Source organism: Sycon ciliatum, chromosome 1 (genome assembly GCF_964019385.1).
Source record: "Sycon ciliatum chromosome 1, ocSycCili1.1, whole genome shotgun sequence".
In the NCBI taxonomy this organism is placed as follows: domain Eukaryota; kingdom Metazoa; phylum Porifera; class Calcarea; order Leucosolenida; family Sycettidae; genus Sycon; species Sycon ciliatum.
The window spans coordinates 91,417,076-91,560,439 of NC_088643.1; the positions used below are offsets into that span (position 1 = coordinate 91,417,076).

At 47.0% G+C, this 143,364-nt stretch overlaps 8 protein-coding genes across 9 annotated transcripts in view; 4 read left to right on the forward strand and 4 right to left on the reverse strand.

Moving 5' to 3' along the window:
* Positions 1–1,311, forward strand: part of LOC135806443 (D-2-hydroxyglutarate dehydrogenase, mitochondrial-like) — an 18,971-nt gene extending 17,660 nt beyond the window's left edge. The window contains exon 16 of the mRNA XM_065320628.1: positions 1,145–1,311. Within this exon, the coding sequence (XP_065176700.1) occupies positions 1,145–1,183 (39 nt within the window). The 3' untranslated portion in view covers positions 1,184–1,311. The remainder of the gene's footprint in view (positions 1–1,144) is intronic.
* A 2,819-nt stretch (positions 1,312–4,130) lies between these two features.
* LOC135806444 (ankyrin-3-like) lies at positions 4,131–7,208 on the forward strand. The gene has a single exon (XM_065320629.1). The coding sequence runs from the start codon at positions 4,218–4,220 to the stop codon at positions 6,474–6,476; it is 2,259 nt and encodes a 752-aa protein (XP_065176701.1). The 5' UTR covers positions 4,131–4,217; the 3' UTR covers positions 6,477–7,208.
* Positions 7,209–8,053: 845 nt separating this feature from the next.
* LOC135806445 (uncharacterized) lies at positions 8,054–18,556 on the reverse strand. Its single transcript, XM_065320630.1, has 8 exons — positions 17,646–18,556; positions 13,960–14,042; positions 13,490–13,603; positions 12,703–12,743; positions 12,060–12,158; positions 10,688–10,741; positions 9,087–9,154; positions 8,054–8,635 (listed from the first exon to the last, which is right to left on the reverse strand). The coding sequence occupies exons 1-8, from the start codon at positions 18,116–18,118 to the stop codon at positions 8,464–8,466; spliced, it is 1,104 nt and encodes a 367-aa protein (XP_065176702.1). The 5' UTR covers positions 18,119–18,556; the 3' UTR covers positions 8,054–8,463.
* A 6,751-nt stretch (positions 18,557–25,307) lies between these two features.
* Positions 25,308–28,678, forward strand: LOC135806446 (uncharacterized). The gene has a single exon (XM_065320632.1). The coding sequence runs from the start codon at positions 25,583–25,585 to the stop codon at positions 27,446–27,448; it is 1,866 nt and encodes a 621-aa protein (XP_065176704.1). The 5' UTR covers positions 25,308–25,582; the 3' UTR covers positions 27,449–28,678.
* Positions 28,679–40,435: 11,757 nt separating this feature from the next.
* LOC135806447 (uncharacterized) lies at positions 40,436–58,124 on the reverse strand. Of its 2 annotated transcripts, XM_065320633.1 has the most exons (11): positions 57,941–58,124; positions 55,222–55,404; positions 54,464–54,544; positions 51,934–53,754; positions 51,402–51,489; positions 50,750–50,861; positions 50,315–50,396; positions 48,749–48,822; positions 47,065–47,169; positions 45,984–46,127; positions 40,436–41,082 (listed from the first exon to the last, which is right to left on the reverse strand). In XM_065320633.1, the coding sequence occupies exons 1-11, from the start codon at positions 58,009–58,011 to the stop codon at positions 41,012–41,014; spliced, it is 2,832 nt and encodes a 943-aa protein (XP_065176705.1). In that variant the 5' UTR covers positions 58,012–58,124; the 3' UTR covers positions 40,436–41,011. The 2 variants fall into 2 exon arrangements, with proteins under 2 accessions (XP_065176705.1, XP_065176706.1); XM_065320634.1 differs by lacking the exons at positions 40,436–41,082; positions 45,984–46,127 and adding an exon at positions 47,876–47,930.
* A 1,827-nt stretch (positions 58,125–59,951) lies between these two features.
* On the reverse strand, positions 59,952–98,285 carry LOC135806448 (uncharacterized). Its single transcript, XM_065320635.1, has 22 exons — positions 97,582–98,285; positions 90,945–91,000; positions 90,574–90,761; positions 89,554–89,837; positions 88,696–88,904; positions 87,946–88,020; positions 87,187–87,250; positions 86,505–86,776; positions 85,472–85,557; positions 82,798–82,950; positions 81,723–81,846; positions 80,835–80,932; positions 79,785–79,869; positions 79,264–79,422; positions 78,506–78,580; positions 77,687–77,821; positions 75,322–75,375; positions 75,015–75,095; positions 70,379–70,447; positions 69,632–69,721; positions 62,933–63,063; positions 59,952–61,193 (listed from the first exon to the last, which is right to left on the reverse strand). Exons 1-22 carry the CDS (start codon positions 97,865–97,867, stop codon positions 61,097–61,099), a joined length of 2,871 nt encoding a protein of 956 aa, XP_065176707.1. The 5' UTR covers positions 97,868–98,285; the 3' UTR covers positions 59,952–61,096.
* A 13,317-nt stretch (positions 98,286–111,602) lies between these two features.
* Positions 111,603–128,698, reverse strand: LOC135806449 (putative E3 ubiquitin-protein ligase UBR7). The gene is made up of 9 exons (XM_065320636.1): positions 128,490–128,698; positions 123,088–123,230; positions 122,841–122,901; positions 122,151–122,255; positions 117,469–117,525; positions 114,126–114,527; positions 113,488–113,665; positions 112,574–112,635; positions 111,603–112,192 (listed from the first exon to the last, which is right to left on the reverse strand). The coding sequence occupies exons 1-9, from the start codon at positions 128,619–128,621 to the stop codon at positions 112,085–112,087; spliced, it is 1,248 nt and encodes a 415-aa protein (XP_065176708.1). The 5' UTR covers positions 128,622–128,698; the 3' UTR covers positions 111,603–112,084.
* Positions 128,699–128,828: 130 nt separating this feature from the next.
* LOC135806450 (ubiquitin conjugation factor E4 B-like) overlaps positions 128,829–143,364 on the forward strand; it is a 24,238-nt gene continuing 9,702 nt past the window's right edge. Inside the window, exons 1-18 of the mRNA XM_065320637.1 lie at positions 128,829–129,236; positions 129,339–129,515; positions 131,641–131,730; positions 132,341–132,428; positions 133,075–133,199; positions 133,344–133,559; positions 134,033–134,139; positions 134,455–134,581; positions 134,897–134,971; positions 135,179–135,241; positions 135,769–135,876; positions 136,343–136,429; positions 136,817–136,936; positions 138,746–138,856; positions 139,476–139,593; positions 141,365–141,549; positions 141,780–141,898; positions 142,339–142,440. Coding sequence (XP_065176709.1) covers positions 129,060–129,236; positions 129,339–129,515; positions 131,641–131,730; positions 132,341–132,428; positions 133,075–133,199; positions 133,344–133,559; positions 134,033–134,139; positions 134,455–134,581; positions 134,897–134,971; positions 135,179–135,241; positions 135,769–135,876; positions 136,343–136,429; positions 136,817–136,936; positions 138,746–138,856; positions 139,476–139,593; positions 141,365–141,549; positions 141,780–141,898; positions 142,339–142,440 — 2,195 coding nt within the window. The 5' untranslated portion in view covers positions 128,829–129,059. The remainder of the gene's footprint in view (positions 129,237–129,338; positions 129,516–131,640; positions 131,731–132,340; positions 132,429–133,074; positions 133,200–133,343; positions 133,560–134,032; positions 134,140–134,454; positions 134,582–134,896; positions 134,972–135,178; positions 135,242–135,768; positions 135,877–136,342; positions 136,430–136,816; positions 136,937–138,745; positions 138,857–139,475; positions 139,594–141,364; positions 141,550–141,779; positions 141,899–142,338; positions 142,441–143,364) is intronic.

The window sequence follows — 143,364 nt, forward strand, 5'->3', positions numbered from 1 at the left end:
CGGCCCGAGTCGTTCTTCTGCCTGAAAACACTCTTGGTTATATACTGTAAGACATGTTATTATAACGAGTCGCAAATTTAACGATTGTCCAAAATTCATAGGTTAACGAGAAGATATTATGTTAACGATCTTGCAGTATTCTGCCATATCCACACACAGCATATATGAAGCAGTACGGCCTCAATGAATCTTATTGTAACGAAGAAATGTCATCCGTTAAAACGTTAGATTTGCTTCCTCGTTATATATACATGTCTTACAGTACTTTAAAATCACCAGGTATTAGAGAGGTTCCGCACAACGTAATACATTTAGTAAAAAATGTAGTCGATCTACAGAAAGTCTTACGTACACTGCATGCGGGTCTGTGCTCCACCATACGTAGTTTTCGAATCATGAAGCTGCCCTTGGCAACTTGGAATGGGGCAGTATACGACTGGGTCGAAAGTCATAAATTTGTACCCCGCTCCACTAAAGGGGTCGTCGGAAAAGTTTTTTTGTCGTCCCTGAAACGAACATCATTTGTTGGGGGGGGGGGGGGGGGGAGGGGTGCGAGCCAAAATCACAAGTCGACCGACACTGTACATGTACATGTACATGTACATGCATGTGATTTTCATCGTCCAGCATAGCAAGCTGTGTTCGTCTCAGAGAGAGGGGAGAGGTCCGAGTACGAAATGAACAATGTTCGTTTCAAGGATGACAAAAAACTGTTGCGATGACCCCTCACGGAGCACCTCCGTTATCAGAGCCCTACCTACGTACTCTATGTAGGCAACTGTCCGTGTGTGGAGTGCAAACTCGTGAATTCACGGGTTTTCCCGCCCACTTACGTAAAGTTGCCCAACTTTACGTAGTGCGGAACCTCTCTACTATCACAGTAGAATTGCGGCAGGCTGTGATGGCGAAGCCCGCACAGATTGCACCAAAGATGCTGGCATCTGTGCCGTAGCATGTTCTAGGACAATAAGCAGCACATATACATAATAGTCACAGGCCCACGATTTGACAGCTTGCTGCAACACCACAACCATGGCGGTTCCAGTCGCGAACCACCATGGTCGTGGGGTTGCAGTAAGCTGTCAACTTATGCGACGACCCCTATTGCTGTGCGGTGTGCTGTGCTCTGGTCTTCTGCATACAGGGCATTCTTAACCCCTACAAAGTATTACCTATCGAATGAATAGCAACAGACCAGCAACAGCGATGTGCTCTACTAGCACTGCCCGAGTACCAAGTACCCGAGTGCTATATACTAGCAGGTGAGAGTGCCATGCTGAGTGGCTGAAAAGTTGTGAAAACCCTTGACATGTTATTCAGATACACACTTGCACTTGGTGTTGTGCGTACATCATGCAGCTTAAAACTGAGTAGCAGCTGCCCTGGATCTGACATACAGTTTTTACATTGCTGTACTTGGGTTGCCTTTCCATTCACTGGAGCTCTTCAGTCCATGCTGTCTTGGATACGGGCTGAAGCACATGCTGGTAACAGTGTGTCCGTATCATGATTATTTTATTACTCAACTTGTAAACGGTGTGCATCATCTATCCACAAGGTCCTCCACAACACACCACGACATAGAGAAATCAGGATGGTAGACAATGAAATCCTCTTCCCCCGTTGTTTATTTTGAAATTTGTAATTGAATATGATTTGAAAACTCCTTTCTAGAGCAAGTAAATGAATTCAAACTCGTGGCTTCATTATTTTTTAGATCGCTTTTTAGATCGCTTTTTATTAGATTAGGTGTCTGGGTCATTTGCTCTTTTATGAACTTTTGTTATTACGTTATGCTAGATATACTATATAGGTACACTGAACAATAGAAACATATCTAGAGGTATGTTTGTAGTGTATTGGCCTTTGGCTTGAATACTAGGTGATTAAAAAACAATCTTTTCTTAGAATCGGCTAACTCCAACTCAGCCATTTACACATGACACAGGCCGAGTCGGCAATCATACCAAGCTGATAGGCTGTGAAGCCTCACACATGCTGAAGCGATTGAAGAGCATGAGATGTTTTTAATCTGCCGATTGTTACTCTCTGTACAGTCATAATTATACGTGAGATGGGAGCCAAGGAGGATAACATTGAATAATGTTGTGGAAACGTCACCGTCTTCAAAGGAGGTCTTCTTAGTTATTCCGCTGAAGAAGACTAAACAAGTAACAATGTCCCTCGCTATTGGGCCAGAATAGATCCTCCCCCCCCCCCCCCCCCTTACCCCTCATATACCCCTCAGCTAAGCTCTGGCATCTAGTTGGAAAGATTATTTTATCGTTTGAATATTTCCTCCGTCTCGGCATACTTGAAGTACATTGTACGGTGGAACTTCAGTACATGACTTGTGTAACCAGACAGGGTTTACGTGACTTCTTGGCATAAACAGAGAGGGTTTACGTGACTTCTTGGCATAAACAGAGAGGGTTTACGTGACTTCTTGGTATAAACAGAGAGGGTTTACGTGACTTCTTGGCATAAACAGAGAGGGTTTATGTGACTTCTTGGTATAAACAGAGAGGGTTTGCATGACTTCTTGGCATAAACAGAGAGGGTTTACGTGACTTCTTGGTATAAACAGAGAGGGTTTGCATGACTTCTTGGCATAAACAGAGAGGGTTTATGTGACTTCTTGGTATAAACAGAGAGGGTTTGCATGACTTCTTGGCATAAACAGAGAGGGTTTGCATGACTTCTTGGCATAAACAGAGAGGGTTTACATGACTTCTTGGCATAAACAGAAATGGTTTACAGAACTCTCCTGTACAACGTACCTCCGAGGACCACAGACAGTACAGTATACAATAGCCACCGTGAAACGACTGGTTATCTATTGTACTCGTATAGGGTCCTTCAAATAGTCACAGTAGTACTTTTTAGCCCATACGGCCATAGTGTTTCGGGGACACTGTGTATTGAGCAGGGTGTTGTGCTTTTTAGCTTATTAGCGGAGTGGAAGGTTTAACATTCTCCTTGCGTACTCCAGACGGCAGGCGTGAGTCAATCAAATGTCAAGAAATTTGGCAAGAAGTGTGAGCTCCATGTATGAGCAACCTCATCACTCTTATATCTAGGGTACTAGTACATTGCTGTTGCAGTTTCTCTCTCTACTGGTGATGTATGTCAGCACTGCTGAATGCACTCATGCCCAGTGACCGGGACTCACACCATCATGTGCATGATGCAGCATGCCGCCGCACAGTGCAGAGGGATCATACATGCTGCCCAATCTGATACACGCTGCGCACTGCAGCCTGCGGTAGTGTCAGTTTATTTATGTAACTAACTTTTTACTTGCTTGTTACAGAGGCAGTAGGCTTAGGTTCTGCGAAAGTGCTCAATACCTGATTCAGGCAGAGCGGTGTACACAAAGGCACACAATGAAAACCTTGGGCAAATTCCATTGTGACTCAGATGGAGAGAGAGAGAGGGGGGGGGGGAGGGGGGATGATACATTTAACAGAGTGCAAAGGCGGAGCCAGGGTGCACGCGGAGAGGGTGTTCTGGGAGGGTTCAGAGGGCGTCTGTGGCTGAGTGCCAGTCTCGACTGCGGAGAGACTTGTAGGTGCCTTCCTTGAATGCCTGCATTCGCTTCTGTCATGTGCAAGAGCGGCAGCTTCAGGCCTTGATGTAAGGCGGAGGGCCCTTACATTTCTTGCTTACAGTGTGTAAGGAACAGAGCTCCTGACTGCGACCAGAGACCAGTGAGTTGCGCCATATTAGTCGGTACGCGGTGTGCCCATATGAACCGCTAGAACTGTGCCCCTGCCCTGTTTTAGAGACCTTCTTCAGGGGATGGCCTGGATGGTCAGGGGAGCGGGTGTTAGAACTTACGCCGGTAGAACTCCTGAAATCGTTTGTCTGCAAACCTGCAGTCACCGTGGTCACGTAATGACTATAAACAGGTATTTATTATGTACTACGTCTAGCAGGAGTAGAAAATTAATACTGATATTTTACTACTCCAACGACGCGTCACGTCCGATCAGGCACTCTATAGTCTATACTCTGGCTGGAGTCTGGGACTGTCCTCAGTGTCTGAAGTGGAGCGGCAAAATGGCCTAGCCGGCTATATAGCGATTTACATACGATTTATAAACTATTTTTTTGCTATAAATGCACACAGGAAAGTCGACTTTTAGCTATCAAGCTTGGGTGGAGACATTAATTTTCTTCTCCGAGCATTGTTGCTTTAGCTATCTCTCTTGGAAATGAAGGAGTGTTGCAGATGGAGCTCTCAATTTTCCGATGGCGAGGGCTTGCAGGGCCTAGGAGTCCTGGAGGCTCTGCTTGGGAAACAAGACGATTCGCTGCGTGACAGACTGACGACATTGCGTCGCGCACCATGTGAGACTAGCGATGGCACAGGTGTTGAAAGCGACACAGAGGACGCAGACAAGGCGGTGTCGTGTGCATTCTGCAAGGGTTCGCCTCGTTTGCTGACCACGCCATTGCACGTGGCTGCTGAACACCGAGCGTCGAAAGAGGCGATCTCAGCGCTATTGTCAGATGTAGGCGACTGCGATAGGTTTCTGTCGACTCATCGATACTTTGATCAACGAACGCCTCTATCAGTTGCCGTTAGCAGTGGCTCCGTAGAAGCTGCCTTATTCCTGATCGATGCTACTGTTAGCAATTCAACACTATCTGATGAAGTCTCCACTAGTCCTCTATTGCATTTTGCAGCTGAGCATGGAATGAGTGATGTAGTGGATAAGTTGTGTTCACTTGCCGAAGCCTGCGATCTGGATGTGTGCATCGATCGGACTGCCCGAGTCTGCGGGGGCAGCCTAACACCACTGGAGTGTGCGTTGCGCAGTGGTCACGCCGCCACGGCCAAGTGCATCCTTACTCATGGCGCTGACTCGCGCATTGGCCGCCCGTTGCTCTGGGCGATACGCAGTGGTGGAGAGTGCTGCAGTGCTGATGTCATAGACGCTATCCTGGACAGTGGCTGTGATATCAACATGCTGCTGGATGATGAGTCAAATCAGACAACGCCACTGCTGTGTGCTGCCGGTCTTGCCTACTCTACAGTTGTAGAGATGTTATTGGAACGCGGCGGCAGTGTTGTTGATAAGAGCATAGGTGGACGCAGTGCTCTGTCACTCTATCTGTGTGCTGTACGCTATCGGCCAGCTGAGATGAGCAACATGGAACGTGTTCTCAGCGTGATGCGCTTGCTAGCCGAGCAGGATGAGTGCTTGTTGTCTCAGGATGAAGTTGGCCGCACTGCCTTTGCACACGCCTTCATCCAGTACCGGCGGTCACCACATCTGACCGACGTCCTTTCTGCCCTGCTGTCAAACGGTGATAAAGCAAAGGCAGCACTCAACCTCGCTGATCATGATGGCATCGCACCACTACATCTAGCTCTTGCTCTCAACTCCAGTGCACTGGCACCAGATCTTGCCCCTAAAGTCACCAGGATGCTCCTGGATGCTGGAGCAGATCCGAATGCGTTTGATGGCTCCCCTGGCCGCCCACCTTTGCTAGTAGCACTTTGCAACGAGAGGCATGCGAACATCGATTCTGCGATACAGCTGCAGCTGGCAGACATTCTCTTGCAGCACGGTGCTGATCCGGATGAAGGCGACACCATCCGCACTCCACTGATAGCTGCTCTTTTGGAGAATGATGATGCTGAGGTTGCTCTTCGTGCAATGCTCTTGCTAATGAAGCATGGTGCCAATGTTAATGCGGATAATCGTCATGGGGAGACTGCACTGCACCGCTGTATGAAGATGTTCTGCTCCAAGAATGAATGGACTTTGGTGGAGGAGCTGTTGAAATATGGTGCAGACCCGAACCAGCGCGACAACAGTGGCTACAATGCACTGCATATTGCAGCACAGTGCATGTCGGCCAAGGGCATTCATTTACTTCTACGTCATGGCGCTGACATCAATGCTGTTACACAGCAAGGAGATACGGCGTTACATCTGCTTGGTCGACAGCCAGGACTGGACGTTCACCAGGACCTGCCCGCAGCGTTTGCCTTGCTCATTCTCGCTGGCTGCTCGACAAAAGAACTGAACGGATTGGGAATAGCTCCTCTGGACCACTTGACACGCACGTGGATTCGATGTGCTGAGCTTGCTGATCGCTTGCTGAACAAGCCCCTCATGCTGCGAGACATCGTGCGCGCAAACATCCGCCTTCTGCTGCACCCGGCTGCGTTGGAGAATGTGCACTCAGTGCTCGGTGATTACCTGCCCGAATCGGCATGCGAGATGCTTCAGGGTGACTGGCTGCCGGAGAGGGAAGTCGGTGGTCTTGTGAGTGACGATGATGAAGACGAGGAAGACGGTACTGACGATGCTGGTGTGGCTGCCACTGCTCCTCCGGTTGTGATCAGTGAATCCATTGATGATGATGACGACTTCATGGTGGAGGGTATCGATGAGGATGACGACGACGATGACGACGACAATGCCATCCAATTCCAGCGGTCGGACGAACTGGAATAGGTTGTGTATTCATTGCTAACATACCTGGAAGGTGTGCCTTTCCCAGTATCATGCATACATGCACTGCAATTCGTGCAACATGCACTCACTAGTGATTAAGACAAAGCACTTCCGAAGCATTTAGATACATGTACTTCTACGCACTAATGAAGTCCCAATTGACCATATCACACTTGACTTTTGATGCTACCCATGAAACATGAGTCACATAACCCTCCATAGTTATCTGCTATGTCACACTGGCCGCTTTTGCTGGGAATAAAAGTTTATTTTCTCCACTGTACACATTCTGCACTGGTTGCATGTCATCAGATATTTTCACTGCTCTCTGCTTGCACTATAGGTATTGTAAAGGTATACAGTGTGTCTAGTTGCAGCAAACAAAGCATGTATGATTATTGTTTAGAGATACTGACTTAGTTGATCAAGATAATGGAGATGTTTCTAGATTATATCCTGTTAATGCCTAGCTAGTATTTTATTTTCTATCTTCTATTGCAACTATGTGTGCGTCTTATTAATGTAAATGTCCTCTATTGTAACTATGTGTAGATCTTATTAATGTAAATGATAACGTGTTTTGTTACGGTAGTCACCGGCACTGCTGTGGATGATGCATGTTCAGCCTATTCGACTGTGGGAAGCTCTTTCCTGGATTTCAACGCCTTGCACTTGCATGCTTTGGATGGTTTGTCAAGATGTCAGTTGTTGTTGTTTTCAGCATTTTCTCTACACATTCTGTTCTTGTGGCCGTGGGTAGTTCAAGCACTTGCCAATGCACAATCGTGTGAGTACATGGGCATCAGCTGGTTATTATGTGCTGGTCTGGACTGCGTTGGGCCTAGGCCGATGTCTGCTCGTCAGCTGGCCAATGATCTGGTCCCAAATCTCACTGCGTTCATACACAGGACACTGCATGCAGAGCTACCCGCCGTCTAGTACTAGACTAAGACCACCACCGGCTAAACAGGCTCAACAGGCAAATGCAGAGTCTACCCTGTGCAGGTACAGGGCCGTGATACTGTACCACTCTCAGTGGTATCCATGGCCAGGAGTGGCAAGGAAATAGGGATATCATCTATTCCTGATTCCAACTTGCCTGCAGAAGTATGGTCTGAAACAGGGAAAACCTCTACTGTTCTGAATGTGCGTAACCGTATGATCTGGTATGTATGCTTTTAAGAAGTTATGCATGTTGCAGTAGGTGTCACTGCTAAGAACATACCACTGTGTGGCCACTGCTACAGTACAGGTAACATGAGGTAAGGCTACGCTTATGTGCTGTCATCTACACAGCATGCTAGACTAGCTAATCATGGCAGTACACAATGTCATGCATTTCTATCACATTCACAAGCCATAAACTTGGCAAAGAATTGCTACTTACTTGCAAAAGTGCTGGATACCACGAGGGCAGAGCCAAATTAAGCAAGCCAGCAATGGAACAAGTATATCTTTTTGCTGTTACTTTGAGTTTCACGGTTATTCAGCCAATATAGACAACAACCATCGCAGTCTCGGCGTAACCGAGCAAAAATATAGCCTTGTTCCATTGCAAACCTATGTGACTTGTGTCGTATGTAATTGTTACGTGTATTGCCGGCAACACTCAACAATGGAATACGAACCAGAGAGTACATAGTAGACAACATATCAGACCAACAGGGCTCATACTGAGGAAATAAATTTTGTTCAAATGAGTGTCATAATATCTGTACAGTGAGTTTTCAACCTAGAATAATTTTTAGTTTACAATAATTTACAGCGTGTCAGTGATTCCAGCCATTCAAAGATAAGAATAATGTTGACTCAACTGGCATACTATTCGTCCGTATGCAGGCTGTATAGAGATGCGGTTCTTGCCTGCATCATCCTTGTGTACTTTGAAGTAAGGCAGGCTTTCTCTCAGCTACTCTATGCAATTATGTACACAGAGTGTATACACAAGATGAAGATGCTGGTGCATGCACATGTGCTTCAAAGTGCATCACTTTGGTAGTCTGCCTCCGCCTCCACTGGGCTTTGTGGGTTTCGACTGCGGTGGAGGGTAAGTCTTTGACTTGTCAACGCGGCCAGGGTTTGCAGCAGCTTTGCGAGCCTTGGCAGCTCCCCCAGAAACTGTTGCTCCCAAGGCGGCCGATGCTTCGCTTTCCACACGGCTACAATGGACGCAAAGAAATGGCATACGATAATATAGAAATCACAACAAGTGCTTAGCCTAAGAAACCATGCGGCGTGTTTTAAATCACCATGAACAGGACTGCCATTTCCGAACAATTCAACTACACCACTGTGGTCAAATATGAGACAGAGACAGAGAGAGAGTGAGACAGAGAGAGAGAGAGAGAGAGAGAGAGAGAGAGAGAGAGTGAGTGAGAGAGTGAGTGAGTGAGTGAGCGAGCGAGTGAGTGAGAGGGGGGGGGGGGTAACATACAGCGTAATTGCACATTGCTGTAAGAAACACACTCTGCTGTTCTGCACAAATTGTACCAGCTACTACAGTAGTGCCGAACAGGTGCAACGACATGCAACGCGTCTGATAGCATTATGCGAGTACAGATAGGCTGGTTCAGATAAATGTAATCACAGGGAGAAGCTCTCATAACTCACTGGTGTGACAGCGCCACTGCAGCTTTATCTGCCTCCTCCAGACCAATCTTCTTGATGGATTTGGAAAGCTATGTTTTTGCATTCACAATATTCAACACCACAGACACACAGATGCACAGATGCACACGTACACACACACGCACACATGCGCACACACGGATGGAAATTATACCGGCAGAAAAAAGATCACAACAGCTTGATACTACTACTTCTTATCTGGCTTGTCAATCACTGCCACAGATCACTGCCACAGATCACACAGAAACATTTCAATGTACCATTGTCAGGGGCGTACCCAAGAGGGTCAGCAAGGTGGCTCTTCTTACACACCCCTATTATGCATAGCACATGTACAATGTACCCTAAGACGAGACTGCTCACAACCGCTAGTGCTCTATCAGTATGCACCTTACCACGACAAAAATCACCCTTGCAGTACTGCATTTGATGACTTCGTCCTTGCAAGCCGTGTAACTAAATGTTGTTACGAATGCAATGACTGTCATGTAGATACTGTAAGCTGTGTGAGATGGTTGTGAGATGGTTGTGAGATGGTTGTGAGATGGTTGTGAGATGGTTGTGAGATGGTTGTGAGATGGTTGTGAGATGGTTGGGAGATGGTTGTGAGATGGTTGTGAGATGGTTGTGAGATGGTTGGGAGATGGTTGTGAGATGGTTGTGAGATGGTTGTGAGATGGTTGTGAGATGGTTGTGAGATGGTTGGGAGATGGTTGTGAGATGGTTGTGAGATGGTTGTGAGATGGTTGGGAGATGGTTGTGAGATGGTTGTGAGATGGTTGTGAGATGGTTGTGAGATGGTTGTGAGATGGTTGTGAGATGGTTGTGAGATGGTTGTGAGATGGTTGTGAGATGGTTGTGAGATGGCTGGGAGATGGTTGTGAGATGGTTGTGAGATGGTTGGGAGATGGTTGGGAGATGGTTGGGAGATGGTTGTGAGATGGTTGTGAGATGGTTGTGAGATGGTTGTGAGATGGTTGGGAGATGGTTGTGAGATGGTTGTGAGATGGTTGTGAGATGGTTGTGAGATGGTTGTGAGATGGTTGTGAGATGGTTGTGAGATGGTTGTGAGATGGTTGTGTCCCAGTATAAACAATCTCAGGTGAGTTAAATGTGTAATGCCATTGGAAGTCACGCACAGACTTTGAAGCCGAATCAAATCAAATGGATCGTTTGAAGATTAGGAGGACAATGAGGAGTCCCAAATCTATGTGGACGTATTCATAATAATTATATGTACAGTCGTGCACGGCTAAAGACATCCGACACATGAGCCGAAAGCGGCACCAAGGCTCACGTGGCCCCTACGCCCTCAGGTGGGTTTTGGACAGTTCACCTTGTATAAAGTGGTATGGAAACGCGGCGCTACGTTTGACTCGCTGGTCAGATCTCTTTGGCCACGGCTGTAGTTTGAACTTGAAATGTACGTCAACCGGCCCACAGCAAGGTGCTTTTTGTGCTTTTGGCGTGACTTGGATATGCCACTGAACATATACGTGTAGAGGAGACGAACATGTCGCCAATAATATACAGAATGCTTGAGTCTCAGTGAAACCAGTACATTCCTCAAATTGTCTGCTTACCTCTGCTACTTGCAGGATCATCTTCTGTTTTTCTTCATTTGCTGTATGAAAGGCCTGCAGTGGGCAAGGAGAACATTTTCAATGACCACTGCTCCTATAATTGTACTATACTAACTCGTGCTGAAGGATAATCGTCGAAGTAATTTGTGTATATCCCCAAGATCTGTGTCATGAAACCCGATACGAAGGGGAGGGGGGCTTAGACCCCGGTGGGCTAACACTTGGAAATACGGTGACTGCTAGCTAACTGGACCGAGATGTGACAGCAAACACACTTCAAAGTATCAAAATAAGTTGCAGTCAACATTGAGATGGAGCCCAGACTGCTGCCATGGTATTAATTATGTTACCTGGATCCAAAGTGGCACGTATCACGCGTGTCGATACAGATACTGCCTCGTCTACATGTGTCAAGATATCACCGGTTTGTGCACGTCATGATGCAGTCCGACACTCATTGCATGCCTCAGAACATATCTAGCATCAAGAGTTCTGGCAAGGTATGTTTGGGCCTGGTTTAAATCTTGCTTTGGAAATTTTATTTTTCATTGCTATCAGGTTCGGCCTCATTCTCTCTGTGCTGCGCTGATGAGTCCACAAAGGACGAAACAGTTCTGTCTGAAGATTGAGTAGCATCAAGAGTATATGTATAAGTTGCCAGAAGTGTGTGTGTGTGTGTGTGTGTGTGTGTTAACTGCTTCTGGCTAGATTAACTCTTGTGTAATCAATGGTGCTAGTGAAGCTTATATCAGATCCACTCTGATTTAGCCACCCACACTAGTAGCAAGTATTACCTTCACTGGGGGCGGGGGTAACTGCAGTTGGATCCCAGGACGGATACCCTGATGCCGTCAATCCTTTTTCTGCACCTTGTCCTCACCCACTTACTGAGGTGTGGTTAGCCCATAAGTGGGATCATTTTCAAGTCCACCCAGAGTTTTGGGGATTTCAGAGGGCGTCGGCCGTTGGGCGGTTCAATAGCCAATTGAGTCATCTTTCCAAGATTCCTTTTGAGTCTCTCTCCCCTCTCCCAGGAAGACCCACGTGACCAGTTTTGGCAGTGAGCAACAAGTACAAGTACAAGTGTGTGTGTGTGCGCGTGTGTGTGTGCAACTCAAACTGGACTAGCACTTGTTGTTTGCAGATAATGCAGTGCAGTGTAAGCATGAGTGCAAGGTAAGAACGTACCACACTGTGACTAGCACTTGGTCCAGCTTGTGCATCAACTGACCATCACCGTACATGATACTGGCAATGTGTTTGGAGTGCTTCTTCACCGCATGGTATAAGATTCATCACAGGGAGTTGCACACTCTTGGAAGCTTATGTACACTTGCAAACATGCACAAGAGTGTAAGTGAGGATTGCTGACCTTGGATTCATTGTCCAATCTCCACTCATAGTCCTTGACACGGCGCTGCAAATCAGTCTTCTCCTTTTCACCCTGCCGACTTCGCTTGCGCACATCCGCCTAACACCACACAGCACGCGTGTGCACACACAAGACATTGCAGTGACTTTCTTTTGATGTTGCTGCACGATAGAGTCTCGTTTAGGCATAACACACACACAGCAGACAGCACCCGGAAACTTGAGTACTGTAATGTATGGCCACAGGGTCTGTCTTAACTTACCACACAGCAAGTCAGCGAACATCCGCATCAACATGTCATTTGTGGAGGTATTAAATATGTCATGAGCTATAGTGTCTAGCATTTTCCATGAAAGAACCTGCTAGAATTACACTTCTCTTGGAGGTAAGGTTGGCAATACACCTCAGTTTGCCCATAGCCGAGAGGACTAGCTACATGAGATGCAAACAAATAATAGATCCTATCTGAAATGAATCGAAATGATAAATACAATGCGGAAGAATATTCAGAAATTAATAATATGTATTCGAGAAACTGACACCAATTATGGCAGACCGTGTGTGTGTGTGTGTGTGTGTGTGTGTGTGTGTGCACGCATGCACGCGTGTGCTGATGGGATGCGCCCTGCCGGATTACACTTACATCAGTTAGCTCCGGGTACAAATCCGGTTTGATGCAAGTAGCTTTGCAAACACAAAACAATGGATAAATCAGACCCAACGCAACATCACCATTGTATACCAGGAAATGCATGCGTCGGTGAGACTCCTTACTCCTCTTTGTAGTCACGACATTTCACAATGCACCTTAATACAGTAATAGTATAGGAGACAGGGTGGGACTTTATAGTAATGGTTGTTGAACATGGGATTAGATTGGTAGTTCACCAGCACTAAGGGGATTAGATTGGTAGTTCACCAGCACTAAGCAAATACTGGATGATCTAGTAGTAATACTGGTACTGGATGATCTAGTAGTAATACTGGTACTGGATGATCTAGTAGTAATACTGGTACTGGATGATCTAGTAGTAATCGGCCGCCGGCATAGACTAATCTAAGTAGCAAAGGTTACAGAGGTACCATCGCGGTGTACCATGCCTTTGCCTTACAATTCACCAGTTTGTGTGTGGCGTGCATAGTGTGTGTGTGGCGCGTGTATGTATGTGTGTGTGCGTGTGTGTGTGTGCGTGCGCGTGCGCGCGCATGTACAGCTGTGCTTGATATGCATATTGCATACGCTGGCAATCGTGGTTACAGTACTCGACTACAGACTTGTGTCGTATGACGAGTAAAACGGAAATAGACAACTCAATAGCTTCTATCTGCTTCGTTTAGCTTATGTCTTATGTGCTGTATGATCCCATGATGAAATGCACAGCCGTGACTTCACTCTCAAATATACAACTTGCTATGATCAAGACATGCACCTTCTTTTATCTTCTTGTCCGAAGCAGCTATTTGATCCTCCAGGCGTGCGATCTCCTCTTCCAGTGAATCATTGTGTTTGACTTGAGCATCAAAGCGAATCTTCCACTCACCACCTGTGCAATCACAGCCAGTGCAATCACAGCCAGTACATCAGTACATACAACCAGCATTATATGTATTGCCCAGATGCAATTGAATCCAGCACCAAATATGCAGCAGTGTCAGCAGCAACAAACGCCGCAACAGAAGAAGCAGCGGCAGCAGCGGCGGCGGTAGCAGCAGTGGAAGTACTAGCAGGAAGCATCAATGTTCTCTGTACTGCCACGGGCACAGCTGTGGTCCAAGTTCAAACTTCCCCAGGCCAACATAACACCTCACCTGACCCCAATTTAAAACTGAACAAGAACAGTTAATCGTGGCTTGGATCAATGAAAGTTCAAGTCGAGTTCCGCTACTAGTATTTACATACCTGGACGAATATTTGCTTCCAGCATCTCTATTTGGCGCCGTATTGTCTCTTCAAGATCTTGTATTGACCGGTCGAGGGGAATCCTGCATACATATACACACAGATTATACACAGATTATACAGGATAATGATAGCCGGTAACTACAAGGCCCTGGAGTGCTTGTTTTGAGGCCGGATTACAACTAGCAGTCAGAGTGTCGGCCCGTATGATTTTTCCACGATTAGGAATAAGTAAAGCGTACATGGCCATCCCGTTTTCCTTTTTATTTTTATTCGAGAAGCGCAATAAGCAGAACTACAGTCCATTCCGGCATAAAAAAAAGATGAAATCCTAGCTTTTGGCCATAAATGGGTCAAGTTTGAGTTTTTTAAATTTGTTTTGGCAATCCCCCATGGAATACTCTTCCAATTATGTTTCTGAAATCTATTTCTCCAAAAAACAAGTTGAGGTACCTTTTTGGACTCTTTTTCAAGTTTCAAATCTTGCAGCACTGCACCGTGCACGACAAGATCACGAAAAATCACCGAATATGGAAGCTAGCCAGATCCAGTGCTCACCTTTTTCTGAATGGACTGTAGCTCAGAATCGACATACATAACATGTATCATGAAGGCTTTAATACAAGTTGAAACCGGTGATGTACAAGGAATGAAAGATGATGGAAAAACTTCAAAACATATACTAGCATATTAATTTCACGGCTCGCGTGAGACTCCGTCAGACTGAGTTTCCGCGTCCGCAGTACCACAAACATCCTGAGATTCCTCAATGATCAAGGTGCAGATCAGGAGATCTGACCCACCACAAAGTCCACAGGCGAGCTACAACAAAAGAACAGTTGTGTTCTTTATCCCAAATCTCCACTATTGAGTAAACATTTACAACTGGGACTTATGGGTGTGTTGTCATCTCATGCTCATAAGTTAGAAATGCAAAAGTTCTGGATGTAGTGTAGTGCTCACGGTCGGGCTGGTATCCGTGCATCCCAGAATGACTCAATATTACGGCACTCAGTCTGTTCAAGGTGTGTACATGTGTGTGTGTGTGTGTGTGTGTGTGTGTGTGTGTGTGTGTGTGTGTATGTGTGTACATGTGTGTGTGTGTGTGTGTGTGTGTGTGTGTACGGGGACCGCTGTTGTTGATGTTGAGTATGCGGACGATGCAAACTTTGTAGTTGGTTCGCGGGAGCATGCTGTGTTGGCCTTGACGGCGTTCCAGGATGTTTCTGCTGAATTTGGCCTCACTGTGAGTATACCCAAGACCAAGTTTATGGTGGCTGGTGTTGGTGTTACTTCAGTTGACACTGCTTCCGCTTCATGGACAGGTGGTGGAAAATGTTTCCTCCTTCGTTTATCTGGGTTCTGTCATCACTCCGGATGCGCGTTCCGCAGGAGACGTTTCGAGGCGTTTGTCACTCGCCTCGCGTGCCTTTGGATCGCTCCAGGATGTGTTTGCTAATCGTGATCTTTCACTCCATGTGAAGCGCCGATTGTATAACGCCTGTGTGATGACAGTGCTACTGTATGCTTCGGAGTGCTGGTGCCCTTTGCAGGGTGACCTCCGGCGCCTCGATAGTTTCCACCACCAATGCATCCGTAGCATCTTGTGTGTTTCGCGAACACAACAGTGGGAGGAACGCATCACCAATGAGCAGCTCCGAGAGATGTGGGGTGATCCATCGCTATTGTCCTCCCGGCTTCGGAAGCGGAGGCTTGAATGGCTTGGCCATGTGGCCCGCATGTCGGATGTTCGTGTGCCCAAGCAGCTGTTGTTTGGCTTCCTACCGTCGCCTCGGCCTGCGTGTGGTCCCCGTCGTCGCTGGAGGGATGTGATTTCGGCTGACCTTCGGCACATCGGCATTGAACATCTAGCTTGGTATGGGATTGCTCAGGATCGATCTGCCTGGCGGGTGTCTGCCGTTGGGCCGAGCCTCGACGGTCCTTCCCATGACCATGACCAATCTCAACGGGTGGACTGTCTTATCTGCCACCGTTCGTTTCGTCGGCCAGGTGACAAAGCAAGACACAAGTGTAGCGCAGAACGAAGTCTCCCCATCCAGGAACAGCGTGGTGCTGTGCAGTGTGGTACATGCAGGAGGTGGTTTCACTCTCGTGGTGGCTTGCGTGTACATCATTGTTTGCCCCTGGAACCATCGGAAGCGTCCGCGCCGGCATCACCTATTCCGCTCAACGTCCCAGCTTCTCTCTTGTGTGTGACATGCAATCGGCAGTTCAAGTCAGTGCCTGGTTTCAGACGTCACAAGTGCGACCGTGGCCATCGAGCAACCAAGTCTGATAGAGCGTCGTATGGTGTTCGCTGTTCTCGCTGCAACCGTCAGTTCCGTCGACAGAGTGACCTGAGTCGTCATCTCCGTTTCTGCTCCTGACAATGACTCTGGCTCCTTTCGGAGTGGTGTGGCCCTTGTGGCAACCAAGCTACAGTAGTAGTAGTAGTAGTAGTAGTAGTAGTGTGTGTGTGTGTGTGTGTGGGTGTTTGTGTGTATGTGTGTGTGTGTATATGTGTGTGTGTGTGTGTGTGTGTGTGTGTGTGTGTGTGTGTGTGTGTGTGTGTGTGTGTGTGTGTGTGTGTGTGTGTGTGTGTGTGAATTCTTCAGTCTTGCAAGCCGTTGAATGGCGCAATCCCAGCACAAGCTGCTATCATCACCTCCGGCGATGGGCGTCAAAAGGTCCAAAAGGTGTGTGTGCACTTGCACATTTGTCTGCTTCTCTTGCGACAGGCATACATGGTACTTGGTGTGTGTGTGTGTGTGTGTGTGTGTGTGTGTGTGTGTGTGTGTGTGTGTGTGTGTGTGTGTGTGTGTGTGTGTGTGTGTGTGGTCACCTTGTTCGCTTTCGTTGCTATAAGAGAACTTGAAATCTGTGGGTGCATATCCAGTGCATTTGCAGATTTGCGTGCTTCTCTTGTGACGGGTGTATACATGGTACATGGTGTGTGTGTGTGTGTGTGTGTGTGTGTGTGTGTGTGTGTGTGTGTGTGTGTGTGTCAATGTTCTTCCTGCGAGCGCTGGTTCCGCAGTGCCGGAGGTTTGGCGGTCCACAAGTGCCCCAACTCCCGGATGCTCCCCGCGACATCGTCTCGGGCTCTGTGCCGGGGGGCGGTGTCTACCATTGCTGCTCAGGCGACTCCTCCGCCGCCGCGTGTGCGGCTCGCCCTCTCATGCTGCAATGCCCACTGTGGGGCCTGTCGTCGGTGCTGCCGCTCTACTCGTGGATTCCAAATCCATAGCTGCCAAAGATGGCTGTCTCGTCGTGCCGATTGAACATGGTCCCTGATCTCTTGGCGGACTGGCGACTTTCTGCCGTCGCTCGTCGTTTCCATGTTGTCGGCCCCACAAGGGAACACGTGACCGTAATGGCAGTGTTTACCAGGACCAGGACCAGGTGTGTGGTGTATGTGTGTGTGTGTGTGTGTGTGTGTGTGTGTGTGTGTGTGTGTGTGTGTGTGTGTGTGTGTGTGTGTGTGTGTGTGTGTGTGTGTGTGAGTGTGTGTGGTGTGTGTGTGTGTGCGTGTGTGTGTGGTGTGCGTGTGTGTGTGTGTGCATATGTGTGTGCGTGCATCATACAGGCCATGTTTGTAGGACATGCATGTACATTGCACACTTACAGTTACACACCAAGAAATAATTTCAACTATTATAAATTATCTTCACTAGTAAATTACTTACCTTTTGGCCTCTTCATCCCGAATCTGCTCTTTCTGAATTTCCAACTCCGATCTCAGCATCGTGTATTCAATGTCATAAGGAATAGGACCTTGTACTTGTGGTTCTCGTCGGTTGAATGGTGTAGCTGCTTGAGGTACTCTCAGACCCTGACTAGTACTAACCCAGTTGCTGGCTGGCAACGCTACCACTCCATCAGTGACGTTCACGTTGTTTCTTGCGTGATCCCCTGCACCTGGCGGACTGTTTGCTCTGTCTGGTTCTGATGACGATAACACCGGCACTTGTGGTTCACCCGTCCGCAGCGTCAAGCCTTGCAACGGCGGAATGCGTGCGAAAATCTTGTCCAGTCGCTCACAAGCCAGGCGATAATGAACGCTGCTTGTGCTGGTCGCTTCATCTCCATGATCACCGTAGCTACGGTCTCCGGTTCGATGAGTGGTGTTATGATGACTCCGAGTCTGACTGGACATCATGGAGTCCGGGATTCGTGCACGCACAGGTCTCAACGGGAACGATGAGTGCGATTCTTCGACAACGTTGACACTTTGCCGACTTGCACTTGGCGCACGACGTGACGTTGCACTCCGTCTGCTGCTTGAGCTTATTGCGGGAAGAACGAGAGGTACTGACGATGATGCCGAAGCAACAGATCTGGTCGCTCGTTCATACTGGTCTGCCGTCTCGGGTCGGGCCGACGACGAGCGAAGATCAAAAGAACTATAGTATGTGTGACTTGACGGAGGGCGCGACCAACCAGGACCAGTACATCTGTATGCCGTTTGCCGCTGCTTCGGCGTGCCTACCACCACCAGCGGCCTGCTTCTGCTGCTGTGGTAGTGCTGGAACTCTGACCAAAAGTTTCTGCTGCCCTCTACCCTTTCCGATGACAGGGCACTACTAGTTCTGCGTGTGTCACAGGAGGGCCGTGGTTCACAACTTCTGCTGGAGTCGCTCATCTTGCTTGTGTTTCCGTGGCGCAACACTGCCAACAGCTCTCCACACAGACTCCGTAGTCCACTTCGTCTCTTACTGTTACACCTGCAGGATGAGGAAGCGATGGACGCGGCACACGGAAGTGTACAACGCACCTCACGAAGAAGGAGGGCAGCAGCCATGCCGTTCGTCACCGACCAAGTAAGTATTAGTTCCTTTTTTTGTGAAAATACGTCTGCAACACTACTTACTAATACTATCTCTGTACTGTCTTAGCTAACCACTCCTCTACAGGGCTAATACTGTCTGTAGCACTGTCTGTACTGAGCACAGTGCACACTGATAGAGCGGAGAACGAAGGTTCTGAACTAACGACGAGTTACTCCTGTCTACAAAGTTCTGGGAGCCTCTGTACTGTACTCTGCACTGATCTGTAGTGTAGTGTAGTCTGTAGATCTACAGACTACAGAATACTGAGATAGTGCAACTAGTGACTGAGTGACACAGATTCGTAGAGTGTAGAATAAAATAGTACACTACAACAAAGTACAATGTCATGTCACTGAGTTTCTACAGACTCGTGACGAGTGACGTGTCTGTGACTCTGTGACCACTCTGACCAGTGCACTAGTAGTGGTGACGACATCACGTGGTACCGGTAGCTCAACCTCAAGTGATGAGATGCGGAGTAGTACTAGTCTAGTGGCCATGACGGACGAGACACCATAGCATAGGCCATAGGCCATGTTCACTGGCAGTCTGGCAGATAGTAATAATAATTACTATTAGTACCACATCAGTACCTTGAGAACGGGTTTATTCACAACACCAATTGGGCCAATCGCGTGAAACCATGAAGTAAGAGTCAAAGCAAAACGACAACCTCAATTCGGAAATAAATAGAACACTCAATCGAAATGTAAGATTGAACACAAAAGCTTCACAAGAAATCGTGACCTACATTGCCTACCTGCATGCAAAGGTGAAGACAAGCCTGGAGTCTGCCAAAAACCTACGTGCTACAATTATAGGCGTGGTAGACCACAGAAACACCCACGGGCGAATGTGCCTCAGTCACCATGGTCACACATGGAAGCCTAGACTAGTTCCTACACTAGCTACAGCAGTCATGCCCTCCCTGTCACAGTGTCAGTGACAGCAGCACCCCAGCGCCCATTGCGGCCATCAGTAACTCGATATCGATGCCGACTCGAATCAAATGGCCAAAGGAAAGGGAGGAAGACCAAGAAAGAGCACTAAAACTGATCGAAAACATACAGACTGAGAGGAGGCAGCACCACCGGCAACACGACCCAGGGGAACTACGGCAGTATTTTTAACAGCACGGTCACCGGAAGAAACAAGTACTATCATGAGATGGGTCAGCCTGTAAGGAAACGGAGTGTGGTCAGCCGGACAACGAGGACAAGGGAGGACGTTGATGGTGATATCATGGTAAGAGTGGTACGGACGATGAAGAGGATCGGCTGATCCGGGCAAGGACAAGGGAATACTTGCCACAATGCGGTGCAGGTTATCGTTCGCATTGCTGAGAGCAGCGTATATGAGCCTGCGAGGATCACGTGGCTGATTCAGCCCCAGTACTAGTAACAGAGAGAACGGTGAAACTGCAACCCTGGTGGCTGCGAAGCGCGTATCCAAGCTTGAGTTGTTTCGGTCGGTTGCTCTCTTGGCTTTACTTCAAGTAGAATTTTCATGCTAGGGTGCTGTGGAGTCCCCCCCCCCCAAATGTTACGAGTTATGACTAACTGTCCACCAACGTAACCAGATCTTCTTTTCACAATTATTTAATTGGCTCACCATCCGAGTTACATTTTGCACACCTGATGAGCCGTCATGACCTAGACGGCGAAACGTACGTCGTGTGGAACTACAGTGTACTTGTTATTGTACATAACTAGTCCATCATACATGATAGTGGAGTTCAGTAGGATGTTGACGTTTCGGTTTGTCACAATTCGTCTTCGCTTAGCTACCCCTTTCTATGTTTATTACATAAACTTGAGCCTCCCAAGTTGGGTGGTCTGTTGCTTTGCGTCGTCGAGTTGTAGGAAGACCGGTATGTCCAATAGTCTTACTGGTTTCGTCATCATCCATTAACTTTCGGCATTCTTTGTTGCCGTGATTGAGCCGTGATTGAAGTTCTTTTTTCCTTCTTTTTCTTTCTTTTTCTTCATACAATTACTCTCTTCATTTGTATTAACATCCTTCATCTTGGCAAATTGTCTTTTGTTGCCCGTAAAAGAGGCTTTTGGATCTTTGTTGCCGTGATGCGTAGCTCGTGCTCTTCTTCGTTGCGCTTTCCTTCCCCTCTTGGACCTTTCCGAACCTGAGCCTTCCAAGTTGGAAGGTTGTTGGTTTGTGCCTTGGAGAAGTGTTGGAGCTAGGTGTCAGGTCGCCGAATGTCTCAGTACTCCTTGTCAGTTTTGTGCCATTTTGTCGCACTCGCTGACTGTATAAGATCTGGTTACGTTGGTGGACAGTTAGTCATAACTCGTAACATTTTGTCCTTCTTCCTTTCACAATTATTACATTTTTCGAACTGATTCTCACTCTGTAGAAAATTGTGTTCTGTTGCCCGTACAAGACTCCGATATATGATTGTGTTGAGTTGAGGCAAGGACAAGGAGGTGGGTGAAGAGAGTGACGCGAACAGTGATGATGGTGGGGACGGTGATTGCGATGATGAGAAGTGGAATCAGCGTTGTCGTGAGTTGTATGATAATTCCTGGTTGTTGTTGTTTTCTTTATTTGAATTCGCTAAAACCAAACGGATAGAACTGTCCAGTGACAAGGGAGCGAATGATGAGCGTCATAATCACTATGCATCAAAACATCTCAGGGCAAAATGAGACAGACTGTATTAAAGGAGGGTTTGCACAACACTTGTACATAAAGGGGAGTATCAGAACAAAGGCGCGGCAGAAGTCGAAGCAAGAAAGCAATCAACGCCAGAGATGTTTTTGTCCACCAAAGAGAGAGAGAGAGAGAGAGAGAGAGAGAGAGAGAGAGAGAGAGAGAGAGAGAGAGAGAGAGAGAGAGAGAGAGAGAGAGAGAGAGAGAGAGAGAGAGAGAGAGAGAGAGAGCGAGAGAGAGAGAGCGAGAGAGAGAGAGAGAGAGAGAGAGAGAGAGAGAGAGAGAGAGAGAGAGAGAGAGAGAGAGAGAGAGAGAGAGAGAGAGAGAGAGAGAGAGAGAGAGAGAGAGAGAGAGAGAGAGAGAGAGAGAGAGAGAGAGAGAGAGAGGGAGAGAGAGAGAGAGAGGAGAGAGAGAGAGAGAGAGAGAGAGAGAGAGAGAGAGAGAAGAGAGAGAGACAGAGAGAGAGACAGAGAGAGACAGAGACAGAGACAGAGAGACAGAGAGAGAGAGAGACAGAGACAGAGACAGAGAGACAGAGAGACAGAGACGGAGAGACAGAGAGGGTTCAGTATGTCTTGCTCGCAACGTTCAGAAATTGAAATTGAAACTGTTTTCAACTTTTCATTCATGAACGCCAGTCTGACCTCTGCATTCAGAAGGAATCAGTCACAACACTCACACTACTTGACTGTATTTCCGTAACTTCGCACAGTTTATTCCTACATGTATGTTTAGTCCATGTTTTTCTTTCTTCAATTTTTTGCCATCCCTACACCGCATTATCTTACTAGTTTACATTGTATATTTAGCATTGTTTCACCTAGGCTAAGAACTCGCATTGTTTCACCTAGGCTAAGAACTCGCATTGTTTTACCTAGGCTAAGAACTCGCATTGTTTCACCTAGGCTAAGAACTCGCATGTTGAGCCAATAGTACTATGTAAAGAGAAAAAGAACCTATACCGGTAATTATTAAAAAGTTACTAGTTATGACTAATAGTCCACCATGGTAACGAGATTATGTATCTAATATTGACTGAGTACGAGGTCAATATAGGAAATAAAAGCCGAGTAAAAGACCTCGGCTTCGCCTCGGTCTTTTACGAGGTTTTATTTCCTATTGACCTCGTACTTAGTCAATATTACATGTAGATTTATCACGACAAACAGTCCGGATTTCAAATTCCAGAACGATAACCTCATGAATCCCGGTTTTATGATTGCACAACCGTTGCACCACCACCTACTCATGCAGTGACAAAGCTGCACTAGGCACCGTTCAACTGCGCAACCCCTAAGCAGTCAAATATAACTTATAAGCAATCCATATAGCCCTAAGGAGTGAAATATGCAGGAATATTTGACTGCTTAGGTATAGCGAAAATCAATGGGAGTCAATACTAAGGGAGTGATAAACAGTCAGATAGTGCGACAAGGCACAAAAACTGACAGCCGGATATTGAGACATTCGACCACCTGACACCTACACGTAGCTCCAACACATCTGCGAAGCGCAAACCAACGACCAAACCAACGACCAAACCAACGACCAAACCAACGACCAAACCAACGACCTTCCAACTATTACTTGGAAGGCTCGGGTGCGGAACTTCCGTCTCTGCATTTAATTAACATGTTCCCCTTCTCTATTGTGATGTATTTTCCAACTGGTGATCGTCACACAAAAAAACGTTCTTGAAAACCTTTGGCTTTAGTTAGACGTACATGTACATGTACCTACATGGTGTTAGGTAAAAGAGAAGGAAGAAGAAGAATTCAGAACAGAAGCGGCTACACATTTTACGAGGACCGAGTATCAAGAAGACATCCAGGAGCGAACAACGAACACACGACTGACGGTACATAACAACAACAAGAAGGTCAGAACCGGGTCTAACATCCATACGGTGTTCAGATCGGGTCGTAAAGATCCGGGCTCTACCAACCGTGGATGGTTGTAGTATACTAGTAAGGTCACTGTTTCCGAACACCGGCGGTGGTCTCCGCCTTGCTACATGCTGTCATTGAGTGTCAACCAACAACCTACATGTACCTACATGTAGTTGATGTACCTTGCCTTGTGTGTTTGAAGTATGAGTGTGCAGATCATTTTATTCATAGCGTTATGTTTGTTAGACTCGGGTGGAGAGCAAGGGCAAGGATCATTTATAAGAAGAAAAGAGGACCAAAGAGCTACAACTTACAAGTACTAGTAAGTTAGTTACGCAGGTCTAATATCCACTGACACCACCAGTTACTTTACAATCAGCTCATGCGATAACATTGCACAACACTGACCAACGGTACTAACGTTCTTCACCTCACTGGCAATCAGCTCTAGCACGTCTTGGATGCGCACTCCAACTGCTGTTATTTTTGCCACTGAGCATGATCAGGCGTTCGGTTCTTCACATGTTCGCTTTTTTCTTCTTTTTTCTTTTCGGCCAGTCGGCTGCTATCATTAATTTTCGTCTAGGGGGTTAGACAAGGGGAAGTAGCCAGACATGTATGTATATGTTAGTAGGGGCGTGAGCCCGCCTTTCGGCACCGGGAGTTGCAGCTCGCTCGCATGTTCGCTTAGCTTCCCCTCCAATCGATCTTCGACTTCGAGAGCGACACAAGTAATTAGTTAGTTGTGTGGTATGTTGCTATGCATCCTTGAATAGTGGTTTGACCGTATTGTCTGATGGTCTTGCCAGTATCGTCCTCGACATACATGTACATGTACATCCGCCAACGTCCTTCACAGCTGAGACTTTCAGCTCGTGCTTGTCTTGGTTACGCTCACCTTCCCCTCCTGGCTAAGAACCTTCCAAGCTGGACGGCTGTTGGAGTGTGCATCCAAGACGTGCTAGAGCTGATTACCAGAGCGGTGCAGAACGTCAGTACCGTTGGTCCGTGTCGTGCAATGTTAGGTTTTATTTGTTCTTCATTCTTTTCCTTTTTATGCTTCTTTTTATTTCTCCAACTTTTGCCATGGCATCCTTCCCTCAGCTCGTCATCTAGCTGACAACTAGGCCTGGGCGGATAATGCTAATGCCAAAAAAGTAATGGCAGTGCCAAAAACTATGGGCCAGTACTGGCAGTAGCCTGGCAGTTCTTCGACACCAGGCAGTATCGGGTACTTACCCGTCAATTACTTTGCCGCTTTGATGAGTGGGGAACGTTTATCTTGGCGTTTACTTTATTTTTACTAGTGTGGGTGCAAACCCATTAGTACTGTACTGACTGTACTGTAATCTGTATCAGTGTATGCTGGACCACTGCTTTGATCTACCTATCTACCGTGTACTATAATTACTGCTACAGCTAGCTGTAGCTGTAGCAGTAGTCAAAAAAAGGTTGTGTAAAAAATAAGCGTCAAACGACTTACGTCAGAGCACTGACATCATGACTAGCAAGTAACATGGACACGTGAGTGCACTCAGTCTCATGTCATGCAGTGCACTACATACTAGACTACCACTACGACTACGAGTAGATCTACGAGCGTAGTGCCAGTGCCAGTGGTGACAGACTGTCTGCGTTGATGCTTCGAAGAAACAGTTAGTTCGCTTGGTGCGGGTGTGCTACTGCTAGTGCTAGTGCTAGTGCTACGCTGTACATGCACTACTAGTAGTGTAGTACGGACTCAGTAACTAGCATGCTGGTAGATTTACTACTACTACTACTACTAGTACAGTAGTAGTACTACTACTACTAGTACTACTACTAAACAAGTATCTACGTCACTTAGTTAGTAAGTAGATTCTACGTGCGCCAGCCTAGCGATATCGCATTATCGATCGCGCGAGCCGTCCATCCAACAACGAAAAAGATGCCCTGGACTTGAGAAGTAACGACAAAATCACCATGATCACGCACTCGATCGACTGCCTGGACTTGTACTGTAGTTGTACAGCATAAAAACACAGGTAGGCAGGTGACTGTAGAATTACATGATTGTAGTCGATTCGAAGAAATAGTCAGCTTGTGCTACTGCTCTCGCTCAGATAGAATGTAGACTGGAAAGAAACTGTCTGCTTTACTCGCAAGTTGTCACGGTCTGCCTTGGTGTTTATACAGAGAGCCTAGACCAGGTTCACGTGAATGGCGATATCGTGTTAGCGAATAGGGTGGTGCGCTATCATGGCAAATGATCCTGAAAACAATTTTGTTTTGCCGAGCGTCGTGCCCCGTCCCGAATCGGCAGACAGCGCTATGACGTGTAGTGAGACGAGTCAACCGGCCAGTAATGTTCTCCAGCAAGAGATGTTATTGTCCAACCCAGCTATGCAAGGCTATGGAGCTGAGGGCCCAATAGACATGGCAAGTAACATTATGCCACTCTACGAATTGCCGACTGGGTACGGTGGCGACCCGGCTGGTTCGCTCGGTTTTGCCACTGGCAGTAATATTCACGACTTGGATGTTTTGCAGCGTTCGGCCCTCGAGTCAATCAATTCATTGACTGGCCCTGCCAATTCTCTGGGAATGGAGGATTTTCACCGGTACATTACAGACGTCTGCGTCACACCAGCGTTGCCAGGAGTGATTGGCATGGCAGCAGATCAAGACTGGATAGAAGCAAGGATACAAACGCCCATGAAAGCTGCACCTTTCACCCCCCTTGCTTTCACTCACACTGATGGCGCAACGGAGGAAAGCCTCCTCCAATACTTAGCGACTCCGCAACCATCACAGCGACACCAGATGCACCTTGCTCCATCATCATTGGTGCAAGATCATTCAAGTACGATGGTCAGCGGCGGTGGGCGCACTACCCTAGGATCACATCAAAGCCAGAATCTGGGAGGTTACATGGGTGGTGGGAATGCAGATGGCTATCCCAGAGTGCCATACTTTCTACCAAACAGTGAGTCTGCAATGCCTGGCTCGCAATTTCCCCTGCCAGATGATCAATTAGCAGTGAGCTCAACAGCTACCAACATAGCTTCTTCCAGCAGTGTTGCTGCTGATGCCACCACTAGCCAGCAGCACCACCATCACCACCACCAGCAGCACCATCATCATCAGCAGCAGCAGTACAAAATGCCAGGTAATGTTGGGGGACATCATGCTGCCACAGCCAGCATGGCCAACCTTTCCATGGTGCAAGACGGCGGCTCAGACCAGTTTCCTCCATCTCACGTGAATGTGTATCCGCCTGGTTTGTGCCCCTGGGGGGCACCGTCAGGTAACAGTGGTCAAGCTCCTGGCGGCAATCACGGAGAGGGGATGAATGGAGGTGGTAACTTCGTGAGACTCTCACCGCTTGGTGGGTCGCCACCAGCGCAGGATCGGCCATTTGTCTGTAATCATGATGGCTGCAGTCGCCGCTTTTCACGCAGTGATGAGCTGACTCGCCACACGCGTACGCATACAGGCCAGAAGCCGTTTCAATGTAAGATCTGTATGCGCTTTTTTTCCCGGTCGGACCACCTCACCACGCACATCCGTACCCATACCGGCGAGAAGCCCTTCCAGTGCGTACTGTGCCCAAAAAGGTTTGCCCGGTCTGACGAAAGGCGTCGTCACATGAAGGTTCACAAACGGCCAGAATCGAGAGCAGCATCAGCCTTGCAGCACGGAGACTTTCCAGCTCTTGCCGGTAAGCCTTTGCCTACAAACATGGCGAGCTTGGCATCACTTCCAGCACTGGGCTCAACTGGACAGTTCTCTGCCACGGCTACTGCACCGGCTATTAGTGCAGCCTCTGCTAGATCTTCTAATAGCACTGCTACAGCAACGGGTGCTGCCGCCTCCGCCGTCACACAGCAACACGTATCCATGGCAGGCTCATCCACGGTTAACGTACGGCAGCAGCAGCATCTCCAGCAACAGCAGCCACAGCACCAGCAGCAGCACCAACACCAGCGCCAACAGCATCTGGTCCCAAAACCAGAGCCGGATACTGGCATGAATGGTGAAGCGGAAATGCGTAATTCGTCAGCAGGCACGAAGGGGCCAACAGCATCTGCTATCCTTGGCATGCGCCTACCTCCACAGGCATAGGTAAGTCCTAGGTCGGTGTCATTGAATAGTGAAGTCTAGCTAGCCTGCTACTGCATGGCGCTGGTGTAGCTCCAGGGTTTGGCATAGCATTAACTACTATGCCAGCACCTTGCCATATCCCATGTGCCGATCGAGTCCTTGACTAATCAGACTATGTTTCTTACATGCGTATGACTTTCTTGCATTAACGATGACGTCGTGTGTATATATGTATATAGTAATGCCTATGCCGTTGGCTTGCTGAGAACGTGAAACTACACCCAGCGTAATTATGTCTGCATTGACTTGTGCCTCATAAAGGTTAGTGACCAATGTGACCAATCAGACTATGTCTCTTTCACGCTTTATGACTTTCTTGCATTAACGATGACATCGTGTATATATGTCTATGTCGTTGGCTTGTCAAGAACATGAAACTACACCCAGCATATGTTTCTCTGCATTAACTCGTGCTGCATAAAGATGACAGTATCTGTCATGTTATGTTCTAGTTCACCGGGCTATTCAAAACTCTTCTCATGTCATGTGCCAGCCTTACCAATTACCAGGCTACTCTATAACACGCTGACAGGCATACGGAGTTTAAGCACACCTCTTGCGCCAATAGCGTCCCCTCCTGTCCCAGTTTTGCTTCAACTTTGGCCCAGTACCCAAACCATCTACTCAGTAGTCCTCCAAATACCAAGATGCTATGCGGTGCACTAGCCCACAGGCACGTAGAGCTTGTAGTTAAAAACTTAGAATAGACTAAAAAGCTTTGTACTCTACAGCTTCAGATAATCTGCCATACATCATTGCGTGATACACACTCTTTCGACGGCCATATTGCTATTGCCAATGTGGTGTATACTATATAGCTGTGTGCGTGTGTGCGAAAAGGTGCAAAGATCAAAACAATTTTCCCCACGCCGACAACAAAGTGTGCATATGTGTGTGTGTGTTCACTGTTACTGGTTCACTTTCCGCTTTTTCACTGTCAAGTCACTTATCAGTGAAACGTTTCTTTATACTGAACGTAAAGCTGGATCATGCCGGTACTGGTGATCGTTTCTGCTGCTGTTAACGTTGCTGATATAACTCTGTTTCTGCTGCTGTGCTAATGTTGCTGATATAACTCAATTATTTTGTTTGTTCCCGTTTTGGGCCTTGACTGGTCCCTGTCTCATCCTATCGTATATGTCGCTTTCCTTCCTTCATGTCTTGGCTTGACAATATCCTGTAGTATAAAGAGCCCTTTTGGTCAAAAGTGTTGTCTACAGAGGGACTGTCTTAATTACATGGACCAGGACTGTGTGGAATCATCAGTGCACATGGCACTCCGGTTTTCTGTCCATGAAAGGATTCGTCCATTGTATATTTAGCTTTGCAACACAATACTGGCAATAGGCAATACGACTCTTACGTGGCTGTACAACTGAATTGGTTTCTGTTTGCTGTGGGGGGGGGGGGGGGGGGGGGGCCACCTGCAAAGCATACCTACTTCACACTTTTCACATTTTTTCACATTTTTTCACATACCCACCACACACGACCGACACACTTCCAATCTTATCAACGACTCCACGGATCCACAGCATACGGCCAGTTTTTCACAACCACCCGGCTCTGCTCTACACTTATCATTCATCATTACACCCACTCAATCGCCATGCGGCCCTCTGAAAGCCCCTCACCCCCGCCCCACACCTCCGCCTGCTAAACGACAATCGTCGCCGTAAAATCTGCTGGTACATAATACTGGACTCAGTTCGGCTAACGCCGCTCCTCCGACTCGTTCGTAGGCTGGTGCGCCGATCTCGCCTCCGCCGCCTTTCACCTAGAATGTAAGATACAGTACTGCAGTAGCATCAATCGTATCATACTGAGTATCGATCATACATTATAACACGTACAGTACTATAAACTGACACTGACGATGACGGTATGTGCAGCCGGCTGAACAAGGCCAACGCGATGTCACTGAGTATTTTTGTAGAACAGGGCGAGGGAATTGCGAACGAAGGTACGTACTTATGCGCGCGTGGGGCGAATATTGCGCACGTAGATCTACGTGTACGCATGCTGCACGCTGCTGCCCGCGTGTTGCTTATCTCTTGGTGCATGGTGCGTGTAGTGTGCCACCAACCAGGCAAGACAGGGCCAAACCGCAAAGTGTGCACAGCTAGCTAGAGGCTAGCACAGCAAGCCGCGTGAACGCGTACGCGTGGGGCCGCTGTAACCGCGAAATCCCCGTCGGCGTCACTGCCATCTCAGCCCGTGCAGCTGTATGACACGGAAGACTCAGAAGAGCTCCACAAGCGAAAGACTCTCGTCCTGACCTGGCGTTGCTCCAAAGGTCGGGCAAGCGATGCAACTGCATGCAAGGCCTGCTGGAGCGTCACAGTACTCGTCCCACCACTCGCACAACGCGCGCGCAACGCGCCCGCAACACCATGAACACAGCTAGGCCTGTACTCAGGCTGTAGTACTATAAAGACTATAAGTATAAGGTTGCCTTCGGGTTTCCAGGTCTGCATCCAAGCCACCAAGGCCAAGGCCGGCCATGACCCTCCAACCGCTCGCAGGTCCATTTTATACCCTGCCATCCGACGTGCATGGTATTAAAGTACCAGCAGTTCAAACATGCCTGCCTCCTGTTTTGTCTTGCGAACACCCACTACCATGAATACTGCACACTAGACGTGGTTAGCATTTTTTTAGGAGCTTTGTAATTGTACGCCGCGCGTGAGTCGCTAGCGCAAGTGCAGATCGCCGCTCAAAGTCAAAGACAAAGACCACCCTGGTCTGACCGGTCGACCATAAGCTGTTTCAGCTCGTGCAACGAAACTTGGGGAAAGAACAGACTTCACAAGCGCTGGATGGCACGCTGGGCGTAGAAGGCTGCATCTGTTGGGCGTCCCATCAAGCGCTTGTGAAGTCGGTTCTTTCTTTCCTTGCACCACAGCGCGAGCTGAAACAGGTCACGGTCAGACCTGGTACCTTTGAGCGGTTTGGGCAACGCTCTGACTGAGATGAGGGAGCACAGCGGTGTGCGAGAAACCAGGGAAATTCCAGGAGGCAATGGTCAGTCATTTAGAACTCCATCACAGGGCGTTGCCAAAACCAGCAAGTGTCAACATGCCCCGTTCAAGAGGTTGGGTAGAGATTGGTAAAACATTTGGAGAGATTGTAACCGATGCAGTAGTTGAAAATTTGGAGCATAATTTGGCATCCTTTCGGAGGTGGGAGCATAACTACATGATTGTACCACAGTTCTAGTACGATGCACCTAATCAGTGCTGGCGGTCTGCATGGCAAAGACTAAAGAGTTTGGAGGTCATGCAGATAGTGTTTTCAATGAAAAGCAGGATAGAAATCACGACCATAATTATATTATCGTATGCTCGAACTCGTCTTCTTCAAAGTTCTTTCTCGCACTGATACAGTACATGTAGCAGAAGATGCGAGTGAATCAGCCTTTATCAGGTATCCTGGGGTGGACGAGATACATGTACATGTAGTGACGGGTAATCCGCAAAACTCCGCGTACATGTACAGTCTACTACTATTGATCTACATTACGCATGTTTGACCTCTGGACCTTAGCAGCCATGACTGTGCAGGCTATGGATATTGCTCTAATAATTAAAAAGAAGAGGTATAGTTGATGTTCAGTCATGATGAAAGGAGAGGTGGAGCTATGGGAGAGATGAGCTGATTATTCGCAGGGTGAGGGTGACAACCATTGGACGAGTATGATCATTACGAAGACAGCTGAACACGATATTTTCAAAGGTAACTCAAAGTCAAACTATTAAATTTAGCAATGAATTTGTTTTACAAAAGCAGGCAGCAAATGAATAGAAGAAGTAATGTTTTCTCTTTTCCATGTTGACCTTTAGCATGCATGGACACCTTGGTATGGGCATACTCATGAAACATTTCATTGTACTTATGGCCACTTGACAGTACGAAAAAGGCACAATTTTCTCAACTTTGAGGGCTTCATAAGTACAACAAAGTGAATATGTATCCCCGCGTGCCAAAGCATAATAATTATGAGGATTTTGCGAGCATAATGAGAGAATCCATGAAAGCACAATTCCATGATTTCGCGAGCATAATCCGCAGGAGCCTACCGCTAGACCTTTCCCGCATCTGAGGGCCCATCTCAACTAGACTCGTTCCATGCATTTGATGATGTAATTTGTTGATGTTCACCATGTCAAACGGTAATCGCTTTCATAATACTATTGGGCAGAACTGCCCGTTTGACATGCGATGTAAAATAAATAAACAACAACAACAATAACAACAACAACAACAACAACAACAACAACAACGGCTTTTGTCCCAGGTCACTCCACTAAACCACGGACAATGATGGCATTCCAGGAGCTCTTTGGAGAGATTGCGTTGATCTATTGGCACCATCTCTCACCAAGATTTTCAACACTTCCCTTCAGAGTGGTGTCGTAACTGTCATTCCACCCCAGCCCACGTTAGCCTATGTCCGACCGTTGTGGAACTTCTCTGAGCCTCTCTCTCTCTGTCTGTCTCTCTCTCTCTCTGTCTCTCTGTCTCTCTGTCTCTGTCTCTCTCTGTCTCTCTCTCTGTCTCTCTCTCTCTCTCTCTCTCTCTCTCTCTCTCTCTCTCTCTCTCTCTCTCTCTCTCTCTCTCTCTCTCTCTCTCTCTCTCTGTCTCTCTGTCTCTCTGTCTCTCTCTGTCTCTCTGTCTCTCTGTCTCTCTGTCTCTCTGTCTCTGTCTCTCTGTCTCTCTGTCTCTCTGTCTCTCTGTCTCTCTCTGTCTCTCTGTCTCTCTGTCTCTCTCTGTCTCTCTCTGTCTCCGCGGCTCTCTGTCTCTCTCTGTCTCTCTCTGTCTCTCTCTGTCTCTCTCTGTCTCTCTCTGTCTCTCTCTGTCTCTCTCTGTCTCTCTCTGTCTCTCTCTGTCTCTCTCTGTCTCTCTCTGTCTCTCTCTGTCTGTCTGTCTCTCTCTCTCTCTCTCTCTCTCTCTCTCTGCTGTTGTGATATTGCTGACATAATCCCTTGCAATTCTCTCTTCGTTGTACGCTCCTAGTCATCGAATAACTGTGGGTGTGGGTGTGCTGGTTCCTCGTCTATAATGATGATTTCGAAACGGTTGGATACTGGCTAGGGGCAAGAGTACAATCATAACCCCGAGGTTCTGTTCAGTCGACTCCTGATGTAACGAACACCGTTGTGCAATAGAGTTTCTGCCCCCCCCCCTCCCTCTCTCTCTCATTCCCTCTGTCGCCCGCATGCACTTAGTATAAAAGGAGGCGAAACGGCCTGTTTGTGGTGCGACGTTAAATTACTACAGAAATGCACTCACAAGCAACACTGGCATGTGACCCATGACAATATGAGTGCACTTGGTTTACATGCGGCCCTACCAGGCAGATATACATAATTTTATACGGTTCGTTATAAACGAAAAAGAAGAAGAAGAATTGAAGAAAGATTCATGATTCGCGTTATACGTGGAGTCGATTGTACTCTTGGCAGGGCCAGGGTTAGGGGGATTGAGGTTCTGCCAGGGGGCACACACCTTTTCTGACTGGGGAGTGGGCCCAGGGTACCAACGCAACACCCACCCTGTAGGCGGTAGGTAAGAACTTTGGTGCTGTTCCGCTGTTGGGCCCGCAGTTATGCCCAATGCCCTAGCCGCTAGTTCCAACGAAAAAAGACCATTCCTTGAATTGGGAGGGCTTTCCACGAAGATAGGTTGGTCCATTGGCTCTTTGACTTTGGCATATCGAAACTACTTGGTAGGAGCTTGCGGGTAATCGTTTGCCTTCAACAGTGCAGAAATCTGTTTAACGCCAGCTTGCCGTCCCGTTTCCACCGACGGATTCTTCACAGCTCCGGCAAACTGGTTCTTTGATACTGCACGCTTGGAGGACATTGCCTTGCCAAGTTGGTACTCATAGTCATACTGCTGAGCAGTAAGACAAATCGACTCCACTGTGCCGAGAAGCTAGATGAATAGTTCCGATTCGAGGTGATATTCCGCACTGGTGCTGATTGTGAGGTCGAGGTAGTCACACTGCCGGTAGCGTTGTTGGAGTGACGGTGAACCGGAGGAGTAGTAGGTTATTCATGTGCTCGACAAAAACCCCTGACCACAGGATGAGGATGTCGTCAAAAATGGTCCATGTGTCTACCGACGGCTCTGATTGTCGTGTGACGCTAAAGTGGGTTGTTCCCGCGACGCCGTGAATATGAATTATGAACTAGTAGCATATGATGGCTATTGGTGTGCGGTAGTTTTTTACGAGAAAAAATCGCAAACCTGAAGAACCGATTTCTGTATGGACCATGAAGCAGGCTATCAGTCAACAGGCACAATGCATAATGCACAATGCATCCTCTGTTGAGTAAACAAATTCGACGGGTTCGCGTACCGGGCAGGTCAAGAACAAGGAGTCGTACAACTCCCTGGTCAAGAACCACCTTTCCGCTTCCTTGGGACGCCACCACCCCATGATCAGGCGTCAGATGCGGCTCCTTACGGTGGGGGAGGAGGATAGATCAGACCCACCAACCAGAGGCCAAAGGCCTAAATCCCATTTGCCACATCCATGTTTTACTCATGCCAGGCCACGAGTAGTATACTGTGGGTCGCAGCATGGTTGGAAAAAATCCTTTCGCTTCCAAGCAGGACTTGAACCTGGTACCTCTCGTTTCTCAACCATGGTCTTAGACCAACCCTCTGTTGAGTTTTTTTTGTCTTACTCAAAGAGGTAGTGAGCTGCTTCTGCACAGCCCTCTCCAATAGTTTTGAAAATATTGGCAGAAGGGAGACTGGGCGGTAGTGGGTTGACAGAGAGGAGTTCCACAAGGGTCGGACATAGGCTAACGTGGGCTGGGGTGGAATGACAGTTACGACACCACTCTGAAGGGAAGTGTTGAAAATCTTGGTGAGAGATGGTGCCAATAGATCAACGCAATCTCTCCAAAGAGCTCCTGGAATGCCATCATTGTCCGTGGTTTAGTGGAGTGACCTGGGACAAAAGCCGTTGTTGTTGTTGTTGTTGTTGTTGTTGTTGTTGTTGTTGTTGTTGTTGTTGTTGTTGTTGTTGTTGTTGTTGTTGTTGTTGTTGTTGTTGTTGTTGTTGTTGTTGTTGTTGTTGTTGTTGTTGTTGTTGTTGTTGTTGTTGTTGTTGTTGTTGTTATTGTTGTTGTTGTTTATTTATTTTACATCGCATGTCAAACGGGCAGTTCTGCCCAATAGTATTATGAAAGCGATGACCGTTTGACATGGTGAACATCAACAAATTACATCATCAAATGCATGGAACGAGTCTAGTTGAGATGGGCCCTCAGATGCGGGAAAGGTCTAGCGGTAGGCTCCTGCGGATTATGCTCGCGAAATCATGGAATTGTGCTTTCATGGATTCTCTCATTATGCTCGCAAAATCCTCATATTATGCTTTGGCACGCGGGGATACATATTCACTTTGTTGTACTTATGAAGCCTCAAAGTTGAGAAAATTGTGCCTTTTTCGTACTTTCAAGTGGCCATAAGTACAATGAAATGTTTCATGAGTATGCCCATACCAAGGTGTCCATGCATGCTAAAGGTCAACATGGAAAAGAGAAAACATTACTTCTTCTATTCATTTGCTGCCTGCTTTTGTAAAACAAATTCATTGCTAAATTTAATAGTTTGAGTTACCTTTGAAAATATCATGTTCAGCTGTCTTCGTAATGATCATACTCGTCCAATGGTTGTCACCCTCACCCTGCGAATAATCAGCTCATCTCTCCCATAGCTCCACCTCTCCTTTCATCATGACCGAACATCAACTATACCTCTTCTTTTTAATTATTAGAGCAATATCCATAGCCTGCACAGTCATGGCTGCTAAGGTCCAGAGAGAGAGACAGAGAGAGAGACAGAGAGTAGAGAAAACAAGGAAAAAGAGAGCAATACCTACATGTAGATTCTAGATAGGTGCGATTAGACTGAGTCAGTAGCCCACATCCAGTTCTCGGCGCGCAGGTAGCGGTATACCAGCGTCTTGAATGCCTGCATTCGGCTGCGATGGGGAGGATGCAGGAGCAGATCACAGGGCAATGCATTCCACTGTTGGAGCACACAGTGGGGAAATGATCGCTTCAGGACTAACGGGGTAGAGGCTGGCAGGCTGGCTTCCAGTTGAAACTGGTGGCCAGCATCGCTGGCATGGTCCCTCAGGGTTCGCGGGTTGGCCAACTGCTGACGGCGAGCTGGCAGAACCGCGAGAAGTTGAGGTGGGCCCGTAATTACCTGTAGCTTGTATAAACAAGCTAGGGCAGCTACTGTCCGTCTGATTGCCAGACTAGGCAGGATTGCTCCCGGACCGATGATTCCGAGGGCGCTGTGCTGGACTCGGTCCAGTCGGCTGAGGTGGCTGGATGACGCTCCAATCCAGATAAGTGGGGCGTACTCCAGCAGCGGACGAACGAATGCCTTGTACACGGTTATGCGCCCAGCCGAAGGGAGAAGATGAGCAGACTGGCGCAAAAGACCAAGTCGCTGCCTTGCCCGGGTTGCAACAGACCGGAGGTGCTCCCCAAAAGACAGCTTCTGGTCAAAGAGGACGCCTATGAGGGTGATCAAGTTTGCCTCGGGGACTTGTATTCCACCAAACATGATTGGTGGGAGGTGAAAGTCAGCTCTACGGAGCGTTGCAGTCATTGCCTGGGAATTGGTGGGCTCAAATACAATCTTCCATTTCTGGCCCCAGTTATGCAGCCGATCGATTGACAGTTGCAGTGAGTGCGCTGCACCTGCCGCGCTGCCATTCGACACTATGGAGTAAAGTGTGATGTCGTCTGCGTATGCCTCCAGCTGGGCATCATCCACAAGAACAGAGGGTGCATCATTTACGTACAGTAAAAACAGTGTCAGGCCGAGTATGCTGCCTTGGGGAACGCACGCAGTTATGGGATACTGGGTAGACGTATAGCCACCCACCAAGCATCGTAATGAATGTGATGACAGGTATGACGACAGCCATATGTGGAGTGGCTCGCGATTCCTGCATTACGTACCTTATGGAGGACACCAAAATGGGACACGCGATCAAATGCCCCAGCAATATCAACAGCGAGGATACGAGCTGCTCCATTTCGCCCGACAGCATTAACCCAGGCATGATGCAGAGCCTGCAGAGCATCAGATGTACCCAATCTTCTCCTGAAACCAAACTGGTGGGAGGTGAGGAGCTGATGGTGTTCCAGATGGTTTGTAACCTGGCTGTTCACAACAGTCTCCATCACCTTCGAGATGATGCTCAGCAACGAAACGGGGCTTAGTAGGCCATTTGACTGCTGATGGCGGGTAGGGGTGCCTTGTGCGGGGGGGGGGGGGGGGGTCAGAAGCTGGGCGAGCACAGGCCTGGTGTGGGCGTGGATGCACTGCCAGATGGTGATCAATATTTTCTGCCTGTTGAGCTCGCTGACACGGTACAGGGAGTGAGCAGTGAGCAGCGGCTGCATGGCTGTCCGGGGCGGGTTGCCATCGATACAGCGGATGGCTCTGTTTTGCGCGGTTTGCAGTCGTTTCAGTTGACCCTCTCGCATTGCAGCTGAAAAGCAGCAGGAGCCATAAAGCAGGTCGGGCATTATGACCGCCTTCACATACACCTGACGAGAGCGTCTTGATAGGCTTCGGCGTGCCCGCCACAGGCCGCCAATTTTCTTGGCAACCTTGGTGACCACATAGTTTACATGGGTGTCCCAATCTAGGCGATTGTCAAGGTGAACGCCGAGGTAGCGCGCACAAGACGCTGAAGGGAGGAGACAGTCGCCGCTTTTGACTGTTGCTTCCTGTACGTGCTGCTGGGGAGAGATAGTCAGAACCTTGAGTTGTTGTTGTTTATTTATTTTACATCGCATGTAGAACGGGCAGTTCTGCCCAATATGAATGCAAGGACAACCAGTAGAAGAGTCAGAAATGAAGAGAAAAAAAATACGAAAATGGAAGTAGCAATGAGGGGAGGCTGGGTTAAGACGAGCAGAAAAAGGGATCTCAAATTTACGAGTCGGGTCATCGTAGCATGATTCTATCGAGCCTCATCAGCAGGTTACGAAAGTCACTACATTTAACCGAAGTAAAATACGCGTAGCATGCGTTTGAATGCACGGACAGATACTATGGACTTGATACAGTCGGGCAAGCTATTCCAGAGTCGGCAGCTGGCTAGAAGCGGTCGACATGCGCCAGAAGCACTGTGGGGGAGGGGAAGGTTGCGTCCCAACTGACCTCGAGTGGTCATGCCTGTCGGCGGGCCTTGCAATACAATTCGGGACGACAACAGCTCACTGACGATTCCAGAACGGATTCGAAATGTCAGGAGTCGGAGCTTGCATTCCCCTCGTTCCAGCACTGGGCAGACACCCAGCCTGGTGTACAGGGGAAGAGTGTGGGCCAATGGGTGCTCATCCGCCACGCAACTAGGCCTGGGCGGATAATGCTAGCTATTTTTGCGGGATAATGCTAATGGCAGTGCCAGAAAAACTGTATCATAATGCTACTTATAATGCTGCTGTTCCTCTGTAATGCCAGCAATTCGCCACTAGTAAGTATGGAAAAATGGCTTGGTTTGGGCAGTATTGTGCGCGTTTCGTAGTTTTACGTAGTCGGCATGGAAAATGCTAGAAAATCATGATCATAATGCTAATTTTATGCTGCTATTGCTCCATACAATCCCTTGCAGCTAGCTGTCCAGCGAGGAAAGTTTCAAGTGGAGGCCTCTCGATCTGCTCGCTCATTCGCCTGGCATTCAGTAGCACTTCATCACCAAGGACTTAAATTCAAAACAGTTTTCACACTGCGCTTCAAGCCTTTTTCCTCGTGAACTTGCTGCAAACGTATGAGCTCTGCTGCGCATGTTCCCTTTGTGTGAGGCCCAGAAACAGCTAGTATCTCCGTACTTCGATTGGCTGGATCGATGTCGTCCAGGTTCTGCTCGCTATCGCCATCACGACTCTAACTGGAGACGATTTCTTCACCATTTTCCGCAAGCAGCAGCTAGCGCAGAAATTTCGCCATCCCTGAGTGTAGGAGATGGAATCCGTTCGATCAGCTCAAAAACTCTTCGTTGTGACTAGAGTAGAGGAGTAGCATGAATATTCTACCGGAAGCCCTTTGACTTCCCTGACTGCTGAAACCCTTCCGGAATTCCTGCCATGATCACTGCTACTTCTTCAAACAAGCGAGATTCTCTTTGGACCGGTTCCACTGCACTCGAGCGTCCACGCCACGCGACAAAACCTTTTTTTACAAAACATCAATAATGCTCGTTGCGAATCGCACACTATAATAATTATTATATTAAAAGCTACTTATATTAAATGCTAGCATTATCCGCCCAGGCCTACACGCAACGGTGGCAACGTTTATCTAGTTTGGCTATTGTGTTCCGCTGCTCAGCGGACAGTCCTGGGAGAAACGCATTCGACGCATATAGATTGTCCGGTATGACAAGTAAAGGGCAGAGTAATACAGGATCGCCTGCCGCACTGTTAGGCAGTGCCGGATCTGGCGGAGGATCCGCAGATTCCTAGCCGTGCGTCGGACGATAGTCGATAGAGGTGACTTGCGGTGACCAGCGAAGATTTTCGTCCAGAGTGCAAGTGGCTCCGAGGTAGCGAGCTGTACAAGTCCGGGCAAGAGGCGTGCCAGTGCAAGTAATGTGGAGGTCGAGGTGTGCCTGCCGGCCAGCTTTGATTGCAAGCACTTGCGTCTTTCCGGTGTTGAGGATAAGCCCTTTGGCATCGAGTAGCCTGGCGACAGCCGACACTGCTGCGGAAAGGGTGATGTTGATGGCGTGAGCGCTAGCGTGGCTCAAGTACAGTATGATGTCGTCCGCGAACATTAGGGTACGCACCGGGTCAGCTACTGATGCGACACATCTCGTATAGATCGCGAATAATATCGGACACCGCACGTGCAAGCTGTTTCCTCTGAGCGTGTACCGTTGGCAGTAGAGAGGTTAAGATGCACGTTATTTCTGACGTGACACGAAAGTTCAGCTCGCGTTATTTGCTCGCACGTCGAAAAATCAACGCGAGTGACCTGCTGCTCACGTCGAAATTTGGAGTTTTACGCCAAATTTGACGTGAAATTGCGCGTCACGTCGGAAATAACGTGCATCTTAACCTCTCTAGTAACTACACACTGGCGTCGTGCTCTGAGGTAGTCCGCAAACCAGTCCAGTGGGTGCGTAGAGTCACACCAAGTAGTTCGAAGAGATCCTGGAGCAAGGTCTGATGTTGGACCTTGTCGAAAGCTTTGCCAATATGACCACGCCGGTATGCAGGTGCTGGTCTGCGGCTTCGTAAAATTGATCCACAGCCGGCAAGACTGCGTCCTCTGTGGAGTGGTGTGCTCGGTAAGCGAATTGCTCGGCAGGAAGGTCATGTTCGGTTAGGAGCACACAGAGCCTTTTATGCGCAATCCTTTCCAGCTCCAGGATCTTTGAAACAACCGGAAGCAAAGATATAGGGCGGTAGTTTCGGCACTTTCGGGGTCTCCTGCCTTGAAAATGGGCCAATTTCAGCATCATCGGAATCTTTCCCATGGCCAGTGACGCGTTCATCAAGATAGTCAGTGACGGGGCCAGGACCCGAGCGCAGTGTCGCAACACATAGCAGGAAATAATTCCGTCGCTACCCGTGGCCTTCCTCTCGTCTACCTTCACTTCAGTAGGAGAGCAAGCACTTCTTCGCATGTGGCTTGTACGCACTACATCACTAAAATGATGTAATCATGGAATTCCGCCTTGACAGCAACCCATCCGAGCTGCACACTCATCTCTGGTTTTCGTACTCTTGGTAAAAGTATTGGTACACTGTACACTAGAGAGTAGTAGCAAGAGTACATAACCTCCGGGGGGGGGGGGGGGGGGGGTTATGTACTCTTGCCAGTAGTCAAAACAAGCATTTTGCCATTTGGACATGCATTGTGTTGTAGGTTCATGTTCGGATGCCCGGAAAATAGAATGGTTCCCCTGCAACTTGGGATTCAAATGATCAGGATTCCATCATGATTCCATCTGCATGAAATATCGCAGAAGACCGGCAGAAAGATACGGTAGAAAAGGAATGCGTGTTACATAATGAGAGTAATGCAAGAGTTAGGTCTGAATGCGGCCAATCTATGTGCATAGCAACTATTTACAGATTCAGCAAGTTAGTAACTTAGTATATACAGGAAATGACTCATGTACAAATAACTCTAGTGTACATGGTACCATATTAGTCATGCATTTCATCAATGCGCAGAATTACACTACAGTATTTACAAGGACACAGATGGCCACACATGCAACAAAGAGCAACATCTTCCGTGCATAAAATCAAATCGATGAGAGCCATACTTCACTGGAGAGCACATGGGTATGAGCATGGCAGCTGCAGCACGCAGCCTTCTTCACTGTCCAAACACTAGCTTGTTCAACGATAAACGTTACAGGGTTGGCAGCCATGCATTCCTAATCACATCATAGTGACATCACAGTGACGGGAGCATGTTGCACATTTCGAGATAACGGTATCGCGGCAAACATGGCAGCTACGTGGCCAGGTCTGTTTCATCGTCACCCCAGATGTCAGCTTTCCTCTTCGCATGGTCCCTTTTTCTCTCTGCAAATAAACACAAACCAGCAAACCAATAAGACTAGTACTCAGACTCTAACGCGTAACTTGTGCCCCACCGTTTCCTTGTTTCCATTCAACAAACTAATACCGTATGTCCGCACCTTTAAAGCCATGGTGGTCTATTCGATTACAAAGCCAGTCTCAGTTATAAAGCCATGGGCTTCATAAAAGAAATGACATTTGAAGTAATAATAATAGTACCCGACTGCGCTTGGGAGCTGACATGAGTGAGGCAATACCGATCCGGCGAGGCATATTCCAAGGTGACTCGTTATCCCCTCTGCTCTTCTGTCTAGGATTGAATCCAATATCAGGTGAACTCAAGAGAAGTGGCTTTGGATATGCGCGCGGACTTCAGCGGACAACAACCATATCCCACCCATGGTACATGGATGAAGTGAAGCTGATGGCCGCAACCAGTAAGCAGCTTGACTCAATGATTAACATTGTATCGTGCGTTGGGAAATCAATTGGAATGGAGCTTTCTCCAGCAAAGTGTGCTAGGCTTGTGTGCCCACATGGTTCTGTTGATCCGGATCAGCCAGCAACGGTCATTGTGGATCAAGCCTCCAGCATTGCCTCCTTGGCGGACGGCTCCGTGTATGCCTACCTTGGCATAAGGGAGTGTTTTGGCATGGCGGAACAGTCTGTTAAGGTGGCTACCACCAAAGAGTTCAGGAGGCGATTGCGGCTGGTGGCCCACACGTCTCTCAATGCCTGCGACCTCTCTCGTGCTATTAACTCTTATGTTATCCCAGTGCTGTCGTATGGCTTGTGCATTGTGCCATGGGCGAAGGATGCTATTGCAACCTTCGACAGGAATGTCCGAAGTGCGCTTCGCGCAGTGGGAGCACACCACCGACGATCTTCCACCATCCGCTTTCACCTGCCGAGATCCGAGGGCGGCCGAGGGATTGAATCGGTTGAGCACCTGCTGGAGAGGAAATACATCCGCCTGTCTAGGTATCTCCAGGCGCACTCTGACCTGCCGCTGATTGCTGCTCTGCATGCTCATGAAAATCTTCCACCTACAAAGTCAATCATCTCCCAGGCAGCCACGGCTATGGAGTATTTCAACATCCCGGACATCGGAGGTGCAACAACTGATGTTGTTAAGTCTGCTATAAGAACCACCACCCAAGCTTCTCTGCGGCAGAATCCCCTGCATGGTCGCTATTGGCAAAGGAGTGACGGTGTATTGGACATGCCTCTCTCATTCAACTTCTTAAAGTCTCCTACATTGCGTCCATCCACTGAGTCATCCGTATTTGCTGCTCAGGATCTGGTGGTTAATACCAGGAACTACCAGAGGTCGGGTATTGGGGACACTTCCGTGGTTGACGTGTGCCGTTTGTGCGGAGGTCCGGGGGAGACCGTTGACCATATTTTGGCATGTTGCCCCATGTTGGCACGGACGGCATACATTACTCGCCATAATCTCTTGCTGCTATTGTCCACCGGACACTCTGTCATCGCTACAAACTGGTATCTCCTGCTCCCCCGGGCCACTTGCCACACTACGTCGAGGACAGTGAAGGCCGTAAGTTAATGTGGGAAATGCCAATCCCTACAGACAGGTTGGTTGGAGCAAATCGGCCGGATCTTGTGTGGGACGATGGCAAGTCAATCCAACTTATTGATGTCAGTGTGCCACTGGATCATAGAGTAACACTAAAACATGCTGAGAAGAGAGCGAAGTACTTAGCCCTCGCAGTTGAAATTAGGCAGATTTGGCAGCGAGAGGCAGTGTCTGTCGTGCCCATCATAGTTGGTGCTCTTGGTGGCCTGACGAAGGAAGCGGCTACCTCAATTAAGCAGCTATGTGGAGAAGAGCGGCACCATCATGAACTGCAGCAGGCAGCTATCCTTGGCTCGATGGCCCTTCTAAGATCCGTTTTGGGTACTGCATAGGGCTCTTCGCTGTCCTTGGTGGTCTTCTTATGTTCTGTATGTTGCTGTATTCGCTTTAGTTTGTAATTGAAACACTGTGGTATTTCTGTGGTTATTCGTGTTTGATTTTTCTGTGGGCAGGTTGGAGGTTGTTGGAGTTGGAGATTGTGTCCAGTGATGAGCTTTGCCGGCCTGAATTTTCGCCAAGTTCTGATGCTCCCCTTTTTGCAATACTTGTCATGATACCTATGGGCTTTAATGCCTGTGATGGCACATGCGCCTCTCTCTCTCTCTCTCTCTCTCTCTCTCTCTCTCTCTCTCTCTCTCTCTCTCTCTCTCTCTCTCTCTCTCTCTCTCTCTCTCTCTCTCTCTCGCTCTCTCTCTCTCTCTCTCCCTCCCTCCCTCTCTCTCTCTCCCTCTCCCTCTCCCTCTACCTTACTTTTTCCCATATATTATTCTCTGCTGCTTACCTTTGGCTATGATAAGTCCGGTCAGTTAGTGTAACACCTCCAATTTATTTTTATTTTTTTCAGTTTGGAGTGGAATAAAGAATCATACTTCCTCCGTTAACAAAAACTTCGTGATGGATTTTGATGGATATGAAAACGCTTAGAACAGGTCAAGAACTGTTTGTATCGACTGCAAATCACTGGACGAAGTTGATTCAGCCTATGTACAGCGTCTTTACAAGAGAAACTGTTGGCGGAATGAGCAGAGAGATCAGTTTGCGTCGCTTTCGCTCGATTCATTTTCGACCTGCGTCGCTGTCGTCATCTTCTGCACGCGAGTCGCCATCTGCTGTACGCGCGTCGTCATCTCTCTTGAGTCGTTGTTCAGCTCGTGTCAGCTTTGCCTCGGCTTCTTTGATCACACACCGCTGACCTTGATGTCACCGTCGTTCAAGTAAGTTGGCTTTCAAGCTGCGTGATCCGCCTGGCGATTATTCGTTTCCACCAGGGAGTCGTGAAAAATATTTTACGACTCCCTGGTTTCATCTTCGCTCTTCAGAACTCCACGAAACGAGGAGTAAAGGCACAGCCAAACTGATTCGATTTTCTCTAGTGGATACCAGCACTGAACGGCAGCGGCTAGCAAGTCCAGTCGACTTTCTTTAGCCACGAGACTCGCATCGGACTGCAGACTTCTGAAAGAATGCATGGCCATCAGCATTCGAATCTGGGCTTTGCGCAGGTTGAACAAGAACTTGAGTTCAAAATTATTTTCATTGAGCCGTGCGATCGGAGCAGCTCCTTGTTCACTCGCTCTTTGTGGGGGCTCGCTGCTCTGCTTTATCGCTCTCTATCACTCTCCAACTTACTCAGTGCTAAAGTAGTAGAGAGGCCAAGCAGCGCAGTATTCCCATGGAGAAGTGGTATTTCAGTTTCGCTCGCCATGACTATCATCACCTATGTTTCCACAGCGCAACCATCGATTCCGCTCGGCTTGTGGTGAAAGGTCGCTTTCCTTGCATCGTACCTCTGTCAAGGCACGCCAGGGAAGGCCACGAAAGTAATTGCGACTCATTTCACGGCAGTTTGTGCCCAAATCAGCCCCTCAAAATTCCATCACGAAGTTTTTGTTAACGGAGGAAGTAATAATAACAACACAGATACGCGTAGAACACGCACAGCCGTGGCTTCGGCTCGAGAGGCCCGGCTTGCCTCTGCTGAGCAGGTCTTGGTTCAGGGTGCCGACCAGCGACGATCTGGGCCGGCCCTTGTACCCACGTTGCTGTGGAGTGAAGTACCCACTCATGGCTTGCTGCGCTGGGGTGTCCGGCGACAGTCGCAGTGCATGTCCCAGCATCCGCATACGTGCCGTGCCTTCTTGATGGTGGCTGACAGTGGCTCTTCCCGACAGCGCTGGTACAGGTCGATGTTCGATATCCTGTTCGGGAACCTTATGCCAATGAGCTGGTGTCTGTGGCATCTGTCAATCTCACTCGCCAGGGCCTTCGTCATTCCCCAGGTGGCACTGTTATAGGTTAGGCATGGCTTCACAAATGCACGGTATAATTTGATCCTCCGATTCTCGCTGATTTTTTCACGTTTGATCCACAGTGAGTACATTCTACCAAATACTGTCGAGGCAAGCTGTATCCGGTGCTCACAATCCGCTACATCCCCCCAGCAGCGATCCCAGTTGCTTGGAAGACTTCCAGACATCACTGTCGTGGGTGAGGTGGATCCATTCTGTTTTTTCTGTGTTGAGTTTCAGATGCCAGTCTGCGAATACGTGTCGATAATCGGCAGGGCCAGTTGTAACCATTGCTTGCTAGTGCTCATCAGCGTCACGTCATCAGCGTAGCCAGTTTCGTGAGGAATAGTACTGTCGGCTAGGGGTCGCTCCGGGAACTGCTGTCTGCACTGCCTCAGAGCAGCTTCCAAGTAGCAGAGAAACAATAGCAGACTCAAACCATCGCCCTGAGGAATGCCGATGGTGCTGGTGAAGCAGTCCGACGTGGCGCCCTCCAGCTTGACGACCAGGGTCGTCGAGCACAGCAGGTGGTGTATCATGCAGAGCTCATCTGGAAGGACGATACCTCTCATGACCTCGAGCAGCTTACGACGATCCACCGTATCAAAAGCTCTGCTCAGATCAAGGCCCAGGCCATTTGAAGTATGTTTTGTAAAAATGGAGGAATAAGTACCATGCTTACAAACTTACAGCCCAGCAAGAAGGGTGAACAAGTAGATTTAGATTGAAATTGATGTGTGGACTTTGATTTTTATGGCATGGAGTAGTGGGTGAGTCACTTTGCACCTAAAATATCTAGGAAAGCAGCGGTGTTTCAAATATAAGGCCATGGCTTTAAAGGCGCTGACATACGGTAATATTACTTCGAAGTATAAGACAAGCTTTGGGGCTGGGCAGCTTCCCACCATCAACACAAAAGAGAAACAGAAACTGGATGGAAAGCTCCTCTAATACACACATTACTGCATGCCAGTAGCCATTCATTTTCTAGCAATACTAAATGTGGATCTTGCTCTTACCTCTTGCATCGTGCAGCGCCTGCCTCTCCTTCTCCCGATCTTCCTTGGAAACAGGAACACGCACGCCTAGAGCACCGGAGATCAGACGGCGGGCAACTGCTGCTGTCTTCTCCGGCCGCGGGCCAAAACTCGAATTTATGAAGTCTAAGAACAAGAAGAGAGTGTGAGCATTGGACAGCATTTAGAAGGGAAGTTACGAAATTGTCTATTTCTGCCTTGCAATGCGATAATCTAAACCCCAATTGATAATACATTTTTTAATGTGGCACGCGAGAAACGTGTCACAACACCTGTGTCATGGAGATAGAGCTGAGCCTGACTTACAACTTCCGTTGATCGCACTTCTTAGTTCAACTTATTCTCCCAGAGTGCTACCACCGCCATACGCAGTGCGAAGCATTTCCCATACGCAGTGCGAAGCATTTCCCATACGAAAAACCAAGCATCAATCGGCCTAGCAGTACAACATACGGCTAAACAAGGAGCTGAATGATGAGAAGTTCCGGGATTGGGATACTACAGAGCTGCTCATTGAAATCCAGCGTTGTGAGTGACCTAGCCCCGTGCACCAACACCGTGCTGTATACTGGAACACCGTGCTGTACACTGGAACACCGTGCTGTACACTGGAACACCGTGCTTTGCCCTGGAACACCGTGCTTTGCCCTGGAACACCGTGCTGTGCACTGGAACACCGTGCTGTGCACTGAAACACCGCGCTGTACACTGGAACACCGTGCTGTGCACTGAAACACCGCGCTGTACACTGGAGGACCAGACTAACTTATTCACGAGGATAGAGATCTTTATGCAATACCACAGTACAGTCATGGCCAGGGATATTTCTTCCAATGAAGAGCAGATTACATGTACCAGGTGTAAGTACACAGCACAGTGTCCGTAGTACTATACGCACACGGTTGTGCAGCACCTAATGCTATCAGCACGGGTTATTCATGAGTGCAAATTTCACAGCCAGTATTGTATTGTATATTGACATTACAATGTACAATGTATATGTTCATCAACAGCAAGCATGGCCATCACGTTTCCACACTGAGATATTCTACGAAGTACATACCAGGTGATGCTGCTGCTTTGTCTCTGGATGCTGCACATGCCTGTGATAGTGGACGCGCTCTCACACCACATATGCCATTGACGGCAGACACCAGTACTTCTCGAGCTAGAAAACAGCAACAGCAGTGCAGTGCAAGTGGAGAGAAAGGGAGATTTAGTGACGCGCAGTTGCATCCGAAATGACCAGTCCAGCACACATGCATGCATGCAGGGACACACTCACACACATAAACGCGAGCGCGCGCGCGCGTGCACGCACACACACACACACACACACACACACACACACACACACACATGTGCATGCACGGAATTGCCTCTCATACTAAAGTGCACATAGTCAAACCACAAGATGCAGTTCCACACGCCTCAAGTAAACAATTCAACAAATGAGGAAAATCCGAGAAATAGTTTCATTTCAACCGAAACCGAAACGTAGAGCGCAATATCTCTTGGAAAGCAATTCTGTATGCAGCGTTGCTAAAGGGTTTAAAAAATCTCCGTAGGATGGAAGTTCAGTACCAGTACTCGTACGTCCGGTTTGGGCTTGAAGGATGAAGCACAGCTCTATCAACTTGAAAAATATGGGAGTTGCGGCAATTTGCTGCGCCATCTGGACCGCGAAAGCGTACATGCATATCGATCAAAAATTCCGCAAAAAAAGCATGTGCAAGCAGGAAGGAAGTGGAAAGCGCTTCGCAAAACTGAAGTAATAGTATGTGCGGGTAGTGTGGTGCAACTCATCGATTGAGAACTCCAAGTGCACTTCGACTAGCCCGCATTGAAACCCAAAGACAACCCCTCTCACTAACCATCCATCTACTCATCCAGCACAAGTGGCAAAATCCGTCCATGCCACATTGCGAGCTGTGCACGTGTGTGCGTGTTTGAGTGAAACGAATCGAAACAAGTGTGCTTAGATCGCGAGGATGTGGCGAGAGAGCACATCCATGGGGAGTCGGGCAGTAAAGATGCTTCCACAACACGAGCATTCTAGCCATGGACCTCTCGACACCTCCATATCCCTTGAAAGCAATGCTGTCAAATGTGAAGTAGAGTATGCAAAAAAACCAACTATACAGTGGAATTCACGCAGTACGCACCCGGGTAAGAAACACAGATCTACGCCACTGCGCATTCACGATTTGAGCGGGTGAGCTGCGTCTCGAGGACAGGGTTTCCCTGCCTTAGAGATACTGATTCAAATGAGAGCATGGGCTTGCAGGGCTCCTCACAAAAAAATGAGCTCGATGCGAGCAAGGAGAGAGAAATGGCTGTTGAATCTTATTTCTTGTTGTGAATAAAGCACTGGACACTTTTGCTGGGCTGCTGCGCTGGATTGGCACGCTTGATGTCGAATTTATGCTTGGCGTGTAGTTTGACTGGATTTCGAGACCGTGAAAGGATTAAAAAAATACACGCAGGGTGAATAAACCATTTCAAGAGCTTCAAAAGTCAATTCCAGTGTTGGCAAAATTCCATTTCTCAAGAGAACGCCAAAGCATATAATCACAGACAGTCCAACCTCTTCCATACCAAGGCTCACACGTAACATATACAAAGGCAATTATTTCCAAGAGAAAATGCACGTAACTGCCTCCGTGTTGAGCGTCGAGGTGCGGCTGAGGGCAGGACAGTAGCACAATCTGTATGAGATATTTTAGGGTTCACAGAGTTCTTCTTACCTGCTTGCTGTGAGGAGAAGGCAACTAAGCAATGTGTGTCGTCCACCCAGCGGAGTTGAAATTCATTCGTGTACCTGCCATCAAAACACACACAGGCCACCACCAAACCAGCCGCTTTGAAACTAAACGTTACACTATTCACTGTAGTAAAGTGGGGTTTCCCCTTTTCAACGCCCTCAACTAATGAAAACGTGATTTGGGAGACAACAGTTTTATAACCGCTATGAAGAGGACCAGCTGTGTTGCGAACATTTGTGAGGTTTGTTATACGTGAAACGTAGAGAAATCACGTAGAGAACAGGTGTCTGAGTTAGAGTCTACGGCTTCGCATGTTTTGGGTCCAGATTTCTACGCGGAGATGAGGTTCTCTACATTGTAGCTCACGCAAAGAGAATGCATAAGGATCTGCTGGGTATCGTTTGAATCAGGCAGAAAACTGCCAAATTTGTAACGGGAAATTCCCAGTGCACATTTCATGTGAAAGGAGAGCAGAACAGGTTTCCTTTACGCTACGGGAATGTGAAGATTGTCCCCGTTATTCTTCGCGTCGTGTTCTCCTAACGTAGAGTAGAACATCACTACATGTATTACTTTATTGAGTGTGTGAATAGTATGTGGACATGAAAGCTGCCTGGAAGGTGAGCAGTTGAAAATGGAATAAAAGAAATGTGGACAATAATCGTTCAAAACCGGTTTTCATTATCAGTAAGCGGGTCGTAACAAAGCTGAGTATCGACAGAGACACAATACATGTATAGTAGAATAGCAGGCAGGCATAGTGGGATGGTCTAAGACCATGATTGAGAAACAGAGGGTACCAGGTTCAAGTCCTGCTTGGAAGCGGAAGGAATTTTTCCAGCCGTGCTGCGACCCAAAGTTAATTGGGAACGCGTGGCTTGGCACGAGGGTAACACGGATGCAGCTAATGGGATTTCGGTCTTTGACCACTTGGTGGTGGGTCTGATCTACTCACCTCCCACCGTTTAGGCGCTGCATCTGCGCCTTGATCCTAGAGGGTGGTGGCGTTCCCACGGCAGATGCGGAAAACCCGGCTTCCAGCCGAGTCTCACGCGAACCGTGAAATTTATTTAATTTATATAATGCCGACTATCCAAACGTCAACTATCCCAACGATCGGTCATCCGAAATGTCTCCTTGAGCTGGGTCAAAGGGACAAAAGGAGTTTTTAGCTGATTTTCACCACCCGCAGCACCTTTCAAAAGGTGCACAAGATGTATAGCAGAAGGTTGCCATTAAAATACATCCTCATGCCATTATTTCTTAGTACTTCAAAAGAGAATGAATTGATGAAAACATGAGGGAATGAGCACGTTGTAGATTATGAGTGATGGACCACTTATCTGAACACACTCCTCATCCGAACCCCGTGGAGACTGCCTTGCGCTCAGAGGGGTGCGGATAATTGGCATCCTACTGTTGTGAAGTTTGCAATGGGAATGGTGGTGTAGGACTACCCATGGAGAAGATCTCAGATGTCCAGAAGAGTATTTAAATCTGCAACTATACTGAATTCAGGGGGGGGGGGGGACTAGCGCTGGTACTCACGATGCAGATGCCATGGCCGTGGTGATGTGCTGTGTTTTGAAACTGACGTCAAAGTCGTACACCTCCACGACATGTCCAAAGTCTACAGTCAGTGGAACACCCACAGCAGCAGACGAACACAGTCGTACGCAGGTATAAGAGATCTCAACCTGTGGAAAGCTAGCTGTTTCGACCTTGCTAGGTCTCAACAGCGCAGCTCAGAGTTACTGGTCGAGCCGATTGCAAAGAAGTCTAATGAATGGCAGCTATAAGAGATACAGATAATAATATTTTGTATTCGGACTGTTGAGCATGCCATAATATAATAAACAAATGTTATACCCCCACAGGCACAACATTAATACCCGTATGTCCTGTAATCCTGTACATTGAATGCACACAACGCAGCAGCAGCAGCAGCAGCAGCAGCAAGACAATGCCAGACAAACTACTCACCATCAGTGTCGTAGTCCGGCTCTTGGACTGCACTAGCCTCCACTAAATCACTCTTGGGAAGGTGGACATGAATGGGCTCGACACTGCCTTGCAGATCCAATGCACTCATGAGCTACGTGTATACATCCACAACATACACGCGTACACACACACACACACACACACACACACACGTCATGCACAAACGCACGTGCACAAACTGTGAAAAGAGTGAACATTGAGCACTCATCTAAGCAGCAAGATTATGCCAATCAGTGGCATTCTTTTCCAATACAATGTACTATGAGAGCAACCCGCCACCTGGACTGATAGGTGGTCATGTTGGCAGGTGGGACAGATGAGTGAGTCCTAGCTGTAAGACACATACATTGTACATACAGTGCACATCATGCAGTCAATCCACACTCATTTGACCTCCCATTGATAGCGAATTGCCCACAAAAGTAGTTGACCCGTGCGGGCCATGTGTCGCACTTGTACGCCCGGCTTCTAACACTGTATGGCCGCAGTCACACTCAACCATGCCATTTCTCTCTCCTGGCGGTAAATTAAGATAGGGCACTATGGCAATATCATAAGAACAAAAAGACAAGACAAAATTGGTCCTACAATCATCCTAATATAAGACAGCTGAGCATGCATCATGACTAACCTGTTCTACAGAAGCCGATTCCCAGTCATCTACAGGCTCAGCCGCAGGAACTACTGCCTTCACTTTGGCCTTCTTCTTTTTCTTCTTCCTAGTAATCATACAGCACACGGTGTAAATAAACTCAGTGACACACTACCAGCACAACAGTGAAAAACTAACTGGTACTCTCATACAGGCACTGTATAGGCAGGTAAAACAACGGAAAGCAGTGAAGCATAGCATGCGAGCTATATGAGCCAGTGACAGTAAAAAGTTTACATGTGCACATGGTTGGTTGGTATATTTTATTTTACTTCGTCAGAATGAACAGGCACATCACTAAGTCACCATCAATATTCCAACTTCTAACCACTAAACAAAGAGGCGAAATATCCTCAAACCAAGGACATGCTTTTTTCATCTTCTTTTTTTGCTAGTCTGCCATCTGTTGCGACAGGAACTACAAGAGTTACGGGCAGTTTTATAACAAACCAAGAACACGCATACACTTTAATCCAGACACTGCACATTTACATGTGACCTTACAGCTTACTTTTTAGTTGCAGAGGCAGCCGGCTGACATTCCGGTGATGTGCTTGCAGCATCCACACCTTCTGTGACAGATGGTTTAGCCACATCACTGGCATCAGTGCACTCAGCAGCAGGACTTGACTCCTTAGCAGCATGGACTTCTTGCTGGAGGTTTTCAGCCAACGGACTCAGTGGCTTTTCAGCAACGCTGCCGCTTGATCTCTTCTTTCCATTCCGCCGTCGTGTCTTGTGCAAACCCTCCTCTTTCAACATTTCTGCCTCTGGATGAGGCGTACATTTACTAGATCCCTTTACAGTGCACTCCGATGGTGTCTTGGTTTGTGTCATAGACGGGTGCTCTCCATCAGCGGATGCTGTAGTCTCTGTCTCAACTGAAGTGGAGGCTACGCTGATTTGCTCTTTTGCCACGTGATGTGATTCACCAGTCAATAACCCTATTGGCAGGTCAACGTCATGACAAGAAGAACCTGGTTGGAGTTCATCGCCAGCCTGCTGCTCGATTACCTCCGTTTCTGTGACTGCCGCGACTTTGTCTTCATTAGGTGATGATGAGTGAGTACTTGCATCTACGGCAGGGGTGGTAGACGCACTCTTATCAGCAATTAACTCCTTCTTCCCAATCCGCTGTTGTGGTTTGTGCAAATCTTCCTCTTTCAAAATGTCTGCCTCTGGATGAGGCGCGCACTTACTAGCTCCTTGTGCAGTGCACTCAGACGGTGTCTCGGTTTGTGTCATAGTCGGGTGCTCTTCATCAGCGGATGCTGTAGTCTCTGTCTCAACTGCAGTGGAGGCTATGCTGGTGTGCTCTGTTGCCACATGATGTGATTCACACGTTAACAGACCTGCCGGCAGGTCAACGTCATGACAAGAAGAAACTGGTTGGAGTTCATCACCAGCCTGCTGCTCGATTACCTCTGTTTCTGTGACTACCGCGACTTTGTCTTCATTAGGTGATGATGAGTGAGTACTTGCATCTAGAACAGGGGTGGTGGACACATCTTTATCAGCAATCAACTCCTTCTTTCCATTCCGCCAGCGTGTCTTGTGCAAGCCTTCCTCTTTCAACATGTCTGCCTCTGGATGAGGCGCGCACTTGCTAGCTCCCTGTGCATTGCGCTTAGACGGTGTTTTGGTTCGTTTCTTAGTCCGATGCTCTTCATCAGCGGATGCTGTAGCCTTTGCAACAACTGCAGTGGAGGCTATGCTGGTTTGCTCTTTTGCCACGTGACGTGATTGACTATTTGATAAATCTAGTGGCACATCAACATCAAGAGAACAAGCTGGTGGGGGTTCATCACCAACTTGCTGCTCAGTTACCGTTGTGTCTGCGACTACCGTTGTGTCTGCGACTACCGTTGTGTCTGCGACTACCGTTGTGTCTGCGCCTACCGTTGTGTCTGCGACATCTACATAAAGTGAGGATGATGAGTGAGCACTTGCAGTTGAGACAGGGGTGGTAGACGCATTTCTATCGGCGCTAGAGCGCGGTTTGTGCCTGCGAGTTCTTCTATCTGCGGGTGCAGCCGCTACTGGTGCTGCTGCAATGTCTGCATCTTGATCTATTGCTGTGCTACTTGACTCCTTTTTACGTCTTCTATTGTGCCTTCCATTAGGCCTTTCTCTACCTGAAGGTGACGTCGCTGATGGTGTGGTGACTTCTGGATCCTGCTGACGGTCACCGTTTCGAGTAGAGGAGTGCCGAGCAGGCGGTACATACAATGCCTGCTCAGGCCGAGACTTTGCGGGCTGTGCGGACTGTGCGCTAGACCGTCGAGCAGGTGGCACGTACACTTGAGCACCGGATCTACATGGTCGTCTTTCCCTGCGAAGAAAAGAACAAGAAGAGAGCAAACATGTCCACTCGCCATGGAGTACACTGGTATTTCCCCGAATACTAGTAGCAAAGGACAGATCGCACCCGACTCTAAATAGCACACATATTTACAGGTCCCTGTGATATTGCTTCAATGTAATCACTTGACACTCGATTGTAAGTCGCAAAACGTTCTTTGACGTTCAATTTTAGTGTAAAGGGGACGATCTATAATCACGGAAACATGGAACATTTGGCCATGCCCGCTCTCCACAGGACATGCATGTACACTGTCACATAATCAGTGGGCAGTGATAGTGGCTTGTCTTGCTTGTCTTGATTTCACCGTCTGTACACCGCTTCGGAGCACTAAGTAAGGGCCCTAGGCTTATCTTTCTCAGCCACAAAAAAAGGATGGGCGTACATGTGCACGACTCGTTTGAAACGAAAAGCAACATCAGGTATTGTCATCTGAGAAACCGCACTTGCAAGTTGCTTTTAATTAAAAGGTTACGTGTAGCTATCTCCTGTAGACCAGGTACACTGTTGTATAATCAGGTACACTGTTGTATAATTAGATCATGTGAAATCTTGTCATTGCAGATCACCTACGTGTAGACTACAGCTGCACGGTTCCTGTGTGGGATGCACATTACATGTACATGTATGTACACGTGGTAGTGAAAAGCATGCACATGCAATAGGTAATGCACAATACCTTTCATTGCCACCGCACGTGGATCCACCAATAGTCGAAGTTGCAGGACTGGTGTTGGCAGCACCGTTGTCATCTGCCATTCTGTAGTAATGCAAAAACATAGAAATGGGATGAAATGGTTCAACATGATGGGCAAACTCAATACAAATGATTGCACATGTACATGTAATGTACATGTATATGCCTATTCAATCTCTATTGTCAATCCCTACTTTCATTCCGGGATCACAATTTGAGTAAGAAAGTACACAAACAGTACACAGACACTGTCTGTGTATTCCGCTCGTTGCCTTTGGCAAATTGAGCCCTCTACGGATGATGGATGAACTTCACACGGTGAGTAAGAAGAAAGTAGGTTGCTTGCAACATTTGAGCTCGTGCTTTTCCAGCAGACTTGATTTGCTAGTTGACTGACTCATGACTACCATCCAGAGCACACGAGAAGTCCATCTAGCGTTTGACTTGGCAAACTTGCAAGAAAGCACCACTCCCTGCTCAATACACCGTGTTTCGGGGAATTCACCCCATATCAGCTGGGCTTGAGTAGGCTCAGGAAGGTTGTGCCTGAAGAGCACCACTTATAAGTTATAGTGCTCTCCAGGCACAAACATCACCAGGGATACAAACTTACAGAGCTAGAGACGCCCCGTTTCTTGTAGAGCAGGAGCCAAAGCAAACCCTGTCTGGACGGGTCTACGATCTCCTCACTCACACTATGCCAGTGAGTGGTAAACCCTACTCTAGTAAAAAAAACTTACTCCAAACGTGCTCGGATTTGTGCTCCGGCACACTTCCAGTATACTGCAGTTCGCCGTTGCACTCCGGTACCGAATGACTGAGTAGCAAGCTTACAATCGGTACAATTAGCAACTTCACTGTGTGTCAGGAACCTTAGCCTGCTTGAGAGGGCTGGAAGGAGAAGAATAGAACGGCTTTGTTCTCTGCACATGGAGCGGAAAGTAAAACAGAATCAGGCCAAATAATTGCAAGTTCAACAACAATGACTAAGTGTACAGTATAATGATCAGCAGAGGAAGTACAGGACAGTACAGAGCACAGGCAAAAGCTGAACAATGAACGAACATGCATCTGTGGCAGTCAAATAATGAGATCATCCAGTCAGCTATAGCAACCACTAGAGGTTATACGACGATATCATCGCGCCTTGGTCTTCGCTGAGGCATCGAAAACAACCCGTAATTTTGGTTGCCTCGCTGTTTTCCTTTACCACTGCATGATGTGGTAGATAGTGAATTTTGTTGTTGTGACAATCCACACCTTCCACTTCCTCAATAATGCCTTTCTTCACTTGATCATTGAGAACTTCATCGTATTTCCTGGCCATTTCCGGATCTTTGCCGAGGCCTTTCATCAGTGACTTCAGACGACCTAGTGCCGAAGGGTAGGTGTCTGGGGGTTGAACCGACTCATCTTTCCAAGGTCAATTTACTGTATACCGATCTCCATTAAACTGGATATGGGCATTGAAATGGGCCATGGCAACATCATCATCCTTTACATCTGACGGATCGGTTATCCCAATGTGCTCGAGTTCCCAGAAGGATTTGAGATCAAACGGGATTTCGGTGGGGTTGGCCTTTTCACAAGAACTAGAAATAGCATTATGATCCACTTCGTCTGAAACCGCTTTTCCAGTGGGAATCAACCCGAAGTCAGATTCCAAGAAAATCACATTGTCTGACGATTTGACCCACCCTGGTTGAATTAACTCATAATAGTAATCCACCCCAATAAGCACATCGATTGCAGTATGTTCAGTGCCAGTGATTACAGGTGCTGCCATTCGAGCATTGTTCAACATTGCAGAATGTTCAGGACTGAGTGGGATTCTTCTGGTCGGACAAGTGATCAAGTCCTTCACATTGGCCACAATTTCCTTTGATTTGCCATTTGGGAGATTCACATTGAAAGAGACCCTAGGGTAGTGCTCTAATTTACGCTCAGTATCTCCAAAGCCAGCCATGGCTACCTCATCCCATGCAGACGGTTTCAGTTCAAGCTTCTCACACAATTCAGCAGAAATGAAAGTGCGAGTAGACCCAGTATCAAACATCATATGGCCACGGGTTGCATTTCCTCCCTCAACATGGGTAAAACAGGCTTGAGCACATTGTAGTATCCCTTGCCCATTTTTCAACCATTATGTTGTCACATGTCACCATACTGGTACCCTGCCTAGTCGCATCGGGGAATTTCACTGGGCAAATACTGCGGTGATGTGATCTCTTCTTGCAGTGAAAACATTGCCATGGATCTGGACATAAATCAGCATTGTGTCCCTCTTTGAAACAGATATGACACCGATTGCCGATTTTCTCTTTGCGTTCCTTCATGGTACAATATTTGGTACATTCATCCGTGAAATGTTTCCCTGAGCAAAACCAGCAATGTACTGGTTTGTTTGACTTGGTATTTCCGGCATTCACTACAAGAGCTGGATTTTCCACCTTCACGGTTGAACGAGGTTGATTTTGAACCATTGTGTGCGTGAGCGTCAATTGAGCTTGTTGTGCGTGCTGTACGCTGTTTAGAGTGATCCTACTCCGATCTCACTGTGTTCCCCCCCACATTTGATCAGCTGCCTCGCGTGCAATGATGTATGCCGAGAGCGCATCTCGCAGGCTTTTCACACTCCATGCATTTGATGATTTTCCAATTTCTAGTTGCACCAGCACAGATTTTGGTAGTTTGGATGTTATCAATGGAACAAGCCTGTTGTACATTCTTGCCAGCTGCTTCAAGACTTCGAACATGCGTTTCAACATCATTATAGAAAGTCCGAAGTACGTTTGCATTATTGTTTGCGATTTTATCCTTTTTTGGGCACAGCCTGCTCACTTTTAGGCATGCGTGGTCCTTTTTTATGTCAGTTAGTTTTGAAGGTTGCTCTTGAAGTACTCTCAGGGATTATTTTGTCTTCGAGAAAGGACAAAGGTTTAGAAGAATGCAATCTCATGGAAAGTTTATGGTGTGTCCCTTTAGAGTTGAGAATGCATGCAACCAGTAAGATGATCCTTTTATGTCGATTGACGACAAGGAGTGGCAGAGGCACATGACATGGACTGGTTTGCCAATCAATACAAAGCATAAACATTTTACTACAATATCATTTGCATAACCTCTATGCACAGCTTGCACGGATACATGACAGCTACATGTATCCTTACACGACCATAACAATGTATCGAAATACCTGTACATTTACTAGAACTGCATTATGAATCTTTTTAAAGAAACGTAAGTATCTCCCTTTCCCTTTGAACCCAAACAAACAATGGAGATCGAAAGTTCAACACATCTGCTGTCAACATGTGCACTGGAAAGGCCAAGCAGCCGGTTACACACAGACACACATCTAGGAAACCACGATCTACCATGAAGGGCATTCATTCACTATAATTATCTTTGTCTGGAAATGGAGGAAACACGAAGTACAATGGGATTTGCACGACTCACTTTGTGTTGGTACTGAAAACATGTAGTTCCAGACGTAACGCGAAAAGAAAGTTGTTCTCCGAAGGAGTCATAGAGCAGCTACTAATAACTCTACCATTCAATGTCCACACAAACCATTCGAAAGACGAAAGCAGAAGAATATTTCAAACGTCTGAGCTGTACGCTCCATCCACTCGCAAAAACTGAAGCATTGATGATCTGACTGCTGGAGTGCTGGTACATGGTCGACCGGTCATGTCATTATTATTACTCATGTAGATGCCATGACGTCACTGACGTGACCGTAGCGCTATATAGCTTACGTGCCAACTGTACTGCTGCATGCATGTACATGTCCAATAAAAGCAAGAGTACGAGTCAACTAATTACTTCGCCAATAACGACATTCGGCGGGGCATCAGAAAAGTGTCCTTATTCGCGAAGTGTCCTTATAACCGAAGTCCCATTTGAATGTATGTGAACCCATATTTTGTATAGTATGACATGCATATCAAAATCAAGCTCTTTTCTTGCTCTATGTCAATGTGTACTTTATTTTCATATTGCAGTTGAAAGGAACTAAAAATTCAATATGCAAGGGAAATCAATTGAAAAATATGCCTTTTTGAGCCATCTACAGGGCCAGAGACATGTACATGTGTCATGATTACTGTACAATCATGTACAACTACAATCAGTCATGTACATTGTATACATATAGGTGTGCTGGTAAATCCAACAATTTTGAAGCCAACATATAAAAGGAAGAAAAGCCCCCCCCCCCCTTTGGCTGCATTTTCTTGCATGTGTGCTATAATAATAATTATCCATCACCATACATGTAGGTTCTGGTACTTCTGCATGACAGGTACATGTACATGTATTTGACTGACAGGTACTTGAAATAGCTGTCAAAAGCCCAGAAAGTCGTTGTTCAAGCAGTGAATATGACCTCGGGGCACTAAAAGCATGTCGCTATTCGCGAATTGTCGTTATTCAGATAGTCGTTATATCCAAAGTAAAATGTATACAGTTAGATGGGACTTTGCTCTGGGCATGGAAATTCGGTCGTTATTCGCGAATTGTCGTTATATCCGCAGTCGTTATTAGCGAAGTTGACTGTACATAACCCCGGGGGGGGGGGGGGTTATGTACTCTTGATAAAGGGGGTTATGTACTCTTGATAAAAGTGTACATGACTAGCAGGGAGTCGTAAAATAGTATTTTACGACTCCCTCATCAGGCTGATGACTAGCGACTGTAGATATGTCTGACCAGAGAGTCGTCAAATACCGGTATTTGACGACTCCCTGTGTCTGACAAAACGGAAAAAAAGAAAAAAGGCCCAACCCTGCCCTGCCGGCCAGTTATGAGGGCTTACGGGGGTCGCCATGGCAAATAATAAAAATAAAATTGCGCACGTTCGGGCTCTCCGCCTTCTCCGTGAATAAGGGGCAAGTAATTTGTATGGAGGCGAAAAGCTCGCCAAGGCAAGGGCTGGAGACACACATGTACATGCATACATGCATAGCATGCAATCTCCTTCGTCAGTGCCCGGGTATCAAGCAGGGAGTAGTAAAACCAAGAGTACATACTCTTGGTAAAACACGTAACGGTATTTTACTACTCCCTGCTTTGAAGGATTCCCTCACTGATTCTCACGCAGGGATGTAATTGAGGATCCGCATACAGTGTAGATATACAGTGTACTTCGGTAGTTAGAGTTTCGTGGAATAATCCGAATTGACTTTCGTTCATTTCATTCAGCGTCCCGAGTGAGCGAAAACGGGTTGAAATGTTCTGAGCAAATACGGCTGTCATCAAGAGTACATAACCCAGGCAGTGGGGTTATGTACTCTTGCTGTCATATCACATAATGCCTTAATGGTACGATGGGTGGGTCTGCATCATGCCTTTAATGAAAGCACCGCAAATGTTTTACAACGAAATACTTGAAACGAAAGCTTTCATGAACGAGCATTTCTTCAAGAGCAGTCAAAAGCCGAGCCACACCAATCAGAAGTCTGACCAATCATTTTGAAATCCTTGTTGAATCACACCATTCGGGTAGAACCAGGTATTGTTACTTGAAGTACTAGAGCACATGTTACATGCAAAGGGGATAACACTTATAAATAATATATAAAACTAAGTTACTTTATGTGAGGAGCTTTTCCAGAGGCATTGTAGTAAAACTATGAAAATGGTGAGCCAACGGCGGACTGGAGGTCTTCAAAGCAGGTTAGTGACCAGTCCATTCGGTTTATCAGGCAACTTCAAAGTAGCTAGTGAAACTAAAAGAACAAGGAAAGACCGGGCAAAAGACGCACGCGGTGGAAGTAATGACTAGAACTAAAACACTTAAAACACTTAAAAACAAGCATCCACAGAAAGGTATTCTTACAAAAGATACAGTTGATAAGAATCCATATGAGCAGATATCAACAGAGCTCTATCACTGAGTGGGAAGAACGCAGTGGACTACTAGAATGAAAATGCTTTATCGGTAAGTCGCTCGACATGCTAACATGACCAGCTTTCTTCTATGTTGAGCTTCAGTCTGTTTTTAAATTAATTGCAGTCTGTACAAATGCAGAGCAACAAAAAAAGTACTACGTACATGTATGCAGAGACCATTGTCTGTTCACCACACTGTGAACAAGAAACTATAGTAACCCAGCCGACTGTGACCTGGGAACACTTTGCCATGGTCTGTTGCAACATGTACTCAGCGGTCATGTGCAAATTCAGCTACAGACAAGGCAAGAGCGCTGTGTATGCTGCTGTGCTGCACTGTTAGACACGCGTGGCGTTGTCCATGCTGCAGTGAAAATGACCTCAGCTTGGTCATCATGTTAACATCTTCACAGTGCGGTGAAAATGATGCACCCGTCGATAGATAAGAACCATGAACGTTGCCGAAGTAACGTGGCCGGGCAAGCAATATGTGGTGATTGTTGCTCAGAGTATGTATATGCTGCTGGTTCAGTGCAGCTGCAACTAGTAGTCGCGATTCCTCAAACATCATATACCCAAGATGATAGTCGCAATGAAAATGTAGCTTACGTGGAGGGCCGATGATGCTGTGGAGAAGGATGTTATTGGCGTGGCTATTAAACTTGTGGGGGCACTGAATATCAAGCATCGGTTCATCCAGGCCACAATCAGTGGCTGTCACTACAAGGGGGACGAGGAGTCTTTGAAGCTGAGCAAACCAGAAGGACGTGCGCCATTGTCTGTGGTGAGATCATCATGGACATCTTCCAGTGCAACCCTGTACACAAGAAATAAAGATACATGTAGGTGGAGGGAAGACAAGGGGTGACAGCATTCAAACAGAAATCTGTGACGTTAAGCTGTAGTCCAAGTGAATAGGAGTAGATTTAGTACTCCATCAAAATTACTGCCATGGCAGGGGCGTCGGAAGGTATTTTAGTGTGGTACGGTCAGCCACCTGAAGTACAATTTACTCATGGAGGGGGATGGCTGAGCCAAAAATGTTGGAAATTTAGAGCCCAAATCAGTGCATATTATTGATTCACGGGGTACTTGAGGCAAATAGTGGTACGGTCAATACCGTAGTGACCGTACCGTGTGCGACGCCCCTGCATGGGTAACACAGTGCTGTAAAAGAACTTAAAGAAGGATCGCTACAACAGTTGTTGCGGGTAGTGTTACCATGGAAATGCCATGTTCATTTGTAGCAAGAAGGAGACACGTGTGTGTGTGAGTGTGTGATCCCCGGTAGCCTAATCAGTAGGGCATTGTCCCGGAAAGACAGAGGTACTGGGTTCGCCTTCTCTTGCAACATTGGCGCCTGGCAATGGCTCAAACCCACGACCCATCGCACCCCCCCCCCCCCCCCCCCCGCGAGTAGGTACGGCGTGAGGACACAGCCTGTTCGGGCCGGGGAGCAGCGTAGCAAGAAGGAGCCACGGGTGCGTGTGATCCCCGGTAGCCTAAGCGGCAGGGCACTGTCCCGGAAAGAGAGAGGTGCTGGGTTAGAATCCTGCTTGTGGACTCTTCTTTTGCAACACATTGTACTGTAAAAGCAGAAATTTTCGGTGGTGTAATATTTTTGGTATTCTCCAAAATCGGCGGTTCGGTGGAGGGAATTTTTTTCGGTAAAACCCGTTTTCCAGGTAAGTGTACTAGTACTACATGTATACAGTACAGGTTGTACCGAAATTTTCGGTGCGTTTTATTTTCGGTAAAAATTGTCGCCACCGAAGTTACCGAAAATAAAACACCACCGAAAATTTCTGCTTTTACAGTACAGTAAAATCTGTCATTACCATGGCAATGCCATGTTCAATGCACAGTAAACCTGCCAAGGCGACCACTCCGATAAGGCGATCATCTGTTCAAGAGGACCGCTGCAACCGGGACCAAGGGATGTCATATTATTTCCAGTCAAGTGACCCTGGACAAGGAGACCACCTGTACACGGGGACATTTGTCAAGCCCCTTGAACCGTCGCCTTAGACAAAATTCACCGTATTCTTTATGGTACATATGAAATGTACCCTTGTGAGAAGTTCAGGTTCATTGTCTTCTCTCAAAGAGCGTTCCAATGTGCCCAGGCGTGTCAAAATCGGTCGCAAAGAGCCGAAATTAAAACATAGAACATAGAGATGCAAACGGAGCATTGGAACTGTGGGGAAATAGGTAGTTTCTACCTGTAAATCTGAAAAATTCCCACAATCTGTTTTGGCTCAGGTTGAAAATAAGTTACACTTTAGGAGCAAAAATGTATAGGCATAATCCCACCATTCGGTCGGGTTTGAGCCAGGTTTTGACATAGAAATGAACACAGAAGTGGCACCTCTGTCATGCTCAGATGATGTATAAGTAAGGGTCCAATAAAACGCACTGTACAGTCACTCATCCTGAACAAAAGTTATTCATTTGCCAATACCCCAGGGTTCATAACTTGAGTACCGGGAGCAGTGAAATACTGCATATTTTGAATGGAAATACGCCAGTGACAAGCCACTGTGAGCAAGGACTTACGAGTACATGTCTGCATCGTTGAGGAGTAGCTGAGAGTCAGAGTAGCTGGTCGGCTCTTGCAGCTTTGGAACAAGTATGACAGTGGGTATGCTAAGCACAATGCAGATCAGGATCAGTACGTATATAGTGTTCTGCAGGAAAGATTGGAGCAAAAGAAAATCAATCACTGGATGAATGTTTTTCTTTGTTTCTCATTTTCCCAGTAGAAGACACTGTACGTATGGTTTCAAATATCATGCTTCAGTATCACCAACACACAGTTAACTCGTGGCCCGGAAAGAGGGAAACATGAATGCAGCGAAAGGGATTTCCGGTCTCTAACCACTTTGGTGGAGGGTCTGATCTACTCACCTCCCACCACTTTAGGGGCTGCATCAGTAGTTACTTGCATCTATGCCTTGATCCCCCGATGGTGGTGGCATTCCTATGGGCGTGGAACACTCACTGTAACTAAGGGCATGTTCGATTGGTAGGATCGGGATCCTGATCCACTGGATCCGCACCCTTTCGATTGGTCGAATCCGGATCCGGATCCTTCGGATTTGGATCCGGTCAACCCACCTCGAGGAGCAGGGTTGACCGGATCCAACGGATCCAAACGTGGCCTTTGTGCGTATATGGCGGGTAAAACTCATTTTTGTACACATTGTTGTACGCACACATGGATCGAGATAGAGCTTGTTGACTTTTTGTACAACTGGCACGGCGAGTATGACTTTTTATTACTTCGTCAACATGGCAACAGTCAAGGCCCAAAAAAGTGTCCAGTTGACTCTGAAGGATCCGACGGATCTGAGATCTGGATCCCGATCCCGATCCTTACCAATCGAACATGCCCTGAGTATCCTGAAACCGTCAATTTATTTATTTATTTACTTTTTTATCACAAACACAAAGCAATAACGGTTACAAGTCAGCTGAGAAAGAATTATCATGTCATCTTACAAGTGGCAGGGAAGGTACGATATTGTAAACCGGGAAACGTCTACACCGGGTTTTAGTTCACGAGTTGCGAGCACAAACAAAGTAGGGCTCAAACAGTTAGTCAGATTAACCGGTTTCAGACCGGTTTTGAAAAGATAACAGTTATTTAAAAGGGGAAGTTAAGCCTAAAATCAAATTTTCACCAGTTGTAGTCTTCGGGGTGCTGAGTCGAATGGTCTTGGTCCGAGGAAGCTGAGACGCTGCCTTCCTCCTTTATTCCCAATCGAACTAGCGCACTTCCACCGAAACTGGGTGACTGCGCCCTACTAGATGGGGATTTGTATGCAAAATGTCACTAAAAGCGCTATTTCGTTCTTAGAAAAGCACGGATGACCGCAATTGGCCCATATGTTGTAGTCTTTCGGACGCTGAGTCGACTGGCTTTGGTCCGAAAAGGCTCCGATGCAGCGTTCGACCCTTATTCCCAATCGAACATGGTTGAACAAGCGGTCACGTGCTCCTGCGTACACCAGTCACCCGGTCACCGCGCCAGCATGCAGGCGACAACTTTCACACCAAGGTTCAACTCAAAGGTTCAAAGGCTCGACTCGAGTGACAGAAACTCGCCCAAACATGCTGTAAGTTGTAGCCTGCAGGCACGGTGACCAGGTGACTGGTGGACACAGGAGCACGTGGCCTTTTCGGACCAAAACCACTCGATTCAGCGTCCAAAAGACTACAACATATGGGCAATTGCGGTCATCCGTGCTTTTATAAGAACGACATGGCGCTTTTAGTGACATTTTGCATACAAATCCCCATCTAGTTGGGCGCATTCACCCAGTTTCGGTGGAAGTGCGCGAGTTCGATTGGGAATAAAGAAGGGAGCGTCTCAGCTTCCTCGGACCAAGACCATTCGACTCAGCACCCCGAAGACTACAACTGGTGAAAATTTGATTTTAGGCTTAAATTCGACGGGGTTCGCGCACCGGGCAGGTCAAGAACAAGGAGCCGTACAACTCCCTGGTCAAGAACCACCTTTCCGCTTCCGTGGGACGCCACCACCCCATGATCAGGCGTCAGATGCGGCTCCTAAACGGTGGGGGAGGATAAATCAGATCCACCAACCAGAGGCCAAAGGCCTCGATCCCATTTGCCACATCCATGTATTACTCATGCCAGGCCACGAGTTCCCAATTAACTGTGGGTTGCAGCACGGTTGGAAAAAATCCTTTTCTGCTTAACTTCCCCTTTAACCGTTTGTGTAAAGGTTACGCTGGTACTTGTTCGAGTTTTCAAAGTACGCATTTTACCGAGTTTTGGCAGTTTTACAACCTATCGTGTACGTACACATGCATAGATGTACACTACATGCATGAATGAGCATGCAAACATGTGCATGTACCGTAAAGTACCGTTGATCCGCCCCCCACGCCATGTCGCTTCCCAGCTGGGTTTTCGGCAGGGGGTGGGAATTAGATCAAGGCTGTCAAGTGCAGTACGATGTACAACAACGTAGAAGTTCAGACTCGATGTGCTGGATTGTGCACATTTTCATCCTCGATTTGCAAGTACAGCAGTGCATGTGTCGGTTCAACATCGTATTTTCGTTGTATACGCCGAAGTCGTTTCACAGGTAGAAAATCAACAGGGGGGCGGGAATTAGAGAGGGGCGGATCAACGGTACTTTACGGTATTAGTAGTGTATTCAGGGTTCTAGCCAGGTCAATATAGTAGGGGGCGGGCATGGGAAAAAGTTACCCCATGACCCATTTTTTCCATAGTCCAAAATTGTCTTGCCATGCAAAATGTAACATACAGGGTGAACCCCGACTTCACCCCTCACAAATGTGCCTTTATGAGCCCTCTAGTAATGACTATCGACTGTATTTTCGTTGAATGGCGTGAAAAACACAAAAATCGGAAATGAGTAGGGGGGCAGCACTTTTTCACAGGGGCGCGCGCAAACGGAGTAGGGGGGCGCTGCGCCCCCCCCCCCTTTTGGCTAGAACCCTGGTATTATAGGTGTATTTATACTAAGACCGTACAAAACTCACTACGATATTCGTATTTCCCGCTCCTTCACCATAGCAATGAGAGCCAATCAAGTATAGAAGAGCGCATGCTCCAGTGGTTCTCTAGTTCTAGTCTTCGTTCTCTTCTACTCTCTTGTCTAAACACTTTCTACCATAATATAATTATTCAATACTACAAAACCCTGTGTTCCGGACATGTGCGGGGACTTCGTTTAGCCGGGAGCTAACACTGGTGGCAGCGGTGGGATTCGAACCCACGCCTCCGGAGAGACAGGAGAAGGGTATCATCCAAGAGTCTATCAGTCCGTGGGCGTCTCCGATCGTTTTGGTCCGAAGAAGAACGGTTCCGAAGAAGAACGGTTCCTTGCGACTTTGTATAGACTATCGCAAGTTAAATGGTGTCACGAAGCCTGATGCCTATCCGATTCCTCGGGTGGATGATATGCTATATTCGCTGTCTGGCTGCATGTGGTTTTCGTCGCTCGATCTCGCATCTGGGTATTGGCAGATTGCGATGGATCTTGCAGACCAAGCCAAGACCGCGTTTACTACACCATTGGGGCTGTACGAGTTTATGGTGCTGCCGATGGGGTGCAGGAATGGTCCTGCCACCTTCCAGCGTGTCATGGAAGCTGTTCTCTGTGGCCTCTGTAAAGCTGCTGCTCAGCCTTTTTGCCGTGTCTTTTTTGATGATGTTCTCAATGCGAGCGATACATTGTCAGGCCAGGTTTTGATTTTGACGAGGGGATTTGAGCGTGTACGTTCTGCAGGTCTCCGGTTTAATTTGGAGAAATGCTCTTTTTCAGGTTGGATGTCGCGGTCCTTGGACACCGTGTGTCGGCCGACGGAATTGCTCCCGATCCGGACAAGGTTTCCGCGATTCTTGCGTGGAAGACGCCGAAGTCAGTCACGGCGGTTTGGTCTCTCTTGGGTTTCGCTGGTTATTACCGCAGATTCATCTGTGGGTTTGCGCAGCGGTCGGCCCCGCTCACTGCTCTCACCGGAAAGAATGCTTTAACTGTACATGTCCCAACAAACAATGCTGCTCAATGAAATCCGATGGCATGAATCAAGTTTGCACCCTGCACCAGTTCACATCCCATTGTTCTCTTCTCAGGTCTACGGCTGCATACCACCAGGGCTGAACAACGAAAATCACTTTCGTTGCAATCACCGTACTGCCGCGCAGTAAGGTACGGCACCTGCATACTGTCATACACTTAGCGCGTGTATACCTGAGTGTCGAGACCAATTTCCCGTACTCCGAAAAACTTGACGTTACCACTTTTGCGCAAGCTCCGAATCAACTGGTTTTCGCAGCCTTTTTCGTAGTTGCCTGATCAGTCGAACGCTACAAAACTTCGTTATGGGCAACCACTCTAAAGAGCTACTGTAGGTCCACAAATTTTCAGCCCATTCAAATTTCGGCCTCCCAGGGCTAAAACACATTTCGGCTGCAACAAAAATTTCGGCCTGTACTGCTGCTGCCTGTATACACTGTCACACTGAGCCTTGCAAAAAAAGTTTCGGCCAAATATGACCGAAAATAGCCGAAAATAAATATGCACCGAATATTTGTTGACTTTAGTACAGTCGTCCCTCTCTAATCCGGCACCTTTGCAGCGGCATTTTCTGCAGTTCATGCACGTCATGCACTGACCAAACTGATATTTTTTTTGCTCGATGGGCCTTGGCACGCCGCTTTTTTTCTTCTTTTCTTAAGCCTCTATACGGGCAATCACAGAACATGATTTCACTGGCCTGACCGCGGCAACAACTGCAAAGCAAAACAAAACAAAAAATGTAAATAAAAATAAAATGAAACTTTACAATCTGCACACAATGACAACTCCATTTTTGAGATAGTCTCTGTTGATCAGTCAGTATCCGTTACCCGTGCTAGCTACAGTCAGTTTCAAAAAGATTAGCAATCCTGGCGATCGCCCGGGGAGTTTGCCGTCTTACCGTATGCGCGCTCGAGAGCTGGCTGGAAAAACTCACTGTGAACTCGAAGAAATAATCCGCGCGAAAGCATGAAAAATGACAACTCACTCATGTTGGTACATGTACGTCTGGTTTACAACAAACGAGTTATTCCTCGATAGCCTCGTATCGATATGGAGTCAGAGACATGTCGAAAGTGTGGTAAATGTTGACGAGCGGGATGGGTCCCAATTCGTTTCGTGCCTAATTTCTTTGAGCTGCGATGCAATTTACTCTCACGATGTGACGAAAACGACATTGACACAGACTCATTCCCAAGGCCATGACTTGGCAAAGCTATCCGTGTGACTTCGACGACATTTTGAGAAAAGCAGACGCCGTGAAAGCTGATAGAAGACAGCGTTGACTCCTAAATTCAAATAAATTGGCGATCTTGAAATACTAAAATAATTCTCAAAGAGAAATCGATCGATCGATGTGCCGTTGTATTCAACAACACGTAGCTACAGCGCAATGACTTCCGTGTTCACTCACACCGTTTCAGTGTTGTGGTTGTGTTCACATGGCGTGAACCAGTCAAGTGTCAGTAAGTTCGGCAGGAAACGCGAGCTCCAACAACAACAAGTCGTTTGGCGCAGCAACCTTCTTTGGCTTGTACTTTTTGTACCAGCGTGATCACCAAAACAATGAAAAAAAAAGTTTGACTTGAAGATAGTTTGGGATTTGAACTCACAACTTCATGGTCAGCAGACAGCATTCATAACCACAAGGCCAAAAAGGAAGGGATAAATCGTGGGTTTTGATAAAAAATCGATATTGACATCCAGGGCAAATTGTAAATCATGGGAAAAGGCCGGAAACCTGGCCGAAATTCTAACTCCTTAACGGCTGGTCCAATTGTTCCGAAACCTTCACAGAACAATTTGCCGTGTCCTAACAAGCCATTCTATGTATTTTGTTGTCCAAATTTCCCTTATCTTCATACTTTTTAAGACCAAAACCTGATTGCTAATCTTTTTGAAATGGACTATAGTTGCCAACAAGGCGGGCTTCAGCAACAGGAACATCTGGAGAGGCGTCATCCATCCCCCTATGCCAGGGACTGATATACATGTAACTGTGGACTGGCACGGTATGCGATGTACAACTGCTGGATTATAAATCGAATTATGTACAGTTCGAGCGATTTGTTGCAGAAAATCGCTGCTGGAGCCAGAATTCAAGTGCCGGATTAAAGAGTAGGAAATGAACTGAAAAAATCCGTTTTGCCAGAAAGTGTGCTGGTTTGGAAGGGTTCTGGATAAACAAGTGCCGGATTAGAGAGGGACGACTGTACTCGTATGTCATAATAATAATAATTATTATTATTAGAGTACACACTAAGTGAGTTCCAATGTGCGTACACACTCATACTAGTACCTCGTTTATCTGGGCGGTCCGGGACCGGGCATTGCCCGTAACTTTGAAATGTCCATTAACTCTGAATCACATACATTTTGATGTGGAAAGGCCATAGATACGGCATGTGGTGTCACTATTCCCACAAAAAGTGACAAAAGAGCAGCAGTACTTCCACTGAAACTCCCCCAAAGGGTGCCCGGTAGACCGAAGTGCCCGTAACTTCGGGGTCCGGACAACCATGGTATGAGTGAAGATGTAATTTTAAATTCACAATCACCAGTACATGTACCAGCGCTGAATCCACACATCAGAATTCTATCAGGGGAAATAACCATCAGGGCTTTGTCGAATTATGCGAAAGGTCATAAGGCGGGTCACTCTTGATAGAACTAACCAGTCCAGATGCCGTATATCCACATGCTGTATAGACTACACCATCCCAGATGTCAGCCACTGGACGACAGTTGCCCAGCTGGTTTGAGATCTGTAGAAACCAGAAAGGAGAATATACATTCCAGCTGTGTTTGGCACGACTCGCATAAAGAACATGCAGAAAAGTCACAAGCCCGAGTGTCTAAATTCAAATTTGACTCGTGGGCTACTACCAACCCCACTCAACACTGAAGAACACACATCTTTGCGAACAGTTATGTACGAGTGAATTCGAGCCCCAACTTGCTAGAGGGACATATAATTATCCAGACATGTATCTTCAACTAAACACTTGCACGTATGTCAAACTGTTCGCATTGTCATACAGAGAGTTACGCTGTGCACTATAGACAGAGATTCTGTGCACTCTGAACTGGCCAGTACGGCCATCGAGATGGCCAGCGCTGTGTACAATGAACTTTAAATTACGCCTTGCTAACTTCGGATTATCAGCAGTAATCCGACGCGTTTCAATGTAAGCGGATTTCGGGGGACTTCTAACCAGGTGGACATGCCCAGTTCGAGGTTTGAGTTCTCCGACATTGTCGTGTGGGAATCGTATCGACTGGAATCGGTCCTGGAAGAAAGTGATGTACATGACTATACACATGACGCATGCACATATACAGACACGAAGGCACTCCTGAATACTGATGAGAGTTGTGCAGCGCTACAAAATCATCAGTATAACTTTAGTGCGGTTACTGACCATATCGATAGAGTAGTGGATGAATGTGTTAGCCCAGGAGTAAAGGTTACTGACGTAAGACTCCATCAGCTGTGAAACAACAGATTAATACAACAAAAGCAGGCTATTAGTAACGTTATAGCTAATGCACAACAACAGGCATAAATCCAACAACGTGCGCGAGAACTGCACCAAGAGATGCATGGTGGGCACATGCCCTCAGCTGGCTTGTACACTTGCAGGGCATGAATGGCTGCTTGACTCGGAGAGTGGAGGAGCAGACTATACACCAGCAAGTGGATTTCATCGGCCAGCACTGTCACATACATGCCGCATGCATTGATTGGTTGGTACGCGGAGAAGTAAAATTCACAAGCTTCATGAAAACCGTGATCGGGAGGCAGGAGGCAATCGATTCAAGTCATGTTCGGAAATGGAAGGACTTTCCCACCATGCTACAACCCACAGTGGGTTGAACTGTGTGGCAGACGGGGTTTAACTTGTGTGTGGGTGTGCGTGTGTGTGTGTGTGTGTGTACAAGCAGCTCTGAGACCTATTCCTTCGCACCCACTGCAAGCTGTCACACCTGCCGCCAGAGTTTATTAGAAGGTCACTGGTGCACAACGGCAAAGGTCTGATAGACCTGATACCAACACAGATAGGCAAGTATTAAGGCAGTGTGACCCATGACTGTACAGCACAGGCTGCATTTCAAGCACCAGCACCGTGATACTGTAAATATACAAATTTTCGGCAGATATTTAATTTCGGCTATATTCGGCACTGATGATGACGAACCCGGAGCCCAGTTTGCTCACGACAACGTTGATCTTTTCTTATTGTCAACTAACTTTGATAACTCATCGCGAAAGCAGAAAAAAATGCAAACCTCTCACGGCTGAGGTAAAAAAGAACTCCCTTTTCATTATCAGTGCAAGAACACAAATAGTAGTGAAAGAAAAACATAATACAGCAAGGCAGTCGCGGGCACTCCATATGTAGGACTCAGTGACCAGTCAAGGCCCCGTGACCAATCACGGTCCCCGTGACCAGTCAAACAGTCACAAACCCCCCATGACCAGTCACAAATTAGTTTACCAGTCCCAATGCCCCATGACCAGTCACAAATCACCATACATGTACATGTGTAAAGTACACAGTTCGTGACTGCTCGCAGGGTGCTTCGTACTGCAGGATTTGTTGTGGAAACTATAATTCCCTATGAGCGGTCACAGAATGCAGTTGTGACCACTATAATTCCATGCGAACAGTTACATGCGGAATGTACAGTTGTGACCACTCTTTCTCTGTGAGTAGTCACAGGCAGAATATAGGTATTTCTGTATTACAAGAGAGATTGGAGGCTTTGTCACAACTCTGAGTTTCACGTATTACTACGATCGTCAGGTAACTGATGGCTCCTAAACGGGCAGCCTGAACATAAGAGGGAGCAAGGTGGGAAATTCTGAGGGGTATCATAGGCGACGGGTATCATAGTGCAAGAGTCAGGTGCAGGCGTGAAGTTGCCAAGTCTTCAGACTTGGGGCTATGCAGCAGCAGTTCCAGCGTGAATGACATAGAATAGAGCTGGAGACCACACATGCCCACACCATTACACGCACATACACCCATACTCTCTCCCTTTTCTCACATACACTCACACGCGCGCGCACACACACACACACACTCATTCTCTAAATCTCTCTCTCTCACACACACGCACATATGTCATTCATTCTCTACATCACACACACACAAACACACCTGGCCTGGTGTACAGCTGCCAAATGCTTAGCCACGCCGCCCCCGAGACAGGGGGAGAGTAGAAGAGAGAGAGTTTGAGACACACACACACATCCACACACACACACACACACACACACCTGGCCTGGTGTACAGCTGCCAAATGCTTGGCCACGCCGCCCCCGAGACAGGGGGGAGTAGAAGAGAGAGTTTGAGACACACACACACACATCCACACACACACACACACACATCCACACACACACACACACACACACACACATCCACACACACACACACACACACACATCCACGCACGCACACACAAACACACACACACACACACACACATTCTCTAAATCTCACACACACACACACACATTCTCTCTCTCTCTCTCTCTCTCTCTCTCTCTCACACACACACACACACACTCTCTCTCTCACGCATGCACACACACACACACACACACACACACACACACACTCACACATGCGCGCACACTTACTCACACACACACACACACACACACACACACACACACACACACACACAAATAGGCAGCGGGACTACCAGCTAGATTCACGTGACCTTGCGGACAAAATTACGGAGGTAGAACTTGTTTTCATGACGACACTTGGACACAAGTACTTCTGTATTATTATTTTATCTCTTTTCAACCAATCCACAAGCCAAGAAGAGATGCGTAGACGGAAGAACCGTACTGTTGGTGATACTGATCGCAAACATGATTAATTCCTCCAGGCCATTGAGCACCCAATTCTAAACCTTATCTAAGCAAAGCAGCATGCCAGTTCAAGAACATCTCGTCAGACATACATATCGATACAGTCATGTCTGGTGCACTCTCACTAACAAGCAGGCATCGCAGGCTACATTCGCACCAGCAATCAAAAGAAGTTGAAGTGAGTGAATATTTCTATAAAATTAATAATTGGAAGACAAAATGAAGGTGTGGAGGATCGCCCAAAAACACTGACAAGGAGACAGTAAACGGTACACAGTACTCGTATGCATGTACTTATACACGTTATAGCAGCACAACGAGAAAGACCATGATGCATCATGTTGCATCAATAAATTTTACAGAGTTATATTGGGAGTAGAAATGAAGATGTGTTCGAAGCAGTAAACTGCGTAAGCACTACGTTGAGCCACAATATTGAAATACAGTTTCCTGCAGTCAAAACAAGACACTCACACTTCTCTGGTCTAGTTCGCCATTCTTATCGATAAACATGACTTGATTTAATTTCTTACGATGGTCCTTGAGAATGGATCTATGATGTCTTGAATAGATGTCTTCCTGAACGACTTCAACTGAGAGGCAGTTTCAGTTTCAACAAGTTTCAACAAGCTGGACATTGTTTTTCTGTGGAGTCTTCCACAAGAAAGACAGAGCTACACACACGAAGGTGCTTGATGTACTCAGTACCTTCTTGGAAATGAACATATTTTCATTTCCATCTTCATTATATTTTCGTCTCTGCATCGTCGACGATGTCCACTTCTGACTCCGTAATCTTGTCACCCATCCTCTCCAAAAACACAAATCGAGTGCTGCTTGCATGCTGGATCAGTTGAAGTCAGTCTCTGCTCTAGCAAGATCGGCATGCAAAAATTACATGACTGAAAATATTCCGAAATAGCTTTTCTGAACGACGAAGTTTGTTCTTCAAATATGATGAATAGCACAACCTACTAGCCAGAACGTCCTCTCAAAAGAGATTCTATCTGAAGCCTGCAAGATTTTCGACCACCCTTCGTTTTGGAGAGGAGCCCACACACACCAGACTCGAGCTACAAGTACAAGTAAACTACGCGGAGATCGAGAGTTGATCGAAATCTTTCTTGCTCACTTCTGAAACCTGTGAAGGAAAAAAGTATGCTGAACGCGTGAATGCCTACAGTTGAGTCGTAATATTTTGACGTGGATCCTGTGACCGTTCACAGAGAAAGTCGCGGCAGTTTGTGACTGGTCATCGGGATTCAAACTGGTGTGTGACTTTATGACTGCTCTTCGGGGATTTGTGACTGTTTGATTGGTCACGGGGATCGTGATCGGTCATCGAGACGTGACTGCTCACTGAGTCCTACACATATCTGGATCTAGTAGAGTACTTGAGGGTACGCTACAGTGAATGACAAATCTAGATATGGGACGAATCATCAAAGGGATACCGTAACAGATAGTCTAGATCTATAAAGAGAAGAGTACAAATAAGAGAACAAGCATGCACAATGGGTACACACACACACATACACTACGCTACGGAGGGGGAAGGAGCAGCAACTATTGCTATCGATAAATGTAACTACTATACACGAGCAGCGTACAAAGCTTGCAACACGGACATAATACACGCGCAATTGTTGCATAGTAGAACAATGCCCGTCACGCACCAAAAGAAGCAGAACTAAGTGCTAAATAGAGGCTCTTCTTATCAGGCACCGACCCAAAATGCCTAAATTAAAACGCCGACGAAATTTTTCACAGCATCTGTCGCACTATACCATGCCCTCTACCCCACGCCGAAAATAAATCGCCGTCGAAATGTCAAAAATCGTGAAGTGCCGAAATTTTGCAGCGCCGAAATTTTGTATATTTACAGTAGCACGGTACTGGAGCTGCTAGCCTCAATGTACATGTAATTCAAGCCTAAGCTTTGCGTAACTGCTGTCCACTCAAGCCCAAGAAATAAGAACAGCTCCCGAATGCAGGGAAAGGCGTCCCCAAAACACTTCCAATGCAAGCAAAGCAGGTCAGGCAAGATCAAAACACTTCCTGCCAGATTGAGACCAAATGGCAAGGCCAGTCTTAAAAGCCGCATACAGCACAGATGCACTCAGTTAGTTACAGTATCCATGAAATATGTAGTATCATCTGCTACCTACCTCATTCACCAACTGAGGGGCCTTGGCTTGCAATGTTTTGCTGAGGTTATCAGCCGAATCTAGAGTCTTCGGAATTTGATCCTTTTCAAGCACAAAGAGACATGTCAAGACATCATATTGCACGGTGGAAGAGCTGACAGATGAACACAAAGACAGTTAGCACATGCTAATGCTGCCATGCATTTGGTAAACAGATACATGTCACCAGTACAATCACACCAGGCATAACCTACGCAATACAAACAATTGTCAATGCTTGCATGCAGATGTTGCTACTCATTGATCCAGATACTGTAGCATTACTCACCACAGCAGAATACAGGATGTTCTTGATGACCTGAACTTCCCTGCACAGTTTCTCCTTCAAAGCAGAAAGACAGGAATAAAAACATGATCTTTGTGACTGGCCGAATGTCGTTATTCGCGAGGTTGACTGTATAACTTGTTCTATGTTGTCTACTGTGTGTGGCAAGCTGTGCACACTGTGTATTGAGCACCACCGCAGCAACAGTGCCTGCCTGTGTGTACTTCGAAGTAAACATGGGACTTTAAAAGTACACATATCAGCACTTTGATTCGGCCACTGGGATTTTAGATATGCAATAATCTGCCCATTCTCTCCTCTCTGCCGCGAGCTGTAAGAGCCCCTCGGTCTGAGAGTACTGGCATACTATCCGCAATGGCTGTTCTTTCCTGCCAGCTACCCCCAGACTGTGCACACCCATGGCTACTGACATTGTGAAAGCGATGCATTCGAAACTTGCTACATTTTGGTCTACCCAATAAAGATATTGTCTAAATTTCCGAGTTTACCTCAGGATGTCCGTATTAAGGGGCACCTCCCAAGCCATCCCGTGGCATCTACACCTTAACCATTTACCGTCCGCACTCAATGCATACAGAGAATTAAACCGTCTAAAATTTTACCAAGCCAAAATCTCAAGTCGACCGATACTGTACATATGACATGTACATGCATGCGATTTTCGAACGCCAGCATAGCAAGCTGTGTTCGTTTCAGAGGGAGGGGAGGGGATCTGAGTACGAAATGAACGGTGTTCGTTTCAGGGACGACAAAAAACCTTTAGCGACGACCCTGTCGGGGAATCTCATGCACGCACACAGAGTGCACCCGACACAACGAACACCTACTCAGTTCATATGGTTTACAAAGTTGAATGCATGATAGGATTAAAGTAACGGGAAGAGAAATAGAAAGTCGAAACTGTCTTCATGCCATTGCAATAATAATTACAACCACTGAACACCGCGTGGTTGACAGCTCTATCTGCTCAGGGGGTGCATGCATGCGTGCACAGCACACCCACACGTAATGAGTCTGAAGCACATGCCAGTACGTAATATTAGGACGTGACGTGGCAACGTGATACTAGTACAACCCCTTAGTTGAACGTTTTCACCCTGAGGAGGGGCCATGCCCGAAAATTTGGCGAGTTCAATTATTTAGTTATTTTGAAGTGACGTATTCAGCGAAGAGACCGGATTTGGACAGTTCGAGTTGAGGTATCCCTAATTAACTTTGGTTTTCCTTGGACAAGTACCATTGATTTCAGAGGAGGGATAGAGGTGTAGCGGACTACTTCAAGTACTCTAATTTCAGAAATTTTCGGTGCTCAATATTTTCGGTATGAGGGCAACAGGCCAGGTTAGGTGAACAGAAATTTTCGGTACAGAGAAGCAGTTCCCTATTGGATTATGTGTGTTAGTGTTTGTTCGGTGTATTGAAATTTTAGGTATGAAACAGACGCACCGAAAGTACCGAAAATAAAAGTACACCGAAAATTTGTGAAATTACAGTATTTGTGTAGGTGCCTTACAACTTAAAATTATAACTTATAACCCATTGACTGTCTTTGCCTTATGATTCCTGTGCAACCAAATTTGCCTGTATGAGGCCAAGTGTATCTCACTCTTTGCCACCTATGCACATATCCATAGTAGTACGGCACTTGTTCCGTCTCCTCACATTCTTTTGTATGCCTTTATGGCTCATCGCACTCTTAACATGTAGCACCTCATCACTCTGGCTGTTCTCCTCAAATACCAGATCTGCCCTCGGCTAGCTGCCCGGACCTGCACTTTCGTCAATCACAGTGTAATGTCATCAATGCTAGCCGCTGGTCAAACACCCCAGACTCATGCATGCCAGGTCAACATGTTCTCTGTCATAACAAGCATGCGAATAACAAACATGTACCCGACTGGGACCTAAACCGCGGGAGTGTTGCCGAGACCAGCGCCACACCAGCTACCAGTAGCCCAGCCCAGCAGGAGATGACAATCTAGGTGCCAGCCTAAGCCTAAACTACTGCCAAAGCTACAAGTACAAGTACATTCCTTCCAACGTCGCAATGCAATGAGGGAGAGTCATATTCGACTGCACCTACATTCTGCCTGGAATGATGATGAGGGCATAGCGCAGCATGCTGCTATTCATAAAACAAAGCAATTTCTAAGTCTGTGACACACTGCACTTATGGCGATTTGTCAACAAGATTCGACTCCAGTCGATGTCCAGTCACAGACCTATGTTTGGCAAAACATTGGTCCGGCTGCCACTGGACCTGGAGGACCTGTTTCTGCGCCCCTGCCACTGCAAATTAACACAGTCATTGGTTGTATGCCATCAAACGCACTTCACTCAAACTTACCACTTGCTCCTTAGCCTCATCGGCAAGTTTGATAAGAGCTGCCAGTTCCTGACGCACTGTCAACAGCTGAAGAGATTCCTGTTGCAATGCCAATTTCCTGCCGGTACCATTCTTCGTAGCACCATGTGCCAAGGCCTGTGCAGGGTGAAAATCAGACGAGCAGTGGCAAAACGGAATCATGAACACTTCACAAACGCACACAACACATAAACACACATACACACACATACACACACACACACACACACACACACACATGCACACACGCATCTGCACACATTCACATGGACACACACACACACACACATGGACACACACACACACACACACGCACACACATGGACACACACACACACGGACACACACATGGACACACATGCACACTTCATGCACGCACACTCAAATAAAACAAAACAAACAAACAAACAAACACGCTGGGTGGACTTTGAAATGATCCCATTTATGGGCTCGCCACACCTCAGTAAGCGGGCGAGGACAAGGTGCAGAAAAGAAGGATTGACGGTATCAAGGTATCCGTCCCGGAATCTAAATGTACTTACCCCTGCCCTCCGTGACGGTAATATCTACTACTAGTGCGGGTGGATAAATCAGAGTGGATCTGGTAACAGCATCACTAACAGTCTAACACCATTGATTACACCGTGCACTTTTGTTCGTGTGCGTGTGTTTGTGCACATGTACGTGCATGCACGTGCGTGTGTGCGTGTGTTCGTTTGTGTGTTTGTTTGTGTGTGTGTGTGTGTGTGTGCGCGCGCGCGCGCGTGTGTGTGTGAATATTGGTGATGGGGAGAGACTTACCGAGACTTCATCCATGACTAGATAAAGCCATTGCAGTGCTAATTTAGGTGAAGCTGACAACACAGGGGTGTTACACTGTGACACAGAGCAGCAAGATAGCATACAACAAGTAGAGTGGAAAGTCTTGATGTTGACAAGACACAGTTGCCTGCAGAATTGTCACGTACATGGGCTGCCGTCAGCTAAAACATGTTTATGGGGTTTTGTAAAAATTTCGAGACATTGTACTAAAACAGGTAAGCAGCTGTAAATAGTGCTGCTAAATAGAGTTCTAGCCATTCATTCACTGACGAGACCTAAATGGTCGAAACAGCACTGTATGGAGGAAATTATATTTGTCAGTTGGGACGTTTAGCAACACGAAAGTTCGATAGAAATTTTGAGTATGGGAACGACTACAGAAACAAAACTCGAAACTTAGAAAACTTGGACGCGAAGTTGCAGTCATTTGCGGAAGTTACTTTCTCTTTCTTCAGTATGCATTTGAGATCGGGGCGTAGTAAAATAATATTTTACTACGCCCCGATCTCATATTATTATAAAACTCCTCCCTGCTTGAAGAGAGAGAGAGAGAGAGAGAGAGAGAGAGAGAGAGAGAGAGAGAGAGAGAGCGAGAGCGAGAGAGCGAGAGAGAGAGAGAGAGAGAGAGAGAGAGAGAGAGAGAGAGAGAGAGAGAGAGAGAGAGAGAGAGAGAGAGAGAGAGAGAGAGAGAGAGAGAGAGAGAGAGAGGAGAGAAGATCCATACGTGCCTGACTAACCACTGTATCGAATGATTTGAAGCTGATTGACTTGAGGCCGGACGTGTTGCTGTGCAGCCTGAGCAGAGTGATCTTGTCGCTAATGGTCAAAATCTCTTGGTTCTTGATTGTGAACGCACTACTGGCCTGACTTAGATGCTTATCTACCAGGTCTCTCACCTATACACAAAAAAATGGACACACATGAGTACATTGCTTTGCAGATTTTGCTACCATCGCGCTGTACTTTCTGACACTCATCATGCTTTAGTAATAGGAGTGATCACTACAATTCCCGCACGGAAAACATGGGCCAAACCAGTTGAGCTCAAGTCGCGACACGTTTCCCGTGTGCAAAATGAAGCATAAATCAGGCTAAGTAGGACCAGGAATTTCAGCTGTGTGAAGACAAAGATGTCAGGCGACACATTTTCATAAAGAATTTTAAATAGTTGATGATCGCATGATCTTCAAGCAAACAATAGTACTAACAGTGCGTTGGGTACATGTGCCGCCTTTCTGGTAAAGGCACTTAAGCTTACCTTAGAGATGTTAAAAAGGCTGTGAATATCAACTCTGCGATCTAACCGAAGTGCGTGATAGAGAGATTCGTTCTGCTGGCAGTCCCTATTTATCAAAAAACGCAAAGACCAATGCACAGTTGTAATATACGTATTAAACAAGAACAACAAGAACAAGAACAAGAACAACAACAACAATCTCTTATTGGCCACTGGCCATCGTGAGAATAAAGATTTGAAACAACACCATTTCTTGCTATAGCTGCTTGAGTGGTATTGTACACAAACACAGCACATTCACATCCACACAATGGCATGTATACTGTATTTGCACTTAAGACACCATCGTGTACCAGGGTGTGGTCTTATATTGAATTTATAAACAACAGATGGTTTCACTCAAGGAGTATTGCTCCCAGCCAACAAATTCAACTTCACACTGATACTGGTGCCCGCATGCCGTTTCTTTTATTCGCTATTATGGTATGTTTTTGCCACAACACTTCAGAAACCAAGCACTTGCTCACATACAAGGGATTAGGGAGAAGGTCAAACGCATTTCTCCAGATCTTAGTACAGGGCGTAGGGTATGCATGTGAGTGTGTTAGTGCATACCCTACGCCAGAGTCGTGGGTACTGTATATCACCTTATTTTCGGTGTTGTAAAATTTCGGTAAAAGCCAACCCCTGACCTTTCGGTGTAAGGATAAATTCGGTATGCATGGCACCAAAAAAAACAAAAAACAAAAAAACAAAAAACCCTCTTGCACTAATATCTCCGCCAAGGCCAAAAGGCTCCACATATGCATACATGTTATCAAGAGTACATAACCATGTACTCTTGATGTTATGTATGTACAATGTACTACCGGTATACCAGTATACAAGTAAGTTACAACTACACATGTAGTTGATTTTTTTAATTTGACAGTGATTTTCATGATTTTTACATATTTTGGTATTTCGGAAAATTTAGGTGTAATGTTAAATTAGGTGATCCAGGACCAGTACCGAAGTTACCGAAATTTAAATTACACCGAAATAAAGGTGTTATACAGTATTCTGACTTACTCAAGGAGCTCTCTTATCGTCATGGGTGGACTGCCAGGAGGCATGGCATACTTTGAAAGGATGTATTCCGGGAAAACTTCTGGCACATTGTCAATGGTCTGTGCAAATCAAACAACCAACAAAGCAATAAATATTGCAGGCGCAAAAGCACAACATACCCTTGCTGCATTTACACAACTTCCACTTCAACCAGCACCACCAAAGTAAACACCTTGCAGAACACTCCTCTAGAGATTCAACCAGCTTCACATTGGATGCCTGCGACGACGGCTAACGGAATGCATCCCCACAGCTGGCCTTTGTGAATTAAAAAAAATGCTAGTCGTACTATCTTCCTTTATGTGTGCCTTCTCTGACCAGAGCGGTGACCCCTTCTGCTCGCTACAATCATACACACTCTGCAGTCAGATTTCATTCATAGTCACAAGTAACGGGTTGTGCTACATATTAGGGAGGTTTCGCTCTACGGAATTACGTATGAAAATAACGTATGAACTGCACGGAATTTTCATACGTAAAAATCAGAGCTGTTGGGTTTCGCTCTACGTGATTTCTCCACGGCTACTAAACATGCGTTGTTGCTTTGGAGACGCGTTGGCTGCATGCGCCCGCCGCATGCACCATGAACCGAAACCGCGTTTCCATTATATTTTGCACGTGGTGTACGGTGTGTGTACCTTGTGTTTGGCGCGGCTTGAATGTTGCCATGGACAAATGCGGAAAATGCGAAAAATATTTCAAAAAGTCCTACGGAGGACCCAACGTAGGAAAGAGCTTTCCTACGGAAATCCGTAGAGAGATTTACGTATGAAAGTTGCCCTCGCTCCCCGGCGCGTATGACATACGGATTTTCATACGTAATTACGTAGAGCGAAACCTCCCTATTACCTTGTTAAGGAACTCCATGGACCGTAAGGGCTGGCAAATGATGCCAGCTGTTCCTGCCACAAAGTAGACACAGCCAGCTGAGACCAGCAAAAGACACGTGGCCACTGGCAGTAGTACAACATACCTGCATCAACATGACAATGACGACAACGACGACGACGACAACAACAACAACAATTATGACATGAATAATGACAAAACATGTGCACAACACTACACACGTTATGCGATCGAGTCCACCAACTAAGCCAGATTTTGATCGCATAACGTGGGCCCACAATTGCCATGTTACAATTGCTTTCCTTGGCTCACCATCTGAGTTCTTAAGGCTATCATTTTTTATATCTATGTTTCGCGTCAGTTCAACTTCCAGAATCATATGCGAGAGGTGGAAAGAAATAAAATGTTGCAAAATAATAAAAAAGAATCATCAGAGGTGTATAGCACTGTACATACTACATAGCCTATTGACTATTGTCAATAGCTCGTGCATGGTGTACATTCGAAAGAAAAATCGTACATCAAAGCACAAAATCTGGGTTATCAGCAAGAGTAAATATTCACTTTGGACAGAGGAGGCAACCGTTGGTGCCCATGCTTCGCTGGATTATTGTACTCAGCCTTCAGCAGCGGTGCAAAGAGCTCCGAAACGACGCATCCTCTCAGCTTGAGGCGATCGATGCGGTCTGGTGTAAGCTCAAAGAATTCTGCTCGCAGATGCAGAACAAACGATCTATCAACGCTGGCCTCGAGGCCAATTCTGAATCCCAGCTTCGCCCTATGCAACCAGTCCACACTGATGACTCGCACGATCGTACACTCACTGTGCATGTTCGTTTTTTATATTTTTTTCCGAAAAAAATCAAAACGTATGCGTGCGGACGACGCGAAACATAGATATAAAAAATGATGGCCTAATACAACACGACACGCCTGTCAATAACCTGATTGCGTCCGCACAGCAATTGGAATTTCTTGATACAAGCCATTGCGACGTAACTTTCCAGGCGTCAGAAACAGAATGCCACGGAGCAAGCTATGCGTTTTTACAAGCCCAAAGTAGTACAATGCTTACATTTTGACAAAGTGTCTCTGGGAGAGATTACGAAGAGCATTGGGCAGGCGGAGGTCACACCACGGGAAACCCCTCAGTTTCCGAGTAGACAAGCATATAGGAATGGCGAGGAGAGGAAGTAGGAGGGAGGCCGTGGTGAAAACTATCACATTTCTAGGAAAGGAAAGCGCACACAAAGCACAGAAATAGCACATAATATGCGACTTACAATCGAGTATGACTTCCCATTTTAGTGAATATATTGATTCGAAACAATATGGCTCAAACCTGAAAGTGGCGTGGGACTTTCACATAATCGAGTGCGACTTATAATGGGCCATTCACACTACGCCCAAAACGTGGCGTACGTGACGTTTTCATCCGGATAGCCATGACAACATGGAACGTGGCGGGGAAAATCGTACCCCTGATACGAAAACGTAGACGACGTATCCAGACTCCTGTACCGAGTTTCGTTCTGTCGTTCCCAGCAGTTTGTGTCCAAAAGAAGCTGTACACACAGCTGTACGAGCAGCGTGTGCGTGCTTGTGTGAATGCACCTGCATGAAAACGACGTCCACCAGTACGTCGTATTCCAAAACGTGACGCATTTTGTAACGTAGTATGAATAGCCTATAACCGGGGAATACAGTAGACGTAAACGGGAGTCAATGAACGTAGTGTGATAACGGGCTAAGCCAAAGTGTAGTTGTCATCCAAGCAGAGACTGTTTCAAATTTCATCAGATTTCGAAACTCATGCTTCCTGCGAAACTACACAGGCTGGTAGGACGCACCCCTCACTGTACCCACACACTTCACACACAGAACAGTATGTAGGGAGTCCAATGCATCAAAAATTCATCAGTTTGAGGTAGGGCTGCGACGGGTAGGGGTTTGGTCAGGTAACGGGTCCGGGTATTTTTACCTGGGTAGCACGGTTCTATCGGGTATTTTTTGACACAGTTTGTACTGTGAGTGTGCACTTGTGCTACATAGAAAGTTTACAGTAGCACGCAGCCGTGCTGTTTACATGCACCGTTGCAAAAACACCGTACTCCAACTACCCGACCGGGTTCAGGATCAAATTGCTACCCCACTACCCGATCAAATTACGGGTAGCATGGGTACCCTACTACTCGTTTACACCCCTAGTTTGAGGGAATGAAAAGGGAAAGTCTAAAGAAATAATTGATTGTCATCACCAGGACTAGAACCAGGGACCTTCCCTATAGGCTAACAATGCTCTAACCGCTGAGCTATGCTGTAGTCAGTACGTAAAGGTGTATGCAAATTTGGGGTATCATCAATCACTTTAAGTTTATGAAGTCGATGTAACTGCATCGTAAAGAAAGGGTGGTTTTGTAAATTGACAACGACTCTGTTCAGTTGCAACTCGCTCAAACTCTTGGTCAAAGCGCTGATTTATTTTAAAGGGGAACTGTCACCAACAACTTTCTTTGTCTTGTCTTGTAGTTTTTTGGCTCCTGATCACGATGGTGCTATTCGTTTTTCTCTGCGATGACTGGAAGTGGGTGAAAACTTGAAAAGAAGGTGCCCAAAATTGTCCCGAAGTACCGAGTGACGTCACGCCGGACTTGACCTCCACGCGTACATTCGTCGTCAAAAACGAAGTCCAGCCCGTGTGCGGTCGATCGAGCCAACTGTTCGATGTACGGTGCACGTGTACGTGCGCCTTCTGATCTCGGACACTGATGTGTATGTTGTACACAATCAGAACGCCAAAAAGGGAGAAAAAACAAAAGTCGACACCAGTTTGTCTCACTGGTACTTCCTCTGCGAAGCTCCAGCTCTTTGTTTTGTTTGTGATTACGAAGGAGTGGAAGGGTGTTTGTTTGCTGTTAGTGTGACACACATACCTCGTACTTGTAAATGATTTCGTTGTATCGAAGGTGTGGCCCGGGCGGTGTTGGCCACGCGGCTCTGAAATGAAAGACGTCGGAGCTTGTCATCTGCGTCTTCAGCAACATCGTCAGATGAATTGCCTTCACGTAGCTACATTGCGTTCCTTTGGGGCTCGGGTTGGTGGTGTTATCGCCCGCCGGAGGTGTACTGTTCTCTGCACACGCACTCATCATCGTGTTCCTCACGCGAAGAGTTCAAAACAACGGCATACTTTCGCGCTCGCAAAGTAAAAGAGATCCTCGCGGATCGCGGAAGAAGTCAAGAAAGTGAAAGCTCGGCTGCTTTTTATTTTGATTTGGCTGTGTAGCTACACGTGGGTCTCTGCCTCTTTGGCATTCTCCTTCTGTACGACGTACTCATCTGTGGCCAAGTTCAGAAGGCACACGTGCACTGTACATCGAACAGCTAGCTCGATCGACCAGCACACGGGCTTGACTTCGTTTTTGACGACGAATGTACGCATGGAGGTCAAGTCCGGTGTGATGTCACCCTTCGGGACAATTTTGGGCACCTTCTTTTCAAGTTGTCACCCACTTCCAGTCATCACAGAGAAAAATGAACAACACCATCGTGATCAGGAGCCAAAGAACTACAAGATAAGACAAAGACAATTGTTGGTGCCCTTTAAAAAAGCTAGTTTCGGACAGCTGGCCCGAAACATTTTTGGTGCCCTTTAAAAGCTAGTTTCGGACAGCTGGCCCGAAACATTCCAACTTTGCAGGATTCAATACACCATTTTTTGAAGTACACACACATGCATGCACCCTTACATGTAGCCATGAATAGGAGAGAAATAGTGGAACATTTTCTGGACAGCTCCCCAGATTGTAGTGACAACAGACTCCCAGTGGTAGCTCTAAGCAGCAAGATAAAACACAACAGAAAAACACCAGTAGACATCAATATTTAGTACATCCCCAGACAGCACATACGAGAGTAAAGCACAGAGTCTACGTGTTGGGGTATGCAAACTACATTCCAGGGCACCAAATTGGATAGTATCTGCGAATTGTCGTTATTCGAGTTGTCCTTTCATGTCTATCCGCACAAATATGTGTGCAAACAGCAAAGTATCATGGAAATGTTGCGGGCATGAAAAATGTCGCTCTCAGCGAAATTCCGTTCTTTAAAGTGGAAGTTAAGCCTAAAATCAAATTTTCACCAGTTGTAGTCTCCGGGGTGCTGAGTCGAATGGTCTTGGTCCGAGGAAGCTGAGACGCTCCCTTCCTCCTTTATTCCCAATCGAACTCGCGCACTTCCACCGAAACTGGGTGACTGCGCCCTACTAGATGGGGATTTGTATGCAAAATGTCACTAAAAGCGCCATTTCGTTCTTATAAAAGCACGGATGACCGCGATTGGCCCATATGTTGTAGTCTTTCGGACGCTGAGTCGACTGGTTTTGGTCCGAAAAGGCTGCGAGGCAGCGTTCGGCCCTTATTCCCAATCGAACATGCTTGAACAAGCGGTCACGTGCCCCTGCGTGCCCAAGTCACCTGGTCACAGCGCCAGCAGGCGACAACTTTCACACCAAGGTTCAACTCGAGTTCAACTCGAGTGGCAGGATGACAGGACTGCACCCAAAAAAGGTCAAAACAGGCAGTAAGTTGTACCCTGCAGGCACGGTGACCAGGTGACTGGCGTACACAGGAGCACGTGACTGCTTGTTCAAGCATGTTCGATTGGGAATAATTGGGATTAAAGTAGGAAGGGAGCGTCTCAGCTTCCTCGGACCAAGGCTATTCGACTCAGCACCCCGAAGACTACAAAAGCAATTGGTTGCACACTGCAAAAGGCACTCACCTCCCAGAAGTCATCCAGTGTGCTTTCGTTACCATTTTGAATGAGAGAAAACCGATGGTGAAGTTGTGTGCGTTGGCCTGCCGCGCCATCACTATCACTAAGGGCATCATGTTCGGTAGCTTTAGAATTGGAGTCCTTTAAGACACTATTGGCACTATTACCACCCGGCATACTCCTGTTGTTCTTGCCCAGGGAATTCACGTTGCTGGGAAAAATGGCATCAACGTTACCAACCACATCTTGGTGCAGTTTGATAACCTCCTTCTTGGCCGCTGTTAACACAACAAGACGAAGAAGAGCTCATTAAAACATGACATGCCACGGGTACAGTCCTACGGAAGCAACCAGCACTAGTCAAAACAATCGACAGTCAATTCAGTTCGACTAGCATCGGCTGGCTTCAAATCCAACACAGAGTCAAGATTCTGGTATCGAGGCTCTTGATGATCTGTTGCGGATAATTCCTGGCTACAACTGAAGTAGGTGGAGCATCATTTTTGATATGCATCATGACTTTTGAAAAAAATGCAGCAATGGTTAGTGAGTACTTCAGTTAGGAAATACTTTTTTCCGTGTTCCCGGTTACATCTTATCAGGTTTTGATTGTACTTAGTTCAGACACAGCAAGTTGCCATCTACATAATATATCCCGGCACGTATTTGCATTCAGTCGTCTACTTACCTTTTAAGAACAGATCGACTTCAGTCTGAATCGTGCATGGGATACCTTGGAATTTGGGCCACACCTACCAAGGATACACAGAAAAGACGTGCACTAACAGTAAACGTCTACTGTACAAAGAAAGATATTGCTAAACGGAAATGGGATGTGCCAGCTAGGCTCAAGACTGTTCTGAGTTCGGCATACGCCCACTCCATGAAGGAACAACGCATACTATGCCGAAACCACCAGCATTGCTCTTTTACCAGGGGACAGCTTGGAATTTCAGGCAAAGGAAAGGATGGAAGGCTTGTCACAACAGACTTCTCAGCATAACCTAGTACTACTGTAGTATTGTCAAATCATGAAGCAGACTGAAGCAAACACTACTATATCATAGTAAATCAAGCAAGAACAAATAGAGATACTGTAAATCAACAAATTTTCGCTGATGAAAAACTTTCGCCGATCTCCAAAAAAACACTTTTCGCCGCCACTAAACTTTCGCCGTGGGCGTGCAAGAGCCCATAAAGCGATCGATGTTTCGCGTGCGCATGTACTACTAGTAGTATAGTGCAGTAGTACAAAGGTCCGCGTAGTTTGCAGACCCCTGTCTACTGTACGCATTTTTTACAGAGAGTTCGGCGGCATGAGTGACCCAAATAAAACTGACATTTGGTTCTGGTGACAAATTTTGACCAGCGAAATCAGCGAAATTAAGTCGCCAGCGAAAATTTGTTGATTTACAGCAAAAGAAACACATTAGCTAGAAAGACTTACTGCAGCAGCTTGTTTGCTGAGATCGGACTTGTAAACTTGTGAAGCTATTGTCGCCACGCTTGTCACATCGGGGAGCTGAAGAAGAAATGGACAGCACAGATGCAATGGTGGTACAGTCGTACACTCCTCATGGTACTCTTCAGCCAGCTAAACTGTCGAAGCGGTTACCTTCCATGTGTGTGTGTGTGTGTGTGTGTGTGTGTGTGTGTGTGTGTGTGTGTGTGTGTGTGTGTGTGTGTGTGTGTGTGTGTGTGTGTGTGTGTGTGTGTGTGTGTGTGTGTGTGTGTGTGTGTGTGTGTGTGTGTGTGTGTGTGTGTGTGTGTGTGTGTGTGTGTGTGTGTGTGTGTGTGTGTGTGTGTGTGTGTGTGTGTGTGTGTGTGTGTGTGTGTGTGTGGATGTGTGTGGATGTGTGTGGATGTGTGTGTGTGTGTGTGTGTGTGTGTGTGTGTGTGTGTGTGTGTGGTGTGTGTGTGTGTGTGCATGTATGTGTGTGCGCGCGCGTGTGTGTGCGCACGAGTGTGTGTGTGTGCGCGCGCGCGCGCGTGTGTGTGTGTGTGTGTGTGTGTGTGTGTGTGTGTGTGTGTGTGTGTGTGTGTGTGCGTGCGTGCGTGTGTGTGTGTGTGAACGCTCTGCCCCCAGCACATAGAGCAGTATTCCGGTAGCTTGTTAGTACCTTCTCACTTTCACATACATACATGTACTTGAGTAGTCGGTTCAAAACATAATTATCACGAGAACATTCTAACTCACTGGATGGAAATCTGTCACAAACGAAATGTTTGTGATGTTATCGCTGTAGCCGAAACAAGCATCCATACTGACATTGACAGCACTGCAATCAATGGCTGCAGACAAGTGCTGTACAACTGAGAGCTGCTTTTGGATACGTTTCTGGTAGCGCAACAGTGCTGTCTCAATCTCGTTGATGGAATTCAGAGCATCCACAGCACGCCGGCTCTCTAAAAATTAAGTAAGATAAACACGCGCACGGACGCACGGATGCACGCGCAAGCATGCACACACACACACACACACACACGCACAAACGCATGCGCGTGCGTGCGCACACACACACATGCGCATGCCAATTGCCGAAGCAAGGATAGCCAAGAAGCTACATTAGGCATAGCCACTTGTGCTGGGTTCACATCATTTGACAGTTTCCAAGGCTGGGGAATTGACCACTACTATTTTAGTCTGGTATTAGAAGTTAGAACACAGCAATTGGGCACAGCGGGTAGGTGGTCTAAGACCATGACGCTGAGAAACAAGAGGTACCAATTCCAGTTTAAAAGTAAGCAGATTTTTCCAACCGCGCTGTGCCTCCCAGTCAATGAAAACCTGTGGCCTGGCACAAAGATGATACGGATGCAGGAAATGGGATGTTAGCCTGTAGCCTCTGGCTGGTGGATCTGATCTATCCTCCGCCTACTTTTATGAGCTGCATCTAATGCCTGATCATAGGGCGGCGGTGCCCCACGGAAGCGGTGGGGGGTTCTTGACCTACCCTGAGCGCGAATTCATAAATCAATTTATATAATTATTATTGCAGAACTGGTGAAGCAACTAGATCATTTCAGACGCAAACAGGCACTTGATGGAACATACCATTGACAATGTTGAGCACAGCCTCAGTAACATTATTGGTGGCATTGAACACTAGCCAGGATGCTTGATTCGCCACTAAATGACCGAGCGTGTCCAGGCGACTTGTCGCAGTCCCCAATAAGAAGTTCAGCTGATCGTTCACCAAATGAGACGCCAGTGTGATGGTGTTGTTCACATACGCATTCATATTGTAGGTGGCCTTACGGATGACATCATTGCTGTGCGACTGTTCCCACTGCGTAGTGATGTTCGATGTCGACACAATCAGGAACACCACCGTTAACCTAATGCAGACCGAAGAGAAACGTACCACACAGCACAGACTAGAGTCAGAATGGAAATGCTTAAAAATACCTAGAACAGCCGGCAGTGTCAATCGTGTCGATTTCGACACTGCGTACAACAACATTTAGGCATGAAATACACAGTAGCATATGTGGCAGTTCTAAGGCAAAGTTATACTTCCAGTACTTCAAAGTGAGAGTTTGGATAACGAGGCAACAACAGTCACCTCACCACTCAACAATGCGCTATTAGCCGACCCACTCCACTGGCACGTAACCGCCATAGTGAGGACAATTCCGTTGAGATTTCCATATTGTAGACCACCCAGCCAACTGTTTCGCTCCTACAGAGCCCATCAGTGAAGGTAGTAGAATCTACATTATCTGATAATGAATGTGAGGTGCACCGTGAATGATGTTATACAGGGCAAAGTTAGCGTAATTTTGCACTTTCTAAATACAAGTGTAGTACGCCCTAAGCAATGGAGATGCTGAAGGTGATAGCAGTTCTAACAGCAACTGTGCATTGCTGGGATATGGCATGCGGGAAATGGTGCGGAAGTCGCTAATTTGTCGCTTTGTTGCTAATTTATCGTTTCTAGTCTAACACGCAGTACATGAAAAATATTATACATGTACGTGTACTGGAATTGGTCATGCACAAACACAATGAAAATTTAAAAACCTACAACTACTATACTCGTGCAAATAGCACCCTCTCTTGAATCACACTTACAGTAAGAAGCCAACAAGACCAGCTATCAAAGCTGACCGTTGGTTAGGATAGGGTCGTCTGGGAAATCGCTGTCGCGGGATGGATTTGACTTTCGTATACATGCGTATTGCCCAAACAAGGCATGTCAGGCCAAAGAAACCAAGCACCATGGACACAACAAGGTGATGACTCAGTTGCCATATCCACAACTACACAAACAGAGCAAGTAGAACAACACAAGAGGAAATAACATTGAATATGTGCCATCCTTGAATTCTACAGCTGTGCGGAAAGCAGCATGTTGCTTGGGGTAAGTACAGACACTGTACCCTGCTACCAATCCACCACATCAGACACGAGAACGAGATAGTCTTAGAGCGGTATTCTATTACCTTGTGCGTCATCTCCTTGCCTGTCATATTTCCCGCCATTGCTGCTTGAATTAGCCCTACACAACACAGACAAAAAGCCAAGTCGCATACTGCTAAGCAGCCTGCATGTGCTGGCACAACTTGCATACAAAGTTGAACTAAGAATTAGCCCCAAAGCACACATACTAAAGGTACTTCAAAGTACTTCAAACAATTCGACATGATTTTCTTGCAGCATACGCACAATCCTACACACAATCCCACACTGCTTTGGTTGAATGCAACACAAGCTCCCATTGCAATTCGAGCCCCTAGCTTAGTGCACCCATGTGTCTTCGTTGCATTTGTGGCCAGCCGCATGTGCAGCATAAAAAATCATGGTTTGTTTGAGACTCGGCTGAAGGCCGAGTTTTCTGCATCCGCAGGCGTCACACACGGTACGACCATGCAGTACGACCATGCAGTACGACCATGGTAGTACCGCTTTTCGTCCAGGATGGTAGACCCAATTCATCCAAAAAAGCAATACAAAAATGTCAAGGATCTTCGGACTTGTACAAAACTTCACAACGTGCATGACGCAAAGCGTGACATGCCTGCATGTGTATACTACACTCTACAGTGTCAGCCGTGGTCACACCTAGCACCTCACAGTCACACAGTACAGCGAGCACACCATACACCATGCGTTGTTATTGTTTGCACAAAGCGATTGAAAGGCAGTTGGTTACTATGTTGCGACTGAGGCAGAGTTGACACTTTGCCTCGTATCTGCAAGGTATTTTCAATGGCAGTAGAATTTGCAGGACCAGAGATTGCGGATAAGCCCAATCAGCCCAGGGATTGCAATTTTCCGAAGTGCAGCTATGGCGAAGCGCCTGTTCTGTGGCGCTCCAACAGAAGTCTCTCTCTCAGCAGCAGATGGGCAAAGGATGGCTTCGCAGACAGTGCAGGCTTTACAGAAGCTTCGTTCCGAGGAGGAATTTCAAACATTCTGGGCTGATGTTCTCCACCAGCAGTCTGCTGTGGATGTTAGTGAGCAGTAACTGCTGCAGCGCCGCAAAACTCCTGTTCGCCTTCAGACAGGCACCTCCAGTCCTCACTTCCCAGCTACGGTAGAGGGCCACTATCGTCTGATGCTCAATTCAGCACTGTGGCTATCAGTGGCTATCAGGTTATCAGGGACCGGTTTGACCAGCCTGGCCTGCAGCATTACCAGAACCTGGAGCAACTTCTGATGAAGGCTGCAGTTGGTTCTGTCTCCAAAGACGAGAAGGAGCATGTTGCAAAGCTTTGGAGTGATGACTTCAACATGTCTTTGCTGGAGTCGTAGCTCACTATTCTGGCATCTCACTTCACCACCAAGGAAGTGTCTCTTGCTCGTATCACAGAGTACGTACAGGCCCTGCCCAGCAAGCACTTCCTAAGTGAAGTTGTTGCTCTGCTTAGGCTAATTCTGGTTGCTCCTGCAACCAATGCCACCAGTGGGAGATCTTTCTCTACCTTGCACCGCTTGAAGACCTACCTAAGGTCCACAATGAGCCAGGAGAAGCTGAATCACTGTGCCATCCTCACCACAATGAAAGAGGAGTGTGATGCCCTTGACCTGAAGGTTATTGGCACTGACTTTGGCTCCTGCAACCAGCATCGCATTGATTTGTTTGGCTTTAAAAAATATTGTTACACAGCTTGCATCTGACTAAGGGGCCGTCCGTAAATATCGATGTTTTTTTAGAGACGATATTGGTGCTTCTCTCCCTTGACCCCCCTCCCTCCCCCCAGAAGACGCACATGTACATCTAGATCATGGAATCAATATTTTTGGATGCTCATGAAGTGCCCAGGATGTTGAGGGTCCGGTGTAGGCGTGAAAATCCCGCCGCACTCACGCAATAGCTGCATCGCCTGGGGGGAGCGAACCGGGTTGGCGCTGCAGTGCTCACAGCCATCGTGTACTGGTGTAGCCAAAGCGGCTACGCTCGGGCTTGAATTTTTTCAAATCCTTGTTCAGACAGTGAAGACTGCAAACTCTTGTGGAGTTCGTCCGTGTTTGTTCGCACTGCCTCTACGTCTTGAAAAAGGTCCTGCAGGCATCGTTCGGCCGATTTCCACAATCAATAGCTCATTCTTTTGCTCTTGAAATTCGCCATGGGCGTACAGCTTCCAATTTTTGATTTTGTTCTTGTGTCGCGAGTTTTAGCTCCGCGAACGGAAGCTGGTTTCACATTTCTTGTATAGCCATTTAGACGTCCGCGTGCAGGGATCGGCGAAACTTCAGATATTTACATCGATATTTTTCTGATGCTCGAAAAGACGCACATGGCTCAAACCCCCTCCCCCCCAGACGCACCAATATCGTCTCTAAAAAAACATCGATATTTACGGACGGCCCCTAATGTCGATGCCGTTTCTTAAAAACAGCCATACTTCCTTCATTTAAGTTATTTTCAGATCAAGTGTCTTTGCTGATGTTCTGACCTAAAAGTTTCCTGTGTATTCCGCAGACGGCTGTAACTTAGTGTCTGATCCCGAAAAAGCTAACAGTTTAGCAGACCACTTCGCACGCCAATGTCAGACTCATCACCAACAGCATGGCACTCAGCATCACACACCTTCTGCATCAACACCACCACAGCTGGAGAATTTATTTGAACTAGACGAAATTACGCCTTAACAAGTCAAGAATGAAAATCAAGCTGTTAAAAGTCAAGAAGTCGTCGGGCGGCACCATATGTCAGAGCGCCTGCAAGATAGCAGAGGGTTGCATAGCTGGTGGCACAAGGTTAAGAGATTGTGCAAGATCAATCAACCACGAACCATGATTTCTGATCTCCACGTAGGCGGTACCACTGCAAGCACTGACTCGGATAAGGGGTCGTCCGTAATTATCGAAAAATTAAAAAATCCGTCCTCGTGCAAAATTGTCTCTGACCCACCCACCCACCCACCCCCCATTTTTTCCCATTAATTTTTTGATTTTTACCGATGCCCAGCTCGAAAATACATGTAAGAACTCCTGACCCCATGTTCACTGATTGCACCTACATCAGTACATGTATGTCAAGGACTAGTAGCTAAGTAAAGTGAGCAGGAGGTCTACCCGACGGCCAGGCACGTCCTACAACTACATGAAGAGTCATGTACCGGTATAATTATACTGGTGTTTGCGATCCTACACTACGTCTACAGAACACTACATGTCGGTGCAACAAGTGTATGAAAGTCACTGAAGAAAAAAAAAAGTACGAAAAATCAAAAAATTAAATTCCGCCAGCGCTCTTGACCACCCACCCCCTTTCTGCCTGAGGACGGATTTTTTAATTTTTCGAAAAATACGGACGACCCCTAAAGCGAATATTCTCTGTCACCAATTTGCCAAGCACGCTCAAGCTGCATCACATACAGACCCAAAAAAACGCCGTTTTCATATTGCAAACCTCGACAGAGCGTTTCCTCATCCGAACACTCACCGTCGTAGAAGTCACCCATACGTTATCTAAGCTCAGCATCTATAAGTCCACCTCTGGCCGCATTTCCAACAGGATCTTGCGGGAGACCGCCGAGCTGTTAGCGCCATCGCTGACTGCCTCCTTAAACCACTGTATCACCACTCAATCTCAGCCCAAGGAATGGAAATCTGCTACAGTAATCCCAATATACAAGGGGAAAGGTAGTTGATCAGACCCCTCCAACTACAGGCCTATCTCCCTCTTGAATGGTGTAGCCAAAGCTTATGAATCTTTAGTTAGTCGCCAAGTATACTCTTTTGTAGAACGCAGTGATTTGCTATCGCCGAAGCAATATGGTGTTCGCCCACACCGAAGCACAGTAAACCAACTTTAATATGTATGTCATGCCCACTGTAACCCGTGCCTTTGATAGTCGATCCCTCTGTGATGCTGTCTTCTTGGATTTCTCCAAAGCTTTTGACCGCACGAGCCACCGCCATATAGCTGTGGGCCTATCCAGATGGTGCTCTCAAGCGTCATTAGCATGGTTCACAAATTTTCTTGTGGGTCGCTCCATGTCAGTACGAGTTGGCACAGCGCAATCACGTACTTTGCCGCTCACTGCTGGAGTGCCACAGGGCTCTCATCTTGGTCCCCTTCTGTTAAATCTCTCCATTAATTCGTTGCCTGCCATTCCCAACTCCAGTTATCTTACCCTGTTTGCTGACGACTCCAATATGGTTTGTGTGTCCGCTCCTACCATTCCTATTGCCACTCACATCAGCTCCCTACAATAGGATGTTGACAGATGCTTACAATGGTCCGAAAAAGCTGAGGCTCTGTTCAACACCACCAAGTGTGTTCATGCACCGTTTCGCAGACCCATTAGTAAAGCACTTGGTCCTAATTAGGGAGCTATCGTGATGTGTGATACGTTACTGTCTCAGCCTTCCTCACATTCACACTTGGGTATCATCCCAACCCCATTATTTAATTTTACTGTTCACATACAAAGCATTATACCAATCAATTCCGTGGCCGTGTATTTCTCTTATGCCTTATGTCCAATTTTCTAACTCATGGTACAACAAATTTACTGTATAAGGGGCCATCCGTAAATATAGATATTTATTTAGAAACGAAAACTAGTCATATAGGGGGGAGGGGGTTGAGCGCCTGTTCGTTTCTTGAAAAATATCGACGCACAGTTTGTATGTGTGGGCACGTCCAGAAAAAAAGGAAACATTATCGATTCTATGTACCGTTTGGTTCGGGAAATATAAACCATCATACAAACCTCGGCTGCGCCTCGGTTTGTTTGATGGTTTATTTTTTCACGTACAAGCGTACTAGTGGGATGTATTTAGGGTGTGTTTGGTTGGTACAACCTAGAACAGGATTCACCAGAACAGCGCGTTTGGTTGGGACTGCACTTGTTCTGGGTCGGCCAGAACATGATCTGCTTGCTCCGGCCTCGAGGCCGGAGCAGACCGAGCAATTTCACTTTTTCACAGTGAAACCTGGCGGGAACATCGGTTTTGGTCCCAAATGATCACGTGCATACGCTGTTGGGTTGGACTCGTTGTACCGTACAAAGTGACCATGGTGACCCGTACACATTTTGAAGAATGCACCAAGTTTGGCACACTTTTTCACAAAAAAATGTGCTCTGTTTCTGGAGTACCGTTTGGTTGGCATGAGGCTGCTCCATGTGCACCAGCTGTTCGATCCTGTTCTAGATCGTACCAACCAAACGCACCCTTAGTGGTGTGCACGGGTAGTCGGGTCCCCGGGTCCCCGTGCTACCCGTGAGGACCTCGGGTAGACGGGTACAGAATATTACCCTAACTCCCGAAGTCGCAGATGACATCATGAGTGCACGTGTACAAATTCATGTAATACTCCGCATGTCTACCAAGTGTGTATGGGAAGGGGTGCAGTGTGGTGTTACCATGGAAACATTACCCGATCGGGTACCCATGCTACCCGTGGAAAACTACCCGAACCCGATACCCGAAGAAAATGCTACCCGACTCATACCGTATATGTATATATTATAACAAGGAACCGAGTGTCTATAGAGATATAATACACCAGTATGAAAACCGAGGCGAAGCCGAGGTTTTTATACTGGTGTATATATCTCGATATACACGAGGTTACTTTGTTATAATATATTTATACCTCTCCATATTCACCGTGTGTGACCTCCTAATGGCTTGTTCCTCGCTGACAACTACTGCTAATTCCCCTTAGCGGTGTATATGGAGATATACACCACTAAGGGAGAGCATGCTTAAGACTGTAAGTGTATATGGAGTGAGGTATAAATAATATTATATTATAACAACGCATGGAGAGGTACAATCTCGATTATAAGCGCTGTGCTTATATTTTCCAACACCCCTCTACCCCATGCTTGTATTGGAGACTGTGCTTATATTTTTTCAACCAATATATCCATACAGAGCAAGAAGAAATACATGCTAGATATCATACATGCAGCATTGATTTCCACCAAGACCGTGCTAATAATAGAGACTGTGCTTATAACGTTTCGAAAGGTGCTCACAGTGTGCTAGTATTAGAGACTGTGCTAGTAGCGGAGACCTGTGCTTATAATAGAGAATATAATGTTGCAAAAGACGGATCCACGAGCGGGATTCGAACGCAGCACCCCTGTCTTTCCGGGACAGTGCCCTACCGACTAGGCTACCGGGGATCACACACACTCATGGGTCCTTCTTGCTACACTGCTCCCCCGCCCCAACAGGCTGTGTCCTCACGCCGTACCTACACGCGGGGGGGGGGGGGGGGGTACGATGGGCCGTGGGTTCGAGCCATTGCCAGGCGCCAATGTTGCAAAAGGAGGATCCACGAGCGGGATTCGAACCCAGCACCCGTCTTTCCGGGACAGTGCCCTACCGATTAGGCTACCGGGGATCACACACACTCATGCTACAATATGGGGTTTATATGGGGTTTATATTGAGCTGGGGTTTATGTCCAATATAAACCACCTGCATGATGGGGGATACCCCTCCCTCGGTCGTACGTAGTGAAATTGAGTGCTTTTCTTGTTGATGACTACTACTACTACTACTACTACTACTACTAGTACTGCAAGGAAGGCAAGAAACCTATCAAGTACGGATATTGACTACATTGTGCTCCAACGCGAGGAAACAACAAGCTAATGTTTGACTTACCCCATGGTGGAGAATCAGCAACAGTCAAAACCAGGGGTTCAGCGAAAGTATAGTACCAAGTTCTGTCATCATTCGTTGGTAATGGATCAAACGCATCAAGGCGAGGTTGTCCGAAGTGCATGCGCTTGCAATCCCGAGAAACCCAAGATGTTCCATCCACAAAGTGGCAGTCCTTGGTCACCACCACTCGAGGTTTAGGCAGGACACAATCCAGTTTTTGACTGGACAACGGTGTTGACAGAGTACTTAGTACAAACAAAGCGGAGATAGCAGCTCTAACCAACATGATGCCAGCACCATTACAAAGTAGCAATAACAATTACCAGGTGCTGAGATAAAAGGCTATTGGCATTGTTTAGCTGATGCTGGGGTGGTTGACCAAAACATTATTTCCTTGCTTACACCCAAGCTTTCGGCCAAGGTTTTCAGTCAACTCTTTACACTGAGCACGTGGAGATGAAACTGCGAGTACAACTATCTAACTACGGTATATAAACGTATTCAACATATCCGCTTCCGATCTATCTCTGGCCTGGCAGCTCGACCCAGCTCCCCTCGACACATCCGTAATGTGCGTCAAGCTAGCTTACGTCAAGTAATCAGGTAATAGTAAGAGTATAGTGTTAGTTGTAGTTAGCTTATGCTTGAAAACTGGTTACTTGACAGCAAAAGACACCACCAGAACAGCCATACCGGTATTAAATATTAAATTTTAGCCATGCCATAGGCCATGTGTTCACAAAGCAAAAGTTACATGTACGGTATTTATCTTCATGTTTTCGTAAAAGGATTGGTCAATCCAAAAAATGTTTACGAAGTAGTAATAGATCTCTCCCGGTACCGGTAGACACCATGACACTGTCACGGATCCGCGGAGTAGTCTTGTACTTGTAGAGATACGTACATGAAGCGTAGATCTACAGAATGGCCATAGGTCTACGTCTAGTCTACTCATTATGGTAGAGACTCTAGAGCCTAGGGTGTAAAAAATAGAATTTTACAACACTTACACTACACTCTACCAAGCATGCTGCTGCATTGGTGGTGGCTATACAGCTCTCAGAGATAAACCACAAAAGGAAAATAACAAGAGTACATAAACCAGACAGCAGCAGGGTGTCACCAGAGCCTGTCACCAAAGACTTAAGTGTCACATCTGATATGATACCCGAGTCCCGTCCGCCGCAGCTAGCCGCGCTATGGCAGCACTTGGAATGTGCAGGCAGTCCTGGATCGGCACGGTTCCGGAACATGTCCTCCACGCCTGAGTCTCATTATTATGATGGCTACAAGTCCTAGCTCCCTGACACACTTTACTTTGGCCCGGCCGCTGGAATAGGGCTTGAAAGTGATGACGTCAAAAACGGCCTGGGAGTAGTAAATTGACATCAGATTTCTATTTTGGATCCACTAAGGTGTGACTTTGCTATTGCCTCAGTATGTGGGTGCATAGCAACCCACTCATGTCGTATGCAGGTGCAACTTTTACTTCGCCACCAGTTGTCACCCCGCCCCCACTAGCCAAATCAGTCAGTTTCACTGGCAACATCACCTTGCTGTGAGTGAGACCGCTTGAAATGTGCTTGGATCCATACAAAAACTGGATCCAGGTGGATCCAGTTTTCGAATTTTTCAAATTGTTGCTATGCCATTGCTATGGAGTGACGTAGCACTTTCAAGCCCCCCCGTGAAAAAAGTCACCGTGACCCCAGCCGGCCCATGGTGGTACTAGTAGTAGTACAGTGTGTAATGGGGGAGTGTATTCTCTCCCAGGAAGGCCGCACAACCCTGAGGGGGGCCCCACTAGTGCACTGGCGATGCCACCATTTGTCTACACCAGCGGCATCCTCCCACTTGTGAGAGCAGTGGCAACCCCGGACACCTGCCAGCTGGGTTCGCGGGCACTGATTCATCTGCCGGTGGTCGTCTTGTACGGTAATGCGATCGTGGTGGGACAAGCCGCGTGTAGGCTGAATCATGGTCCCGTCCTACGGATATCAATTGCTAGTCTGTGCTTTTGTCTGAGCCACATTATGGCGATGCAGTAATATGCCTCTTTGCTGATCACGTGACTGGCAACCAGCCGGGTAACGCCTGACGGCAACCGCTTCCTGGCCGGTCCACTATTTGCACGCCCGACTACATCCAGGAGTACATCCAGGAGAAGGCCAGCGAATGGTGCAAGCAGATTGAGACACTCTCATCTTTCGCTCGTACCCATCGGCATCCCCAGGCAGCGTCTTGCTTTTGTTTGTGCTCTCTCATGCCGCTGGACCGTGATTCCTGCGTCGTGTTCTAGAGGATGCATCCAGTGGTCTTGACATGTTGGAACACGCCATTGTTACCAAGCTGCTGCCAGCCCTGCCGGAGAAGAGGTCCGGCAGTCTGGAGCTGCGACGACTGTTTCAAGCGGCTTTCCCTTGCCGGGATGGTGGTCTGTGCCGTGTCGTCAATCTAACATCTCTGACAACCCAATACATCTCATCCTGCAGCGAAAGCGTCACAGAGTGAAGATTACCGCCAGAAAGCCAAGGCCAACATCTGTGGCGTCACAGCCGATGCATCGCCCGTTTTACAGCACACTATCCAGTTGGCAAGTGAACCTGGCACCTCCAGCTGGCTTACTGGTACATGTCATCACGCCTATCCCGTCATGAGTTTGTGCTGTCCAAAAGCGAGTTCCGTGATGCTGGCCCTTTGTTTGGCATTGCGCTATGGCTGGCAGCCGGTGTTTACCTTCATCCTGTGTCTGTGGAGCCAGCTTCACAGTAGCCCTGAGGCTGAGGCTGACGTGCAGCACCGGAGTTTTCCCATCACTTAGCCCGAGGTGCGGGACATCACTGCCGCTCCCTATTGAAACGTGCCTCGAATAATGTCGCCATCGGAGCCACACTTGCAACCGCTACCCGTGTGGTGAGCAGCTCCGCCACAAGACTGCCTCCACAGAGGACCAGGCTCGACTTGATGTTCAAGCGGCAGCAAGTCGTGTTTGGGGAGGTCGATTTGAGAGAGTTTTTCAACCCGGCCTTTGCTCCCTCAAATCGATCCTCTTCCATCACCTCCTGTTACCAACATGAACGGGAAAAAGCGAAGGCGGTATGAACAGCGAGTCAAGGAAGTCGAACGCGGAAACTGTTGTCCCTGTAGTGGATCCCCGATTCCCCAGCGCTCAGCCTTCAACGACGCTCGTACAAGTACGTACAAGACTTTGTAGGCCCTGCACTGCACTGCCGGTTCGGCTTTGTAGTGCTGGGGCCAAGTCCGAAAAAGTCGCTTTATTGAGGAGTTGCATTTGACACCTCGTCCAGGAAAGATTTGACTTCAAATTCGGAGAGGCGGACCAACTATAGGAATTTTGGAGAAAACTAGAAGTTCCCAATGTTGTCCGTTTGGAAGTTATGAGCTATTTCCAAATTGCTTAGGTTACTATGGTAACCTGTGTGCAATTAGCCGTTTCTGAGGCAAAGCCGATACAATTTTGGAGAAAAAAGTTACCTTGTTGGAAGGCGAGCTCTTTCCAAGACTGTTATTGAAAACCAGAAGTTTATAGGACTGTCGGCTTCCTTGTCACAGGGATTTCTCGAATTTCTACGGTCACCGCGGTAACGTGTATGCAATTAGCCACTCCTAAGCCAAAATCAGTGCATGTTCTCCCCTGTAGGCAGGTGGAAAGCAGAGAATAGTTATAATAATGTGGCTTAGAGGTCTATTGGGCTGTTGCAAGCCTGGTTTGTAGAGACTGGACCCCTCTCTCCTGATTTAGTGCCGGGATCCACACAAAAGGATCAAGAGGATTTAGGCAGGACTGACATCCAAGAACGAGCAAGGAAACACAACTGATAGCAAAAACAAAAACAAGAAGACTAAAACAATTCCCTAGCATATATTAGAACTGGGGCTAGCCCCCATTATAGTTCAAATGGTCGCAAGACCAGGGCTATGCCAACCGTGGAGGTTGTAGTAAGGTCATAAGGAGCACTGTTTTCGAACACAGTCTCAGTGCATCCTCCACCTACACGTACATTTGTAGCTTGTAACATGCTGGCAACCAAACTACATTGTATGTTTTGTCATGTACATGTACATGACTACACGTATTTTTTCACATCCAAAGAATCATCTTGCCCGTAAAAGAGGCCAGTACTGTAAGGTGTACATGTACATTGTACAATGTACTGAACTGAAGTACATGTCCAGGACACTGTTGTGGTATTCATTATTGTTATTGTTGTTGTTACTGGTGTGCCATTTAAATTACATGTATACATGTACTTCATGCACATGTATAGTCGTTCAACCAAACACACCAAGTTCCCTTCTCATATCACACGGAGATGCCAGGACTTGGAAGACGAGAGAGATCGGAGTATGCAAACTGCTCCATGGCAGGGCAGAAACCTCACTATTGTCACTAAGAACTCCACAACCTGCCGATCAACAATTTTCTCCAATACGTTGACAATTGGCAAGAGATATGGCTTGTAGGAGTTGAGAGTAGTCAGTATTATTATGGCCATAACTGTCTCCACATTTACATGTACATGATTGTATACAGGTGAAACCATCCAGGGTGTTCGATGTACATAGAATAATCTGTGGCATCAGGTACTGTACTGTATTTGCATCACTTGTAGCCGAGTTGGATGGTGAACAACTGCTGCACACGTACATGTACATGTATCTGTGAGTGCTGGAAATGATGCCACGTGTACTGGTACAGGTACTAGCAAGAGTTATAACCCCCCCCCCCCCCGATTATACACTCTTGGTACTAGGTGTAGAATTCATTATTTCATAGTGGCTCGGCTAGATAGCAGGAGAGGTCACTGCCCCATGGGCCATGGGGTCAGTCCGGGACTGTTTTGAAACTGTTGCTTGATCAGAGGGATGTGACCAGACCTTCCTGTGTAAATGCTTGCTGTGAGTTGCTGAAGGATGACGGTGACATGAGCACGGAATATGTGGCGGAGTTTGTTGCATGTTGCGGTTAGGGCAGTTGTTTGTCTATTAGCCATCTCGTTGATCAACATTGTCCTTCCAGGTCTTGGCGTAGGCCCCGCCCCGGTCTACATGTACATGTACATGACTGTATTTCATGGGCAATGTACTTCCTAAACATGTACATGTACATGTCGATTGGACAGCCTGCATGACATTGTTCCATAAAAAGAAAATGTGAATTGGGTGGAAAGTACTAGTAGTGGATCATGGTGACCAATCCTGTCAACATAGCACACCGCTGTCTGGGTACTACATGTCCATGTACATGTATTATGTGAAGGAAGGGAGGAAACAAGTGCCAGGTCAATGCAATCCCGGTAGTGTTAGAGGGGAGAGGAGCCCAGTGTCTACAAACCAGGCATGAACAAGCCCAATAGACCTCTGAGCCACAATATTATAACTATTCTCTGCTTTCCACCTGCCTACAGGGGAGAAAATGCACTGATTTTTGGCTTAGGAGTGGCTAATTGCATACACGTTACCACGGTAACCGTAGAAATTCGAGAAATTCCTGTGACAAGGAAGCCGACAGTCCTATAAACTTCTGGTTTTCGATAATAGTCTTGGAAAGAGCTCGCCTTCCAACAAGGTAACTTTTTTCTCCAAAATTGTACCGGCTTTGCCTCAGGAACGGCTAATTGCACACAAGTTACCATAGTAACCTAAGCAATTTGGAAATAGCTCATAACTTCCAAACGGACAACATTGGGAACTTCTAGTTTTCTCCAAAATTCCTCCAGTTGGTCCGCCTCTCCGAATTTGAAGTCAAATCTTTCCTGGACGAGGTGTCAAATGACACTGTCAGATTTCTGGACCTGGCTCCAGGACTATTGCGGAGTTTGCGACCTCCTTCGAACAGTGCTCGTACAAGCCTGCGCGTGGTGCACGACGTCGACGGTCGACACCGGTCCGACGACGGACCGGTCACGTTACGTAACCAGGTAACCGTTGCGTTGGCTAGCACCCCGGCCGGCCGTAAAAAGAACGAAGCGAAAAATTGTTGCAGACTGCAGAGCTGAGTATAGAGCTTGTGACCGTTGCCATGCCGGCTGAAGATCCAAAGAAGGCCAAAGGGCTAGGGACTCCAAAAATGAAACTGTGAAACTGAAAAGTGTAAAAATGAAAATGATGTGAATGTGTGAATCTTGCTTTGAGATCTCATTCCCAACATATTAACAGGAGAGAAAATGCCTCACCAAACTGTTTGGTTCTCACATCCACGCAAGTACGGCCCTGGATGCCGGTCTTGGTAAGCATTAGGTGCCTACTTTTAGCTTGTAGTTATAAGATTTAGAAAGAGAGGGTAATTGGTCAGGACTTCTCTCTTGTTTTATTCAGTCGTCGGTGCTCGAATCGCCATGGTTTGATACGGAAGTATGGATTGAATCTTTGTCGTCAGTGCTTCAGAGAGACGTCCAAGGACATTGGTTTCCAGAAGGTATGTTAGTGTTGTGATATTCTTGTTGCGAATAGTGTACTTGGATGATAATTCCTTGCCAAAAGCCCAATGGCGCGCTTGGTTGGTTCAACCTACCCTAAAGAACGAGATCCACCAGAACAGCGAGCGTGTTTGGTTAGGACTGTACCTGTTCTGGATCGGCCACAACATGTTCTGCTTGTCCGGTCTCGAGGTCAGGCGCCAGATCAGAGCAGCCAGAGCAGTTTGTTTTTCACAGTGCGAAAATAAATTCAAAAAATAATAATTCAAAACATTTTGTGGACAGGCCTTCTGCTAACGTCACCTTTGTTCCTGAACCCACACATTGTGATACAGAATGTCGAGAACCATTCGAAGTATGGTGAAAAAGGAGGACAAAATGTTACGAGTTTTTTCACCATAATTTAATTGGCTCACCGTCCGAGTTAAACCATTCGAAGTAGAAGTCATTTTATGAAGAAGAAGAAAAAAGGTTATTGTACCACACCAGCCGGCTGTTACATGAAGTAGTAGTCACACACCTACAAAATACTATTGCAGGATACCCAATGCTGCAGACAGCAAGCTGTTTCGGCCATAACGGCCTCATCAGTACAGCTACGAGCTTATTAAAATTGCCAAGCATGCCTACAAATCCGACTTTCGACTACAATAGCGTCTTTGCACTTTTAGAAATGTGTCAAGTACTTAGGGGCCGTCCAAGGTTACCAATAGTATTTCAAAACGAAAAGTTTTCGTTTGGGGGTGGGTGGGTTTGAAGGAGTTTCGTTTTGCAAGTAATTATTGAATGCAGATGGAGAATGTCCAGTTACTTATGGGTGTCGAAAATTGCCATCAATATTTTATTGGAATTCATTTTACCTGCAGAAAAGGTAGGTGGGTGGGTGGGTGCTGAAAATACTAAAACTTTTCGTTTTGCAAAAACTATTGGTAACCCCGGACGGCCCCCTAACCTTCCAATCTCTCTTGCGTATCAAGTACTACCAACATTGTTAGTAAAATAGAATAGTTTCGCAAGGTGCGCGCAAATTTTTGTTTTGTATGGAGTGTGCATTTGGTGTACGCCTTCAGTCATTCCTAATGGGCATAGGTACGGTGTCGATTCACCACCGAGTATGCACTCAGCACTGCTCTAGTATACACCTGGAAGGCAAAGTCACTCTTGATGAGGGTGTGAGATTCGTGCTTAGTATGGCACCCTTATCCTGAGTGGCTTTGTCTTCCAGGTATGTGAAGACTTTGCGCCCAGCACATTCACTATTCCAGCAACTGTTGCTGCTTTCTTGTCCATTCTTCTTATATAATTATGTAGGTTTGCAGCGTACGGCAAACCGTAGTTATCGCGGACAACTGAGCAGCAGGCAAAAGCCACGTGCGTGGCTAGGCGCGCAACAATGGGGGTATCTGGCATGCAATGGCGGGCAACCGTACTAGGGAAAGCCCAGATTGCACCATGAGCACTAGTACGTTAGGGTACCCTGTAAGAAGGCCTTAGGCCTGTGGGGATTGCCCTATCAAGAATTTGATAATAATAATAATAATAATACGCCCACAGGCGAGACTACCCCATATTTGCATAAAGGTTGTAGTGCTATTAATGCAAGAATTACTGGAGACAGGGCTCATGGTGCCTAGTCTCTATATTAGGAAGCAGGTCCTTTCGTGGCACGAAAGGGCTCCAGCGCGCGTACTAAGCCTCAGCCAAGCGGCAAGGCACAGTACTAACCGAGCATGCAAGATAAAACTGCAACAAGGCGGTACGGGGAAAGGACTAGTAAACTGCCAGGCGGCATGGCAGAGAAAAGCATACCACGTATGGAAAAGACGAAGTCCCCGGTTGCCACCGGACCCACGATAACAGACACCACTATGCGTATATGGAAAATAAGGCGCGCGAGCTCACCAGGTAAGGCGGGCCGCGGGCAGGAAAACAGAAAATAGAGGACACAGCATGGGCCTCATAAGCGCGTAGCAAGCGCAAATGGCGTAAGACGTACTCACGAAGGCTACCACGCGAGAGTGCGGCAGCATGGGCTGTGTACGAGAGTACGATGCCGGGGCAACGCAGGGCAGACCAAGCTGTGGTGGTGCTACACAGCCTACAGGCACGAAGCACCTCAGCAGTTGGAAGTGGCGATCGCAGTGTCATCATCAGTTCTGGCAGCTAGCAGTAGCAGATGGGCTTGATTTTTTTTCAATCCTATCAACGAGGAGCAGCAGGCAACCCTCGTTTCACAATGGTGATTGCATAATCACATGGCAAAATAACAAAAATGCAACCCCATTCTACAGTGCTATGATGTGTGTCTCGGGGGGAGGGGCGATATGATGGTTACTAGTCTAGTACTAGTATTCTGAGTATCCCATACCATAGTTTAAAGGAGAAGTTAAGGCTAAAATCAAAATTTCACCAGTTGTAGTCTTCGGGGTGCTGAGTCGAATGGTCGTGGTCCGAGGAAGCTGAGACGCTCCCTTCCTACTTGAATCCCAATCGAACTCGCGCCCTTCCACCGAAACTGGGTGACTGCGCCCTACTAGATGGGGATTTGTATGCAAAATGTCACTAAAAGCGCCATTTCGTTCTTATAAAAGCACGGATGACCGCGATTGGCCCATATGTTGTAGTCTTTTGGACGCTGAGTCGATTGGTTTTGGTCCGAAAAGGCTGCGATGCAGCGTTCCTCCGTTATTCCCAATCGAACATGGTTGAACAAGCGGTCACGTGCTCCTGCGTACACCAGTCACCTGGTCACCGTGCCTGCAGGGTACAACTTACTAGCCTGTTTGACCTTTTTTGGGTGCAGTCCTGTCACTCGAGTTGAACCTTGGTGTGACAGTTGTCGCCTGCTGGCGTGGTGACCAGGTGATTTGGGCACCCAGGAGCACGTGACCGCTTGTTCAACCATGTTTGATTGGGAATAAAGGAGGAACGCTGCATCGCAGCCTTTTCGGACCAAAACCAGTCGACTCAGCGCCCAAAAGACTACAACATATGGGCCAATCGCGGTCATCCGTGCTTTTATAAGAACGAAATGGCGCTTTTAGTGACATTTTGCATACAAATCCCCATCTAGTAGGGCGCAGTCACCCAGTTTCGGTGGAAGCGCGCGAGTTCGATTGGGATTCAAGTAGGAAGGGAGCGTCTCAGCTTTCTCGGACCAAGACCATTTGACTCAGCACCCCGAAGACTACTACTGGTGAAATTTTGATTTTAGCCTTAACTTCCCCTTTGATAGTGTCGGAGAGATTTTATCGTGCATGGTGCCGCGAAATTTGAAACTTGAAAAAGGGTCCCGAAAGGTATCTCAAGAGTTCGAACCACACAATTTTGAAAGTGGAGTGAAACGGCCTGGATTTACATGGTTTTTCGGAACTTTTTCCAAATTCAGAGCTTTTGGGGCAAACCCTGGGCGGAATCCTATTCTTGTTACTGCTTGCTATTTTATAGAAATAGACTTCAGAAACAGACGAGCGCTCCATGGGGGATTCCAAAAAATTGTGAAAAAAACTCGAAATTTATGTCCAAAAGCTAGGATATCTTTTTCTGAATGGACTGGAAGTGTTACTGTACATGTATTGTATTTCCAGGACATCTTTGGCTTAGTCTTGTCTCTTTTGGTTTTGCTTGTTTGGAATGTTGCATTGCAGCTGCGTTGAAGGCTCTTCAAACTCCAATATGGACAGCACAGGGTTTTCAAGCACCTTATATCAATTGTCACCTTTTTTAAATCTTGGGTGAAGAACCTGTGCTTCCCAACATAACTAACTGTACTCTCTGTTTCACTTGTTCATGCCTGGTGAGTGCAAGGTGAATGCGGGCTGTGAGAATCATGTGACATTCACAATCAGCGTCGTGAGTGCAAGGTGAACTTTCTCTTTACCTCTACAATCTAGTATAGTGTCATTAGTATGGTGGAACCTGGGCCCTGTTGGTATCGTGGAACCTGGGCCCTGTTGGTTTTCTACCTGTGAGTGACCGCGTTCGTCGTACGTCTACTTGAGTAGTGTAGAACACTTTGGGGAGAGGAAGACGCAAATCTACGGTACAATATTTGGTGAAGACAACACGCACAGAGACAGCAGTGGTATACTCATGTGCCACACGAATGCCTCACAGTGAATTCAGCAGTACCATAGGACTTTGAAGTAATTATCATACAGTAATCTCCCGTAGAAGCACAGTCTCTGACATGAGCTCATTGTGTCCTCTTCGAAGAGCTATTCACGCATTCTTCGTTACAAGTTCGGGCTATTTATCCGGGAACAGATTTACAGTACTTGTACCATGTTATCTCTATTACACTGTCCCCCGTTAATTCCGCGGATTGCAGAATTTCTGCAGAATCCAGACGTGTCCGCAGAATTCAGAAAATCCCGCGGAATATTGCAGAAAAGAGAGAAAAAACTGCTTTTTCTGGAGACTTTCAATGTATTTTCACAGCCAAACTAACCTGCTTGTGACTTTCAAAATCAACTGGTAGTATATTTCAGAGCTTTTTTTTTTTTTTAACTTGGTAAACCGGCCTCTTGTACGGGCAGAATTTAGTAACACAGTGATACAATAAAAACAAGTACCAGTAGTTACATACATGGACCATACGAGAAAAAGCAATGATGACGAGGCATAAACAAGTGTCTAGTGCTGTATGGCAGCTTCCGAGACAGCGAGTCGAGCGGATGACTCAGCCACCTCCGGGTGCGAATACAGCCGTCGTGCACCACGCAGGCAAGCCACGCCTGCACGGAGAAGGGCGAAGCTGAACCTGCAGCGGATCCATGCCATCACTGCAGAGTATGGCTCACCAGATTTGTCGGAGACCATTGCAGCTATTCTCTTGAGGAGAGCGGCAGCAGCTCGACCAGTACCACCAGTTGCAGCGAAAACCACAGGGATGAAGGTTCCACGCTCGACCTCCTTGACGCGCTGTTCGTATCGCCTCCGTTTTTCACGTTCATGACGCTGGTAGCAAGCGGTGATGGAAGAGGATCGATTTGAGGGAGCAAAGGGGTTGAAAACCCGAATATCGAGAAAGACTCTCTCAAACCGACCTCCCCAAACACCACTCGCCGCAACATCAAGTCGAGCCTGGTCTTCTGTGGAGGCAGTCTTGTAGCGGAGCTGCTCACCAGAGAGCGGTTGTAAGTGTGGCTCGATAGCGACACTATTGGCGACACGTTTCAATAGCGAGGCAGTGATGTCCCGCACCTCATTGTGTCGAAGTGACGGGAAACCGCCGGTGCTGCATGTCAGGGCATGGGCTACTGTGAAGCTGGCTCCACAGACACAGGTTGACGGTAAGCGAGAAGGCCGCCAGCCATAGCGCAGTGCCAAACCATCGCGGAACTCGCTTTTGGATAGCACAAATCCATGACGGGATAGCGGACGACAAGTAAGCCAGCTGGAGGCGCCAGGCTCACTTGCCAACTGAATTGTGTGCTGCAAAGTGGGCGATGCGTCGGCAGCGAAGCCACGGATGTCGGTCTTCGCTTTCTGGCGGTGATCTGCACGCTGTGACGCTTTGGCTGAGGCAACGCTGGCAAGAGCTTCCGTCACACTGAAGTCATGGTCGAGGATGTTGGTGGTGAGCGCCGCTGTGATCGCGTGGGATGAGGCGTATTGGGTTGTTAGAGATGTTGGATTGACGATGCCCAGGCCACCATCCCGGCAAGGGAAGGCAAACAGCCGTCGCAGCTCCAGACTGACTTCTTCTCCAGTCAGGGCTGGCAGCAGCTTGGTAACAATGGCGTGTTCCAACTGATCAAGACCACTGGACGCATCCGGCAGAACACGACACAAGAATGTCCAGCGGCATGAGAGAGCACGAACAAAAGTAGTGTACGCTGCCTGGGGCTGGGTACGAGCGAAGGATGAGAGTGTCTCAATCTGCTTGCACCATTCATTGGCCTTCTCCTGGATGAACCCGTGGATGTAGTCGGGCGTGCCAATAGCGGAACCCAGGTAGCGGTTGCCGTCAGATGTTACTTGGATGCCAGTATCAGCGAAGAGGCGCACTGCGTCGTCGTAGGCATGTGGCTTGACCACAAGCACAGACTTCCGGGCATTGAGGTGATATCCGTAGGACGGACCTTCAGCCTGCAGCTTGTCCCACCACGATCGAATTGCTACCAGACGACCACCTGCAGATGAATCGTCCGCGTACCATAGCTGGCAGGTGTCCGGGGTTGCTACCGCTCTCACGAGTGGGAGGATGCCGAGGGCATAGAAAGGAGCTTTCAATTTTTTCGACCAGCATTTCGCATAATTTTGGTTCAGAATTTATAGGGACAACAAACTTCGGTGGGGTTGCGGAAATTCGACCTGTTTTTTTACGCTCATTTTCCTTGCAGAATTGCCGCAGACTAGAGAAGGATTTGCAGAATTAGCGCAGAATTTACTGTATTTAGCCCCAGAATTCTGCACGGAGTTTCTGATATTCTGCCGCGGAATTCACGGGGGACAGATTCAAGCGCAGTCCCCAATATGAATACAAGCGCAGGGCTTACATGACGTACATGTATATGGGAGAACTGTATGAATCATGTTCATGCATGTTTGACGTCACACAGTCAGTAGATCTACAGTATCACAGAGCCAGAGGTTGTGGGGCAAGTCTGTGATTGCCCAGATAAGAAGACGCTGAAGTGCACGTGTAGCAGGAAGTACAAAACTGCATTCACGGTACCTGCTTGGGGTCTAACTAATTACTTTGTCCTGGTACAGTATAATAAAAAGCAGGGAGTCTGATAAAAAGTAATAGCCAATGACTATGTACATGTACCAACTGGTTAATATAATTATAGTGGTTGGAAAAATAAGCCTGGGGCTTATAAAATTTAATGGAGATAATAGGGTATATGGACACACACACACACATGCAGTTTTGGCCAAATGTTCATCAATGTATTTAAAACAAGTATTATTCTGTTCAAATTCTGTGAATGTGTAGATATTGTCTATGCAAATTGGAAGGCATTCTGCGAGTTAAAAAATGGGGGTCTTGAGGGTTTTCAGAAATTCCGATATTTGAACTTCAATATTACAAGGAACAGATATGGGGACCTCCAAAATTTATCGCAGATTCTAAATCAACGTGATTTGCGAATTACATTGAAGACATTTTTTGGTGAAAAAGTGACCACAAAACTGTGGGGCAGTCTGGTGAAAAATTTAAATTTCAGGGTCCTTAGAGTTTGGGGCCTAGTCCAAAGAGAACCTCGGGGTAGGATGCATACCGGTAGCTGCATTCTTGCTACCGTATTTCCCCGTAAGTTAGTTCTCCCCAATGACTTAGTACCCCCTATAAAAAATACACTTTCCACTGCCGAGGTTATCACCCCGAAAGACAGTTCCCCCCGAAAGATAGTAAGTTCGTACCCGTCCTACATGTACAGACACCGTACAGTACATACATCATATGCACGGACACTAGAGTTGCGCAGGCTTCCCACTGCGTGTCATTTACCCCCGATAAAAAGGCACTCCCCGAAAGTTAGTACTCATGTGGCTGCTAAGTTCGAAAGTAAGTTAGTACGTACTAACTTACGGGGAAATGCGGTAGTATCTTAACCATCAAAGAAGGCATTATTAACAGTCAAAGTTCTCTTGGTAACATTTACATTGAACTAGGCAATGTCAAAAAGCGTCATAGGATTGATCACATTGGAAATGCTGGAAACGGAGGAATGTTTCATGAGAGTTTGTACTGGTATGTTTTGACAACTATTTTGCAGTCTCGTACGTTAAAAAAATTATGGATGAAGGTATTGTGAAGTTACAGCTATGAGAGCAGAGAATACTGAAAAAGAATATTTGATGCAATGGAGTTTGATTGGCGACGTGCCTAAAGGGGCCTCAGTGCAGCGGAGGATACTGGAGAATGTAAAACGGGGTTCAGAAACGGTAGTCGGAGTAAAAGTAAATGAAACAGAGAGAATACACACGCCATGTGAAGAATTTACCACAACAGAAAAACAGTACTGGGAGCTGTTGACAGATTGTTTCCCTGAAATGTATTGTATGATGATTTGCAATGGATGACATCATTCGCAACCACCGTCATGCGATCAAGCCAAGCCTCCACCACACCCTGCCGGCGGGGGTCCATCGCCTGGGCGTCGCTTTCTATCCTTCAGCTGGTCGAAGAAACGGCGTATGTCCTCATCAGACACAGTCTATACAGTACACCAGTCCCGAAACACACATGTACGCATGCACACGCCCATGCAAACATACAGTTGCGCTCCCTGAAATCCGACCCAATGTGCAAAACTGGCACCCTCAACTTGCACGGCCCTTGACGCCCTGGTAGTGGAATGAATGCGGCTGGACGTACACATGTACACCCACAATGATGTAATCGGAACTGGTCCAGGGCGCCAGCTTTGCACTTTGGGTCGAATTTCAGTGAGCGCAACTGTACATGTAGTAGAGTTTCAAAGCAATGCAAAGCAATGAACATCATAATACTTTCATTCAATCGCCTGCATGGACTGCAACATAATTATTGTACACGTTCTGAAGAAGGATTGCAAGCGCTGAGCACCACCACATACCTTGCCAGAGTCAGCAAATGGCTTGAGGAAGGCTGTCAGTTCAGATTTCATATTGTTGTACTCTATAAGCATAGACAAAATGGACGAATGCGTGTACTTGTATGAAATACTAGTACAGTCGTCCCTCTCTAATCCGGCACTTTATAAACCAGCACCCTCTATAAACCAGCACAATTTTCAGTAGCCAAATGTCCTCTTCATGCACATTGCAGCAGTAGATCAGATTTGTTAATCCAGCACCCTCCCTAATCCAGCAGATTTCCGTGGCACAAATGGTGCCGGATTATAGAGGGACCACTGTACGCATGAGAACAGGCATACACCAGGTTTAGCAGGATGGATGTACTTTTTCAAGCGCATACTCAGCCTACTCAAGCTCAACTGATGAAGGGCGAATTCCCCAAAACATTGTGTATCGAACAGGGAGTGGTGCTTTCTTCACGTTTGCAGAGTCGATTGTTCGATGGACTTCTCGCATGCTCTGGATGGTAGTTGTGTCAGTCAAGTAGGCGGAAAAGGTGTGAGCTCCAGTGTGGGGAGCAACCAACTTCCTTCCCAATATGTGCATGCTGTATGCTAAGCAGGAACATACGGGCCAAGACTCGTGTGATTCAACTGTTTTCCGCATAGATTAAGCAGCAAACCGAAAACCATTGATTGAAAAATACATTGCATCCAAACCCTAATGCAGGATTCACAAAAAGCCTTTTGACAATCACATGGTTGTGATGTGCAAAACGCGGATAGACAGAGAGCCAGATAGAGGGAGAGAGAAAGATGGACGGACGGACAGACACAGAGAGAGAGAGAGAGAGAGAGAGAGAGAGAGAGAGAGAGAGAGAGAGAGAGAAAGAGAGAGAGAGAGAGCACCCTGACCCATCGAAAAACTGCAGCTGTATGTTAGTCGCACAGACCTGTGCTCATTTCCACTTGCTGAACAACAGGTAGACTACTTAGTGCCTCAACACCCTGGTCTTCCAACGATCCAGTTGAATGACCCGACGGTGAGTTGGCCTGTCCCAGCTCCTCATATGCCGCTGTTGTGTCACTGGCATCCGGCAGGAACAAGATATTCAGCTCCTCGTACATTACCTGTGTAAACAAACAAGATACAGACACACCTACGCGTATGCACACAAGCATTGTTGCCAGCACAAAACAGTGCCGAGTGATACCAAGAGTGCATAACCGCCGGAGAGCATGTAACTCTGCATGGGTTAGCTATGGGGTCCACTGACAGCGAAAGCGCACGTCAAGTGGCGTGGTGTTCATATTATACATCCCCAGTCTGTCTCTGGGATGCGAAGCCCCATAAATGATATCTGCATGGGGGTGCTCATGCATGTTTGTTGTACTTTTAATATGGTTCATATTTCCAATTTTCGACACCCTGTACGTACAACAAAAGGCGACACCACGTAAAAATCATTTCTGGGGTCTACCCATCCCAAAGAGCAACTTGGAAAGAGGAGATCAACACGTTAGAATAAGTTAGAGCACACAGTGTAAAGTAAGTAGGTGGTGCGTAGCTGTATTTCAAGTACCGACATACCAAGCACTTAGCACAAGAGCACAGCTCCAGTCTCCAGTCCTCGCGGAAGTAACTGGCTTTATCAATGGTCTTGATGCCATCTGGCAGTGGACGACGCACTTGTCTATACTCCAAATCACATTGTCGCTCTGATGACTCGAAGGAAGAATCGAGAACATCAGTGCTTGCATCGGCATTGGCGCCTGCTGCGGCACTACCAAGATCAGCAGAGGAAGCTGAAGCAGATGCAGTGCTAATGCCAGTGGAAGTGGTGGTAGCTGTAGTGGAACCATTGGCATCTCCACCTGCATGCGTATCATGCAGATCGCTATGCATGGAGTAATAGTGCAGGAACGGACATCGCTTCACACAGGCATCGCACACCATCTCTTCATACTCATCAGGTACCGGGCGTCCAAGGTGCTATGGCAGTGAAAACGACAAAGAACACACGACCACCCACAACCACATATGGCCGCACACAACCACAAACACGGACAGACAAGCAACAAAGCACACACATACCGGTACATTGATTTCAAGGGCATTCCTACACTACTGGGGGGGGGGGGGGGGGTACTATACCTTTACCAGACAGAGCCCAGAGAAGCAAGAGAAATGCAATCAATTATACTAAGCACCATTACTACAATCCATTCCGAAAAAGATGATTATTTTGCTTCTGGTCATAAATAGGTCAGCAGTTGACCTTTTCAAAATTGTTTTTGCTGGGGGTGAAATGAATTTTAGAACGTTCGATTAGGTTCGTTCCAAATGGGAGTTGAAGAGAATTCGATTCGCTACTTCAAAGTGTCGAACGTTCGTCGATGCATGCGTAGGTACATGTACATACAGTGCCATGCTTGTACTGCAAATTACAATGTGTTATGTATATCATGCAGAGCTCAGCCAGCCACCATCGGCCAGAGGTCCCCATTACAGGTAACAGCACCAATTCAGAAAAGAGAGTGATTGCAGATTGTCCAATTCTTGGTTGTTTTACGAATGTGATGGAGTGCTTGTGTGGACATTTGCGGGGGCTTTATTTGTGACGAATAGTTCGTGAGTTCACCAAACGGAACGTACAGTTCGTCAGAATGTTTCGTTCGCCTCTCTTGGAGTTCGTTTCAGCCCTAGTTTTTGCCATGCACTGTGCTCTTCCAATTATGTTCTTGGTGTTTGTCCACTTCTACAAAAACTCGGATGTTGAGCCAATAGTAATATGGAAAGAGAAAATGACCTACCGTAGTAACGCACATATAGGCGCATGCGCCTGTATTCGGATATAAGCGCACTCTCACTTATAAGCGCATGCTCTTATAAGCGAAGCACTACCAAAATTATCACTTTGACACAATCACGGATAAAAGTCTGTAAACAGCATACAGGAACCATGAAACTGACACTACAAGACCTAGTCAAACACAAAGATTCTGGCAAACGAACTCTGATCGTGCATGCGCGTTTAGGTGAAAATATTTCATTTTTGAAAATTGGATTCGTAGCAAAAATTCACTTATAAGTGCATGTGCTTATATTTGCGTTAAATACGCCGTATAAGTTACTAGTTATGATTAACGCTAACATGGGGCTAGGTGTCAGGTCGTCGAATGTCTCAATATCCTTGTCAGTTTTGTGCCTCGTTGTCGCACTATCTGACTGTATGTTATCTCGTTACCTTGGTGGACTGTTAGGTTACGTTTGGTTGGTCACATTCCCAAATGGGAATCACTTGGAATCACTCGGAATCATTCTCGCCCGTTTGGTTGGTCAAGAAAGTGCGTTAGGTTGGTCACATTCCACATGATTCCAGAATGGGAATCGCTGAGAATGATTCTTTTTGGAGAATGATCATTCCACCTCACATGCTGGAATGAGCATTCTCATTCCGGAATCAAAAATGATAATGGCTGCCACGAGCCAAACAATGTAGCAACAGGTTCAAGTGCCTCAAGCCATCAGTCATAACTAGTAACGTATAGGTCCTTTTCTCTTTCCATTCTTCTACAAAAGGTGGATATATCCCATAGAGAAAGTGATGCCCCTTGACACCTTGGTGTGGAAGCGGTGCATGACTAGCTAGCGCTATAGTTTAGTGTAAGGCACAGATTTTGTTCCACTGGACCTTGTGTGTATGTATGTGTGTGTGTTGACAATGCTGAACGTAGCAACTAGTGAGACGCCATCAATGCCGTATCTGCATGTTTGGGGGGTGCTGGCTGGCAGCGATGAACTGCAAGCCCACCCTTACTTCAAAACCATCGGCAGCAACTGCTGCAATCGCTGCTTCAAATCCCGGGCTGGTTTTAACCGCCATAGCTGCAACCGTGGAAAACGTCTTGCTGCAGCCGATAGGGAATCACTGCCGCTGATCTGCATGCATTGCCCAAAGCGTTACCGGCGGCGGCGAGACTTGGCGAGGCACCAGAAGTCCTGCCAATGACGGTGCCCTCCGGGGGTGACATTGCCCAATGGGCAGTCATGCTATAGTAGTACTCAAGTAGTATAGTAGTGTGTGTGTGTGTGTGTGTGTGTGTGTGTGTGTGTGTGTGTGTGTGTGTGTGTGTGTGTGTGTGTGTGTGTGTGTGTGTGTGTGATTACCATGTATGAACGAGTACTCTGATTTATTCCGACTACGATTATTGTTGAAAAAAACGAGCGAGTAATCGAGTATTCGGTATAATTGTGTCACCCCTAAATTTGAGTTAACATTCCTTTTTTGAATCATGAAAGTGTTTGGAACATTATTCCTTGTTGATGCATTCAACGCGTTCTAGTCATTTTCACCTTCATGCTATTTTTGACCCGCTGCATGCCCTTTCCCCAACTTTTGTAGTGTGATGTAAAATGAAACCCATGATTTTCCCGGATCTAGTTGCCGTCGTTTACCTTTTTCCCTGAATCAACCCATGAAGAGGGAACGAAAACGCGGTTCAACCCTTTGGATACATTCTTCTAGACTGGCGTGGATTGCGTCAATGCATGTACATACAATACGTCCGGATTTGGAGCCGCTTCCAATTTGTTCTAAATTCTAAAACACTTCCTTTATTCTGCACATGCTGCAACTACAGTGCTGCTCAACGAAATCCAGTCGCGTCACTCAAGTTTGCGCCTTGCATCATTCCGCAGCCCAATGTTCGCAGGTCTAGAGCTGCGCAACGCCCGGCGTGTGCTTGAGTGACGCTACTGGATTTCATTGAGCAGCACTGTACATGTAAGTCAACCAGGGTCCTTGTGGTTGGTGCGCCAGTTGTTCTTTTCAAAAAGTTTTTACTGGCATAATTGTTTCTTGTCTCCATGTATTAACGCTATTCATTTATTCTCATCCCTGAATACTACTCATTAGTTACCCTGTACTTACTCTCTCATGGAACCAGTCTTCACATACAACGCATTGTAGCATTTGATCATCCACGACCTGCAGTAGAAAATGGAATCACAGGAGACATGACCGTATGGGGATAGCTCTCAGCACATTTATGGACTTCATTTCATACACCCGGGGAAAAGAAAAAAGGAGCATCATATTATAACACGTAGTATGTAGGTGGCCAGTGTCGGAACTATACATGCCAAGGCCAAGTAAAAAAAATCCTAGTTTATCGTCCCCGCCCGCCCCATTTTTCGAGGCCGCCCGGAATTTATTTTTATTTTTTAAATCTAGAATTTTGCCAAAAAGCTTGATTTTTTACGTCGGCTAAGGCTTGAAAACACAGCTTCGTCTTTCTGCCGAAAGTCCGTCTTCATCCTGTCGAGACCTCGACAGTTTTCCGTTCTTTCCGTAGTTGCGACTTTGTTGAGAAGCGACATGCCGTTTGTTTTGCTGCAAATCCGTCGCGGGTTGAAAGTTCTGAAGTCCTGGTATGGCTGTGTTGTCTCTGCGTCTTCAACTCTCTCGGACATTTTCACCCAGTTCAGCGCTGGCGAGTTGGACCATGGGGAGCGCCTTGAGGAGAGCGACGTTGTCTCTTGTGTCCAAGCTAGTGTTGGCGACACAAAGCAAGGTTCCAAAACCCCTGTGAGTCCAGATTCGCCAGTAGGCGAGACTGTCAGCGCTCTTGGGCAATACGTGGAATTCGTTATCGCTTGCCCTGAACAGGCAGCGACAGCGACAACACAGGAGAGAACTCCGTCTGGTGACGCTTTCGCTATGTTGATGGCTGCGTCGAAGACGCAGTGTGCTCTTCCGCCGAAATGGAACCCTGTCAACAAGAAAGCTGTGCTGAAAAATGATCTTCTGCTGTTCTTGGAGGAGAACAAGTTGGGCTGGGAAGAGGCGCTTGCTGGATCAGCTGGTGTGAACTTCGTAGGAACAATCAGTGATGCATTGTGGTATATCGATGGCAATCACCACACCTTGTCAAGTCGAGGTTGTGCAGTGCCTGCATTGTTGGAGAAGTTTGTTGGGTACAACACGCCGGAAGATCGCAAAAGGAGAAAGCGGGACCAGTCGAACCTGTGCCGCCAGAATTTGGATGCGTTGTTGTCATCCCTGTTCTTCTTGGCTGGCTGCTCCTACAGGAAGCACCAGCACTGGAAAAGTGTCCGGGAAGCTGTGTTGAGACTTGCTGACAACTTCCGCAAGTATGCTGCGTACCTGAAAGCGCATCTGGATACAGTCTACACCAGTGAAGCCAAGCGTACCTGCGTGAGAACTGACGTGGATGAGCTGAAGGTGATTGGGGCGACTCTAGTCGTGAAGCCAACTCTGGGTGCGAGATATAGAAGTCTGCACGCCGCTATATCTGCTGCTGAGGATTATGAACACATCCTGATTGAGGACCATTGTCCTACTGAACATCGCCGGAGACACGAGTACCTGGAGGGGATAATTGTGCCCGTCAAGTGCGTTCTGTATTCGTACACTGGCAGCAAGGCGCATGTGCATTTGATCTGGCGTATTCCAGAGTGTGCTGAGGAATCTGAGCTCCTGCAAAAGAATTCCGCCATCCAGCAACAGCTCAAATCCTGCATGCCAACATTCCACACTCGCATTATGCGAAGGGAATTCATCCATCTGTTTGGCTCTGTGACGAACACCAAGCCTGCATTTCTGCGGGAGGTGTACAGAAGGCTCACGGGAGATGCGAGTGCCAGTACAAACGCAGACCAAGCAGCAGTGGACAAACGAATTGCAGAAATGTTCGAAACAGAGGATGCAGACCTCATCTGGGATTTGCGCACTGTGAACAGCAGTAGGCCCGAGTCATATACTGCTTTTCTTGAGCAATGCCAGCAATACATTGAGAGCTCCGTGGAGACTGCAGTTGATGACCGACGGCATGACAATGTGGAAGAAGACAACACTGTCATTACTCACCTTGCCAAGGCCTTGAGCGTCAGGGATATGCACGAGGAGGTCACTAAGCGTTGCCCTCCAGACACACCCATCCCGTCAGTGCAATGGCTCCGGTATCAGTTCTGGCCGAGAAATCCTGCATTGGCTACAGCTCGCCACTACACGGGCAAACTCGAAGTAAAATTCATGGTTCAATCACGTCAGTTCCGGACAGCTCACATTGACTGCCACTACGCCAGCGCTCTGTTTCGCTATGAACGGGAATTTGCTGTGCAGTTTCGTGATCATGTGTGCTTTGTATGCCAAGATGACAAGCACACAATCAAAGTTGGAGAGCCTGGGCATCCTGTGGCAGCAGTAGATCGAGGCAAGCCGGTTCTGGTTGGGCTGAATGAAAAACTGGTAGTTTCGGACCACGATTTCACGAAGTTCAATCTCACACCAAGCGTGAATCTCATTGTGGATGTGCCAGAATCCATTGATGACTCCTTCTATCGCGGAACAGTCCACGTGGGCTTGAAGGACTGTGTATTTCAACATTCCTCTCCATCGCGCCATGGTTGCGAGCTCCTGAGTATCCTGCAGAAAGGCGATGTAAAACCTATCCTCTGCATGTACACCGATGGCGGGCCCGACCATCGTCCAACCTACCTCTCCACGCAGTTGTCCCTCCTGTCGCTGTTCATCAAGCTCGACCTAGATTATGTCTGTGCTGTTCGAACACCCCCGTACAACTCTTGGAAGAATCCGGTGGAGCGCATCATGTCGATCTTGAACATCGCTTTGCAGGGTGTCGGTGTAGTTCGGAATGAGACCACTTTCGAGAATCAACTGAAAGGCTGCAACAACATGAAGGACATCAGGAATGCTGCCGTGAAGACCCCTGGCCTGAAAGATGCAGTGCTGGATGCAATGGAAGATATGAAGATCTTGATTTGCTCGCTGTTCCAACGCCTTCGCCTGACGGGTGTACCATTCCAGTGCTTTCATGCTGCCACGGACGAGGAGGTTGAGGCTTTTCGTGACACCGTCAAACTCATCGACCCGTCACTGGATACCAAGAGTACCACCAAGCAGTCCATTTCAAAGAACAAGGTACTTCTGACATTCCTGGAAGAGCACTGCATTGCCCGGCATTACTCCTTCACCATCCTGAAGTGTGGCAAACCAGCATGCTCAGTGTGCAAGCCTCCGCGACTGCCAGAGGATGTCTTCTCGAAGCTGCATCACCTCCCAGACCCTGTACCTGATGGCGAGCGGTACAAGAGCTTTGATGCTGTATATGGCGAACCAACATCGGAGAAGCACAGGCCATCTCTGGTTGCAGCAAGCCAGTCAGCCTCTGGTGGTCATGGCATGCCATTCCCGCCCAGCGCCCAGTATGCCAAGAATGTCAAGGAGGTCATCAGGTGCTCCGAGTGTGGCAAGCCTCGTGTTCTGTATGCCAAGCAGAGCGTCAAGTCAGCAGCACGTGTGGAACTGGTCGCGGCCTTGGAGACCCTGAGCTTCTCCTGTGGCAGTCATCTCACGGATGTAGCTTGCGAAGTCACCAGTGCCCTGGCTTCCGTGCACGTCAAGGGAAATCTCACATGTGACAGTCCTATTGAGATCCCGTACTACTCTGCTGGGTATCCCACTGTATGCTGCTACTGCGCTTCAGGAGAGGGTCTAGTCAATAATGCCGATGCGTATCCTGTGTGTGGTGCTTGCCAGGAGTCTGGGAAGAGCGCCATGAAGAAGCGTACCCGCACGCATGTCCCTCAGGGGAAGAAGTGAATTGTATTCCAACATGTTCCCTTTATGACTGACTATTGGTTACTGTCCTGACTGGTTCTTTCCCTTCTGCAGCTTTCTATCATTTATCTGGTGGTCTGTGTGAACCAAACAGTATTGGGGTTTGTGTCTTATGAGTGGAGTGACAATCTGTCGATCCAAAGATTTTGCATGTAATTGTTTATGTACATATAACTGTTATAGCATTGTGTATTCCATACACTACCACTATTCTGTTGCAGATTGTTGCACATGATGTGTCATTGTTTACCAAGAACTATACTAGTCTGTAGCACATCAAAAAATAAAAAATAAAAATAAAATCCGCCCTCCCTCCCCGATTTTTGTGAAAAAAAGGACGATAAACTGGGATTTTATTTTACTTGGCCCAAGACTTGTGAAAAAGACCGCCAGAAAAGAGGACAGTACATGTACGGTATTCTCTGGACTATAAGCCGCATTTTGAACATTCAAAATTCACCCAAAAAGGGACGGGGAGGGGGGATGCAGTGCGGCTTATACTCCGATGATCAAGTCAACGGTGATAAATACGGTAGATGTCTGTATCTCGTGGCAAAAACAATAGGGGTGCGGCCTATACTCCAGAAAATACGGTACATGTACATGTACTTTCAAGGTCCTTTACAGTACTGTAAAAGCCATTATTCTAACGAGCCGCATATATAATGACTTCCCAAAATTGACTAGTTTACGTGTACCAAAGGCAACGATTCTCACTCAATCTCAACGCTCAATAGGACAGTATATGTATAGATTTCTATTTTAACGACAGATTTCTCCTCGTTAACTCGTTAGAGTTAGCACTTCGTTATATATATATGGCTTTTACAGTAATCCGGTGACAAGGAAGCCAAACAGAATGGCCTTGAAGCATATACCAAATGTACATTGAACATTTGTACTGGCATCAAAACAGAGAACACCCGCAAATACACCGGTGGCTGACTTACACTGTCATCCAGTGGTTCTAAGTCAGGATACGGCCGATCGCAGGTACAGTACTTGCCAAGGAAGTTGTGATTGTACGTGTTGTTCTCATTCTCAGGCTTCTTGTCCTGTCTCGGAAAACAATGGAGCATGCAATAGGCAAACCGTACGTGGAGTCCAGCATTCCCACCAGTAAAGCAAACCACACTATCTTTTTTGAAGTAGATTCAATGACTTGCAAATACATGCACATGAATATGTGAAGAACTAAGAACAACCACCATTTTGTTCTCCAAAATTGTGATTGATATTACACCATTCCCCAGCTTACAAAGCTGAGTACATGACCACTACTGAAGTACTATTTCGGCCCAAAGCACAGACAATAGAAATAGCCCAGCTGCTTTTAAAGGAGGGGGAGTGGGACTAGATCAAGGCTGATAAGTTCAGTATGATCTACAACAGTGCGAGAGGTTAGACTTGCCATGTTGCGTGCGTTGTGCACAGTTCCATCCACCGGAATACCTGCACTGGCACGTGTTGCGTACAGAAGTGCATGCATCAGGGAAACACCGTATATTGACGAATACGCTGAAGTCGTTCACAGGTAGGAAATCCCCAACCAGAGGGTGGAAATTACAGAGTGGTTGCATCAATGATACACTGTGGTAGTTGTGGATGGAACAGCCGAGAAAAATTACCAACACACTTACAGGGTATAAGCGACAGCGGAAGTCATCAAACCGAGAGTTGCCACAATCGCAACAGAAATCTCTGAAGAGAGAGAGAGAAAGAGAGAGGGGGAGGGGGGGGGGGGGAGCACGCACACACATACACAGACACACACAAATTATCATGCCATCAATACTCATCACTAAGCTTGGACACTAAACAAAACACACGTACCAATGTAGAACTGGTTCAGCACACAGGACGGCTAAAAGCTGTGATCCGACTTACCGTTTAGTGTAGAGTTCAAACACCTCATGGCCTTCATGGCACACTAAACTGCAGGCCAAACACATGCCGGCGGCTTTAACACCGGGCATTCGTGTTGGAATGCATGTTGCGCAGGCAAACACCGCTTGCCGTGCAAGAGCACCCTGTCAAGAAAAATAAGCAACAAAGTGGGGTCAAAATCTATCAGGTTATCTACAAAAATTACTGATCCTGCCCATCCATGGATTTAATAAGAGATCGGGATTTGTGGAGACAGAAAGTAAAGCTCCCACAACTGATTTCTCCAGAAAACTTGCGGAATGTATGTATGTATGTATGTATGTATGTATGTATGTATGTATGCATGCATGCATGTGCATGTGTGTGTGTGTGCGAAGTATCAACTCATGATATCCCCAGAATATAATATATACACGTCTCCATACTAGTACATGTAGAACGTTATCCACGGGTCTACAATTATAGTAGTACAGGCCAGAATGACACAATTAGTGTCACATGCCTCAGTCTAAAGTTAGAATTCAAAACAATTAAAGTCAGTATTTCATTGGGACACAGGTATATACAATGCAGTCACTGTTGCCCAGGTATCTTTTTGTACAATTTGGCACCTGCACCTGCATCTGCTGCACGTGTTGGATTAGACTGCATGAGTGCTGGAAGGTGTCTATTGACTAACTTATAACCCGACTGGGGGTATGTTTGTGGCTGTAAGCTTTACGTTGCTCTGGTCAAGCAATCTCCTGGGGCGCCATGCCATGCTGTGCGCCGCAATGACTCAAACCAACACGAGTGAAACATATTTCTGCATTGCTTTGCATCACTCCAACTCCAGATCAGGAACTGTGTGCATGGCATCATGAGAACGTTGCTGCCAGGGAGTCGTAAAATACCGGTATTTTACGACTCCCTGGTTGCAGCTAAACTCTGATGCGGCAATGCAAGCTGTGTTCTTTTCTGATCCAGAGTGGCTAAACGAGCTGTGCTGCTCCAATTCAGTCGTGAATTTGTGTTCATTGTACTTGAATAAGGCATGTTGTTCCTCGGTGAGAGCGGTTATATGACCATCATGTACCTCAAGGGGCTAGGGGACTTCTCAAAGTTCACGGAGTAGATAGATGCGAGATGCAGCATAGAAAGTGGCAACCAAGCCCAACCGATCCCTTACTTGGTGTTTTATTTATAATTTTTTTAAACCTCATAGCTCAGGGCATGCTCAAGACTCACTCGACCAAGGCTTATGATGGTCCTCGCACCACCATTATTGCTCAGATGTTTTGATTTTTGCCAGATTGTTATGCAAACATCACTTGTGTGCATCTGGATGACATCAAGAGTGCATAAACTAGAGTGTGCAACTGTGCACACCAGGCTTGAAACAGGGCAGCTCGTGCATTACGTCACCCTGCTGAGGTCAGCCAAGCCGCAACTTGCGTACAACTCAAATTTTCATGTTTCAAAGCCCGGAATTACCGGAAATCAGCCAAGTTTGCATGAGTCTGTTTTAGAATTTCGGCGTTTTCGTGTGACTCTGTCCCCCGAGGATTGCGCGACTACGTGGCCGCGCCATTTTTCGCATAATCGAGCAAAAATCGCATTTTCCTACAACTTCCGCGTTGACGCCGCATAATCCTTGATTTTTTCATGCGGATCATGTCCACAGGTAGGTACGTCCGTCCGCGCAATCACTGGAGTGCCGCGTTTTCGGTCAAAGTCCGCGCTCGGAACTGGTGGGTATCGTACATGCACAGTGTACTAGTGTGTAAACAGTAATGTGTACCATGGTGTGCAGAGTGCAAAGTACAGCATGATTGTGTAGACCATGCATGGTAGACAGGTGAACACTGGCAAGTGAAATGGTGCATGCCGCGTTTCGTGGAGCAGCCCGGTAGTCTACATGCGTCTGGTTCACAACTACCTGATTGTGGGATATGCAGAATACTAAGCTAGAACTAAAAAATACAACGTGTAGCACTGCACCGAGCTTGCTCCAGCATGCTTGCGCAGTCACACTCCGCTCCTCTTCGCCGTGAGTGAATCTGCTGCTTGTTCGTCAGTTTAGTTGTGGATTGGTGGTGATAGAAGTGATAGTCGAATCGTACAGACAGTAGTCTTTTGCCATGATCAGAACAATGTTGCCAAAGAGGGACGCCTCGAAGAAAGCTAAGTTTGTAATCGCAAAGGACCGAGCGAAGAATTACTTCGATTACTACGAAGACGGAGGAAAGTTGTTCTGCAAAGTTTGTAATTAGGAGGTCCACTCTGGAGAACCATCTCAAGAGCGACCACCACAAGGCGCAGAAGAGAAAGTTGGAGGACGCTGGTGGAGATGGACCAGCTGCTATACGGCAGAAACCCCTCACCTCCTCTTTCCAGTGAGCGACTTGCGCCACAGAAGAAAAGATCGACGTTTGTAGCGAGTGGGTATCAATGCTAACTGCCGCCAACATCCCACTGTCGAAAACTGACCATCCGAGAGTGAGAGAGTTCCTGGATAAGAGGGTCAAGAACGATGGTGCGATTCCTGGTGGAGATCGGCTGCAAAGGCACTACCTTCCCCTTCTATATCAAGCTGAGCGTGATGCAATGAAGGCAAGCCTGACAGGGAAGGATATAGCCGTTGTGCCTGATGAAACGAGTGAAAACAATGGTCGCTACGTCCCCACCATTCTCTTTTCAACCATGGAGAAGCAAGAGGATGGCAAGGTGGACTTCAGAGTGGCTGATCTTGTCTTCCTGGATAAGACTAACCATGGTACGGTGGCCCAGGCTATTATCCAAACCCTCCAGTTATATGACATCAAGTTCGAGCAGGTAACCGTTTTCAACACAGACAATGCCAGCTATATGAAGAAGGCGTTTCGCGACATCCTGGGGCCATTATTTCCTAATGCTGTCCACATTACCTGCCTGGCTCACGTTATGAACCTGGTAGCCGATGCGTTCAAGACGCCATTTCAGGACGTGAACAACTTTATCAAGAAGTTTAGTCAGATGTTCTACATAGCTGGGGGCAGGAAGCACAGGTTTCTGAAGCACCTTGCAGACCAAACAGGTCGAGCAATGAGCATGGCCCCTAATCCCATAGCTACACGCTGGGGATGCTGGTACGATGCAGTCGAGTACCATGCCAAGCACCTGCAGCACTACCAGGCCTTTCTGACTGAAGAGATGTCGGATCATGCTCCCGCCTCTGTACAGGAACTGCACGGTATTTACAACTTGGAGAGCAAGATCACCGTCATCGAACTACAGCTAGCGTTTATCACAGAACACTGCAAGAAGTTCACTGTGTTGAATGACACCTTCAAGTCCAGAATGCCATGTGCTATGAAAGTATTTGACACACTGGACAGACTAGCACGAGATCTTGAAGGCCACCACTACCTGCTGATCGAGAACGTTCCGAGCCTGGACGATGCTAACCTTGATGAGGACATCAAGCTGGAGCTCGTTGATCGCTTCAGAGAAGCCTATCAGTTGGCTCATGAAAAGCTCAAGAAGTATTTGTGCAAAGACCATCAGCTTCCGCTGATTTTCTGAAGCAGGTCAGGGTGTTTGACCCGTATGCAACTCCCAGACTTGCCAAGGATGTCCGGCAGTACTCTGCTATCCCCGGATTCACGAGCACTCCAGCCACTGAGCTCAACTCCTACTTCGACAAGTACGCCCTTGAGTTCATAGCCTCCCATGAGAAAGACGAGAAAGCCGCTGACGTGTTCTGGAAGTCGTGTGGTGATAGCCTGCCAGCGCTGAAAGCCCTCGCAAATCGCTACCGAGATGTTGTCACGCACTCAGCTGATGCTGAGAGAAGTTTCAGCTAGTACAACCTGTTTTTTTCAGAGCGCCGACGTTCACTGTCCCAGAAGAATATCGTGGCCATTGTGTTCTTGTATTTCAACCAAGGCGTTGAGTACAATGCCTTTGAGTGAACAATGCAGTGATCATAGAGATCTCTCATCTGTGATTTGGTGACAGGCATATTATCATGCATGTTTGTACACCTGTCTTGATATTCACCTTCTAAGTTCTTTTGAAAAGTCCCGCATAATGATGCATTTCCTGCATAATGCTTGCATAATTGACTGTTTAGGCCCCATAATTATGCGAAAATTTGAGAGATTTGCCCGCGCAATTCACGGGGGACAGGTGACTGCGTGCACTGCGTACATCCGCTGGCAAGAAAATTCACCAGGCTATCCGTATAAAGTAAAGTAAAAAAAAAAATCAGGAAATACTCAGTGACCTGCACCACCGTGACTTGTTACGCAACTTTTCACCGTACACATGACTGACCATGCCGTCAGAAATGACGTACTGCACGGATTACACTCCCAAAGGAACCACCCCGAGTTGCACACTCTGGTTTATGTACCCTTGATGACATGTATAGAGCTGCCACAGGCGTGGGTTGCCGTTCTGTCCCCTACGAATCACGATTCCACGGATGCAAAGTTTCCGTGATTTTGTTGCATGAAAACATCGAAAGGCTGAGCTTGCATCACATGGTCGAGGTCTAGCCACTCCCGAGTCCGTACATATGAGTAGCAGGCACCTTACTTGAGGACTGAAGTGCATGGATTTCATGACGTACATATCCTTTTCACTCTCTCAACCATCTTCTTTATGAAAGACGGACAATTTTCTGGTAGGCAAACCGGTAGATTGGCCAATCAACTTGCAAGTTTACCAAAAACTGTCGCAAATGCCCCGCAAATTGTGCCGCGATTTTCTCCGGGGACAGGATGTTTGACTGGACTCGAATATACTGCAATGCTATAACTATAGCTGGCTACAATACTACAGTCTCAGTACCGTGTGTTAAATGAAGCTCAGTCCTTAGTATAGTCAAGAGTACATAACCCCCCCAGAGTGTGCAACTCCCACATACCCTGTTGTCCCGACAGAATTTCAAGTTGACGTCATTATTTATGACGCAATGCTCCTTGCAGCAGTGATTTACAACATGTGTACGGGTGTCAACGCATCACACGTTTTTCTTTGCAATAATTTGTACAGGATTGATCGGCTTCGGTCAACCACAGGTTCCGGATTCGTCTGATAATCCGTGTACAGTGCGCATTGCATCGTCAAAATGACGTCAACTTGAAATTCTGTCGGGACAGCACCCATAGTGGAGTTGCACACTCTGGGGGGTTATGTACTCTTGGTATAGTGTGGTGACCTTTTTTGTTTTGTTCTGCTAGAAGTTAGAGAACCAATACAAGTACAGATCTCCAGCAGTACAGGTCCGGCCCCCTTCGAAAAGTATTACATGTACTATAGTACAATCTACACATTTCTTTCACATCCCTCCAACATGTGATGTGGAATATTGTACAATGTCGAGTCATGTCATGTACATCTGTTTACATTAATTTTTGATTTTCATCTTTACATACCTTTGGGTAGGTGCAGTTTTTGGCATCGCTAGCACCCAAGACAGCCCTAGCTTCCGCCTCTCGAGCAGAATTTTCCAGCAGTACCTCATCTAGGGACACAGTCCTCTCTTCCTGGGGCTGTTCGTCAGCCATTCTCAAGAACAAGTTCTTTCACGATCGTTGCTTTGAAGTTACAGTTAGTCGAAAACGTGCAAGTAAAAATGCAAAATCAAAATGCATATCAAGCATGGCTTTTTACACCTTCCCGCCACGAGCAGCATGCACTGTACCCAAAAAAACAAAACGATGATGTAATCATGTACATGTATACAATCATGATTCTGATTGTGAGTCGAAAAATTTCATTCTGACCCAGCTTTGCAAAATTGGTAACAGCGTGAAGTATCTCAGGATCATTCTTTTCTGTTCAATCCGCCAACTGATAGGAGTGCCATGGTGGTAGTGTCAATGACTATGTCACCCTGACGGTCGTCTTTATCCATCAAATTATAACATTTCAGTCTGAGCACACAGCTAGCTGTAGTGATTCGCTTACGACACCCGTGTAGCAAACTTTGCCAAGCTTTCACCATGTCTGAGCCCATGGATATTCCTGAAGACTCAAAGCAAGATGTTGCAGAAGAAATGCTGGATGACTCTGAGGGTAACATGGCTGCGGATGGCTCTGAAGGGACAGAAAGTGCTCCGAATGTCACAGATAAAATACCTGTGCCAGATCCTCCGAAAGTTGAACTATCTCAGGACGAGGTGAGTTTTATTGTCAACAATGGTTATGTTCAGCGACATTGGCCATAACTAGCGACAATGCTCTACGTCTCTGCTAATTTTCGTTCATTCTTTTTCCCGTAGATGCGTCGACGGCGCCTTGAAACGCTTGCTAACAAATCTGTTGTGCAAGGGACTGCGCCAAAGGTTGTCAAGTTGGACGACAGCGAAGCAAGCTTCAAGTCTGCATCATCGTCTATAGGCTCGTCATCACTGCCAGTATCAAGTGTACAGGCCATTCCCAAGAGGAAAAATGTCGCTGTAGGTTCCTTACTGTGTATGTTGTTTTGTAATGTCATCAATATCACAACCCTTCATTATGACAGTGTATTGTCATGCTTCTCCAGTCACTACCCGTTTCCCCGCCTGTTGCAGTGTTGGCATCCACGGTTTACTCTAGGCTTGGTCATGGTGACCTGGACTAGCCGATGTTGGACAAATAGATCTTAAGTTACCTTGCTGTCCGAGATTCAAACAGATCGTTGGTCTTGGCCGCGCCTCCTACTCCTAGTCGGTTGATAAGGCGTTCGAGCACCCATCAACACGTTCTACCTGGCCCGTCAGCTGGTCAACTGCGTGTACTAAGGCAGATACTGCTGTTTCTGAGGGAGCCTGCAGTACCACAGCAGCTACAACCAACACTGGGTTTCGGCTTCCTGATACGGCGGCAGAGCCATGCTGGCCCCTCATCTTTTCCATGCCCTCTTGAGATGGGTTGCCAAGTCCATGACCTGCCTGGACCGTTTCAGGTGCACTTTCATGCGCTAGGCGTACCGCTCTGAGGCAACTGCCTCCAGAAACTGGTCACAGACTAGGTTTTCCCGAGTCTCCTCAGGCATGGTTTTGTAGTCTTGCCTCGCCAAACTACAGTACTTAGCTCATCTTTCGGCAAACTGAAGTCTTCGTCTGGCTGTCTGCGGCAACCCCAAAATGAGGTTTTGTACAGGTGGGTGCAAATCGCACAGTTAGGGTTCAGGTGCAGGAATGATTGACAAAAATGTTCTTGCTCCATCTCGGAGCCGCATGGTTAGGTTCTGGGCCTGTTGGGCTTCATTCCGGTTGTTCTCATCAGTGCAATGGTTGAACTACTGAATGTACTCCAATCATTCTGTTTTTCGGTGTATGCCTACTCCGGCATGATTTGGATAGGCGCCCGAGCTGGAGCGGAAGCCCCAGCTTGAGCAACCTTTTTCACCTGGATGACCAGCAAAATTCTGTTCCTTACATGGTATAAGCAGTCAAAGACCCGAAGGCCCGCCTGTGTACCATCCAGACTATCTGGAGACCCTATTGTGATTTCATTTGAGTATGTTGACTGGATAGTGTCCAGTATGGATGAACTGTATGTTGGCGTATGCCATGACTTCTGTCACATGTCATAGAAGAATGGGTTCAGTGTGAGTAATCTTTTTCATTGTAATGCATGTACACCAGGTAGTCGTAGCATCTTTGGGAGATGATGTGAGACCATAGCATCCGATTTGTGTAATTTCTTGATTATAACCGGTGGGTGGTTGGATTCGGAGTGGATGTATAGTGGTGTGTGTATCCAGGCTTTCTGTGTGGCTTGCGGTATGCCGGGGTGACATGGATTGTGTCCATGATGTAGGACTTAGCACCAACCAGCTGACTTGGTTCAATTTCTCCCTACAATGATCGTTCATGATCACAACCTCTGTTCACGCTACATCATGTAGACAGATGACGATGTAGTATAGTCCCAGGTGTCGCCTGAAGCTGGAGTGCAGCTTACCCAGGTAGTGTGACAGGTTTACTGTGATATACTACTGTTAGCACTTGGCAGTGTGTCAAAGCCAACTTGACACAATCTCACATCTCCAGTGCCCGCTACCTTCCTCTGCATGCTTTCTCCCTAGTTCATCGTGTGTATTCCCCAGTGAGTTTCATATGTCATATATAGTTGTCTGATGATTGTAAGAGCTCAGAGTCACAACTTATTTCTTGGTTCACTGTCTTCTGATGTTTTCTGATGATCGCTCAGTGTGTGAAACTCAGAGTGAAAAACACTTTTTTTCCGTCCTCTTATTGTTTGAACTAGCTCTGCCTCTCGGTACTGAGCACTTTTTTGGCCAGCCTGGAACCTCTCTGTTTTATTTCTTGGTTCACCGTTGCTCTGCGACTACTGTGTCACTGCTCCATCCCTGATGGCAAGCACTCTCTCTCTCTCTCTCTCTCTCTCTCTCTCTCTCTCTCTCTCTCTCTCTCTCTCTCTCTCTCTCTCTCTCTCTCTCTCTCTCTCTCTCTCTCTCTCTCTCTCTCTCTCTCTCTCTCTTCACCACTGTAGACATGAATCTTGCGTTGTATATCTATATCTTGAATAGTATATCATCATGTTCTGTCTTGCTGCTCTTGCTCTTGATTTCAGGCATCTCCAACCCAATCCTCGCCTTCATTCCGTTCACAGCAGGAAACTACAGTCCAACTGTTGTCACGGCTATTCAGAGTTGATGTTGGTGTAAGTAACACTGCGCTCGCTGTGATAATAGAGAGGTTCTGCGAAACGAACGTTTGCAACAACTTATGCATACTTTGGAACTTTGTGCGGACAGTCGCGATTTTGAATGCAAATGTAGTTTCACGACTCTGTTTTACACGCTTGCTTGTGGGAGTGGTGATCGCTCTGTGCCATACTTTCATGAATGTGTTCAGAACATTATTTTCTTGAGGTATTTCCATAATTTTCACTGCTGATGGCGCGCCTATTTCCGAGAACTTTCGTCTAGAACCTTTCTCCTGATTCAATGTACTTTCAAGTTTCTGCCTGTACTCTGTGTCTTTTAATCTATGGAGTGTAGTGGCGCATCCTGTTTAGTACTCTTGCATCCACGGCATCAGAACAGCACTTAGAATTGTTTTGGTATCATAATACATGGACACACACGCACATGCCTGCACAGCTGCACAATATTCATGTGGCCATTTGTTCCACTGTATGTCATTGAAGGTCATTGTGAACAAATCACCTTCATATGTTGCTGCTGCTGCTGTTGATGCTGCTGCTGCTACTGCTGTCATCGTCGTCGTCGCCGTCGTCATTGTTGTTGGTATACTTCTGTGTTGTACAGGTTGCATCACCTTCAGTCACACCGGATGAAGCAGTGGTCCAGCTACCACGTGTAGCATCCTTGCTGGAGGAGAGCTCCATGTTCAGCAGTAAGTGTCTATCAGAAGTACAGTGTGTGTATGTGTTGTGTTTGGGGCTGCATCTGTGCGTGTAGCACATCGATGCCTAATGGAGCACAGAAGTGAGAGCATCGGCCAAGTTATTTTTGGTTTGTGCCCACCCTGGCGAAAAAGGAGAAAGGAAACATGATACAATGCATTGGTGTTAGGCCTGAGCTCAGAAAATAGGGAAGCTTTGCCTTGGTACCGTTTGTTGCAACAGAACCCAGTGCTGGAAATGGAATAATATGCTACGTATTCCTTTAGCAGTCGTCTCGGAGAACGAAGTTCGATATGGCTATACCGAAGACACATTAGGCATTTTGCTAACACGCTACCATAATGATTTCATATATTGAAGTAGAACTCTGAATCTGACTCTGTTATTTTTGCAGGTAATACCGTATTTTAAAGCAACATGATAGTGTGTTGCATTGTCTTGTCATCTTTATTGCACTTATAAATTATTTCGATTTCTGGTAATACCAGGGAGTGGTAAGATGCGGTATTTTACTACTCCCTGGTAATACTGATACATGTCAATAGTAAAACCCAGCTATTATGAATTTATTGTAAGGCTGTGAGGAATTGATGACAATTGCTGTGTTGCCTTCAATGTGTGCTATGCCTTGCGTAGATTCAAACGACATGCTCTCTATGGTATTATCTGAGCGACTCAGTCTTGTTCCAGGGACATCCAATGCTCTGTCCCCCAGAGATGTGGTTACTGGCGTGAAAAAGCCGAGTCAACCAGTCTCCCAGGTAATACTCGCGCGTTTGTCACTTTTCACCTTGCCATTCCTGCACTTCAAACTTCGATTCCATGACGAACGTTAGGGTGGACATCTGGCTCAGCCATGCCTTGATATTATTGTGCTCCATTCGGTGTATGTCTGTTTCCTTCAGGGTCAAGGAGCTGTAAGCCAATCACCACCCAAAAAGTTCGTCGTCTTAGGATCATCTCTACCATCACAATCAAACCTCTCTTCGTCATTACCATCGTATTCGCAAGGCAGCGTGTTGACGCATAGTCCACGTGGTGCAGGTTGTGGTGGCCGGGCTGAGCGACTAGGGTACCTCATTGACAGTTATGAAGCCATTAACTTAGAGTTCAAGGCAAAGGTACATGTGATGTATGTTTGACATGTGATGTATGTTTGACATATTTGACATGTGTGTGTGTGTGGGTGTGTGTGTGTGTGTGTGTGTGTGTGTGTGTGTGTATGTGTGTGTATGTGTGTGTGTGTGTGTGTGTGTGTGTGTGTGTGTGTATGTGTGTGTGTGTGTGTGTGTGTGTGTGTGTGTGTGTGTATGTGTGTGTATATGTGTGTGTGTGTGCGTGTGTGTGTGTGTGTACATGTACCTGTGTGAACGTGTGTGTTTGTGTTTGTGCGTGTGCACGTATGGGTATGTGTGGACTTGCGGAAACGGCCATGGGTATAATGAACTTCTTGCTGTCGTGTACCTTGGCTGGTCGTTAGCTGAGCCGTTGTAAGGTGATTATATGTGTATTGGTATGCAACTCTACACGGTTTTAAAGTAATGACAGCATAGCTCTTTTTTTCCCCCTCGTGCTACATTGTTATGTTGTCTAGGCATCCACTGGGCCAGTTCGAAGTACATTGGAAGACTGGAGGTCTATTGTAGTGCGGTACTCTGTGCTGGTATTACGTGGCCATCTGGATGATGACAGTACTCACGTGTAAGTTTGCACCGATTGCACTAAGTACTAGTTGCGCCTTTGAGCTTCCTTCTTGGAGTGCACATTGTTTGTAGAACCAATATTGCATCGCGGTTGGTATTGATAGACTACGCACTCGTCTGTGGCGTGTGTATTTTCTTACACCATTCGACTCGGCGCCCTAAACCCTACGGACCCTAACTTTCGGCGCCCTAAACCCTACGGACCCTAACTTTTAAATATTTCACCGCACTGCTAGTATCCCGTTAATCTTCTGTGTGTGGGTGTGTGTGTGCGCGCGTGTGTGAAACGGGATTGTGAACATGTGTGTTGCAGGAACGGTTTGATGGATTCTGTTCTTGTGCCTCATCTTCTGGAGCGGTATGGCGAGACGGGCCTTCCTGGCGGCTTTCTCATAGATCTGATGATGCAGGCGTCCACTTCTCAGGAGTGCTTCAAGGATGTAAGATAGTGTTTAATTGGGTTACACTGCTTGTCCTTTTTTTTCACGCCACCGCAATGTGTGCTTATCTTTGACACAGGATTTCGTGTGTTGATTTCTCCTACCATCACTTTCTCACCACTAGCGGTGGTATGATGGGTGTACACTTGAGAGGCATCGTAGAGATGGCGAGAGTACTCTCACCCGATGCCGTAGCGTATTCTGAGTCTATTTCTGAATAGGTTCTCCAGGTGTATGTGGATGTCTTTGCTTGAATATCTCTATTTGCTGATGGTGGTGTTGCTGCTTTGATACTGCTGTTGTGGTGATGTACAGATCTTCACTCCTGTACTCTGGGGCCTGGCAAGGCAAATTCTTTTTCAAATGGATGACATCAAGGTGGCGGTGGCTGTAAGTACTCTTTTCAGGGTCTTCTTTCAAGTTCTTCCCTCACCCCCAATATATATTTTGGTGTTTTGTGTGTATCCCTAACGGATACACAGAAATGTGCCTCTGTATTTGCAAGTTTGCGGCTGATGCTGCTGCTGCTGCTAACCCTGCCACTGTGGATGCTACTCGTGATGCTGCTGTGAATGTTGTTTCTGTTACTGTTGTCAGGTTCTGGCTGATCTTGTTGAAGCACGAATTCCTGCTACGGGACCAAAACTCTTCTGCTCATTGGTACGTGTTCTCTCAACTCTCTCAACTGTCATGGTCTGTTTCACGTACTATTTTACCTACTTCCCAGCGACATGCAGTGTGAAAGTTAGCGTACTACTAGTATATGCCATTTGACTAGGCTTGCATGTACAAGGCTGCCGTACATTCAGGCACAGTTGTGTGGGTGGGTGCGTGCCTGCCTACCCGCGTGTGTACCGTTTACGCCAACAAGTGTAGGGTGTGCATAGGTAACATTCGTTACTGTTATATCACCATTTCAATGAATTCAAGTGTACCACAAAGCCTTTTTTTAATTGGCTCATGGCAACAAAGTCTGCACCTATTTTGGGATGGACACAGCGAGCTTATAAAAACAGAGAACTTTGACGTTAGCCGATACAAGTGATCGTAATACACAATCTTCTGATACCTATTTGTTTCCACCATCTTCGGTTTTTGTGTTGAGGTCTGCACATTCAGAGGTGGGTCTGTTTTTTATTTATTTTTGGCCATCATCACTGTTGTGTTTCGTTGTTTCTTCTCTTTAGTTTGGTGCTATCATGGGCCATGCTGAGCAGCCTGCGCATGCTGTGGAGCTCTTCACCACGCTACTACTTGGTCCATTCCTACGCTACTCTACATTTGGCCGAGACAATGTAAGTAACAACACTTCGTTGCAGCCATTGAGCTACTGTAAAAGCCCGTATTGAGGCCCTGGGCAGAAACGTTAGTCAAGGTCCAGAACATGGACACTAATGTGGGCCCGGGCGTTATTTCGGATAAAACAAACCGCGCTGCGTACAAGGCTAGAGCAGTGCACTGTACACTATACTACAGTATTGTCCATGCACATTGAGTTGTGCATGCACTGCACTGCACTTCACTTCACCCATGGGCGTTCACACGGCGGTGGGCTAGAAAATGAGACAAGAGTGGTGACTTCTCCCGCACCTACTATGTACTACGCTCTGTCTCTGACATTGAGCACTCTCTGCAGCTCGGGGATCAACGCATTTGTCAATGTATGTAGTATGTTACTATGTACTTCGAAGTAGTATACCGTATGCCTTGTCAATGTTTTCTGCAAGTGAAGCCTGTTTCCTGCTCATTTTTCTTGTGCAGCTGCAATTGCGAGGGCGTATCCTGGCCGCATCGTCATCTGTAACTTCATGCATAGCGGTGGAGCGAGTTGAGCTGTTGACTGTTCAGGTGAGGATTAGGTTCACCCATTTTCTTATCGGATGGAGAGCCAAGGATTTATAATAAAGAAAAGGACCAAGGAACTGCGTCGGTCAATGTCGCATGACCTGATTGTCAAGTAACGGGTGGTGTTAGTGGACACTTTAGCGAAACTTGTAGTTCCTTGGTCCTTTTCTTTACTATACATTTTCTTATCACTCGTGTTTTCTGTGGAATTTCTTAGCTTTGGGCCTGTATTTGTTTTCTGTGGATTGTTTTGTATGGAAAGAGGACACTGGGCATGGCTTGCGGAATTGTTCAAAATAACCCACTGTGTACAGTACTGTGAAGCCACTGTCAGAATGGGCTTGTCCATACACCTCTTCTTGCTTATGTTTGCATGTGTAAATGCTGCAGGATAACTGTCACCGTGTTGTCAAGGCATTGCTGTTGCAGAGTGACTGTAGGTCAGCTGTCATGAAGTTCTTCCACTATCTGGTCGACTGCTTCAGCTCGAAAGAGCGGATGTTCAAGAATGTGAGTTCTTTTGGGTAGTGTTCATTTCCAAATAATTCCTTTTTCTGACCTTGCTACCATGGCTGTCCGTTTCACTGTCTCATGTATCCATCATACATCATCACTGCAGTACCACTAGATGAGTAAATTGCATGTTTGTTTTTGTGATAAGCACAGTTGCCAGTATCTGGCGCATCATTTGCCGGAGTATAATGCGCACCTGAGCATACTGCTGTATAATGCGCACCCTTTTTTTTTTATCAATGTTTGGCCATTCAAGGTATATCCAGAGTATAATGTGTGGCTTGGATTTGAGAAAATTATGGATTATAAAGACAGTGTCATAGTGCGACCATTGACAAAATTATCATACAATTATTTTAACGGATGCTGTGATTCATGTGATTCATGTGATTTCTTCTGTCTATTTTAATTACAATTATGTTAAAGGGGAAGTTAAGGCAAAAATTAAAATTTCACCAGTTGTAGTCTTCGGGGTGCTGAGTCGAATGGTCTTGGTCCGAGGAAGCTGAGACGCTCCCTTCCTACTTGAATCCCAATCGAACTCGCGCACTTCCACCGAAACTGGGTGACTGCGCCCTACGAGATGGGGATTTGTATGCAAAATGTCACTAAAAGCGCCATTTCGTTCTTATAAAAGCACGGATGACCGCGATTGGCCCATATGTTGTAGTCTTTTGGACGCTGGGTCGACTGGTTTTGGTCCGAAAAGGCTGCGATGCAGCGTTCCTCCTTTATTCCCAATCGAACGTGGCTGAACAAGCGGTCACGTGCTCCTGGGTGCCCAAATCACCTGGTCACCACGCCAGCAGGCGACAAATTTCACACCAAGGTTCAACTCGAGTGACAGGAGTGCATCCAAAAAAGGTCAAACAGGCTAGTAAGTTGTACCCTGCAGGCACGGTGACCAGGTGACTGGTGTACGCAGGAGCACGTGACCGCTTGTTCAACCATGTTCGATTGGGAATAAAGGAGGAACGCTACATCGCAGCCTTTTCGGACCAAAACCAGTCGACTCAGCGTCCAAAAGACTACAACAATGGGCCAATCGCGGTCATCCGTGCTTTTATAAGAACGAAATGGCGCTTTTAGTGACATTTTGCATACAAATCCCCATCTCGTAGGGCGCAGTCACCCAGTTTCGGTGGAAGTGCGCGAGTTCGATTGGGATTCAAGTAGGAAGGGAGCGTCTCAGCTTCCTCGGACCAAGACCATTCGACTCAGCACCCCGAAGACTACAACTGGTGAAATTTTAATTTTTGCCTTAACTTCCCCTTTAAATGTGTACATCTGTATAATGCACGTGCTACCTATGGACTCGTACCAATCTTGCATTTTGCAGAAGCTGGCAGAAGACACCACAAATGCATGGTTATGGCTTGTGCAGGGTCAGAGACTCAGAGGTGACAAACTTTGCAACAGTTTGATACATTGCACTACTTTTTGAAGTGCATGCATTCTTTCATTCGGAGTATAGTGCGCACTTGCGATTTGGGGCCTGAAATAGCGCATCTAGAATGTACCCTATACTCTGGCAAATACGGTGCTTGCGCTCTGACGTGGTGTGGAAATATGTTGGGACATCGTATTCTTGTCGAAGACGCACTACTTGCTTCACTTCTGGTATCACGGTAGATCTGTTTGGCCTTTCTTGTGTGGGTGCGTGCGTGTGCGTTGCGTGTGTGTGCGTTGCGTGTGTGCGCATGTGTGTGTGTGTGTGTGTGCCGTGTGGGTGTCTGTCATGTATGTCTTTCTGTCTGTCTGTTTGTTTGTGTTGCGTCTGTGTGTTATGTGTTATGTATCTGACAGCGCGCTCTCACCACGATCAAGGTCGCGGCTCCTCTGGATGAAGAGCACGGCGCCCTAGTCAACGCCCTCTATGTAATGCAGGAGATGTCACGCAAGATAAAGCTGGACAAGGTAGGGATAAACTAGGCCTAGGATGAACTGCAGGTGCACCAAGCCTACATGCCTGCTTTAAATGCTATTATTCTAACGAGCCGCAAATATAGCGATTTCCTTCAAAATTGACCAGTTTACGTGTACCAAAGGTAACGATTCTCACTCTTTCTCAGCGCTCACTACAGTCCATTTCAAAACTATAGACGCGTACCTAGGCAAAACCGTTATGCCAGCATCTATACCACATAACATCTGTGATCACTTTGTGCATAATTTTTTCCAAATTGGGCGTCTGTTATCCAATCGTTTAGAAACTATATGAGAGTAATTGTGGAGCGGTCCTGAGCAATATTCCAAAAACTATTCTCAAAAAGTTCCAGCCAAATTTGAAATATTTCAAAAACCCTACGCGTCTATAGTTTTGAAATGGACTGTAGCAACAGCATATAAGTATCGATTTCGGTATAACATTTTCTATTTTAACGACAGATTTCTCCTCGTTAACTCGTTCGATTTAGCACTTCGTTATATATAGGGCTTTACAGTAGCGCTATTCATGTTTTTTTGGGAAATCTTATGTGGAAGGTTTGCCATCATGCTCCTTTTTGCGTTTTATGTTTCGGTGATGCTGGTGTAGGTTGATGGCACCTATCTATACAACCGTCGTCATGTGCTGGTAGCAGACAAAGCTCGCACCAAGATGGACAGTGAACAAGCACGTGCTTACGTATCCAGTCTTCCAGCAGGAAGTGACAGTAAGGTCTACCATTGCTGCTATAGATGTCTGGATGTTCGTCTTGGACTCCGTGCTCTGTGTTTTTCTTTATTTCTAGCATTTGTTTTCATTTGCTACGATAGAGATTACCATGGGACCATGGCCCGGTGGGTGTTAAGCGACCACCCCGCGGTGCAAGCAAAAGCAGTTGTTTAAGCCAGGTAGTCTTTAGAACCAGGTCCCATACGTTTGTGGAATATCAGATCTTGCAATTATGCTTCCATGTGCTCATATTGACAAGTGTGGAGTATAGAACACTTTCGTGCAGGCAAAGCACCCATGAGTTTCACGCCTCACTCAAGTGCATGCAGCGCGCCCTACCTCTGTACTGTCACTTGTCACTTCTGTTGATTGTATGCCCAGCTTCTGAGCCCACTTCAACCCTGTTATAGTCAATCCTGCCAGCCAGGATAGCACTTTTGGCTAGTTTTGGTCGCTGTATGCAGGTCAGATATGATACTTGATACACTAAAAGTCGGTCGCTGGTCACCCAAGGCAGGTGTTCACTGTATCCGGTGCAGTTCCTGTGTAAAACTGTCCGTGCATGAAATTAAAAACAGTCGTTAAAGGGGAAGTTAAGCCTAAAATCAAATGTTCACCAGTTGTAGTCTTCGGGGTGCCGAGTCGAATGGCCTTGGTCCGAGGAAGCTGAGACGCTCCCTTCCTACTTTAATCCCAATCGAACTCGCGCACTTCCACCGAAACTGGGTGACTGCGCCCTACTAGATGGGGATTTGTATGCAAAATGTCACTAAAAGCGCCATTTTGTTCTTATAAAAGCACGGATGACCGCGATTGGCCCATATGTTGTAGTCTTTTGGACGCTGAGTCGACTGGTTTTGGTCCGAGAAAGCGGCGATGCAGCGTTCCTCCTTTATTCCCAATCGAACATGGTTGAACAAGCGGTCAAGTGCTCCTGCGTACACCAGTCACCTGGTCACCGTGCCTGCAGGGTACAACTTACAGCCTGTTTGACCTTTTTTGGGTGCAGCCCTGTCACTCGAGTTGAACCTTGGTGTGAACGTTGTCGCCTGCTGGCGCGGTGACCAGGTGACTTGGGCACGCAGGAGCACGTGTACGCTTGTTCAACCATGTTTGATTGGGAATAAAGGAGGAACGCTGCATCGCAGCTTTCTCGGACCAAAACCAGTCGACTCAGCGTCCAAAAGACTACAACATATGGGCCAATCGCGGTCATTCGGGCTTTTATAAGAACGAAATGGCACTTTAATGACATTTTGCATACAAATCCCCATCTAACGTAGGGCGCAGTCACCCAGTTTCGGTGGAAGTGCGCGAGTTCGATTGGGATTCAAGTAGGAAGAGAGCGTCTCAGCTTCCTCGGACCACGACCATTCGACTCAGCACCCCGAAGACTACAACTGGTGAAAATTTGATTTTAGGCTTAACTTCCCCTTTAATAGTAGTGTTAGTGCTTCTCCCTGCTGCCAAGCCTACTCATCTGTTGTTTATTTAGAGAGGCCAGTGCATATCTCATCCCTGTGGTACTGCCGAAAGGGAATGAGAACTGAAGAAAACAAAAAAGGAAGTGGACATGTAGCAGTTTTTTGTGATGAGTGTTTAACTGCTTCTGTGTCCGAACATAGTCCTTACCTGAACCCATGGAGACAGGTCTGCAGCAGAGGGTGTGGATAATTGACACTCTACTGTATCTGGCTTTTGGCTCTGCGTTGGGCTGTCTCTTGAGTACTTTTGACTGATACATCATCTTATGTTCTTGCATTGTGTAGATCCACCAAGCTTCAACACGGAGTGTTTCTTTGTAACAGCATTCCTTCAGCACCTCACTGTTCCCGCAGTACAGCACGAACTTGAATCCCTTAATCGACAGGAGCGCTATCTCGAACACCTGATCCGGCGAGCACAACATGACAGTAATCAACGGGAGCATGATGAATTCAGCTCAATCTTGACGGTGAGCTATAAACACTGTTGCTGCTGCTGCTCTTGCTGACTTGATATGCAAAGGGTGTTCGATCTTCATCCTGTGTGCCTTCATTGGGACATTCTCTCTCTCACTCACTCTCTCTCTCTCTCTCTCTCTCTCTCTCTCTCTCTCTCTCTCTCTCTCTCTCTCTCTCTCTCTCTCTCTCTCTCTCTCTCTGGGCTTGGATGTCTCTGCTATGTCTCCTTTCTGTCCTTCAGGTGACGAAAAGTGAACAATCCTCCGTCAGCATCGTACATGACGATCCCAAATTTGTCTCAAACAATTTTGAGTTCTATTCCTTGTTGGCTGAATGGATTGTCAGTCTAGTTTCGAAACAGTAAGGAACCACTCGATTGATGCTTCATATTGTTCGTAATACTCAGCCCCCCCCCCCCCTCTCTCTCTCTCTCTCTCTACCTGATTGGTCATCAGTATTCGACATTTCTTGTATTTGGTCTAATCAGGGGGAGTTTATCATTTTTCAGTGTACATCATGTAATGATTTCCCCAGCAAGATCACCAAACTGCCGACGTACATGTATTATAGTGATGTGATGAACACCCGATGATCGTCCAGTGCATGGAACTCAAGAGTTGTGACAGTCATTGTCCACCATTGTGCTGACTCATGTCATGTAATACCAGTGGCTAGGTACAAGTGTTTTGTCGCTCCACTCCCAATATGATAGGGGAGTTCTTCATCCTGTACCACATGATATTGTGTCATGTAGTGTAACAAGGTTGTTGTTCTTGTTGCTGTTGTTGTTGCTCTGGCAGGTGTACATTGCCACTCAGTTCTGAAGTACCACCTGTGTTTGCAGCTCTTCCTGATTACTTTGTTCAGGACATTCTTGATTTCCTCACGTGTCTACTAAGCCGGTATGCTGTTGCTTCATGCTTGCATGTACATGTACACTGTACTGCTGTGTTTGCTGCAGTGCATGCATTCTTCCATGAATCATGCTTTGTTCTGCTATCATGACATGTCCGTCCAGCATACATTCACTCACTGTGCTCATGCACCCAGTGCACCCGGGCGCTTATGAACGTGTATGCGCATCTACGCCAATGAGTCTCCGCACAGCATTTCCACCTTGTTAGGTCTCATGAGCGGAGGTCAGAGTGGCTGGCTGAACCGGTCGCAATGCCGTCTAGTAAACAACAAAACGTTTTTAAATTTTGGCTCGAAGCATCAAAGTCAGTGTGCTCTAACTTTGAGAAACATAGTGAGCTTTGAGGCAGTTTGCACAAGGGCATGTGACACTAACCAGAAATAGTGCTCATCCAAGCGGAGGTAAGGGAGCGTAATACTCAATCTCAAGACGGCTAGCTGTTTTGACCAAATAAGGCCTCGCAAGTGTAACTATCACACACACAGTAACATGCGCATACACATGGCCACACTCATTTTAATACCAGACGGGACTGTTGTACAGTAATGCAAACGTCGCCTATGGACATATGCTACACGTGTACTATGTGCACTATGCAGCATCTCACGGACATGTCTGTACTTTGGAGCTATTAATAGAGAGGTTCCGCACTACGTAAAGTTGAGCAACTTTACGTTGTGGGCGGGAAAACCCGTGAATTCGCGAGTTTGCACTCCACTTACGGAAAGTTGTCTACGGAGAGTACGTAGATAGGGCTCTGATAACGTAGCTGGTCCGTAAGTGGATTGGGGTACAAATTTATGACTCTCTCCCCAGGTCGATCTGGTCGTACACTGCCGCATTCGGAGTTGCCAAGGGCAGCTACGTGATTTGAAAACTCCGTATGGCGGAACCCAGATGCGCATGCAGT

Coding starts and splice junctions, on each gene's coding strand:
- LOC135806444 (XM_065320629.1), top strand. CDS start 4,218: ATGAAGGAGTGTTGCAGATGGAGCTCTCAATTTTCCGATGGCGAGGGC.
- LOC135806445 (XM_065320630.1), bottom strand. CDS start 18,118: ATGATGTCCAGTCAGACTCGGAGTCATCATAACACCACTCATCGAACC. Junction 12,744..13,489: donor GGACAAGAAGATAAAAGAAG/GTGCATGTCTTG, acceptor GTGTTTGCAAAG/CTACTTGCATCAAACCGGAT. Junction 9,155..10,687: donor TGATCCTGCAAGTAGCAGAG/GTAAGCAGACAA, acceptor GCAAAAACATAG/CTTTCCAAATCCATCAAGAA.
- LOC135806446 (XM_065320632.1), top strand. CDS start 25,583: ATGGCAAATGATCCTGAAAACAATTTTGTTTTGCCGAGCGTCGTGCCC.
- LOC135806447 (XM_065320633.1), bottom strand. CDS start 58,011: ATGACTCCTTCGGAGAACAACTTTCTTTTCGCGTTACGTCTGGAACTA. Junction 55,405..57,940: donor GTTTTCAGTACCAACACAAA/GTGAGTCGTGCA, acceptor CTCCATGTGCAG/AGAACAAAGCCGTTCTATTC. Junction 53,755..54,463: donor ACGTGCGGTGGCAATGAAAG/GTATTGTGCATT, acceptor TTTTCTTCGCAG/GGAAAGACGACCATGTAGAT.
- LOC135806448 (XM_065320635.1), bottom strand. CDS start 97,867: ATGTTGGTTAGAGCTGCTATCTCCGCTTTGTTTGTACTAAGTACTCTG. Junction 88,021..88,695: donor TTGTGACAGATTTCCATCCA/GTGAGTTAGAAT, acceptor TTTCTTCTTCAG/CTCCCCGATGTGACAAGCGT. Junction 79,423..79,784: donor GCCTTTTTAACATCTCTAAG/GTAAGCTTAAGT, acceptor TTTTGTGTATAG/GTGAGAGACCTGGTAGATAA.
- LOC135806449 (XM_065320636.1), bottom strand. CDS start 128,621: ATGGCTGACGAACAGCCCCAGGAAGAGAGGACTGTGTCCCTAGATGAG. Junction 123,231..128,489: donor AAAACTGCACCTACCCAAAG/GTATGTAAAGAT, acceptor TTTTCTTGACAG/GGTGCTCTTGCACGGCAAGC. Junction 117,526..122,150: donor TAGAACCACTGGATGACAGT/GTAAGTCAGCCA, acceptor TTTCTACTGCAG/GTCGTGGATGATCAAATGCT.